General features: G+C 44.2%; 6 protein-coding genes and 1 long non-coding RNA gene across 13 annotated transcripts in view; 6 read left to right on the top strand and 1 right to left on the bottom strand.

Moving 5' to 3' along the window:
• The first annotated feature begins 3875 nt into the window (after positions 1-3875).
• LOC115386482 (sterile alpha motif domain-containing protein 9-like) lies at positions 3876-16044 on the top strand. Its single transcript, XM_030088771.1, is given in 8 exon segments — positions 3876-3945; positions 8946-9289; positions 9338-12130; positions 12133-12211; positions 12253-12295; positions 13060-13135; positions 13138-14238; positions 15854-16044. Coding segments are annotated over 8 exon segments (4593 nt in total). The 5' UTR covers positions 3876-3941; the 3' UTR covers positions 16007-16044.
• Positions 16045-26303: 10259 nt separating this feature from the next.
• Positions 26304-34906, top strand: samd9l (sterile alpha motif domain containing 9 like). 6 transcript variants are annotated; one of them, XM_030088769.1, is made up of 6 exons: positions 26304-26445; positions 26700-26805; positions 27103-27147; positions 28325-28370; positions 29589-31783; positions 34451-34906. In XM_030088769.1, exons 4-6 carry the CDS (start codon positions 28367-28369, stop codon positions 34520-34522), a joined length of 2271 nt encoding a protein of 756 aa, XP_029944629.1. In that variant the 5' UTR covers positions 26304-26445; positions 26700-26805; positions 27103-27147; positions 28325-28366; the 3' UTR covers positions 34523-34906. The 6 variants fall into 6 exon arrangements, with proteins under 6 accessions (XP_029944629.1, XP_029944624.1, XP_029944626.1 ...); XM_030088764.1 differs by having other exon boundaries at positions 29589-34906; XM_030088766.1 differs by having other exon boundaries at positions 26320-26445; positions 26743-26805; positions 29589-34906.
• Positions 34907-39279: 4373 nt separating this feature from the next.
• On the top strand, positions 39280-51923 carry gaa (alpha glucosidase). Its single transcript, XM_030090427.1, has 19 exons — positions 39280-40440; positions 44707-44858; positions 44999-45164; positions 45757-45853; positions 45957-46076; positions 46215-46333; positions 46738-46869; positions 47079-47189; positions 47320-47433; positions 47575-47659; positions 47802-47919; positions 48106-48239; positions 49092-49243; positions 49458-49606; positions 49883-50024; positions 50174-50272; positions 50791-50955; positions 51090-51242; positions 51401-51923. The coding sequence occupies exons 1-19, from the start codon at positions 39958-39960 to the stop codon at positions 51464-51466; spliced, it is 2757 nt and encodes a 918-aa protein (XP_029946287.1). The 5' UTR covers positions 39280-39957; the 3' UTR covers positions 51467-51923.
• Positions 51924-52637: 714 nt separating this feature from the next.
• Positions 52638-73025, top strand: tbc1d16 (TBC1 domain family, member 16). 2 transcript variants are annotated; one of them, XM_030090061.1, is made up of 13 exons: positions 52638-52795; positions 56116-56328; positions 56598-56760; positions 58515-58829; positions 63782-63976; positions 64081-64228; positions 64405-64569; positions 65079-65227; positions 67619-67753; positions 68717-68903; positions 70056-70235; positions 71797-71943; positions 72676-73025. In XM_030090061.1, the coding sequence occupies exons 2-13, from the start codon at positions 56148-56150 to the stop codon at positions 72967-72969; spliced, it is 2259 nt and encodes a 752-aa protein (XP_029945921.1). In that variant the 5' UTR covers positions 52638-52795; positions 56116-56147; the 3' UTR covers positions 72970-73025. The 2 variants fall into 2 exon arrangements, with proteins under 2 accessions (XP_029945921.1, XP_029945922.1); XM_030090062.1 differs by lacking the exon at positions 52638-52795 and adding an exon at positions 56006-56026.
• Positions 73026-75004: 1979 nt separating this feature from the next.
• LOC115387367 (uncharacterized) lies at positions 75005-89040 on the bottom strand. Its single transcript, XR_003931362.1, has 3 exons — positions 89030-89040; positions 86694-86700; positions 75005-75114 (listed from the first exon to the last, which is right to left on the bottom strand). It is a non-coding gene; the product is annotated as an uncharacterized LOC115387367 (long non-coding RNA).
• Positions 89041-105291: 16251 nt separating this feature from the next.
• On the top strand, positions 105292-113031 carry cbx4 (chromobox homolog 4 (Pc class homolog, Drosophila)). The gene is made up of 5 exons (XM_030089479.1): positions 105292-105598; positions 105724-105767; positions 106523-106588; positions 108612-108678; positions 110075-113031. The coding sequence occupies exons 1-5, from the start codon at positions 105530-105532 to the stop codon at positions 111473-111475; spliced, it is 1647 nt and encodes a 548-aa protein (XP_029945339.1). The 5' UTR covers positions 105292-105529; the 3' UTR covers positions 111476-113031.
• Positions 113032-118289: 5258 nt separating this feature from the next.
• Positions 118290-119196, top strand: part of cbx8a (chromobox homolog 8a (Pc class homolog, Drosophila)) — a 2663-nt gene continuing 1756 nt past the window's right edge. Inside the window, exons 1-3 of the mRNA XM_030089480.1 lie at positions 118290-118525; positions 118668-118711; positions 119096-119161. Coding sequence (XP_029945340.1) covers positions 118457-118525; positions 118668-118711; positions 119096-119161 — 179 coding nt within the window. The 5' untranslated portion in view covers positions 118290-118456. The remainder of the gene's footprint in view (positions 118526-118667; positions 118712-119095; positions 119162-119196) is intronic.

Genomic DNA, 119196 nt, shown 5'->3' with positions numbered 1-119196 from the left:
GGGGGGGGGGGGGGGGGGGGGGGGACATGTCCCCCCCGTCCCCCCCCCCCCCTAAACTGATGCCTATGCTTCACATAGAGAGCTGAACTGTAGTTATTTGCTCCTTTGTATTTTTGTTAGTTTTACGACAGATTGGTGATATTGTGAACTAGGGTGACCTCCTGCTAATGAGTCCAATGGGGGACAAGGGGTATGATTCCGAGGGACAATGTGGGACACTGCCCAGCGTGGCGGTGCCCCGACACCGGCGGGCAGACTCACTCACTGATACGCTATACCAAGTTCCAGCTAGGGTGACCACCCGTCCCGCATAGCGCGTGTGCGTACAGCGTTTCAAGCCCATTTTAAGCCTGTGAACGTTCGTGGAGTAGTTTTAGACTTATGGCTTTAATCTTTTCTGCGTATGATGAATAACCTAATTTCCTCGCTGCAGGACCAGAGAGGAGCTTCAGGAGATTTCCTTTTTCCACTGACACCCAGAGCAGGAAACGGATGACAACAGCATGTCCTTACCACAGGAACCATCAAGTGAGCCTTTTGCTTTTTTCCTTTTTTTTTTTTTTTTTTTTTTTTTTTTTGGGGGGGTTGGGGGTTTAGCCTCAGCCCTACTGAAATGCAATTGCTATCTTATACCATTGTCAGAGAGTAGCTTTAGGGCAGGGGTGTCCAACCTTTTTCGACCCAAGATCTACTTTTCGAATTGCAAAGCCCTCGGGATGAGGGGGGGGGGGGGGTTTGTAACACCTGCCAATGTAATAATGCCCAAAAACTTAATAAACCACTACAAACGTAACACGCGATTTCCCACAAATGTAATAACTGTTACATTTGTAGACATTTGTTATGTTTGTGGGGAAGTGAAAATCTTCAACTTTCAATGTTGTAATAACTTCCCACATATGTAATAATGCAATGAATCATGGTTGCTGCTGCTGTTTGATTGTTGTTGTTCTTACCTATAGCCTACTGACCGTGGGTACGGAAAAGCTCTCTCTCTTTGGTTTCAGTGGTAAATAATTGAATTAGTAAAGCTTGAAATTCTTGCCTAGACTGATAAGTGGTATGTTTACTAATGAGCAATAAATAAAATTTTCTTCTTTTTCTTTCATAGTTGATGGGGGTTAACCCTAACCTTGAAATCTGGTTAGTCAAAAACAAAAACAATGCCAAATAAATAAATAAACAAATAAATAAAATGGGCCTACTGAAATGTCAAGGTTGCCACATACAACATAGCACAATAGGCTAGCTAGCACAGACACACATGCCTGTAATGAATTTGAATTGAATTGTGTCAGATCTTGCCTATTAAGGCTATTTAAGTGTTGTGTTTACAAAGAAGCAATTAATCGAGATTTCTCAACATCTTAATTGAAAAAAAATGGATGAGTGAATTATACACTGTCAAACTCTAAAAGGCTGAAGGCTATAGCAAAGAGGTTGATGAAAAAAAAGAATGCACAGGCTACAAGGGGTCAACTGGATATTCCTTGTAAATTCCTTATCCTCACTAAACAGCAGGCATATGTCTGAACTATTAGGATAAATGAAAATATAAATATCCTGTGCATTTCATAAACAAATTAAATATAGCCTATAAACAAAAATGAAAAATTTCTGGGACTAAAGAGGATAAGTGTGATAGCAAAGGCTACTTCCAAAATAAATCCTTCACTCTGTAGTGGCCAAGAGTGAGGCATGCTAGGGTCATCCACGCTTTCATCCATTTTTTGTTCTTGGCGATAAGTTCTTTGAGACATTGTGCCAAACCGCTGTTCTGACCAGCTGCTTTGTATACTTTCATAACACTGATAACTGTGTCATGATTTTGAGATAAATCAAGATGCTCAGACAGAGGAGGCCTAATATAGATCGAGGGAAGATGTTTTCTAGTTAACTCTCTAAACTGTGGAGACACTCGATTAAATGTGCCGATCATGGATGTCCACATTGAGGATCAGTCTAATAATCATGGATATAATTTCATGGATATAATAGAGATTCGGAAGTACGACCACCTTTACAACACGTCCTCGCGGCACTACAAGGATTGCCAGATGCCCAGCAATTCGTGGAGAGAGATCTCGGTAAACACGGGGATGGAGGTGCATGAGTGCATGAGGAGATGGAAGAACCTCCGTGATAAATACGTGCGGCTGCGTAGAAAAATGGCATCCAAAAGTGGAGACCCGGGCGGCCAAAAACTCCCGGCCTATTTCCATTTTCTGTCGTGGTTAGCACCGCACGTAAAACACCGGGAAACGGACTCGAACTACAAGGTATGTGTTGTGCTTACGCCGAAATACACGTTGCATAGATAATTGTTTGCTATTTTGCACATAACTAATAAAGCGTTCCCTTTGCCATTAAAACCAGTCCAGTTCACCCGAGAGCGACACGGCCTCCTCGTCATCGACGTCGTTATCCTCCCGGTCGTCCTCGCCACAGCTGCCGGGACCTTCTGCACCTCCAGCTCCCTGTGCTTCCCCGGCTCCTCCAGCTTTCCCGGCTCCTCCAGCGTCTCCTACTCCGCCAGCGTCTCCTGCAGTGCCTGCTCGTCCTCTTCCTCCCGAGTTCCTCACTCCTCGGCAAAAAAAAAGGGAACAACAACAACAGGACGAACTGATGCTGCGGCAGACGAGAAACCTGGAGGAGCAGAGGATGGAGCTGCGCCACAGGCTTGCACAAGAGGAGGACGAGTGCTCCAGGTTCGGGCAAACGGTGGCCGATCTTTTACGTCGGGTGCCAGTTGACGAGAGGCCAGGCGTCACGCTTCGTCTCCACATGGTGTTTCACGAGCCGAAGCAGTAGTTTTTTAAGGACACTGGACGTTTACTTGTAAATACCTTTGTGCGTGTGGTTTATGTGTGTGGTTTGTGTGCATTTTACTTTACACTTGTTTGCTTTGATAAATGAAAATATAAAATCCGCCAAGACTATGTTGTTCTGCTTATAATGTGCAGTCTGTGTGACCATGAACACATTGCAAGTGTTTTGATAACTACTCCTGTTATTTGTGGGACGTCCTGTCGGAGTTCAGTAACTACAAACATATCAGGCCACACTACGCCCTTATTAAAGAAAAAACAGCTGCTGTATGCAGTCTGTGTGACCATGAACACATTGCAAATGTTTTGATAACTATTCCTAATATTTATGGGACGTTCTGTGGGAGTTCAGTAACTACAAACACGTATCAGGCCGCACTACACCCTTATTTAAAAAGAAATCTGGGCTTTCTGGTGCTGTACGCAGTCTGTGTGACCATGAACACATTACAAATGTTTTGATGACAACTCCTGTTATTTATGGGACGTTCTTTGGGAGTTCAGTAACTACAAACATATCAGACCACACTACGCCATTATTTAAGACTGCTGCATGCAGTCTGGGTGACCATGAAACTTCGTTGAATTGTGCTAACCACATTACATAAGAACCAATAAACAAATTACAAGCCTGGGGTGATTTTTGATGATGTTCATTGTCACAATGACAGTTCAGACTGGATTAATCATGCCTCTGCACACAATGTCTGCTTGCAGTCAGTGGTTACAGGCCTTATGATGTAGCTGCTGGTCTGGAGAAAGCGTTTTAGTAACCCTTCTGTCTTTATTTGTTTTGTTTTTCTGATTGTTTATCTTTAGCATTCTGAGTGAAATGTGACTAGGAAAAGGTTTTTTTTTTTTTTGGAAGTTTTAGTTCTGGGAACAGAACTAAGTTCAGAAAAAGGAAGAAAAAAATAATGTCAGAAGTAATAATTTTTTTAGAACAAATTAGTATTCTTTCTTTCATCGAAGAGTTGTCTAATTTGTTGCTTTCCTAAATGTACTTTCCTATCTCTCGGTACAGTGACTCAGCAGGGAGGCATTCAGTGAACTGAATTATTTCCTTTACAGATGAAAATTCTCTGGTAGTTTGATACGGAGGGAGAAGAAATCATGGGTGAGTAATCAAGATTTCTGTTATCCCTTTAAAAAAAAAAAAAGCCTATGTTTTTGAGGCAAATGCATTTTATATCTGACCTGCCACCTTAAAGCTTGTGTCCGGAGTTTCCATTCGTTTCCAATGTATGTATCATTTTTCAACAGAGCTTAAAGGAATACTCCGAAGATTTTGGACCCATGCCCTTTCCCTATCATTGACAAAGTTAGACAAGCTCATAAATACCTTTTTTGTGTCTGAGCGTCCAGTGGCTGGATCCCAGCTGTTAGCATCGTAGTTAGCTTAGCTTAATTGCTGGAAGTGAATAGGAGACAGAGCCGGACTGACGAAAGTGGACAAAATACTCCTTCCAGTGGTCCAGGGGATGACGTATTAGCACGTGAAGTAAATCTGAATGGTTATAAAACATTTTAAAAGACGTGTTTTCTTTTCAATCCGTTAAAATAACGTTTTGATACACACAGACCTGCGCATGCGCAGTGCTCCGCGGAAGGATATACCGGAGCACGGCAGTAGAAGCCATAGACTCAGCGCCGGTATATCCAAGCGTGGAGCACTATGCTTATGCAGATCTGTGAGTATCAAAATGTTATTTTAACTGATTGAAAAGAAAACACATCTTTTAAAATGTTTTATAACCGTTCGGATTTACTTCTATTTTGTTCTTCCTGCAGATAGGCCTGGGAAAAAAATGTGTTTAAAAATGTGAGGACCAAGCAACATCCCAAGGTTCTCCCCTGAGAACAAGACAAAAAATATTATATGCACCCCTGACCATAATATAATATTAGCATAAAGAAATATAAAAATGTATTTATGAGCTCCGCCTTCCTCTCATAGACCCCCATGTTATCTGAAAAAGCACTGGTCAGCTTCAGCCAATAGATTTCGAGCTTCTGCTTTGTCATGCTGTCAATCAACGTGTGCACACCAGCCAGAGAGCACTCGCCCAGGCAGAGGTGAGTTAGCTATGCAGCAGCCGCCCCGCTTACCTCGGATATATCCATTGCCTGCTGAACATCCACCGTAAACAGGTAAACATGTAGGATGCTTGCAGACTCGAAGGCACTCATTTTCACCCGACGGATAATGTGCGTTCACAATTAAAGGGCCGTGGCTTGGTTGCTCACCAAAGCAGAGGGAGGGCAGACCCTCGAGATGTTGGATTAAAAAAAAAACTCTCATTCTTTCAAAACTCCAGACACAAGCTTTAAAGTGGTGGGGGAGTTTGAGTGCCCGCATGATCCCAGGAGCTATGTTGTTGGGGGCTTTATGCCCCTGGCAGGGTCTCCCATGGCAATCAGGTCCTGGGTGATGGGCCAGAATAAGGGTAGGTCCACAGCCCCTATGATGAATTTACAATCAAGGTCCGTGATGTCACCCGGTATGGCGCAGCCGGGGCCCCACCCTGGAGCCAGGCCAGGTGTTAGGGCTCGCAAGCAAGCGCCTGGTGGCTGGGCCTTTGGCCACGGGGCCCGGCCGGGCTCAGCCCGAAGGGGCGACGTGGGCCAGCCCTACGGCACACCCACCACCCACTGATGGAACCGTAGGGGCTGGGTGCAATGTGGATTGGGTGGCAGCCGACGGCAGGGTGCCTGGAAACCCTATTCTCAGACACAGAGACTAGCTCTAGGGACATGGAATGTCACCTCGTTGGGGGGGAAGGAGCCTGAGCTTGTGAGGGAGGTCGAGAGGTACCGGCTAGATACAGTCGGGCTCACCTCCACACACAGCTGGGGCTCTGGAACCCAATCTCTTGAGAAGGGCTTGACTCTCCACTTCTCTGGCATTGCCCGCGGTGAGAGGCAGCAGGCTGGTGTGGGTTTGCGTAAAGCCCCACAGTTCAGCCGCCATGTGTTGGAGTTCATCCCAGTGAACAAGAGGGTCGCATCTCTGCGCCTTCGGGTCGGGGATAGGTGCCTCACTGTTGTCTCGGCTTACGGGCCGAACAGCAGTGCAGAGTACCCGGCCTTCTGGGAGTCCCTGGGAGGGGTGCTGGACAGTGCTCCACCTGGGGACTCTATTGTTCTACTGGTGGACTTCAACGCCCATGTGGGCAGTGACAGTGAGAACTGGAAGGGGGTGACTGGGACGCACAGCCTCTCTGATCCAAACCCTAGTGGTGTTCTGTTATTGGACTTCTGTGCTAGACACAGTTTGTCCATAATGAACACCATGTGTTATGGACACAGGGGTGTCCATAAGTGCACTTGGCACCAGAACACCCTAGGTTGGAGGTCGACGATCGACTTTTTTGTTGTGTCATCTGACCTCCAGCCGTGTGTTTTGACAACTGGGTGAAGAGAGGAGCAGAGCTGTCGACCAATTATCACCTGGTGGTGAGTTGGATTTGCTGGCAGAGGAGGAAACCGGACAGACATGGCAGACCCAAACGTATTGTGAGGGTCTGCTGGGAATGTCTAGTGGAACCCTCTGTCAGCATGGTTTTCAACTCCCACCTCCGGGAGAGCTTCTCTCATGTCCCGAGGGAGGCTGGAGACATTGAGTCCGAGTGGACCATGTTCTCCACCTCCGTGTCAAAGCAGCTGCTCGGAGCTGTGGTCGTAAGGTCTCCGGTGCCTGTCGTGGCGGCAACCCCCGAACCCGGTGGTGGACCCCGGAAGTACGGGATGCCGTCAAGCTGCTTCTGGAGTCCTATCGAGCCTTGTTGGCTCATGGGACTCCAGAAGCAGCTGACGGGTACCGGCAGGCCAAGCGAAGTGCAGCCCGAGCGGTTGCGGAGGCAAAAACTCAGGTCTGGGAGGAGTTCGGGGAGGCCATGGAGGAGGACTATCGGTCGGCCTCGAAGAAATTCTGGCAAACCGTCCGGCGCCTCAGGAGGGGAAAGCAGGTCTCTACTAACACTGTTTATAGTGGAGGTGGGGAGCTGTTGACCTCAACTGGGGATATCATAGGATGGTGGATGTAATACTTTGAGGACCTCCTCAAATCCCATCGCCACGTCTTCCTTTGAGGAAGCAGAGGCTGAGGTCTCAGAGGTGGACTCGTCCATCACCCAAGCCTAAGTCACCGAGGTCGTTGGTAAGCTCTTCGGTGGCAAGGCACCGGGGGTGGATGAGATTCGCCCCAAGTACCTTAAGTCTCTGGATGCACAGGGACTGTCTTGGTTGACACGTCTCTGCAACATCGCGTGACGGTTGAGGACGGTGCCTCTGGATTGGCAGACCGGGTGGTGGTTCCTCTTTTAAAAAGGGGGATTGGAGGATGTGCTCCAACTATAGGGGTATCACACTCCTCAGCCATCCTGGGAAAGTCTATTCCAGGGTACTGGAGAGGAGGATTCAACCGATAGTCGAACCTCAGATTCAGGAGGAACAATGCGGTCTTCATCCTGGTCATGGAAAACTGGACCAGCTCTATACCCTCCATAGGGTGCTCTAGGGTTCGTGGGAGTTCGCCCGACCAGTTCACATGTGTTTTGTGGACTTGGAGAAGGCGTTCGACCGCGTCCCTTGTGGTGCCTTGTGGGGGGTGCTTCGGGAATACGGAGTCCGGGGCCCCTTGTTAAGGGCCGTCCGGTCTCTGTATGACCAGAGTAGGAGTCTGGTCCACATTGCCGGCAGTAAGTCAGACCTGTTCCCGTTGCATGTTGAACTCTGGCAGGGCTGCCCTTTGTCACCGGTTCTGTTCATAATCTTTATGGACAGAATTTCAAGGTGCAGCCAGGGGCCGGAGGGGGTCTGGTTTGGGGATCGCAGGATTTCATCTCTGCCTTTTGCAAACGATGTTGTCCTGTTGACTTCATCGAACCCGGACCTACAGCATACACTGGGGTGGTTCGCAGCCGAGTGTGAAGCGACAGGGAGGAGGTTCAGCACCTCCAAATCCAAGGCCATTGTCCTCGACTGGAAGAGGGTGGCCTGCCCTCTCCAGGTTGGTGGAGAGACTCTGGCCCAAGTGGAGGAGTTTAAGTATCTTGGGGTCTTGTTCGCGAGTGAGGGATGGATGGAGCGTGAGATTGACAGGCAGATCAGTGTAGCATCTGCAGTGATGCGGTCGTTGTATCAGTCCATTGTGGTGAAGAATGAGCTGAGCCAAAAGGCGAAGCTCTCGCTTTACCAGTCAATCTACGTCCCTACCCTCACCGATGGTCATGACCTTTGGGTCTTGACCGAAAGGACAAGATCCCGGATACAAGTGGCTGAAATGAGCTTCCTCCGTAGGGTGGCTGGGCACTCCCTGAGAGATAGGGTGAGGAGCTCAGTCACCAGGGAGGAGCTCGGAGTAGAGACGCTACTCCTCTGCATCGAGCGGAGCCAGCTGAGGTGGTTCGGGCATTGGGTTAGGATGCCTCCTGGATGCCTCCCTGGGAAAGGTTTTCCAGGCATGTTCCACCTAGAAGAGACCCCGGGGAAGACCCAGGACACGCTGGAGAGACTATGTCTCTTGGCTGGCCTGGGAACGCCTTGGGATGCTCCCGGAAGAGCTAGAGGAAGTGTCTGGGGACAGGGAAGTCAGGGCATCTCTGCTTAAACTGCTGCCCCTGCGACCCAGTCGATGATAAGCAGTGGAAAATGGATGGATGGATATCTATGTTTGTCATCTTTGTTATATATTTGTCTGTACTTTATTGATGTTTGGTTTTATTCTGAAATCTGAATGGTCATTCTTAGTAGCATTAGTATGTAGCTACTGATGTAATGCAATAATTATGTAAAAAAGCTCAAACATGATAAACTTGTTTACCAAGAGTGTAGGGTTAGTCAAAGCATGTCTCAAAATGAATGGATACTGCATTCAGTGTGTAAATAAACAATATTTGATGTGTAAAACTAAGTATTTCAGAAACAATAACTTCACAGTCTTGACCAGTAAAATATTGTTTTGCAATCTTTTGAATGGAATTGTATTACTAAAGAAAGATGCAGATAGCGGTTGATCCAGTGAGTTTTTGCCAATACTTAGCAACTCATCTGCATTGGTATCACTCTGTATTATATATAAAACCCAGTCAATTGAATCTGTTTTCACTGTTTTAGCTGACACACTTGAGGAATCACCCACGGACTGGACTGAATCCCAAGTAAGCTCCTGGCTAAGATCAATCAAAGTGAAAGACCACTACATCGACAAGATCTATAAGGAAGAAGTTGATGGAAAAATTCTTCTCACACTTGATGAAGACTTTCTGAAATCAAAGATTGACATGAAATCAGGGCCTGCTCATTTCATTCTTCTAAAAAGAGATGAGCTTCTCAGGTCCCTGCAAAAATGTGAGGAGAAAAAAAAGATGCCTGGTGGCAAAAAAGCTGTGGTGGAGCAAAAGAACAGTCACAAATCTGTTCAGAATCTTTCCAGAACCAGTGAAAATCCTTCAGAACAGGTTCATGTGAGTCATCAAGGCTTATTGGAGGAAAGACAAGTTGCTCAGCCAAAAAGCTTGCAAACTTCAAAAGAGGACTGCAAGCCAAGGCCATTTGATCAAGATGACACTGATTTCATATATGTGAAGCACAGAGTCCTGCAACCCGAATCAGGTGCTTTTAATCTGATATCTCCATGCCATGAGTTCAAATCTTTTGCTGTGGCTGCAGGACTGGACCGCACAAGACTGCAAGCTAAGTTTGCCAAAGAGGTTTTGAAATTTGCAACTGGCTGCATGAACATCAGAACAAATGGCACAATACACTTTGGTGTGATGGACAGCAAGGCAGATGCAGGATATGTTCACGGTGAGATCATTGGTATCCCTGTACAAGAGAAGGACATTTATGTTGATGCCTTGGATTACATTGAAAGGTGTTTCTCCTCTGACAAGGAGCATCTACGTCAGTGTGTGCGACCGCCAAGGTTCATTGAAGTAATGGATTTGGTCAACACAGAAAAGAGTTACGTAGTGGAGGTTGACATAGTGCCCTCACTGAAGATTGTCAAGAACAAAGTTTACGCAGTACGCCTGCCAAACTTCAAAGAGTCAACTAACAAAATAGAATATGAGAAAGAAACCATTTTGCGAAGGGTAGGCTCAAAAACCGAGCCAGTGAGTGATGTAGGTGACTTTTACCAGAGAATCAGAGATCGAGATGCACAAAGAGATGAGGCCGAGAAAAATCAGTTCCTTCGTGCTCCTGGGACATGCCAAGACCTCGGAAGGAAACTCACAATGCTGATGACAAGTGGAAAGAAGTTCATTGAAAAGGAAAAATGGTTCATACTTGTCACAAACAAATTCTCACCTGAGGATCTCTGCCACATTGAGTGGCTACTTAACATGAAGATTTTCTGCGTGTTTGACTTTGACCCAGACTCAAAGAAATCAGGACTTTGTAGTAAATACCTTCAGCATCACACTGCAAACATGCATTTTCTGCAGAGCTACAGGATGCCCAGTGGCATGGACATCAAAGAATTCTCAGACTTCTTGCATCTCTTTGAGCAAACAAGTTGGATCTTCTGCAATGGTTGCACTGACTTCAAAGGAAATGAAACTCCATGTGATGAGATGACTTGGATCAAGACAAAAATTACTCTGCTGCGGGAATCTGTGTCTTTGATCTGTAAACAAATCCTACCAAAAGGGGCATTTCAAGTCATCTTTCTTCTCACCTCTCCAGTGGACAAGCCGCTCTTGCACACTTTTTATGAGTTCTTCACAGACATGGAAGGTCATGAGGACATCATCTGCATCAGTGAGTCTGAGACCAACTTCCAGAAATGGCAAAGCTTTGCAGAGGGTTCATGTGGAACAGCAGTGGTGAACAATTCAAGTGTTGTTGGGATGAAAATGTGCCATGTCAACGCAACGCTGCAACATGTACAGCCTGTCAAAGCATGTGTCAGCAAATCCTTGCCAGTCTTGGTGAAAGGAACCTGTCTACTTGAAACACAAGTAGAGGAACAGATGTACTGTTTGGAAATTCTCACAGTTGATCATTGCAATGAAACAAGCAAAGACTTCATTGATGAAGAAAAAGCCAACATAGAAAGTCAGTTCTACCGTGGGGGCAGAGTGACTTGGTTGAACTTTTGGCTTGCCGATCACAAGTATGTTGGGGAGGTGATTGAAAGAGATGCATATGAAGAAACATCAAAACTCCTAAAAGATGCTTTGAAATACAATGCAGATCAAACTCCAGTGATCGTTATTAACATCTATCACCATCCAGGCAGTGGTGGAAGCACTGTGGCCAGACAGGTACTGTGGAAGTACAGGAAAGAGCTGAGGTGTGCCGTTGTGAAGCCTTCATACTCAGCAGGTGTTGTTGCTCAGCATGCTGTTCAGTTGAGAGAACATACAGAAAAAGATCCACAGTCATGTCTCCCTGTGCTGCTTCTGATTGAAGACTCAAACAAAGAGTATCTTGATGATCTCAGGAATGAACTGGAGGTTGCCGTTAACACCAAAAAAATCCAGTATGAAACTCTGTGTTTCATTTTACTGAGCTGCAGACGTTCAAATGATCCGGAAAAGAGATGCAAGGAGTCTCCCTTACAGAATGTGTCTGTCACTCACAAACTGTCAGCTGAAGAGAAGAGAAAGTTTGCTGGAAAGCGACAGGTGCTTGAGGACAAGTATGAGCCAGACTTCATCTTGACATTTGTTTTAATGAACAATGAATTCAATGTTGATTATGTTCAACAGTTTGTGAAACATTTGCTCCAAGACATTGACCGAAGCTCTGTTGTCACACGCCTCATTCACTATGTGGCATTGCTCAACACATATGTTCAGAATTCTTTCATCTCTCAGTCCCATTGTGAAGCATTCCTTGCTTTACACATTCACCTGGAAAGGTTTCGCCAGCATCTCTTTGAGAAATCCCTCAGTGAACAGGCTAAATTAGTGTTTTTGCATCTCAGAGATGACAAGACACACATTGAATCAATCAAAATCATTCATCCCCTTGTTGCGAAAGAAATCCTCCAGCAGCTTCTGGGACCCCAACAGACCCATAACAGTTTGGCGTTTGATTTGCTCCATGAAAATGTGCTTTTTGAGCACAGGTTTGGAAGGGATGACTATCTGTCTTTCTTGAGACAACTTTTCTTGAGAAGATTTAAAATAAGCAAAGGAGATAAATATAGTTTTTTCTCTCCTTTCATGATCCATGTGCTTGAAAATGAAAACAGGAAGCCAGACGAAGCAATCGAGTTCCTCAGGAAAGCATTCCAGAAGGTCCACGATGATCCATTCCTTTTGCAAGAGCTTCTTCTTTGCTGTCATGTGCTTTTATGCCTCATATGTATAATAAGTTTGATGAAGCTGAATGTTCATCACAAACTGCAGCGAAACACTGCCCAATAAATGTGTGGCTCACAGAACACTTCAATCACCCACTCGGTTACACTTGTACATTCTTGACATTAAAGTGCAATTGTTCAGAAAATGCTTCCAAATAGTGATGCAATGGATCACTGAACTCACGGATATCGGATCGTTCAGCGGATCAACAGTCACGGATCGGATCTTTTTTCGGATCGACATAGAGCAAAAAATCAAAACAAAAAACAAAACAAAAAAAAAACTGTTTCGTCTGTTTATTAGAAACTTAAATTATTAAATTTAAATATATTAAAGTAATGCACAAGGTATAATAGCTTCTTTTTAACAATTATTATTGAAAAACAACTTAAAGTGCAATTTAAACGAATATCTCCTTCATTTAAAATATAATAATGAACCAAAAGTTCAAAAGTCCATTCGTAAAATAAAACTCAAAGGTAAACATAAGAACACATCTTCCTTGAAACAAGGAGAATAAAAGAACCTGACCGGTCGGACTGACAGGTAGAGGCTGCTTAAATGTTGCGGTGTTGCTTCAAATGTGCGGACATGCTTGATGTGTTTCCACTTTCATATGGCTTTTTTATGCCACAGTGCTTACACATGCTGTCGCGGTTTTGCCCACTGACCTCTTTCCTACAAGGAAACCAAAATGCAGGGGATTTAAGTGTTGCAGGGCGTCCAAGCTCCTCCTATCCTCTGCTCGCCATGTCTGCTCTCCTCATTTCTCCGCTCGCCACAAGCTGTGTGCGGAACGAGCACAAATTTTTTTTTTTTTGTCAGAAATCGATCCGCGGATCACATATGTGCTGAACCGATGTCGTTGATCCGAACGGGTCACGGATCAATGATGATCCATTGCACCACTAGTTCCAAGCAGAGTGCAAAGCCATTGAGAGTAAACCAAAAACCGCGGAAAACACAGCGAACGCTGTGGAGAGAGCACACTGAAAGCCCTAAAGTGTTTTCAAGAATGTGAAACAGCAGCAAACAAAGAAATGGATAACTTGAACAGTTATGGATTTTTTGCTGAAGTTGAAGTTGGCTACAGCCTCCTGAAGCTCATCTCTTCTTTGCAAGTGTTTGCCAACAAAGGTAATGGCCATTCAGAGTGCATGAAGTACCTGGTAACGGATTACATTCCCGAGGAAGTAAAAGATGCTTGGGAACCATTTCATGATCAATTGAAAAACCTCAAGAAGTTAGTGCAAGATGTTTTGGAATGGATTTCCGAGGATCTGAGTTACTTTCAGACAGATGTGTCTTCAGACGAAGTTGAGATTCCAGAAAGTCCTGAAGAGAAGATAAGTTTGACTTGGTTGGGAAAAAAGTCTTCAGAGTATGGGAAGTATTTCAGTGAAGCATATTCTTTTGCATTCCTGCAACATGGACAGCCTAGCCATCAAGCTAATCTAACTCCTTTCCAAAAACGTATGCTCATCTATTATCTTGGAGGGGGTAATATCACATCTATCCTCTCCAAAGTAATTGACCAAAGCAATTTGGTGTCCCTACTTGAGGATATTCTTTCTCCATACCCAAGCAATGCTTTGAAGGCCAAATTTGGTCAAAGGGATATTGTCCATTACATAATGACCCAGATCTTCCTGAACTGCCTGTCACCTCAGAATAAAAAGATAGCACCTCTGAAGGATTTACAGGCACTCTGTCGTCAGTTTCCAACTGACAAGAGAAAATGTTTGCCAGGAGCGCTGTTCTTACTGACCTTGCTCTTCTGGCCTGACGACAGTGATACCAATCATGAGAAAGAAAAGTATGAAATTGTCCAGTCAGCTGTTGAACACTTGGAAAAAGGCTACAAGACCAAGATGAAAGACATCCCTCAGAGGCAAAGAAGGCTTTACATCCACTTTTTCCTTGGAAATGGGAATGGGCTGGATAAATTTGTCCACAAGAGAAAGTTTGAAAGAGTGACCAAGGTGTTTCCAGTCTCAGAGAAGTGCAAGAAGTGGTTTAGTGGTGCAGCATGGAAAATGCCGCCTGAGATTATAAACATGATGAAACAAGTTTCTGGACGGACTGAAGATGGAACCCACTGAGCAAAAAGACGTTGAATCAACGTCTTTTTAAGGTCATTGTTGGACGTCCCAGCAACGTCCCCACAAGGTGCAGAATGTAACGCCAGATGACGTCTTTTTTTTTACGTAATTTCGACGTCGGGTATCGACGTCACCAGGACCTTCAGACAAGGGCCAAAAAAAGAGGGGAAAATATAATTTAAGTTGACCAAATCCTAATCTCCGGGTTTGCGGCCCGAATTCGCGGCATATTCTTTCAGTTATTTCAGCATTTATCACACACGGGAGACACTCGAGATTCGAACTCACGACTTACTGTTCAGCGTTCCTTAGCGTTACCTGTTGAGCTGTTAGTTTATTGTGTAAAACTTCTGTAAACGGGAGGGTGACCACTATTTTGCGGAATACTACTTATCCTAAAATAAAGTGGTGATTTTAAAAATGTTTGTGTTTCTCCAAAGTTCACAATTTGATGGGCCGCTCTTTTGTTAGACATAATTCTATCTTTACGAGACAATGAAAACAAACAGACTCAAAGAAAAATAAATACAAGGCGGGGTTAACATTCACACAAACACTTTTCCAATGGTAAATTATCAACGCTGTCTGGATGTTGAAATAACGTTTTTCAACTGACATATTTCAGGAAAATTTTTATAAGTCATGATTTTAAAAATACTGACGAGTGTATACATCTGAAGAATGTTGATATTTCAATGTTGAATCCACAGTGAGTTTACGACACAACTTCAACCATTTACTATCAACGTTGTTTTGAGTCCAAGGTTATTTTCCTATTGCTTCATTTGAATCAATCACCAGCAGATGCTAACTCGAAATGCGTAAAGACTGCACCAACCTCCTGACAAGCCAAGATACAGCAAAATTCACAGGTACAGGAAACTACGATCACAATCCAATTCTTTTTAAACATATTTTATTGCAAAAACTTCACAGTACTCAAAATACCGGACCAGTGACGAATCTGCAGCTAACTCTTCCTCCCATCCGCTGTGCCAGCATGCTGTGGTGCTGACTGCCCTCAAACGGGACTGTGACCGGCCAGTCCAAGGTGGCTCCAGACTACCGTCGGTCCACAAAACAGGAATCAGGGTTCCCCGACAACCGCAGGACCAGCGATTAAGGGAAAAACACTTAATTAGCCCGACAGCAGCGTCTCCAGCTCCGTGGTTTTCGCGGTAAAGTGTATGCATCTGACACACCTCCACTTCCGGGTTCACTCAGTCAAGCTAATATACATTATGGCAGCCAATAAGTGAACACAGACACAGAACTTCCTGTCTGTCGCCCTTCAAAATAAAACAAAAATAAAATACATCAAAACCCGTTTCATACATAATACGTCATCTCATCTCTTTCAGATGGTAAACACTTTTAATCAAGGAACACCTTCGAATGTTCAATCGCATGTAGATGTCGATATTGGGTCCTAATTTCGACGTCCAGATCTTCAACGTCATCTAGACGTCGAAATTGGGTAATAATAAGACGTCCAAATACCGCACCTATTTTGGACGTCCAAAATAGGTCGATAATTGGTCTTGGACGGACCGACGCAATATGGACATGATCTGGACGTCCATACGACGTCCAATGTTTAAGGGGAAAGTTGTATCTTGAAGGTCCTCAGAAAAAGAAGTTCAGCATCCTGCCTCTTTACATCCCTTCAGTGCCTCAAAGCAATGAAAATATTACCTTCTATTTGGGGTTCACCCTCAGAGGTCCCGTTGCATGCAACATCAGTGTGAAAAAGTAGTGCTGATGCCTGACGGTGAAAGACTTTCTCATGCCAATTTGTGGTCTCCACTTCTGGACCAGAAGTAGGGTTGGGTGGTATGAACAAAATCTTATCAGAAATTTCATATCACAGTAACGGTATATGTCAAGGTATGTATTTTACCACTGTAAATTCAATGAATTGCTTAAAAATAACCAAACTGTCACATTTGCTCATTTTCCTCTTTTATTTTTTAAACTCCGGTTTATATACTTCAATTATTTAAAAAAAAAAATCACAACAAGAAAGAAAAAAAGACCTGAGTTTTTAGCGTCACTCCCGGAGCCGCTTGTCTCTGCGTCTGCCATTATGGCTCCCACCTCTCCTGGATACGCTGGTGTTGTTCGCGAGCGCACCCTGTGCTTAACTGACCAATGAAATGCAGCGACCAAACCCCGCACGATGTCGGGACATGCTGTGAAAATGCACAAACGCACCCAAACAATTGCGCTCCAGCTGTCCTGTTAGGGAGTGCAGGCAACTGTACACTGACTCAGAGAGCTGCAGCAGACATTTGCTCTCTCTCCGGTATAAACAGTATGGCAAAATTTCAACCGGTATACACTTTTACACCGTCACATGGTATTATACCGTCATACCACTCAGCCTTAACCAGAAGCATGAAGGGATTAATGAAAGGTCACATAAGCTTTTATGCTACTATGAAACAAAATGCAAGTCATGTGAATATTAGCTTTGCAAGCTGTAAGATATAGTTTAAATTCTGAATCTACTGGTGTTTTTTATGTGGATGCAAGTGCCGTTAATGGAAGCAGTGTCATGGAAAAACTGTAAATATAATCATTGTGGCCTTATGGTTTGTATGGGTTTTCAATCACACCTTGTATGAAAATGCTGATGCACTGAAAGGGATTGTTAATCAAATTATCAACAAATGATTGTATGCCATTCTTCATTCAGCAGCTTCATTCAATTTTAACACAGGTGTATTAATGGAAGACCGACTGAGTTTATCACATCAGTGTATTACATTAACGTGTGTTTGCATTTTTAAGGACTCATATAAAGTATAAAATATAATTGTCACTGTATCAACAGTAATTTATTATGTGCAATCAGTCACTGTCACAAAAAGTATGTATTTTGTGCAAAAGGGAATGTAACCATGTTGAGGTTTAAAACTCCAGATGAAACTGCAAATACATATATATATTTTTTTTAATGGATTCAATTTTTTTTTTTTTTTTTTTAACAATACTTGGATGTTATGTCATTGAAAATAAATGAAGCATGTTGATAAACACAATGGATCCTTTTTTTATTTTGTTGACTGTAAGTAAGTGAAGTAAAGTTTATTTACAAAGAGCTTTTCACAAAAGTGCTGTAGTGTAGAGTACAAGTTAAAGACATACATGTCATTTACAAAACAAGGATTTCTGTGGTGAAGTATTCAGCTAAACTCTTCTCTATATGAAAATCTTTAAGTTCTTTTTGAACAAGTCCACAGACTTGGACATATGGCGCGACAGGGGTAAGTGGTTCCAGAGTCTGGGGGCAACAGTCTGAAAAGATTCGTACCCTCCGGTTTTAAGCCGTGTCTTTTGGGACCTTCAGGAGTTTCTGACCTGAAGACCAAAGGATTTGCTGTGATGAGTGGATGCATAACACATTTGTAATATACTGGGTGGATCTAACCATGCAATGCTTGGAAAGTGAGAACTAAAATTTTAAGATCAATCCGAGACTTGACAGGAAGCCGCTCAAGGTTGAGCAGGATCTTCCAGAAAGTAAGAAAAGACTGGCTTCTAGCACTGCCATAACTCCAGCACAGACTCCACCAGGTAAAAGAAAACTTAAATGTTACTCGAGCGCTAGTAAAAGAGCGAGGAAGGAGTTCCTCTCTTCCGTGCACACGAGCCACAGGTACGAGTTTTTCACTAAGCTGCATTACGCCCAAGGCCTGCAGGGGGCGCTGTTTCACATAAAACGTGCAAACTCCTTAATGCACCTTTAAGGATCTGAGTGTCTTCCCTGATGGCAGCAGCAGGCTCAACAGTTTCTGAACAGGGTGGGGTGCAGTCTGCTCAGAACATTTTTGCTCTACTGATGCAGCGGGAGGTCACAATGTTGTCCAGGGGCGGCCGAGGGCAGTCACTGATTCTCTCTACAGTCCCAGTGAGCTTCTGCAGAGCTTTGCTGTCTGTGTTGGAGCACGCTGCAGACCAGATATTCAGTCAGTACATCAGCTCAGCCTCAGACTCTGTTGGCCCTTTAAAAGGACACCTGCAGTCCTTCCTCCAGGTGTTTCCTCCACAACACCTGAAGAGAGTGGAGCATCGACTGTGCTTTTTCAACTGGGGCTGTTGTGTTGGCTGTGAAGGTGAGATCCTCAGGTAAGTGACTCCCCAGGAACTTAAAGGAAAACTCAGACGATTTTGGACCCACGCCCTATCACTTTGTCAATGATAGGGAAAGGGCGTGGGTCCAAAATCGTCGGAGTATTCCTTAAAGGAGGCCACTCCAACGCACAGCTGAAACTTACTAATGCTGTGAAGCACAACTATGCAACTTAGCGATGGTGTCATCTAAAACAGTGCATAGTGCATTAGTGGACAAATGTTTCATGAGATTATTTGTGGACATCATAAAATAGTATAGAGCTCATGGATTACAGTGGACCTGCTAGTAGTTGCCTGCATGCCATCGATTATCTTGAGAACTGTCCTTTACAATTTGACCAATTTGTAAATTATGTGATTAAATGAATGCAGCAGGTTTGTAACTGTTCTGTTAACCATCATAAAAACCACATTCATGTAGTTACAAATAATTTTTGGCTCTGTAACAAAGGCATCTGAAGCTTGGTTGTTCTGTATAAATTACTTATGCAATTTGTAGTATGACACTGCCACACCCGGTATTTTTGTTGAAGCAGCCAATCATATATTCAAGATATTTTTTCCTGTTTTTCACAACACAGGCTCACAAAGTTAACATGTTTTCAGTCTCGAAAAACATGTTTTGATTACTCATTAAAAGCATATTACATTGGGAGACAGAGTGAAACAACCATGGTGCATACACAGCCACCATCTTAAGACTACAATCAAATGTAGGCTGAGGCTACAGAAAATAAATGTTATTCACAATATTTTAATCTGTATTGATAAGGAAGAAATGCATCAATAAACAATATGAAGCTCTGCTTTCAATAACTCCTTTAAAACATATTTTACCAACATGAATTATAGAAAAAAGGCAGAAAGCCAAAAAAAGAAACAAAACAAACAAAAAACCTGTACCACACATGAGACATTCATATTAATTTTTTTTTTTTTTTTTTTAAGAATTGTCAGTACTCTGTGGAACAGTGGTTAATGCGTCCTCCTCACAGTGAGAAGGTCTGGGTTTATATAACAGCTGGGCCGTTCTGTGGGGAGTTTGCATTTTCTCCCTGTGTGTGGGTTTCCTTCAGCTATTCTAATTTCTTCTCACAGTTCAAAAATATACATTTAAGGTTGACTGATGATCATGAATTGCGTTGCGCCCAGGTGTGAGTGTGGTTGCCTCCTCTGTATTTACCCAGTGATGGACTTCGAGACCTGTCCAGGAGGATGTATCCTGCCTTAGCTGGGATTGGCTCCAGCACCCTGTGACCCTGCAGAGGATATAAGTGATATAGAAAATAGTTGATGGATTTAAAGATATGCAACACAATCAGACTACAGCCAAATGTAGACTGAGGCAAGAACATATGTTTCTATCATTCACAATGAGGCATATTTGAGAAATTAGTTTTCACCTTTGAGATTTTTACTTTAAAACTGACTAAAATCACATGCTATTCACATTTTCTACCTTAGGAATTATCTCTTGATTATGATGGATCACTGGATTTCTGTAAAAGATTGCCCAGGAACCATTCTCAGTCTTCTATAATATATTACACTTATTGCCATGCTTCATGATGATAGTACATGGCACTTCACAAGAATAATTGTAAAACTTACAATGCAGACTTTATTGTGAAGATAAAGTCAGGATACTTTTTGAGTGATGAAAAGATGCATTCATTCTGTTCAATAAACTTTATGTGGCAAAGCGGGGGATCTAAATATTATATAGGTGTTGCAGACAACGCCACCTGGGGAATTTCACCCCAGGAAATAAACTAAACTGTTAAAAAGGCTACACAGGTTCGCCGGATGACAAAAAGGAGTTCAGAGGTTCCAGGTGAAAATAATTTATTCCATTCCTCGTTAAGTTCAGCTACATTCTTTCAAGTGATTGTTTCAAACAAAAACACTTAATGGACAGGAGCGCGCGCATAATTTCGGTCCAAAGTCCCGTGCGTGCTTGGGCTGGCCCACACCAACACGCCACCGTGCGGAGGACACGACGCAGAATAACATTTAATATGGCAGCAGCTCCAGGACGGACAAACACAAGAACAAAGGAAACAAGGACAAAGACAGCCGTGGTGTGTCTGCGCTGGAAACGGGGCTCGAACAGGGCAGAACCGCTTCCGACTTCCGTTAGCGGGACAAATGCTCAGACCAGCACCGGACCATCGGGACCCAAGCGCACGATCTACAACTGCTGCGGTATGCGCTTGGCGCGCTCCCCCCGGAGCCATCGCGACACTGCAAGGCGTAACTTCCATCAAAACCAATACGATACATTTCATGTGGGATGTTAGCCTTTACCTGCTCTCACGAACCACCGCTACCAGCCAGCACCAACCCGGAAGTGCAAGAACCAGAGGGCGGCACAGACGTGGGAGGGGTTTTTATAGTGCCCCCAGCCAATGGGTCTTTTGCAGTCACGTGACCATGTCACGCCCAGGCGCCATGTTGGGAAGTTCGCGGAAGAGCCTGTCAATCAAAACAGTAAGACGTCAGTTGATGAGTGCAGCAAATTGATCATTTCTTTCAAAAAATGGATATTGAAAATAAGACAGAGAAGAAACCCTACAGAGAGAAGCTCAACAAGGACGCTAGAGACCGATATTTGGTAAAGCTGACCTCTATTAGTAATGTAGATCCATATGAGCTAGCAGCTAACGCATGGACAAGCGATCCCGCCCTGTTTCCTCCAACAACAAATATGGACATCATTTGCTATCTTGTTCATGGTGTCAGTGCTTATACATTTGAAGAATTCCGAAACTATAAATCCCTCGAGGCTCATGGACTTTTTACCAACGGCTGGGTACAAGATTTATATTCATTTCAACCTGATGGATGCACTAACACTGTCATCACAGCAAAGGTAAGGCACCAGTAGCAAAAGCTAATCTAATGTGTACAACATGTGTATTTAATTGTACATCACTGTACTGTAATTTTGTCAGTCAGTTCAAACCTTCATAATTTATACATTTAAAATGGAAAACAGAATATAAAACAACACACCAACAATCATATCTGTCCACACTTCATCACCTACACCTAACACTCTTACTGAACCATTCTAAGTACTTTGTTCAGATCTTTTTTTCCTGTCTTTTTGATTGTAGGTTTTGCACTCCCAACGCCTGCGAGAAGCACCTCTCAAACCCTGGGCTATCCTAGAATCATCAGGGGCCATATCCTCCGCTCACTGTACCTGTATGGCGGGAATAGGAGAATCCTGTACACATGTTGCAGCAATGCTGTTCAAGTTGGAGGCGGTTGTGAGATGCAGAGAGACAGTGACAGTGACCGGCAAACCTGCATACTGGATGATACCAGGAAATCTTTCAAAAGTAGAACCACAACCAGGATACAGAATCGATTTCACAAGTTCAAAAGCAAAGAGAAAGGCTCTGAACAGACTCTTGGAAGGAAAAACTGTAGATCCATCTTCTATCAGGACAACACGAACAAAGGCAACAGGTTCTGTGTCAAAGGAGCAGTTGGACTCATTTTTTAGAGCAATTAACAAGGCATCACCTCAAGCTGCTGTGCTATCCTGTTTGCCTGAATATTGTGACGCATTTATTGATCCAGTTCAATCACTCACTGTACCACGTTCCCTTCAGTCTCTTCGTGATGTGACAATGGAGGGCAAGGAGATATCCGTTTTGCGTGAACACTGTAAATCACTTGCTGGCAGAATCTCACTTACAAACGAGCAAGCTGACTACATAGAAAGTACAACAAGAAAGCAAAACAAATCTTCAACGTGGCATCAGTACCGTGCAGGGAGGGTCACAGCATCAAATATGCATTCTGTTTATGTCTCAAGTTTAGACAAACCTTCACAGTCTGTTGTTAATTCAGTATGCTATCCTAAAAACACAACAAACAGCTCCAGCGCCATTGAGTGGGGTAGACAAAATGAAAACCATGCCAGGGAAATGTATAGACTGCAGTCTAACAGACATCACTCTGGCTCAGAGGTGACACAGTGTGGTTTTTTTATTAATCCAAAGTTTCCAGAGGTTGGGGCCTCACCTGACGGACTTGTGCAGTGCAACTGTTGTGGCAGAGGCTGTATTGAGATTAAATGCTCATACAAATACCGTGATCTTACAGTGAGTGAGGCATGCAGTAGATCTGACAGGGACTTCTGTTTGGAATTACATGAAGGAGAGATTCGTCTCAAGCCAGAACACCCCTACTACAAACAAGTTCAAACTCAGATTTTTGTTACCGAGACTGAGTACTGTGACTTCATTGTATGGACAAAGAAAGACTTTGCTGTGGTGCGTGTTGCTCCGGATGCTGAACTTTGGGCAGCTCTTCTTGAAAAAGCAAAACAATTTTTTGTGTGTGTGAGTCTCCCAGAACTTGTAAGCTGCCATTTCACAAAGTTAGACAACAGGCCTGCACCGAGAGAGATTCCCCTTTCCTCCTGCAAAAAACAGAAGAAACAAGACACAGCATCCCAGAATAAACATAAGCAAAAATCTGTTGAAAAGTTATGGTGCACTTGTCGTTGTCCTGAGAGCAAAGATGACATGGTTGCTTGTGATAATGAGAACTGCAAAACTGTTTGGTTCCATTTAAGTTGTGTGGGTCTGCAACTTGTACCTGCACAAGAAGAGACATGGTTTTGTTCGGCATGCACTAATAAAATGTAAGTCAGTGTTGCTGTAATAAAGATGGCTTTACCTGACACATTACTTTGTATTGTCTAATATGTTTGAATACAGAACCCACTGTTGAGATTTTTTTATAGTGAAAGAAGACAAAAACACCTGAACACTTGACAAGGAAAAATTTAATAACTTAACACTATCATTTATAGCCTAGACCAATTTCTGTTTGTTCAATGATCAGTGACATACTACTTACAAACAGTTGGGCAAAGATTTGTTAAAGCACAACACACTGTAACCACCTTATCCAAAAGTGTGACATCTTCGCCCTCACATGGCAGTATGAGCGAAATTGGGATTGTTCCCGCCAACAGCTTATACTTCTGGTTCACATTTCCAATCACTCGTTCAACATGGATTCGAAGGTGCGCTATTTTCCTGGTTTCCTCCACGTCTTTAGCATCCAACTGAGACATGCCTTTTGTGAAAGCTGGGACTTTAACCTCTGCACACAACATTCCAACATTTTCCTGAATGTCAAACCCTCTGTCAGCCAAAACAATGTCCCCTGGCATCAGTTTGTTTAGAAATCCACTATTCAGGGTAATATGCTTGTCACTTGTACGGCCCCCCCATCCTTTGGACAAAAAACATATGGCTCCTTTAGGTGTAATTCCTATAAGATACTTCATGGTGTGGTTGTGTTTGTAACTTGAAAACATCTGGGCACATGCTTTTACATTGGAAGGTCTCTCAGTGAAAATTTCAAAGCAATCAATAATAACAGCAACTCTGTTGCCAAACGATTGAACAAACTGATGTGGCATAACTTTCCGCAAAGTGTCTCTGTCTGGCCATATAATAGAATGTCGTAAGAATGAATATAAATGTGATACAGTATCACTGAAAACTCTATACACAGTACTTGTTGAAACAAGGAACAGGTCAGAAAGAACATAAACAGATACATCTAGTCGCAGCCGCATGAGTGTTAGAAGAAGCATTTGGAACGGTGTAAGCAGAGTCTTTTTGTAGGAGGTGACAGACATAAAAAAGGACAGCACTTCCATATATGTTTGATAATTAGGCAGTCCTGTGTAGTGCCTTACTTTATCAGTGTCATTTTCAGAAAAAAATCCATCGCTGAACTTGACCCTATTAAGTTGCTGCCTCAGTTTTTGATTTTCTTCTCGAAGTCTATTAATTTCACCACTCTTCGTGATGCAGCCACTGCATTGCGATGTATCACTCTCCTGTTCAGGATGCGATTGTGCTTCACCAGTCTGATCTGTATTGGATTCTTCAGTCCCATCAGCATGCACCTCAGCATTGTCCAGGACATGATGGTCACAAAGTTCATCCTGCTGAGGCATGGTCTCCTGCTGCATGTTGTTTCTTAGCTGCTCACGGTTGCATCGTCTTTCACAGCGTGCACAGTCAGTTGGTTTGATGTCAGTGTGTCCCAGACGCAGCGATGGAGCCCAATCAGCATCACTCTCCATCATCTCATACGCTGGTTGTCCTGAAATCACATGATCAGATGAGAAATAAAAATGTTCTGTGAAGAATACGATGCAATACAGAATAATATTCATGTACATTTATTAATTAAATTGCTGATTCCTCCATGTTTTTGTCACTTTTCCTAAACCACGCTATTATGTGGCCAGACAGACACACTTGGTGTTAAGTTATGTCAAATCTGTGAGTGCAATTATCTGATAATAGGGTTGCTGTTGGTATTTATTGGTTTTAAATTTTCTTCAATCTAAAGTAATACAAATGCATTTGTAACTGATGGTATGAGTGCATGAAATTTAATTTAAAATCCAATAGGTGGCGGTGTTGCACTGTATGTAATTTTATACTGCGTTCATAAGAATTAAATTTCTACTTGAATTTATTTACTTAAATGAAAGGGGAAAATTGTATTTAACCATACGAGTTCCACTTCCGGGTGATGTCATGTCAGCATCTGAACAGCTGATGGCGGAAGATCGCCTCACTGAGAAAAGTTTATCTTGTAAAGCCAAGATGTGAACGAAAAGAAGACGCCTTAGCCATACGCAGGCCAAAGCGATATGCTCGTTTTTCCTTTGTAAATATGTGCATATACTGGTATTTGGATTAATCACTTTGTTATGTTTTGTGATTAGTTCTACAGTGTTTGGTGTGGTGTTGATAAAGCCAATGAACGTCTGTGAAGGAACATCACGTCTTCACTTTGTGAGTGAGACTGGAAAAGCATTTGTCTGCATAAAATACTATGCTAACATTAGCATCACAGACCAGGAATACAAGCACAAAAAGATGTAAACAGTTAATATACACTTACCTTTATGGAAATGAAGGGAACATACTCGCATCCCCTCTGATATGTGATTGAAGGTAATATTCTTTCGCCTGACAGCGGCAACCCATGCTAACCTGCGCCTTCTGGTTATACTCTCCATTTGCTGTCCTCGATCTTTCCTATGGACAGGAAACCGGAAAAACTTTATACCCAAGTGTCTTGTGTTACTGGAACAGCCTTTCACGCAACAGTAACGCGGCATTTTAATTAATTAAGGACTAGCGGAGACAGGAAAAAAAACACGGGAGGTATGCAGCCAGACTCTCTTGGGGGCTAGGCAGCTAAAGGCTAGCTCCCCAACATGGCGCCCGCTGTAACCGTGACGTCATGTGCAAGAGACCCATAAGCTGAGACCAACCACAAACACCCATTCTGCCACATTTAGATGTATTTGACGACAGGCGTGAGTCGTGCTTTACCTGTCATAAGACTAGTGCAACATTTAAGCTTGTTTTTAGAGAAAATTCCAGACAAAATATTCCCAGACATCATCAAAGAAAATCTTTTCAACTGCTTTGTCCATCATTTCTAAGTGCACTAAACTGGGTCAGACTAATCCTTTTTGATTCCCTCAGCCCTCAGCTTGCAAATTTAGCAAGTCCATGCATGCTGTATGTAGGTAAGATCATTTTCATGTATGTAAAAGTACTCTAGAAAGTCAAATTTATTCTGACTTCTTTCTCTGACTTCCAACACCACAAAGAGACCAAGATGTGTTGTTTACTCTCAACTACAATTTAATTAAGTGGCTTTATGTTTAACTTGTTTCTCTCTTTATTCTCTTTTGTCCTTTGTCACCTTTTACCTGAACAAAACAAAGAGGAAGACTCCACCTCTGAGCTGGTCCTGTATTTTTTTTTTCCTGTTGAAAGGGAAACACTAATCTGCCTGTGTGTGGGTGGAGGCCTGTTTTATTTGGTGGTCAGACTTGAAATATGCAGATCTTGCAACCCTGATGTCTCTGTTCATGCAGCCGGTGTTGCGCACAGCTGTCACATTTTGACGCTTCACTGGTGGAGAGAGGCTCTCTTCTTTGGTCACAGTAGCGTTCCTTCTCGGGCTCAAGTAAGAGGATTCAAGGTATCTTTTGTCTTTCAGAAAATGTTTCGTCTTTTAGAGCTGTCGATCGAGAAATGCGAATCACATTTACCTGACTGTTATCTACTAGATTCCACTGTTAAAGTGGATATAGCTCTTAATCTGGACTGTTGTTATTTTATGCTTTACATGTTTTAGTTGTCCGACAGATTGGTGATATTGTGAAGATTTGTTGGGTGCTCTTAGACTTGTGGCTGCAATCTTATTGATGTGTAATCTTGTCATTTCCTCAAAAGCGAAACTTAAGACCTGATCACCTGATCAGACTTTGTGCTGCAGGAGAGACTGCAATCCAGAGCAAGAAACGGACGACAAAAGCTTTTCCTTCATACTTTATCCCAGGTAGGAACCATCATGAGAGGCTTTTTTGGAGATATTTTCACTGATATCCATTTGATGTCTTGCATTACCGTCAGAGATAAAACAACAATGTTATATCGGTTGGATTTATAGTGTTAGGAACACCTTTCTAAGTATTTCATTCAAAAGAAGTCCAATTTGACATGTTTTAAAATACATTAATTTGTACTTTCTTGTCCTTGCCTTTACAATGAGTCAACAGGGAGTGCCTCAATGAAACAGGTCTGACCTGATCTGTCAAATGCCACACAATAATGCAATGATTTATTTCCCCTGCAGATGGGAAGTGGCTGATAGCTTGACAAAGAGAGAAAAAAACCATGGGTGAGTAATTGAGATTTATGTTCATGAAAAAAATTGCCTTTTGGAGTTAAATGCATTTTTCATGTGAAGTGAATAGGTTCACCAATTCTGCACTTTATTTCAATAAATTGCCATTCAGTATGTATGATTTGGAATTATATATATATATATATATATATATATATATATATATATATATATATATATATACATATATACATTTATGTATATTTAAATGTTGTTTCTAAGTTACTAGCCTTATGTAGCCTGGTGGTTAGGAAAAAGCTCTTTAGTATTAACCCTGTTTTACAAGCTTGTGGCATCCCTTTATTCATTTTGTTTTTGTTATATATTTTCTGAGTGAGCAGGATTACTATTGCAACAACAACACATCATCAGTAGGGCGAAACTAACCTGTCTCAAGACGGTCTAAACCCAGCTCACGTTCCCTATTAGTGGGTGAACAATCCAACGCTTCTGTCGATGAATTTTGTTTCACAATGTTAGGAAGAGCCAACAAAGGGCAGCACGGTGGCTGAGTGGTTAGCGCTCTTGCCTCACAGCAAGAAGGTCCCGGGTTCAGGCCTTTCTGTGTGGAGTTTGCATGTTCCTCCCCGTGTCTGGATGGGTTTCCTCCGGGATCTCCAGTCAGGTGATTCTGACCATTAACCTGACCCCACATCTGGAGATGGGTCCCCGGGCGCTCCCCGCAGCTGCCCACTGCTCCATACGGAATGCATCAGTGGCATCGATGGATGGGTTAAATGCAGAGAACAAAATTTCGTTGTACATTCACTGTATAATGACCAATAAAGTACCTTACCTATCAAAGAATCAAAAAGCGACGTCGCTAACGTCGGTAACTCAGAAAAGTAAAATGTGACTCAGAATATATATGTATATATACATACATATATATATATATATGTATATATATATATACATATATAATATGTGTGTGTTAGGGAACAAAGTTGAGAAAAAACTTCATATTAAGTTCAGATTAAAGTAATCATTCTGAGAGCAAATCAGTATTCTTTGTACATGCGTGAGCACATACTTTCCTGTCTTTCAGTACAATGACTCATCAGGGAGGGGTTCAGTTAACCTGACTTAATCTTTAATGGCATGTTCTTCACAATGTTTGATCAGGTCAACACTTGTCACACAATAATGGGCTGAATTATTTCCTTTGCAGATGAAAATTCTCTGATACTTTGACATAGAGAGGGAAAACATCATGGGTGAGTAATCAAGATTTCTGTTAATGCCTCTTTAAAAAAATGCTTATGTTTTTGAGGCAAATATATTTTTTCTGTGTATAACTGATTTATACTGTATATATAGATTTATGAAGTCACATTTAATCACTTTTTCAAATCTTATGAAATCTGAATGGTCTTAGTAGCTTTATTATGTAGCTGCTGGTGTAATGCAAACATTATGCAAAAATGCTTGAGTAACCTTGTTTACCAAGAGCACAGGATGGCCAAGCACATCTCCAAATAAATGGATACTGTGTTCAGTGTGTAAATAAAACAATATTTGATGTGAACAAATGTAATATTTCAGAAGCAATCACTTGGCAGCCATGAGCTTTCGAATATTGTTTTGCCATCTTTTCAATGGAATTTTATGACCTCATGTAAGAATCAGATAGCAGTTGATTCACTGCTTAACAACTCATCTGCATTGGTATTAGGGATGTGATGATATGTGCCACGAGATCTTACGAGATTAAATCAGGACGATATTTCTTGTTGTAAGTGCAAAGCTCTCTCGCTGGCACAGGGCAGAAGCTGATCAGGCTGAGCTATCCAAACATCGATTTGTGGCCTGTGGGGGGCAGTAATGCACCTTTGTTACATCTAGTCTGCTAGAGACTGACAAGATAAAGGAGAAGGAAAGCAGCAGCAGTCACAATTTGCAGTATCAGCATTGAAGATGCTGCCGCCACTTTCAAATGTTTTGTGTGGCAGCATTTTGCATCCACAGTTGAAATAATGAATGGCGACTGAGTGACAGGCAAAACACGGACAAAATGTAACAACTGTAAGAAAATAGTCCTGTACACTGCAGCTAACATGAGCACTGTGCATTCTGTATTGACAGAGCAGTAGTTTGGTTATACTCTTACATATACTGTTTTCACTTGAAAAAAAGAATTTAATTTTATTTGTGGAAAGGAGTTTAAGCTCTCACTTAGGCCATGCATGGATGCAAATGATAAAACATTTCCAAATGCACCTGTATTGTTTTGTGGCTGTTCAATGAAGAGGTATGTTTGTCCAGTCAAATATTTTGTCATTTTAGTTTTCTTAAAAGTAAAGTGGAAATCTCATTTCATGATAGCGAACCAAATATTGTGTCTCGTGAGTTGAGTGTATAGTCACACCCCGAATTGGTATCACTCTGTATGAGATATAAAACCCATTTAATTGAACCTGTTTTCATTGTTTTAGCTGACACACCTGGGGGATCACCCAAGGATTGGACTGAATCCCAAGTAAGCTCCTGGCTAAGATCAATCAAAGTGAAAGACCACTACATAGAAAAGATCTACAAGGAAGAAGTCGATGGAGAAATTCTTCTCACACTTGACGAAGACTTTCTGAAATCAAAGATTGACATGAAATCAGGGCCTGCTCATTTAATTCTTCAAAAAAGAGATGAGCTTCTCAGGTCCCTGCAAAAATGTGAGGAGAAAAAAAAGATGCACAGTGGCAAAAAAGCTGCGGTGGAGCAAAAGAGCAGTCACAAATCTGTTCAGGATCTTTCCAGAACCAGTGAAAATCATTCAGAGCAGGTTCATCTGAGTCATCAAGGCTTATTGGAGGAAAGACAAGTTGCTCAGCCAAAAAGCTTGCGAACTTCAAAAGAAGACTGCAAGCCAAGGCCATTTGATCAAGATGACACTGATTTCATTTATGAGAAGCACAGAGTCCTGCGACCCGAATCAGGTGCTTTTAATCTGATATCTCCATGCCATGAGTTCAAATCTTTTGCTGTGGCTGCAGGACTGGACCGCACAAGACTGCAAGCTAAGTTTGCCAAAGAGGTTTTGAAATTCGCGACTGGCTGCATGAACATCAGAACAAATGGCACAATACACTTTGGTGTGATGGACAGCAAGGAGGATGCAGGATATGTTCACGGTGAGATCATTGGTATCCCTGTACAAGAGAAGGACATTTATGTTGATGCCTTGGATTACATTGAAAGGTGTTTCTCCTCTGACAAGGAGCATCTACGTCAGTGTGTGCGACCGCCAAGGTTCATTGAAGTAATGGATTTGGTCAACACAGAAAAGAGTTACGTAGTGGAGGTTGACATAGTGCCCTCACTGAAGATTGTCAAGAACAAAGTTTACGCAGTACGCCTGCCAAACTTCAAAGAGTCAACTAACAAAATAGAATATGAGAAAGAAGCCATTTTGCGAAGGGTAGGCTCAAAAACCGAGCCAGTGAGTGATGTAGGTGACTTTTACCAGAGAATCAGAGATCGAGATGCACAAAGAGATGAGGCCGAGAAAAATCAGTTCCTTCGTGCTCCTGGGACATGCCAAGACCTCGGAAGGAAACTCACAATGCTGATGACAAGTGGAAAGAAGTTCATTGAAAAGGAAAAATGGTTCATACTTGTCACAAACAAATTCTCACCTGAGGATCTCTGCCACATTGAGTGGCTACTTAACATGAAGATTTTCTGCGTGTTTGACTTTGACCCAGACTCAAAGAAATCAGGACTTTGTAGTAAATACCTTCAGCATCACACTGCAAACATGCATTTTCTGCAGAGCTACAGGATGCCCAGTGGCATGGACATCAAAGAATTCTCAGACTTCTTGCATCTTTTTGAGCAAACAAGTTGGATCTTCTGCAATGGTCGCACTGACTTCAAAGGAAATGAAACTCCATGTGATGAGATGACTTGGATCAAGACAAAAATTACTCTGCTGCGGGAATCTGTGTCTTTGATCTGTAAACAAATCCTACCAAAAGGGGCATTTCAAGTCATCTTTCTTCTCACCTCTCCAGTGGACAAGCCGCTCTTGCACACTTTTTATGAGTTCTTCACAGACATGGAAGGTCATGAGGACATCATCTGCATCAGTGAGTCTGAGACCAACTTCCAGAAATGGCAAAGCTTTGCAGAGGGTTCATGTGGAACAGCGGTGGTGAACAATTCAAGTGTTGTTGGGATGAAAATGTGCCATGTCAACGCAACGCTGCAACATGTACAGCCTGTCAAAGCATGTGTCAGCAAATCCCTGCCAGTCTTTGTGAAAGGAACCTGTCTACTTGAAACACAAGTAGAGGAACAGATGTACTGTTTGGAAATTCTCACAGTTGATCACTGTGATGAAACAAGCAAAGACTTCATCGACGAAGAAAAAGCCAACATAGAAAGTCAGTTCTACCATGGGGGCAGAGTGACTTGGTTGAACTTTTGGCTTGCCGATCACAAGTATGTTGGGGAGGTGATTGAAAGAGATGCATATGAAGAAACATCAAAATTTCTAAAAAATGCTTTGAAATACAATGCAGATCAAACTCCAGTGATCGTTATTAACATCTATCACCATCCAGGCAGTGGTGGAAGCACTGTGGCCAGACAGGTACTGTGGAAGTACAGGAAAGAGCTGAGGTGTGCTGTTGTGAAGCCTTCATACTCAGCAGGTGTTGTTGCTCAGCATGCTGTTCAGTTGAGAGAACATACAGAAAAAGATCCACAGTCGTGTCTGCCCGTGCTGCTTCTGATTGAAGACTCAAACAAAGAGTATCTTGATGATCTCAGGAATGAACTGGAGGTTGCCATTAACACCAAACAAATCCAGTATGAAACTCTGTGTTTCATTTTACTGAGCTGCAGACGTTCAAATGATCCAGAAAAGAGATGCAAGGAGTCTCCCCTGCAGAATGTGTCTGTCACTCACAAACTGTCAGCTGAAGAGAAGAGAAAGTTTGCTGGAAAGCGACAGGTCCTTCAGGAGCAATACGATCCAGACTTCATCTTGACATTTGTTTTAATGAGCAATGAATTCAATGTTGATTATGTTCAACAGTTTGTGGAACATTTGCTCCAAGACATTGACCGAAGCTCTGTTGTCACGCGCCTCATTCACTATGTGGCATTGCTCAACACCTACGTTCAGAATTCTTTCATCTCTCAGTCCCATTGTGAAGCATTGCTTGCTTTACACATTCACCTGGAAAGGTTTCGCCAGCATCTCTTTGAGAAATCCCTCAGTGAACAGGCTAAATTAGTGTTTTTGCATCTCAGAGATGACAAGACACACATTGAATCAATCAGAATCATTCATCCCCTTGTTGCGAAAGAAATCCTCCAGCAACTTCTGGGACCCCAACAGACCCATTGCAGTTTGGCGTTTGATTTGCTCCATGAAAATGTGCTTTTTGAGCACAGGTTTGGAAAGGCTGACTACCTGTCTTTTTTGAGACAACTTTTCTTGACAAGATCTAAAATAAGCAAAGGAGATAAATACGATAGTTCTTTTTCTCCCCTCATTGACCATGTACGGGAAAAGGAAAAAAGCCCAGACAAAGCAATTGAGTTGCTCAAGGAAGCATTCCACCAGTTCGACGATGATCCATTCTTTGCACAACAGCTTGCTCGTCTGCATTACACTTATGAAAAGTTTGAAGAAGCCAGATATTGGGCTGAAACTGCAGCTAAACAACTGCCCAATAACTCGTACATCCTTGACACTAAAGGGCAAGTGTACAGAAAATGGTTCCAAGCAAAGTGCAAAGCCATTGAGAATAAACCAAAAACTGCGGAAAACACAGCGAATGCTGTGGAGACGGCACTGAAAGCTCTTGAGTGTTTTCAAGAATGTGAAAGAGCAGCAAACAAAGAAATGGACAAAATGAACAGTTATGGATTTTTTGCTGAAGTTGAGGTTGGCTGCAGCCTCTTGAAGCTCATCTCTTCTTTGCAAGTGTTTGCCAACAAAGGTAATGGCCATTCAGAGTGCATGAAGTACCTGGTGACGGATTACATTCCCGAGGAAGTAAAAGATGCTTGGGAACCATTTCATGATCAGATGAAAAAACTCAACAAGTCAATGCAAGATGCTTTGGAATGGATTTCCGAGGATCTGAGTTACTTTCAGACAGATGTGTCTTCAGACGAAGTTGAGATTCCAGAAAGTCCTGAAGAGAAGATAAGTTTGACTTGGTTGGCAAAAAAGTCTTCAGAGTATGGGAAGTATTTCAGTGAAGCATATTCTTCTGCGTTCCTGCAACATGGGCAGCCCATCCATCAAGCTAATCTAACTCCTTTCCAAAAACGTATGCTCATCTATTATCTTGGAGGGGGTAATATCACATCTGTCCTCTCCAAGCTTACTGATCAAAGCAATAAAGTGTGCCTACTTGAGGATATTCTTTCTCTTTACCCAAGCAATGCTTTGAAGGCCAACTTTGGTCAAAGGGATATTGTCAATTACATAACAACACAGATCTCCCTGAACTGCTTGTCACCTCAAAACAAAAAGATAGCACCACTGAAGGACTTACAGGCACTCTGTCATCAGTTTCCCACTGACAAGAGAAAATGTTTGCCAGGTGCGCTGTTTTTGCTGACCTTGCTCTTCTGGCCTGAGGACAATGATACCAACCATGAGAAAGAAAGAAAGTATGAAATTGTCCAGTCAGCTGTGGAACACTTGGAAAAAGGCTACAAGACCAAGATGAAAGACATCCCTCAGAGGCAAAGAAGGATTTACACCCACTTTTTCCTTGGAAATGGGAATGGGCTGGATAAATTTGTCCACAAGAGGAAAGTTCAAAGAGTGACCAAGTGGAGCTCAGTCTCAGAGAAGCGCATGAAGTGGCTTAGTGGTGAAGCATGGAAAATGCCTGAGATCACAAACATGATGAAACAAGTTTCTGGATGGACTGAAGATGGAAAGTTGTATCTTGAAGGCCCTCAGAAAAAGAAGTTCAGTATCCTGCCTCTTTACATCCCTTCAGTGCCTCATAGCAATGAAAACATTACCTTCTATTTGGGGTTCACCCTCAGAGGTCCCGTTGCATACAACATCAGTGTGAAAAAGTAGTGCTGAAAATGCCAGAGGGTGAAAGACTCTCATGCCAGTGTCTAGTCTCCACTTCAGCACCGGAAGCTTAAAGGGATTAATGAAATTCACACAAGCTTTGAAGCTCATGATCATTAAAACAAAATGAAAGTCATGTGAAAGTTTGCTTTGCAAGCTGTACGATAAATAGTTTAAGATTTGTCTGTTGGTGTTTTTTTTTTTTTTTTTAATGTATATGGATACAAGAGCACTTAATGCAAGCAGTGTCATGTAAAAAATTGTAAATATAATCATAGTGCCCTTGTGGTTTGTTTTCAATCATCCCTTGTATGAAAATGCAGATGCAATGAAAAAGATTGCCCAATAATTAACAACAAATGTACCGATTGCGTCATTGTTCAGTCAGCTGCCTCATTCAGTTTTAACAGTTTTAACTGATTGTGTCACATCAGTGTATTCCATTAACATGTGTGGTTGTATTTTTAAGGAGTCATGTAAAGTCTAAAATGTAATGGTATCAACTAATTAAGCATGAGCGTAAGAGTCACTGTTGAAAAAAGATTGTATGCATTTTGTGCGAAAGAGAATCTAACCATGTTGAAGTTTCAAACTCAAGATAAAACTGCAAATGCAAAATTTGGTTTTTGAATGGATGTATTTTTTTTCTTCTTATTCACTAACTGTTCTGTCATTGAAAATAAATGCAACATATTGATAAATGCAGTGGATTCTTCATTTTTTGTCGTTGTTGACTGTGTTGTTTCTCGATGACCTCAAACTGTCAACTCCACTCAGATATGCATACGTTTTTGTTTTTTTTGTTTTTAACCCATTAAGCATTAAATATTCAACTTTGAATATTGGAAGCAATTTATTCACAACAGGAGTCTAAGTCTGGGTAATAAATGAGGAATTTTCAGGGTCTCAATGTCTCTACAGTTATGAGTGAATAGCTTCATTGTCATACATGGAGGCATGACGAAAAGATAGCTTCCACATTGATATGACTGATTGACATGGGCCCTAAAATTGTCCTTATAATGGTATGGTAAATGGACTACACTTGTATAGCGCTTTTTACCCTGCATGACAGAGCCCAAAGCGCTTCACACTGCAATATCACATCACCCTTTCACACCATACTCGGTGGTGGTAAGCTAACTATTGTAGCTACAGCTGCCCTGGGGCAGACTGACGGAAGCGAGGCTGCCAATCTGCGCCATCAGCCCCTCCGACCACCACCGACCATTCACTCTCACAACTTTCATACTAGGCAAGGTGGGTGAAGTGTCTTGCCCAAGGACACAACGCCAGTTTTACGCCTGCGGGAGCGAACCGCCAACCTTCCGGTTATAAGACGACCCGCTCTACCAACTGAGCTACTGTCGCCCCTCGGTATTGTAAGGTGAAGCGTATTGCAAATATGGCATATAGACACCTCAATGGATCTGCATCACTCAGTGTAGTCGGTAGTCTGCTCCGATTGATAATCCACTCGTGCCTCATATAAACCGCACCTGACAGTGGAGCGGATTGTACGGGCCGGTTATTCATTCATTCGATGCGTTGCCTCGTATGTAATGTTGTGATGACGTGCACAGTAAAAAGGAAGCCAGAAAGTCAAACACAAGCAGAAGAACTAGACAGTGCTTGAGAAAAACTTTTTATTGAAAACCCTGAGAGATCCAACACTGGAGAGGTGAGATGACCACAAATCGTGAAACAGCGAGTTGTTCAAAGAACTATGTTTTAGACTACCATCAGGCTGCCCCCCCTGGTGTTTTGGATTAACTGGTTCCCATAGTAACGGGTGATGGATTTCTGTAAACACATGCTGGAAACAGCAGATGTTAAAATAAGACTCACAAAAGTCATCTTATAAATTTACTGTAACTGGAGACAACACTTGGGTTTCCAACATCTGTTGGTCACAAGTTAACAGGAAAACCAGTTAATCTGAAACATCAGCATGCAGAGCAGAGTGTCGCAGCCGAGTGGTGTAGTTGGCATAACACTAGGACTCCGGCCAGATAAAAACACACTGTTAGGCAATGACGACTGCTGGCTGCAACGCCAAAGGTCAGAACCTTGAAAATTCCGTGAGAGACCCCTATGCGCATGTCACAGATATGTCGTCCATTTGGGAGGACGTAACTTCCACTTCAGCCAGGCCCTTGTACACGAGGAGTAAACGTAGACTGCAAATTTGTTTTCAATCAGATTGAAAAAACACCCATGTACGCTGGGCCACTGTGTTGCTGACTGAAGTTAAGAAGTCCTATAAATCTTGGAAAAAAGCTGTTTCTCAGCCTATTTATCCTGTATTTTAAGGATCTGAGTGTCTTCCCTGATGGCAGCAGCAGGCTGAACAGCAAAACAGGGTGGGGCAGTCTACCCAGAACATTTTTGGAGCAGGCTGCGGACCAGATAGTCACTCAGTACATCAGCACAGACTCTGTTGGCCCGTTAAAAGGACACCTGTAGTCTTTCCTCCAGGTGGTTCCTCCACAGCATCCAAAGAGAGTGGAGCATCGACTGTGCCTTTTCAACCGGGGCTTCTGTCTTGGCTGTCCAGTCCAGATGAGCTCCTCAGGAACTCTCCAGGAACTTAAAGAGACCACTCCCACTCACAGATGTAACTCACTAATGCTGTGAAGCACAACTATGCAAATTAGCGAAGGTATCATCTAAAACAGTGTATAGCGCATGGACGTGGAATGTTTCATGAGATTATTTGTGGAAATCAGAAAATAGTATGAAGAGATTATGGGTTACAATGAGCCTGGTATTAGTTTCCTGCCATTGCTTATCTTGAGAACTGTGCTGTACAATTGGACCAATTTGTAAAATGTGTGATTCAATGAATGCAGCAGGTTCTGTTCTGTTAACCATTACAAAAATATATAATCATGTAATTACTTTAACAAAGGCATCTGAAGCTTGGTTGTTTTACAAATTACTTCTGCAATTACAATATGACACAATACACTTTTCTACACCTGGGTTTTTTTTTAAAGCATACAATAATATATTCAAGATATTTTTTCCTGTTATTCACAACACAGGTTCACAAAGTTAACATGTTTTCGGTCACAAAACACTTCTTTTGGTTACTCATTATACAAACATATTACACTGGGAGAGAGAGTGCAACAGGAACCACAGTGCATATCTAAACAGCCACCATCTTTCAAACGTACGCTGACGCTACAGAAAACAAATGTTATGTGAAATATTTTAATCTGTATTGATTAGGAAGGAATGCATGAGTAAAAATATAAAGCCCTGCTCTCAATAACTTACTTTTAAACTCATTATGCCAACAGGAATCATATAAAAAAATACAGGCAGAAAAGCATAAAAACAACCTGTATCACATATGAAACATTCATATTAATATTTCTAAAATTGGCAATTTCATTATTATGCCGCTCAACTTTGATCCATGGGGGCATGGGTTCGTCAAGAAGAGGATACCATTTGGTGTAGGATGGAACAAGGTAATTGTAAAGACGTATCTCTTGATACGATTCTCTTCATAAGTCCAGATGCATGGTCACAAAAGAAGAAAAAAATTACAAATGAATGGGTCAAAATTATTTTGTCAACATGGTCAAATATCAAAAAGATACTAAATCTCCCTTACTCGATTTGCAGATTAATTCAAATTCATCACAATCCTGAATTTCTTCCTTCATTTGGATTAAAAACTTGGGCTGAAAAGGGCCTTACGATGTTGGGTCAATTGGTAAATAGTGGGAATTTAATGACCTTCCAGCAACTCCAACAAAAATACAATCTTCCAGCCAATGATTTCTATAAATACTTACAATTAAGGCACTATCTACATAAACATGATTATTTGACGTCTCCACAAGCCCCACCCACTAGCATAGAACAATTTTTTATTTCTGTAATCAAAAGGACAATTAATAGCAGATATGTCTCACATGTCTACAAAATATTGCAAGGTGACAGAACAGAGGATACAAAGGACATTAAAGGAAAATGGGAACTGGAAATGAACATAATAATCTAGGATGAGGATTGGGAGCAAACAATGCAGGAGGGATATAAAATAACAAACAGCCCAACACCAAGAGAGTTTGAATGGAAAACCAAAATTTGATTTTTTTAGAACTCCTTTTGTCACATCCAAATTTGGTAAAACTTCAGATCGATGTTGGAGGGGTTGTGGTGGTGTGGGGGACCATACTCACATATTTTGGGATTGTCCCAGATTAACAAACTATTGGAAAGACATTCAGAGTGAAATTATAAACTGCTTGGGTATTAAAATTCCATTGGAACCAAATTTTATAATTCTGGGAATTTTCCCAATTAATTTTATACCACACTGTAACAGAATTCCATTAAAAATATTACTTATGATTGCAAAAAAAAAAAAGATTACTACCTCCTGGCTTAAACTTCAACCCCCCAGCATTACACAATGGAAGAACAAACTGAAGGAAGTTTATCACATGGAGCAGATAACTGCAAGACTGCAAATGAAAATTGACATATTTAAAGATAAATGGTCTTCAATTCACAATTGTATCTGTAATTCAATTCTTGTTTATTGAGAAAAAAAAATTGTTATGTTTCATTGTAATATGGGAAAAAAGTGTTTGATGGCAACAAGGAGTACTATTGTACCACATTGTATCTGTTAAATTTAGTATTTTACAGCTGTATGGTGGAATTTGTTTTGCAGATTTTGAATAAAGAATAAGTTAAAAAAAAATAAATAAATAAAATTGGCAATTTCTCTGGAGAACAGTAATGCTTGCTCCTCACAGTGAGGTCTGGGTTCAGCTGGGCCGTGTGGAGTTTGCATTTTCTCCGCATGTGTGCTTTTCCCTCCAGCTCCTCTGATTTCTTCTCCAAAAATATGCATTTAACATTAATTGATGATCATAAATTACCCCGAGATGTGAGTATGGTTGTCTCCTCTGTATTTGCCCTGTGATAGACTTGGAAACCTGTCCAGGATGTATCCTGCCTTAGCTGGGATTGGCTCCAGTACCCAGTGACCCTGCACAGGATTAAGTGATATCGAAAATGGATGGATTTTATGAATATGCAACACAATTATTAGACTACAGCCAAATGCAGACTGAGGCAAGAATATATGTTTTTGTCATTCACACTGACGTATATTTGAGAAATGTTTCACTTTTGAGATTTAACTCAGTCGTTCCGTGCATTTACATTCACAGTAATATTTTGGAAACTTTAAAACTGATCACAGTTGCACGCAATTTAAATTTTCTACCTCATCTTTGATTATGATAGATGCATCACTAGATTTCTGTAAAAGATTGCCCTGGCAACTGATATTATGTTTCAAAATGACAGTACATTGCACTTGACAGGAATAATTGCAAAAATAATAATACAGAGTTTAGCGTGAGGGTAAAGTGAGGATAGTTTTTGAGAGACGAAGATGCATTGGTTCTGTTAAAAAAAAACTTTAAAGTTTATGACGGCTCATTTACAATGGCAGGCGTGAATCATGCTTTATGCATAGAGCAAAACTTGCCTTTTTGTCCTAGTGCACCTGCCGTAGTTTTCACTTCAGCCTTCATGCTGCCATTAATATGCTTGTACTATTTTTTATTTCTGCGCCTGGCGTGTTTTTGACACTTTGGCGTATTTGAAAGTGCACATTAAGCTGAATTCCGATACGTGTTTTCAGTTGTGTTGGCTTTAATAACTTGACCGTCTTAAAAACACGCCTCCGTTGCGGCTTGACGAACCGTAACATGAGTACTCTGTCTGCCTTCGCAGCGGCCGTGCTCCTACTCTTCTTTTCGTTTGCATGGTTGTGTGCCGACCACGGACTGGTTGGGTCAATTCATGGCGATAGATTCGTTTATTTTCCACAAGAACCACAGAAAAATGCGCGGAGGTTTCTTACAGAGACCCACCAGGAAATTAAAATTCCGAGGGCCCGTGAATGCACCGCAGCTCCTGAGAGTCGGTTTGCCTGCGGCAGGGATCGAACCCTCAGCCAGGAGGAGTGTGAGGAGAGGGGCTGCTGCTACTCTCCTCTGCCCAGCTATGCAGGACCACCTTGGTGCTTTTACCCCAGTTTGTACCCGGGTTACACGATGGGTCCCCTCACGCCCACCAGGCGGGGCCATGGTGCCACTTTGACCCGGGTCCATCCCTCCTATCTCCCCAAAGACATCCCCGTCCTCAGCCTGGAGGTCATCGAAGAAGACTCAGGCTGTCTGCACCTCACTGTAAGTACTCAAGTTGGTTTCATATGTGTCCATCCCTAATATACATTACCTATATACACACAATAATCCAAATACCAAGTTATACCACTTTATCCAACTCATGGCTGCGGGCACAGTGCTAACAAACACACACACACACACTCACATTCATACCAATTAATCTGATAAATCAAATAATCTGCATTGCATTTTGAACTGGAGTACTCAGAGAATCCTCACACGGGCAGAAGGAGAACATGCAAAGTCAACACAGAATGACTCTCCACTGGACCTGAAATGTTCTTGACAAGAAGTTAAAAAAAGTAACTTATCCGTTACAAAAAATCTTTTTCATATAAAGGAACCGATTTACCTGTTCTCTCTCTGCATGTGTGACTTTTCTCTGCATGCAATTGTCAATGTGTCAATGTGAGAGTTTGTGATGATCTGTCTCTTCATGAATAATGACCCTGCATTCACTCATAGCTGAGAAGGGTTTACCTTCCACTAAGTATGACAGAAGATGGATGATGCTGTAGAGTAGTATACTGACCTTTGGAAACAGCAGATGACATATTCAGTGGTATTTGAGGAATGATTTTGTTTTACAGTGTACATGATTTGTTTTGTGATAGAGAATATGTTTTTACCCTATATTGGGCTCGTGGCCATCTGGGTAAGCTTCTACATTCCTTGCAAATTTATGACAGTCATACAATACCTGATTAAACTGTTATACACAACCACTGTATTTCAGCTTGTTCACATTTGGTGTTTGACTTGAGAACGTAATAAATAAACCATAAAAAACTGAGCTTTTGAAAAACTTTGTATTGTTAAAACCAGAGCGTGTTGTTTACCTAGGTTACAGAAATTATGTTTAGTGTTTATGGGATTAAAATATTTACAACCTCTGAAATGAGGAGAAGGCTCCAATGTGATATCCCTAAAATTTTATAATCCACCCATCTTCCATCTAGATTATACACTGTGTCTAAGCAGCTGTTTCAGGATTTTTCATATAAACATATTTCATTGCATGCAAATAAGACCAATTAGTACACAAATGCTTGGACTTGTGTAATTGTATGGATAATTTTGTTAACTGAAAAAAATTGAATCCAGTTATTTACATTTTCAATATGCTGAAATTCCCACAAGGAGTTTCAGAAAAATGTGAATGAATGGGCAAAAATATCTAGTTTTTTGGGGGCCAAAACCTGTGAGTCAATAAGTTATTCTTCATAAATGGCAGCGATTACATTTCAATTATACAAGCTAAACGTCTCATAATTCCAGGAACTACGCTACACATTAGTTATCATCAACCTCTTAAAGACATAGATTTTCAAGGCCAGAATAAAACTTTCTGGAGATTACTGATTTACCAGAATGTATAGATTTTTTAAAGCAATATTTTTCTGGTAAATCAGTAATCTCCAGAAAGTTTTATTCTGGCCTTGAAAATCTATGGGCTCTAACTTCGTAGACTCTGCCGAATCCGCCTGCTGTCAGCGGAGCGCAAAGTGCGCCGTCGGCGGATAAAGTCAACGGGGTGTGTCCAGAAAATTGTCCTAATTTCGTGAACCAGGCGCAGTCACGCCTCCAACCCGCCCACCGGCGCAGGTGGCGCAAGAGGGAGGAGAGAAAGTGGGTTTAACCCAGCTGAGCATAATTTGACCAATCAAATGAACACCTCTCCTTTTTTTTCAAATGCACTGCAGCGAAGGACACTGCTATATTTACATGATGAAATACATTTTATTTCCTGGCCTCAATACTAAACCATAGTGGAGCAACAATGTATATGACTGTATTTTGAAATAAATAATCTCTTGAAGAGCTTGGGGAGCCAGACAAATGAAATAAAAATGCAGACACCCTGCATTTAGAGGCTACATAAAGACTTTGTAGGGAAAGGGAAAATCTGTTTTTATTTGTGTGCATCATAACTCTTAAAGATACATTTGGGAAAGCACAAAGAATTACAGGTGTCTGCGCGCCAATCACTCAGCGGAGCTGGGTGAGTCTAGGAATGCTGGTTCTGCTGTCATCCAGATCAATGTCCTCTGAAATGATTCCCTATAATTCCTATCACACACATGGCATTCCAGCCATCCCAGACGAAGGATAATCAATTATGAGAGAATGGTGGCGACATCTGCTATCTGCTCCGTCCTCCGCTCTGCTTCACGTGTTGCCAGCATTCTTACCCCCCTCCAAAGGCCGCTATGGTCAACCAGACTGTCATACATATGCAGTGTTTTTGTGCAGGACCACAACAGGCTTTTCTGTAATCTAATGTATTAGAAATTAAGATAAAGAAACAAAATATTAAGTCAAGAGGATCAGCAAAACTTTTAATGCCTCAAATCTGCTCTATTAATGCCTCAAATCAGGTCTTAAAATTTATCTGACTTTTTACAGTGCGCATTTGCGCAGCGTCACCTCTCACTCACTCTCCACGCACTTGTTTCCTTGATAAACACGCACACACACGCCAACACACACAAAATAGTTGTATTATTAACCGTCAGTAATAATCAAGAACATATTAAAATTAGTAAAATAAGTCTCCCCGGCTGCGCACCAGGATGGACACCCCCCCACACCGACCCGTCCTCACCCTGCTCATTTTATTCTGGGACTGCAGGCTCAACAGGACAAAGGTATTTATTCAGAAAATATGTTCGTTCTAAAATTAATTTTTGGAAACGAAAAATACATGGTTTGCTGTATTTGATGGAGGATATAATATTTTACCTGAATCTGTAACTGGCACCTCTGGAAACGCTGCAGTGCTCCTGCTGTCAATACCGTGTTCACTGTTGTGTTGAGATTTATTACATTAGTTTATTTTTTATTTTTTTTTACACCATTTTATGTTATTATTATTTAGTTGTAAACTGACAGTAGCCTACAGTAATTCTCTATACCTGGAGGTGACGCGTGAGCACTTCATGCGCTGCTGCAGGTTCTACGCTGGACTGGACAGCAGCTGGAGGTCGGTCCGGTATTTCTGGGGCAGGATTAAATTTGTTTAGCTGTTTGGCCCGCGGCTGTTCTGACTGTGATTCAGAACGTTCCTCCTCTTCACTCCAGTCAAGATCGCTGATGTCCGACACGTCTCCGCCATCCGATTCCCCCTCACTGACCTCCTGTATCATTGCTAAAGCTTCTTCCACCTTATATCTCTTATTTATGCCTCTTTTTATTGTCTTTCTTTTGGGATTTGGTTGGTATTTTTGGCCGTCTGTCTGATTGTCTGTCTGATTGTCTGCTGTCTCCCTGTTCAGATGCGCGCATCAACCAAAACAAATCAATCAGAAGAAAAAAAAAAAAGCCCTGTGAGGTGCGTCTTTTTTATCAGCGGTCTGTGAGACGCTGTTGGCTTTTGGAGGTATAAATGCTTTGTAATATTATGTGTGTCATTGTTAGGACCTTATTTGCTTAAGAAAAAAATACAAGACACATATTTAGGAAAATTCAAAGAATTAGAGGACAGGGGAATTATTTTAACAGATTTATTTGAATTCTAAAAACCCAAACGTCTTGGATGTTCTAGTGTTAAAGAAGATGATAAAAACAATTATGTGCTTCATGAGTGATTTTGTGTATCTTTCATGACACTGACAAGCTGAAACCCTGCCACGGAGGTTTTCTCAGACAAATTATCATCAGATCCTCCGCTCCCCAGCCTGCTCACACCTTCTGCACTAAACTCTCACTGCGCCCAGCTGATTCTGTCGAGCCCTCCCTCTGGTGCGCCGCCACGCCCATCTCGGCGCAAGTGCAGCAGACCGGTCAGAAACCCTCTTCTGCGCCTGTCGAAAATAGGAATGCGCTGCCTCCGCCGCTGATCATCGCCAAGTTGCGCCGTCAAATTAGAGCCTTATGTCTTTAAGAGGTTGATGATAACTAATGTGTAGCGTAGTTCCTGGAATTATGAGACGTTTAGCTTGTATAATTGAAATGTAATCGCTGCCATTTATGAAGAATAACTTATTGACTCACAGGTTTTGGCCCCTTAAGGAAACCTCAGTATGATAGAGAATTAAATTCTTAAGATGTTGCACACAAATTGCCAGATGCAAGTGTTTTATAAGAACATATGCATGTAAACAATGTTTTGTTATTATGTAATGCAATTAAAACAATTCTGAAGCTTGCACATTTGGTGCAGTGGAGTCTGAGGGATTGTTCAGAAGTATACATGGGGAAATGAGCTCTTCTACATTTCTGTTCTTCAGAAAGTAGCTGTAAAAATGTCACTTATTTCTGTCCTAGCTGAAAGACCCTTCCTCTCAGCGCTATGAGGTTCCCCTGCCAGCCGGCGTCCCCAAGAAGAACGCTGCTGCTGAGGACGTCCTGTATACCATCGAATACCATCCTGACCCATTTGGCTTCGTGGTGCGACGAAAATCCAACAGAAGGGTGATGTGAGTGGATCTCTGAAGTTCTATTCTATTGAGGTTGCATTATATATTTGACCTATGTGCAAAGTTAGCCAAAAAAGTTGCATCCTGAATGTAAGGTTCTGACTGTAATGTAGTGTGTGTCTTGTGTCCCGTCTCTCCAGTATGAACACCACAGTCGCTCCTCTGCTGTTTGCTGACCAGTACCTGCAGCTGTCCACCACACTGGCCTCCTCCTTGGTGTCCGGCCTCGGGGAGCATTACACCTCCCTCCGCTTGGACCTTAACTGGACTTCTCTGAGCTTGTGGAACAGAGACATGGCTCCACATGTAAGTCTTCACTGTTGGTAACCCAGCAAAAGAGCTGGGGAGCTATTTAATATCACCTGAGGGATTTTTCATTCATTTTAGATCAGGACGTGGTCCCCAAAGCAGACTAATTAGAAATTAAACTTCACTCCCCACAGTGGTTATATGTTTGCCACATGATATTGCCGACCCCTGGAATGGTAATAATCTGTTAACCTGTGGTTGAACTACTTCTTAGCTGATTGCCGTTGTCCTCATTTCTTCAAGGTTCAGCAAATGTAACTCTCTTAACACTTGTCTCAGCAGTTCGTCGGCCGATGAATCACATTCAGCTGGTCCAAAGTTCTGCTGCGAGATTACAAACACGACCCATTTAAAGAACACACATCAGTTTTATATCCTGTTGTATATTATATTCACTGGCTTTCCATCCGGGTTCAATTCAATGTGCTTCTTCCAACATATGAAGGTCTAAACAAACCATGAGTTCTATATGAGCTGTACTAATCCCAACGGTTTGCAATGCCTTGACTGTGAAGCACACTGTAACTTTGTAAAAAATGCTGCAGCAAACAACATAGAACCTCACAGTCGACTTTGTCTATCTCTATAGGCAGACGCAAACCTGTATGGCTCCCATCCATTTTACATCGTACAAGAAGAGGATGGCTTGGCACATGGAGTTTTTCTTCTCAACAGCAATGCAATGGGTATTGTGCTATAAGTTTTGTGTGATGCACATATAAAATATATAATATACAAGCTCACAGTGAGACTTTTAATGCCTTACTGTCCTCCTGAATGTCCCTGCAGAGGTGGCTTTCCAGCCCACCCCGGCTCTCACATGGGTGTCCACCGGAGGAATCCTGGATCTGTACATTTTCCTGGGTCCTGACCCTTCCAGCGTTGTGCGACAGTACCTCCAAATCATCGGTATGTCTTTTGGGTCTTTATCGGACATTCAAGAACATATCTAAGTGTAGTAACGGTAATTGTATACATGTTTGAAAGAACACAGAGGCAGTCTGGTGAATACAAGTGAATGTATCAATACACGTCTGCCCATTCCAGGCTATCCCATGATGCCTCCTTATTGGTCACTGGGCTTTCATCTGTGTCGCTGGGGTTACACCACCAGTAATACCACCCGGAGGGTGGCGCAACGCATGCACAATGCCAAATTTCCTTTGGTAAGCTGTATTCCTGAAAGCCTTTCTATTAAATACTGACTTGATTCAGAAAATGTTTTGACCTCTGTACTCTCTGAACTTAACAGTGTGGTAAATTCAGTTTTAAACAAGACTTGGAAACTTGTTTATTCATAGCATTTGGGCACCCTAGGGTTTCCATGAGAAGACTTCAGGAAAAAAATTAATGAAATTCTTTATAAAATGCATTATGGGGCGGAAAAATCAAGTTTTGTCCAGAGTGTTGCAAAAAATGCAAGAAGTTTGTGTGAGACCATTCTACTATATAAAGAATATAATTGAATATTCTTCCTTCTATTCATGTATGAATCTTTCTGCAATAATGCCCCCCAAAAAAACAACACATGTATTTGTAAGAGTTGTTTTTTTTTTTTTTAAATCAACAGGATGTGCAGTGGAATGACTTGGATTATGCACACAAGCAAAGGGTGTTCACCTTTGACCCCTGGCGATTCGGGGACCTTCCAGACATGGTGGAGGACTTTCATAGGAGAGGCATGAAGTACATCCTCATTCTGGTGTGACAAGTTTATGAGGCTTCAGAAACTTTTGCTCCTGTTTAAAAAAATAGTTATTTTTTTCAAATTTGATTGAAATGAACAGAAGAAATGAGCTGGTTTTTTTTTTTTTTTTTATTATGTCTTAGTTTTCTCAGCTTTTTCCAGTAGATGGCAGCAGAAACCTCTTGACTCGTGACTGAGGCCTTCTGTCCTGGTTTACGCTCCAGGATCCTGGCATCAGCAGCACCAGTCCTCCTGGGACTTACCCTCCCTTCGACGATGGCCTGAAACGAGACGTTTTTATCAAAAATGCAACAGGAGACATCTTGATCGGGAAGGTAGGACCTTTCTTTTTTAGTGAAAATATAGGCTATCCCCCAACTGTTTTAGTGGTTTGCACAGCATTCTTCAGTATCCTTTTATTTAAACCTGGACGTGGTTGTCATGCATGTTGTCCACTGTTCACAGGTTTGGCCCGGCCCTACGGCCTTCCCAGACTTCACCAACCCAGAGACTAGACAGTGGTGGGAGGACTGCATTAGAGATTTCCATTCCAAAGTTCCAGTGGATGGACTGTGGATTGTATGTACACTCATAAACACTGTACATCTGATTTAAGCATGTTTTCAATTTGTTGTCTTTATGATTGTGTGTTTGACTTGCATTACAGTCAGATTGAAAAAAAATATATATCTTTGTTTCTCCCTAAAATGATCCATCCAGGACATGAATGAACCCGCAAGCTTTGTGCAGGGCTCGGTAGACGGATGTCCTGACAGTGACTTTGAAAATCCACCATTTACACCCAGTGAGTGGACAGAATAACTTTTGGATTTTGCATGCAATGTATTGGAAAGCAAATACTATTGGTGTTGCGTTCAAGTCAAAGTTCTGTTGTGGAATACACATTACAGATGACTGATGCGTCTTTCTGAATGTTGTATGAACAGGCGTGGTCGGAGGCCGTTTGAACTCAGGAACTCTGTGCATGTCTGCGCAGCAGAAACTGTCCTCTCACTACAACCTGCACAATCTCTATGGGCTGACGGAAGCGTATGCAACACACAGGTGAAGTCACAAAGGGATAAGATGTACAGTACTGTCCATAGGCTTTAGGAGACTGGCTGCAATGGAAGAACGCTTTCCTGCCTTCGCCCATAGTCAGCTGGGATTGAGTCGCATCACATGTGGCAGTAAATTGAATTGGATGGATGGATGTACCTTGTCAATTTTTGACTCTTGGCTCATCCTCAGCGCTCTTGTGAAAGTGCGGATGAAGCGGCCCTTCGTGCTGTCGCGCTCCTCCTATCCAAGCATCGGACATTTCTCTGGCGTGTGGACAGGAGACGTCAGGAGCGACTGGGAGCAGCTTCGATTCTCCATTCCTGGTGAGGAGATGTCGTCCTGCTGCGTTGTTGGTTAGAGATGAAAACTCACCATAGCAGCAAAGTCCTTCTCATTATGCCTAAGATGTGTTGCTTGTTTCTCTGATGAGGTTTTCAGAGGGAATGGTGCTTGCAGATGCTGTTTGCTTGCTGCTCTGCACTTGTGTTTGGGCTCACATTCCAACATAGCAGCTTCATTCATTTATGCTAACAGATGAAGTCTGGTTCTTCTCACCCACAGCTTTCAGTTGAAGTGTTGAAATGAAGGTTTCTCATGGTGTAAAAAAATATTTTCACTCATTCGTGTAGCTGTGATCACTCCATTTCAAGTAAACGATCAATCATCCAAACTTTATTAAAGACTCACTGTTGATGCAGCTTGGTATAATTCAAAGTGCTTCACATAAAGATTGATATTGTGATGAAAGGACATTGAACCTGTAAATATAAGGAATTCAGAAGAACTTGTACATTTATGTTGTGTGTGAAGTTGTTCCAGATGTAAAGGGGAAAAAAAAATCAATGTTCAATTCGAGAAGCTGTTTGCACTTTGTCCTCACATGTCTCCACCCTGTGTTCATATCCTTATTATGCAGTGGAGGTTATAAACAAGAAATAAAAACACCAAACAAGTTTGATCCATTGGCAACAGTTACATTTGAGAGAATGTGAACTGGATTGAACACAAATGAACTAGAAGAGATATTAAAATGACAAAAAACACACTGAAACACAAGTTAAAAATCACATCAATTAAGTTGCTTAAAAAAAACATAAAATATGACATGGGTTGTGTGTTAACCATCTTTATTGGCGTGACTACATGGTGGATTGTTGTGTGCCTGTCATCTCCAGCCGTGCTGCAGTTCAGCCTGTTCGGGGTTCCTCTGGCAGGAGCAGACGTCTGTGGCTTCGAAGGAAACACCACCGAGGAGCTGTGTGTGAGATGGATGCAGCTCGGAGCCTTCTACCCGTTTATGAGGAACCACAACGACAGGGCCAATGCTGTGAGACAAATGCTTTCCATGAGTTTTTCTTGTAAACTTGTGTGTTTTTCTATGTACATTTCTGTTCATTTGCAACTTCAGCTGCGCAGTAGATCTGGCTGCATATTTCTACCTCGGTGTCCGCGGCGGCCCATCTGGTCCATGTATAATAAATAGAGGTAATACTATCTCTTCTCATTGTGTGTGTGTGTTTGTGCTCGTCTTTGTCCCACAGCCCCAGGAGCCCTATGTGTTTGGGCAGAAGGCCCAGGCAGCCATGCGGAGCGCGGTGAACCTTCGCTACTCTCTCCTCCCGTTCCTCTACACACTCTTCCACCATGCACACACTTCTGCTGACACTGTGGCCAGGCCTCTCTTTATGGAGTACGTGTCGTTTTCTTCTCCTCTGCTCCAAAAAGCTATTGTTCTCATACTCATTTGTTTTTTGAAAGTGTCTGTTGAGGAATGACTTCATCTTTGTATTGCATCATGGGATGATAAACAGTTTATGGAAAACATCAGGGAACTGCCAGACTGTGATACTACTGAATGATATTTACTATATTATTAAATTAGATGTAGATAAAGCACATTCATCTTGTTATTATAATTGTCATTTATGATCAGAATCACAGGGATGTCACCATTCTGCCCCTGTAGGTTTCCCACAGATCCCAACTGTCAGACTATAGACCGCCAGTTCCTGTGGGGGAGTTCCGTCCTCATTAGCCCGGTTTTAGAGCAGGGAGCAGTGGAGCTGGCTGCATACCTGCCCCCTGGCACTTGGTACAGTCTGCACGATGTGAGTAGCTCGACTGTTTTCATGTGTTTTCACATTCAGACTGTGCTGTGTTTCCAAACTCACCACGGAGATTAAATCAGTTGCTCATCCTGACACAGGATTCCACTGTTTAGTGGCTTATTTTTTTTAATTTGTTTTGCTCTTTCAAGGGTCAGCCGTACTACACTAACGGTCAGTACTTGCTCCTGCCCGCCCCGTTGGACACTATCAACGTCCATGTGAGGGCGGGACACATCATCCCCCGACAGGTGGGCCTCTGCTCTGGACTGCAGCATTTTTGGTTCAGTAGGATCAAAATGTGATTCATCTGAAGAATTATTCAAAAATCTGGATTGCGAGAATAATTTACTTCTTTTGTTTTCAAATATTTATTTGTAACATAACACAAAGACGTAATTGTGGCTTCACAGTTAGAATGTGTGTTGATTTCTTTTTTTTTATGTGTCCTATTTAATTAACATGTAAGGACAATTCAGAGCTTTTTTTAGGTGTATTATTTTTTTTTTTTCTTTTTTGTTATTCACTGTCAATCAGTCAATCAGGGTATAGATGAAACGGATGTAGCAAAAATAGGACTTTTTTATTTTGAGGTTACAATAAAACAAAGACCCAGCGTTTATGCCAGTTTCTGTGTGACTATTTCAACACTGCAGTTTTTTCAAGTAATTCCTGTACGTCAGTTCACACTGTGAAGATTTTTCCATAGTCCAAAATGTTGAAACACTTTCTCTTCTTCTTCTCCTTTGATCTTCCTTTACTTATGAAGGAACCTGCTTTGACGACCACATCGTCGCGACAGAACCCTTTCTTCCTGACGGTGGCGCTGTCTGCTGGCGGCTGGGCCCGAGGAGACCTGTTCTGGGATGACGGGGACAGCCTCCACACCTTCGAAATGCAAAATTACTGCTATATTATCTTCATTGCCGGACAGGTAGAGAACAGACGGCAGGGCTATTTGCGTTTGGAAACTGCTCAGCAGTGATTTGCATGTTACTGTGCTGCTGCTTGATGACTACTATTATTGATTTCAGTCTCTTCAATTTGTTGCTGTTTCCCCCTCTGCAGTCTCAGGTTGTGAGTGACCCTGTCAGGCTGAATGGGTCTCTGGATGGTCTGGTGCTGGGGGGGCTGCAGGTGTTCGGGGTCCCCTCTCCGCCCCACTATGTATTAGCAAATGGTGAAAAAGTCAGTGATTTTACGTATCACACAGACACCAAGGTGAGTTTAGAGCGACTCAGCTGGGATTTCTTTGATGCCTCCTCAGTTCTTGCTCACTTCTGTTTGAATTTAATTGCTTTTGTGTGTTCTGCCCTGCTACTCATCCTGTCCCTACATGTGTGACAGCCTCCAAAACTGTCTTTTTTTTCTCTCCACAGACTCTGACAGTGACGAACATTGCATTACCCATGTCAGAAGTGTTCACAGTCCAGTGGGCCCTCTGATGTGCTGAACTTCATTTCCCAGGAACCTCAGGGAGCCTTTGCTGTCTGTTCTGCTCCTGAAAAGATTGCCTGCATTTTTGTACAGTGACACCAACAGATTTCTTTGGGGCATTGCATTCACACTGGAGATGAACGTACAATTTAGAAGGCTCTGCTGTGCTTTCTAGCTGGCCAGCCTCTGCAAAAGGACTTTATGAAATCATAACATTTAAAATCAAGAGACTCATCATATTGATGTACTTTGTTGATTTAGTTTGTTGTTGTTGATTGATATGCTGAATTACAACAGTTTTAATACCTTTTACATAAACAGATTTGATAGCTTCAAGTTGTCATATTGTTCAATTTCTATATTTTTGTCATCTGGACTGCACTGAAGAATGTCAAATATAGATTGAAACAAACTTCATATCCTGAATTTGTACTTATTTCAATACCCATTGCAGTCACATCGCATTAATAATTAGAATATTATATTTATGTATGCCATCAGGCTACTTAGTGTCGCAAGTGAAACACTGAGCACAGCACATTTGACCTCTGAACTGCTTCTTGAGTTTATGCCCCACATGTTTGTGACCACAAATAAATTCAAGAATATCAGTTAAAATATGGTTTCTACTGTTTTACAAGTACAGTTTTTGCTGCAGATAGCTACGTTTTTAACATTAGAGCTCAAGTCCCAGCGGTGGTTTTATGTGAAGAGATGCTCTGACTCCAGCTCTGGTCCTGATGATGGACCAACTGCATTCCAGCTCTCCCCGTGACCTTACTAACGTCACGTGAGATGAAACAGCTGGTGTTTTATGATAGGCCGGGTCGGACGGAGTAAAATAAATATTTGCTTTAATTCACGCACCGTTACGCTTTCCGGGGCATTTTAGGAGAGTATTGACACACTGTAAAAAGTAAATAGATAATTAAAAAATAAAACATTTGACATCCCGGAAGCAGGGGGAATTTGGGGGGCTTGCGTGGAGCTGTGAAGTCAAGCGGAGAAAAACAAACAGGAAGTTGGAAAAACTGGACTACAAAATAAAAGCCTCGTGCCTCTTCTTCAAAGGCGTTCACTGGATTCTTGGATTTATTTTGAAATTCCAAACCGGAAGTGTACTTTCCCCGCCGTGACAGCGGTCAGTCAGATGTGTGGTGTCATACAGTCGGAGAAAACAGTCCGGGTTACAAACAGGAGCACGGCGGTGAAGAAGCGTGCTGAAACCGGGGGGGAGAGGAGGCGGGACCGCCCGGAGACCGCCGCTCGGCCCCCGCCTGCCCGCTGAGATGGCTGTCCGGTGCGGGCTGTAGGAGCCTCCTGCGGCGGGACTGAAGGTGAGGAGCTCCGCCGCTCGGCCCCCTTCCTCCCCTTTCCATTCATTCATTCCGCCTGTTCCGCTATAACAGGTGAGTGACAGCAGCCCGGAGGAGGCGTTAAACCCGCTAGTACCGCCGCAGGTCCGCCAGATAAACTTTAAAGTTGCCTTCAGATGCGCCCAGCCAGCCTCGGACAAGGCTGCTCAACTAAAATATTTATGTTGGAGGAGGGAGAGATGGAGCCCAGGCCTGTGTGTAAACAGTCCATCCTCCCCTCTGCTCCCGTCAGGAGGGCCGGGATGGCAGCTGTTGGAGCTCCTCCATCCTCTGCTCCACCGGCTGCTGGTGCTGAGCAGAGTCTCTCACTGCCTCCTGCTTTCACTCAGAAATGCTTTACCCACACTGCAAGACTGACACAGACGTGCTGAGGCATGTATCATCTGCATTCACTGACTCAGCTCCTTATGGACGCAACTGACAAAGTTTTGCTATAGAAGCTACTTGTGCAAAACTCACACACACACACACACACACACACACACACACACACACACACACACACACACACACACACACACACACACACACACACTTATAGTTTATTTAAATCAGCCAAAAGCTGGAGTAAGTCCTGCATGCACTGGGAAATCATGCAAGCTTCTCCTGGATCCACACCAGGACATTCAGATGTGAGATAGGAGTGCTAAGCCACTGCACAGCCCAGTAGAAAAACATATTAAAGCCACTGAAATCCATCATACGGGACATCTAAGAAGATTCAACTTCCTTGTGTATCTTTCTTTGTTTAATCATCAAATGCAACTGTAATGTTATCTCTTATTTGTTTTGACTCCTCCTCTTTTGCAGCTAAATGTGGCATCCTAACTTGCACTCTGAAACATTTTAACCAATATTATCATAAACGCTTGCTTTATTACTCTGCGTTCAGTGCTGCAAAGGTTTAGACTGTCGACACACTTTCTCCGCAAAGCAAGGCATAAAGTTTCCTCATGAACGAGGCCTCATGAGCTTTGTGTTCCAGGCCTCTCTGTGGCTGGGGTCTTTTGACCCGCCCCGGGCGTCAGTATGCAGTTTGTATGAGAAAGGAGAGTTCAGTACCGTCGGCTCCATTCAAATGTCAGACTGATAACTTCATCGAGACGGAGCCCAGAGGCGCGAAGCCGAAACCAGGGGAGTTTGAGTGAGACCAGCCCGGGTTCAAGACGCCGTCTCAGGATATATGTGTGATTTGATAAAACACAGAAAGGCCAGACGGGAGAGCGGCGGTGTGCCGGCACACCGAGGTGTTGACAGCATAAAAGATGACGAGAGAAGAACGGTGTGAGAGGACGCTGTCCTTTTAACAGCCGGGCCTGAATGGGAAGCTGACCCGACTCACCCCGTAATCACATACAGACCAAAATAACCCCCGCATGGCATCACAGCGGTGGAGATCTTATCGCTCTCCAGAAGCCACTATAAACCAGGTTTAAGACACAGGTCTGTAATTATGTGTGTGATGATTTCTGGAGGTGGACTCTGCAGAAATGCAGAGTCAGATTTTCATAGACACTGCATCAGTCTAGTATTTCTTATTTGCCAGTGGGGTGTTGTGCTGCTATTTGAGGCAGAAGCTGACAGCATGTAGTAGAACAAGTCAAGGCCTGGCTGGAGGGGCGGTCTCTCCCCCACACACACTAGAATACTTATGATTTTTTACTAAATTTGCATGTTGTAGGTTCTGTACATCTCTGTACATCAATAACTCAACTTATTAGTTATTACCAATAGCAACAATGCCTGACAGAACATATACTAGCTTAATCCGAGCTGGTTCCAGCATCTTGTTTCTTCATTTAACACATAACTGAGAGCTTGTTCCCCTTAAATCTCAGTTCCTGATGTACAGTAAATAACTCATGAGACTGGCGCTCATATTCAGGAGCAGTCATGAGTCACAGGACAGGGAACTGCAGGCCAAAATACACTACTATGTCCTGTGGGTAATAAGATATTTTTAGATGATTAGTGGCTTGAAAACATACTTCTCTTGCTTATGAATTAATAAAACTAAGGATGTTTTAATGATTGCTTACTTCACCGTATCTAATAGATTTATTCTGTCTTCCTTAACCATGCTCTGATCAGCTCCTCCCTAAACTAATTTTTCTTCTCATCTATGGTTTAAAGTTTGAACTGAGCTGCGGATTAGTTAAGTAAACATTTACGGACATGAAAATGATCAAACAGTGACTTCAACAATCATTCTAATGAGATGCCGAACGTGCTTTTACGTGATTATTAAGTACAATCATTACCTGGTTAATCTTACTTATAATCTTTAGCTGGAATTCACTGGTGTGACCAGAGCAGCTTTATATAAGATGATCAAAAACTATAAGCGAAGCGACAGCCCACCGTTTGTTTGTGCCAGCAGGCTTCCTGTCTGCGGCCTGGCATTAGGAAGTGGGGTGCCTGCCTAATCAAGCAGAGGTAAACATGCCCTGTGAGGAAAAAGGAGGGAACATTCCTCAGATAAAGCTGTGAGTGTGTCCGCGGCAGAGCACAGAAAACGAGGCCACACTCATGAAGTGGATCCATAAAACCCCACCGCAAACACCACATCCAAGAAAAACAGAAAATAAGTTGATGATGTCTATTTTATGTGAGCTGATAAAGACAAAACTTAATTCACTTTCAGTTTGATTTAATCCTGAGAAGCAGGATTCTTTTCAAGCATTTTCAGAGAAGAAAGCCTGGGACAATGTGGTGCAGCATCAAGCGGATTCCTTTGGCTTTTATCTCGACATGAAGGCATGAAGCTGTTGTTGTCACGCGGGGCTTCCCCCTCTGAAGCGCACAAGTTAAACAGCGATGGTGTGACATGCTGCGTCCCGTTCACCACCGCCGTTGATGACATCTGTTGGCTGCTGATAGCAGCTCGGAATTTCACAGGGATGGAGCGGAGTCTGTTTGCACACACTGTATATATGTGTGTGTGTGTGTGTGTTGTTTGCAGAGGGTGGGACACGTTTGGTTACACACTGGTACAGTAGACACAGAAGCTGCGGATGTGTGAGCAGGTGCAGGTGAGTGTCAAGGAAAATGTGGCCCAGAGAGATGCTGAACCAGTAGAGAGGGGAGAGGCGGACGGTGAGCGCTGCGGTAAGGACACTGCAGTGAGCAGGCCACACGTGTGACGGAGGGAGCGAGGATCTCAGCAGCCATGTTGTTGCGCAGCATCTCTCTGTATGTTGTTGTTGGTTTTCTCTCTCGTTTTGTCTTTTAATATCTGTCCAGCGGCGGCTGAAGCTTCCCTCTGTGGTCTGTGTGTTCAGAGGATGGGCCCAGCCTCCCCGTACCTGAGGAGATGTCTCTGGGTCGGCTCCTGCGACGCGCCTCCTCCAAGGCCTCCGACCTCCTGACCTTTAACCCCGGGGCCGGGGGCTCGTCGATACGCTCCGGCCTGGATGGCGAGATCATCTTCTCCAAGAACAATGTTTGCGTGCACCCAGCCGAGCCCCTCCCCGGCCTGCCTGAGCACCACCCAGGTGAGGCTGATGATGTCTGTCAGCCGATGAACCCGTTGCTATAAATCCGCTTTTCCGTTAATAGTGACGAATGTCAACCAGCAAATATTATCTTACTTGATAAGATAAGACAAGTCCCAAATGTAATATTATATAATATCACCTCCCTCAGGTTTCTCTTGTCGATGTCAAATCTTGATGTACTCCTGAGATTATATGATTAAATGTCTTAAAAATCTTAAAAGGTTATGATCATTAGATGAAGGCGTGGTTTTGTTTCCCCCCTGCAGGTTACCTGTGTGTGCACGTGGAGAAGGACGAGAGCCTGGGCACCACTCTGATCCTGACCTGGGTGCCCAATTCCCGGATCCAGAGGCAGGACGAGGAGGCGCTGCGGTACATCACCCCAGAGAGTTCCCCCGTGCGCAGGAACGCCCGCCGCAGAGGCCGCCGGTACGCACACACTGTAAAAATGTTGTTACATTAAGTTTAAAATCTTATTTTGCTGTGGTCTTAAATATTTGTGTATTTTGCCTCAAATTTTATCAAGGAGCAAATTAATTAGTGCTTCAGATTCTTGTTTTAAAATTGAGTAACATTTTTTCATTGTTTATGGTGATGAGATTCAACATTTTAAAGGGATACTTCAACATTTTGGCAAATTGGCCCATTTAGCGCAATTCCTCAGTCATTTCGAACAGCATACTTTTTTTGTGAGGGCGAACTATTGTTTATTCAGAGGTGAGTCGGGGAAGGTTTTCGGGACGGACACAATGGAAGTGGATGGTATTTTTGTTCCCCCTCGTCAAACTCATCAAATACAAAATCCAACAACCCCAAAACACTTTGGTGGACACGTTATAATCCGCACATTCACTACGCTGTGAAATATTAACGTGAAATTGCGAGATTAAGTTGTTTATGCGAAGATTGCTAAGACAGAACTACTTACTAAAGATGGCGTCTGGGCGTAGTGATTTCAAAAGAAAAAGTAGTTCCCAGTATTTGCTTCAGTGTCGTAACGCTACAATATTATTTGTTGGTGTTACACAGCGTAAGTAAGTAAGTAAAGTTTAAGTAAGTAAAGTTTAAAGCATAGTGAATGTGCAGATTATAACGTGTCCACCAAAGTGTTCTGGGGTTGTTGGATTTTGTATTTGATGAGTTTGACGAGGGGGAACAAAAATACCATCCACTTCCATTGTGTCCGTCCCGAAAACCTTCCCCGACTCACCTCTGGATAAACAACAGCTCGCCCTCACAAAAAAGTAAGTATGCTGCTCGAAATAACTAAGGAATTGCGCTAAATGGGCCAATTTGCCAAAATGTTGAAGTATCGCTTTAAGATGCATTCTAATGTGATGTATTTTAATGTGTCTGGTGAAACCACAGATAAATTTCCACCTTGGTGGACAATAAAGTATTCGTATTCGTATTCGTATTCAGTCTTATTTTTAGGGAAAAAATGTAACATACTTTATAAGAATGCTTATGGTGTAGTTATCTTTCTCTGGAGTTTGCATGTTCGTGGTTGGATTAATGGTGTAAGTATAAAGTGTTCAGACGTTTGGACAGCGAACCTGAACTAGATAATGTGTTTTAGAAGATCTATGAATAACATAAATATATTATTTCATGTAAATATGCATTTGCACCATTATTCCTCTTGATTTTCTGAATTTGCCATCTGGTGTTCTCAGAGGTAATGTAGGATACACCCCATCGCAGGGCAAACACAGAGACACACACACACACACACACACACACACACACACACACATTTGTGTGTTTTATTCAGACTATAGAGGAGGATTTATTGTGTACACAACTCCCCATGCTGAAAATAATTGTACAGAAGGTAAGGTATACATGGAGCAGAGGAAGAGGAATCCCTCCTGGCAAATCGCCTTTATACTTATTAGTCACGGAGCCTTGTAGAGCAGCGATGAGCTCTATATTAGACATACTCAAATATAAAGTTATTTTAAATAAGGTATGTTAATGGAAAATGTTTAGTAATAAAGCGGTCACAATTTGTTTCTTGGATTAATACAATATCATAAATATCATAAATAATTCTGTAGATCTGAAGATCATTAATTCCTAAAGATGGACAGATACAGACTATAGACCATCTGAACAGACAGTTTAAAAGACAAACTCACGTTTTCCATGCTGTGTTTGTTGATATCGACCGTTTTGCCCAGACCCCACTCCCGCCCCCCAGCAGCCCAGGAGGAAGACGAGGACGAGGAGCGGCTCATTGCCAGCAGCAGCTCTGCAGAAGGCCACAGCCTGGTGGTGGAGGCTGCTGGGGATCCCTCCACCCACCCTGCACCGCCGCCGCCGCCGCCCTCAGCCGAGGAAGGCGACGAGGGCTCCTGTGAGCTGTCGGACGAAGTGAGCCGGGACAGCACCATGGGCTCCGACTCCGACACCTTCTCCTCCCCGTTCTGCCTGTCCCCCGTCAGCGAGGCGCTTTGTGAGAGCAGCAGCTCCGTCTTCCTGGACAACGAGAGCAGGTGAGGCGGGCTGTGGGTTTCTTTGTTATATGACACACAGCAGCCATCTAGAGGTTTGTTATGTTGGTTTCTTTCCTCTTCATACATGAAGCCACTCGGATACACTGTATTGAGAAACTGACTGATGCCGAAGTGGAACAGTAGGCTGTCAGAACCACTGAGCGTTCTGCTCTTTATTCAGAGATATAGTATATTCCTTCTTTGTAGAACTGAGTTCAGTTGTACCCCCCACACAGCACACAGCACTCCCAGCCTGAGGAAAAACCCATGGTGCACCACTGCGAAAGGCTCCCAAAGTGTAACTTATCAAACTGTATTTTAAGTAAATTCTCCACATTCTGTTAGAAATAAGTTATTTAAGTCCTAATACTTATAAATGAGATTCAGTTCACTTTGCGTTTATTTTTGCAGCCACATATTACATATAAGGGAACAGTCTGCTAACTAGTTATTTCAAAGTTGTTCAATCCTATTTTAACAGTCTTAAAGGAGTAATGCTTGGTGTGCCTGCAGCATAAAGACATCTCACCCACTCTTTGTTTGCACAATTTAATCCTCCCAATAAAAAAAAAATAATCTTGTTGCCACTTTATCAAGAGTGACCATAAAAGCACAGCTGTATTTGTAAAAGAAATAAAAATCAGTCATTATCAAACGGCACATCCTGGAAATTGGTGTTGAATGTACATGTATGTAATGTAATGTATTGAACTTTCAGCTGCAGCTGATCACCGCAGGACGCCAGCCTCAAGCATCCGCTCACAAAGTAAACTTACAGTGTGTCCTGTTTGAACAAGAGGTGGAGGGATTTCATCAAACCTATATCCACACTGGTCCTAATGTTCAAAATGAACACTTTATTAACGTTTATACTTTATTTTCTCTGTCGTGGTGGTGCATACAAGATACAAGACATTCATCCTTTTTAGTATTTCCAACTCTTTTTTCAATTTTGTGCACTGTTCTGAGTCAGCTCGGTTCTTGGTGAAGCTGTCACTCACGCTGCTTTGTTCAGTTACCATCAGTCGCCGCAAGGTGGAGCCAAAAAGAAAAGAATTGGCTTCACGCGAGCTGGCCTACAGTCTGCGGCCACACGGTGGCTTCCTGCTCCACATCTGAAGGTCCCCTGGGAGTGGAAGCAGGTAGATGACTTCAGCAGGGCCATGAAATGCTAGAAGACCTCATAGTTTGTTCATTTATTTAAGGCAGCTCTCGATCTAAATGTTTTATAGTTTCACAGATGGCCTGAAATAAGTCCCCAGATCCTCCCGGCCCAAACCCGCAGACTGTTCTCTAATCAGGGAAGCCATCTGGACAGTGATTGTGTTGCTGCTCGGACCTCGCAGCAGCCGTCTCGCTTCATGCTTCTCCTCGTGGCCGTTTCCTCACGCAGCTATTTGGGCTGACATGTTGCCCAGAATGTGTGAGCCCCGTGTCAATGTATGTCAAAGAGAATGAGACAGTGAATCAGTGTGTGTTTAAGCCTTTTTTTTATAACCACTTTTCAGACCCCAGCTTGCTGTAAGTGCAGTCAGTGTGTGACTTGGCAGCAGTCTCTGCTTCACAGCTTCTAACCTTTACTCTGTCTCGCTCTTCCTCCACTCCTCTGTGCTTTTCTCACTGTTAGTGTCTCTCCTTCGGCTCCCTGGCACCGGGATCCCTCTTTTTCCTTTCCCTGTTTTCCCCCCCCCTTCTTCTTTTCTCTTCCTCCCTCAACCCATATCTGCTCTTCTCTCTCACTTCCTACCTTTCCTCGTGCATATCTTTCCTGATTTTCTCAATTTTTGTATCTCTCAGTGGAGCCCACCTCTCGCATATCTCACCCCCACCCCCCCCCTTCCCCTCTCCCTTCCTAAAGTCTGTGTGAAGCCCTTTGATTCCCAGTGCTCCCAGGGTTGTTGTGCTGGGCTGAATGTCAGCTCTCCGGATTAGAGCACTGAAGAGAGCGGAGCAGCAGCCAAAACCCTGGAACCCACTCAATCTCTCTTTCTCTCTCCCTTGCTTTAATTGACACTGTTAAGGGGCCAGGAACTGGAAACATGTCACTTGGAATCATTCAAAGAGAAAAAAAAAAAAAAAAACGCGTATGGGAGAGTGAGAGCGGATGAAAAGGGGGCAGAGAGAGGAGAGCGGTGGGAGAGAGCAGGAGGAAAGACAAATCCTCAGCAATCTCTGTCAGGCGTTGTAACAAGTTTCTTTAAAGTTTAACTGAAGTTTATGAAACTGTCACTGCGTTCCGCCTTCTTAGAGCCCCACTTGTTGAATTTTAACGTGTGTATTCGTCTTGAGCGCAGTGGTTTCCAGTGTTTTTGGCTCACACTGCCTTGAAATTGAAGCAACATTTGATTGCAACCGCCACCGTCATTGGTTACATATTTGGTCTGCCAGATGCATATTTGGTTACTGTTGCATTGGTTACATGTGTTTAAAGATGGTTCAAAATCCCGAAGAAGTTAATAAGAATAAATCGACGAGCTGAGCTTTTTCTGCAGTAGGAATACTGTCAAGTATTTTTCCATTCCTTCTATCATCTTATACTGATTTATCAGCTGACTAACGGTAAACACAGGGTGCCTTTTGACAGGTCATGAGTCCATTAGTGAACACACACAGAGAAACACACACACGAACTCGCTCGTAGCTTTGAGTCATCAGCTTCCACAGAAAAGCCTCTAAACCGACCCTGGACTCGATCTGGGGACATTCTTGCCATGAGATGGGAAGGAATTACTATTTATTCAAATGTTTTTTGTTTTTTTTTCTGACAACCAACAGCTTTCTTCCTTTTTTTTTTTTTTTTTTAATTAAATAGCTTTTATAACTTAAATAAATTAGATTTATTATAGGTTGTTTGTTTGTCACAAACCCAAAACATTCCATTTGCAGGGATTTTAATAGGTACAGATGCTAGGATCTTTATTTCAGCATTAAAACAGTGAATATACACCATGTGTTTTTTTCCACATGAAGGAAACTCTAATCTGTGTTGACCAGTCTCCAGTCTGTGCCCACAACACTCAGTTGTTTTGAGTCCTTCCTCTTCCCCCCCGGGGACTGTGTGAAGGACCCGGGAGTCCCTGGAGGCCTATACCACTCGGTCCTGGTTCTCAGGGTGACCTGGCAGTACTCTCCCCCGGGGTAAAGCCCCGTGTATGTGGAGGGGAGTGTGCCGAAGGGCCTCGGGGCAGTTTGATCTCACCCCGGCCTGGTGGGACACACCAGCTACAGCCCGACTCCGTCAAAACAGCTTGTTTATATAATGTTCCCTGTGTACGGCCTGTGGTGTGACTGCTGCCTACATTCACTGCCTCCAGTGAGAGAATAGTATCATTCTGTGGACGCTGACGGATGTTATAAATCACTCGCTGGGTTCGTGCGTGAGTGCGGCGTGGCGAACGCTCCATGTTCAGATGACAAAGATCCAGCATGTTTCCACTCTCATTATCGTAGCATTTTTACATGTTTGTGCAGAAAAATATGTAAAGAGATTGTTTATAATTTCACAGAGGGAAAAAAAAGGAAGTTTAGATGACAATGAACCTAGAATACACAAAAGAGTAAATGATTTTGACAGGATGAGGCTGATAAAGCAAGCAGGGTAGTCTGTTAAATGGCCTCGTCCACATTTCAAACGGCTTAACTTCCTCGCCAGAGCGCTGCGCGCCTCGCTGCAGTCCTCCACCGTCTGGTCTGTGGCCTGACACACGAGACGCCGAGCAGTAAATCACCAGATAGCATAAGGAAACCGCGCGGCTTGGATTGATCAGCCTTGTTATTTTCCCATCTGCTAACGGGGGGAATGATTAGCTCGACATGATTGATCCAGGGTGTGAGAGATTAGCCCTTGCCCACCTCCCCGGTCATCAAAGCACCAGCCTGCCGCTCCTGTTTGCCTCTGGAAAGTGTCTGTCTGCGTTACGAACAGCGCTTTTAAAACGCATTCGGATCAGAAGAAAAATTTGTATGATTATTCATACCTGTCAGATTGAATGGCTGCTGGTCCAGGTGTGTGTTTTTCACGGCCAGTTGTGGACAAGTACATTTTCACTTACTAGTCTTTTAGTAAGTACTCTCTGCACCTCTTTCTCAAATGTCAGCGGGTTTAACACGTTTCTCTTTCTCAGCGTTAGCGTGTCCAGAACCGTGTTTGAGGCTGCATTATGCTCATTAGTTATGGTTTGTGTGTGTGTGTGTGTGTGTGTGTGTTGTGGAAGTTGTATACAGCAGGCTCTGACTGATTCACACCAGTGAAGAATTGGCGTGGCAGCAGTTTGTGTTGACCACATCCATTTTTTTGGCTCGGTTTCCGTGTTTTCACATTTGTCTTTGAATTCGTGTAATAATGTGTGTTTCCATGCGTGTGTGTGTGTGTGTGTGTGTGTGTGTCCTCTTGCAGCGGAGAAACCCTCGGCTCAGGTTTCAGTGCCGGGAACAACATGCTTGCCATGGGGGAATGACAGGGGAAATTGGACGGCAGACAGTGTGATTTGTGTGTGTACAGCTTTTTGTGTGTGTGTGTGTGTGTGTGTGTGTGTGTGTGTGTGTGTGTGTGTGTGTGTGTGTGTGTGTGTGTGTGTGTGTGTGTGTGTGTGTGTGTGTGTGTGTGTGTGTGTGTGTGTGTGTGTGTGTGTGTGTGTGTGTGTGTGTGTGTGTGTGTGTGTGTGTCCTCAGAAGCCTCCATGCATTCCTCCTATTCTCAGCCTCTTGATGGAACACACAAACAGCCGGGCGAGACGGAGCTCGGGATCAGTTTGTACATTTATCAGCGGTCTAAATCCCGCCGGCCAGTGTGTACACATTCACCTTTACTGTTTCACATTAGGGAATGTCTCTGTGTCTGAACATGTGGCTCAAAATAAATAAATAAATCAATTCATGTTCAGAGGAGATCCAGAATCCTTCACGTTTCCTTAACGCTTGCACGTTTGTGTTATTAATGAATGCATTGCCAGGGAGCTCTGTGAGGAGTCCATGAACCACTCGGCCAGCTCGGCCTCCAGCCTGGACAGCCATGCCCCCTCTGAGGGCACCGGTCAGTCGCAGGGCATGCGCTGGGAGGAGCAGCAGAAGGTGCTGGCGCTGGAGCAGCTGTGCGGGGTTTTCCGGGTGGACCTGGGTCACATGAGGTCGCTGAGACTCTTCTTCAGGTCAGCGGAGAGCCTCAGAGGTCATGGGGAGGGTGCGACTGTACGCGGCGTCTTGTAAACTGTTTAACGGTCTCACAGTTTTTTTTTTAATCGCGCCGCTGCAGCGATGAAGCGTGTACGAGCGGCCAGCTGGTGATCGCCAGCAGAGAGAGCCAATACAAGATCCTCCACTTCCATCACGCGGGGCTGGACAAGCTGGCCGAGGTCTTCCAGCAGTGGAAGTGCTGCCGAGAAACTCAGCTGAAAGACCAGGTCAGGTTTCAGTCCTAAGTCCAGTTTGGCATCCAGAGGGGAAGGAACTTCTCACATTTTTTTTCCCAGCTTGTTTTTCATTTTTCTGTGCAAACACTGCTTTTTTTTCCTTTTTCTTTTTTTTTAATGGCTTCTCCTCCTTTGGTTTCATCTTTCCTGCCATCTCCCACCATCAGGTGTCGGACGAGAAGTCCTGCATGCAGTTTTCCATCCAGAGGCCCACCCTGCCATCGGCCGAGACCCACCCAGAGGAGAGGCTCTATCGCCGGCTGGACGTCACCATCTGGCTCCGTCACCTCAACCACAACGGGCAGGTGGAGGAGGAATATAAGCTCCGTAAGGTATGCATGAAGTGAAGCAAGCCTGTTTATCAAACTACGATTCCCACCGAATGTTCTGTAGATGTTTTGAAAGATAAGAACCGAAATGACGAGGTCCAAGTTTCAGTTTGAATCGGCAGCCCCTATCTTCGAATAATGAGCGCGCCGATCTCAGGCCAGCGTCGTCCTTATGAGTCATTTCAGTTTTCTGGAATTGACTCAGCTTAAGGTTTGCCAACCTCCTGAAATGACTCAGCGGCAGTTAGAGTGTGACCGAGACGCTTCCTCATTAAGGGTTTGCAAACGCAGAAAGACGATCGCAGATTCTCTGCTGGACACGCTCATTAAAACGGCATTTGTTTGTTTTGTTTTCTTGCATTAATTTTCAGTTTCATAGCATTAAAGTGACAGTCAACTGTGCGCTCTGCGTCTCCACCCTGTTTCGTGAAGCACGGCGCCGTTTCTTGCTCTTGGCCCTCGTAAAAGCTCCCTTTGTGCTGATATCTGTCCACCTCCCGCCCCTTCGCCAGGCCATCTTTTTTGGCGGCATCGACCCATCCATACGAGGCGAGGTGTGGCCTTTCCTGCTGCACTACTACAGCTACGACTCCACTTCCCAGGAGAGGGAAGCCTGGAGGCTGCAGAAGCGCTCCCACTACCACGACGTTCAGCAGAGGAGGTTCGTAATGTTGCAATCTGGAAATTTTCAGACTGAAGTAAATAAAAAGACAAAAGTGCAATTCAGACGCTGCGGCAGCGTACCTAACTGTGCGGAGCCGCTGATAAACTCTCATGTGACCGTGGTGTCAGCTGCCAAATGCTCAGCCAGTCAAACATTAAACCATATTGTGAGTCTATTGTGGCTTCTCATCACAGGCGGCGAGCAATCAATAGGCACAATCAGGGAAGTGTTAAAGGGAGGTGCTCGGTGTGAAATAAAAGGTCTCTGGAAAAAAAAACATGTCAGCACTTATCAGATCATACTGTCCTGTCTAAAGGAAAACAAAAAAAGACAAAAAAAAAAAAACCCACATGGCCTTGGTATGCGGGGACAAGCTCCTGCGCTCCCGTCACGTCATCCGCCTCCACCCCGCCATCAGAAGGTTAAGTGTGCACATATTTTCACACGTTCCGCCGCTCTGTCTATAATGAATGTGATAATTGGACAGGTTTCATCCGTATGGCCTATTAACATTTCCAGTACATCAGAAGGTCTTATCGGAGTCAGGTAATTAGAGTCCTTGTTCTGACTCTGATGTGGATTCCTCCGAAGACCCCTTCGACTGGAGCAGCCTTCGGGGCCACGACTTGATCATTAGCAGTGGGGAGGACATGTCTGTGGTTTCGTTTCTCGTCTCCTCTCCGTGTCTTTCCCTCATTGGCAAATTGACGAGGAAAAATGAATTAAAACTCATGAAGCCGCTGTGTAAGTAAATGAACTGGGAGGAAATGAGCTAAAGGGACGGTGGGAGGCAAACATTTGAATAACTGATTGCAGTTTAATGGATTGGTTTTCTCCCTTATTATAAATATACCAAAAATAAAATGGAACAAATAACTGAAGGAATGATCTATGAATGCATTTTGATTTTGCCAGATAACACAGCTGATGCTTTATGTCTTTTATTTTCTGTTTATGATCTGTGAAACAAATAAGGTTTCCTTTAGACCATCAGTAATAATCCCTTTATTCGTAAACCCTCAGATTTTCATGCACCGTCTGTTTTCAGCAATGCATTTACATCAGTGTACTTATAACCACAGCGGATGTGCAGAGTTTTTTTTTTTTTCGCCCTTCAAAATTCTCACAAACAGTGAAGTGTTGTTACAGCAGTCGTCAAATCAGTTTCTGTGTGACTCATTTCGCAACTGAAACACTTCAGGGCTTTTCTCATTTAATTTATTTGCATTTCCAAACATCAGAATTAGTTTTGACATTAAAACAATGCCAATATTTGTTTGACATTGTGACACTTTTGAGTTTTTGTGGGGTTTTTTTGTCCTGTTTCGGTGCTTTAGTCGATCCCAGCTAACTGTATGTACGGACCTGCCCGTCCATCATCAAAATCACACATTCGCGTTTAGAGCAGCGGATGAGTTTGAGTCACCAACTAACCTCAAACACTTGTTTTCTGACTGCGAGGAAAACGCACTTTCGAAAAGGAAGCAAATGCAAACACAGGACAGAAACCGTGGCTTGACTGGTTCTCAGTATTAGGTTGAAAGCTACAGACTGACCTCTTCACAGATATTTGAGTGAACTGTACGCATGAAGGCTGCCTCTTATTTTGGTGTTGTTCAGCAAAACAAACTCTTATTTGTGTAAAGTTGTGTATAAATAAATAAATATGTCTTCTTTCTTCTTTCTTCCACATCACCTTGCAGGTCGATGCATATTCGTCTCCTTTACAGTTTCCAGCACAAACAATGTATTTTCCTTTTCCTTTTCGAACCACGAAACATAAAGCAACGAAAACATCTTCTGAAATTGTAATTTGCATCCTCCTGAGAAGGAGCGGCGCAGGAAGGTGGCCGGGGAGGGCCCGGCGACGCAAACACGCCGCTCCGAAACTAAACAGTTGCATGGCGTTGCGTCAGGTGTGCGCTCATTATTCCTGGTGGGGCTGCATGGAAAACAAACAGTGTTAATTAAATCCCCTCTGCTTGTTAAGACCCGAGTACATTAGTGCTTCACACAGAGTACACTGCTAACGTCGTCCCTAACATGGAGGGGGCTGGATGGGGGTTTTATGGCCGTGGTATTACCCTCAGTGGAGCCCTTGATGGTAAAACACCCCTTTAGTCCGCTGCTCGCCCACCCACATCTTTTTTTTTTTTTTTTCTAACTTCATTTGCAGCCAAGTGAACAACATCTGGGACGAAGATGAATCAATAACATGTTTGTTTCTTTCAATGTTGATTACCAAGCATTTCCTGAGAGACTGTGCAGTAAAAATGTCTGTAAAAGCTGAGCGCTAATATATTTTTAATCCAAGATGATGGAGACGCACATTTTTTGTTCTGTTGTTGATTTCATATTGTGTGTGTGTGTGTGTGTGTGTGTCCTCAGGTTGTCCATGAGCCCAGAGGAGCACAGTGAGTTCTGGAGAAAGGTCCAGTTCACAGTGGATAAAGACGTGGTGAGGACGGACCGCAGCAACCACTTCTTCAGAGGAGAGAACAACCCAAATGTGGAGATCATGAGGTCAGGACCAACCGACTGCCTCCCGTCGTGTTTTCCCCTCCTTTGTTTTTCCCCCAGTCTCTATCTTTCTGCTCCAGTCGGGCTTCTCTCCTGTCACCTTCTCGCCATCCGTCCTTATCGCTCCCGGTGCTCAGCCCGATGCACAGGCGTACCTATTCATTTCATATTCTGAACCCTGGGGGAGACACAAATGAGTTTCATGCTTTATTGACTCTGACTAAGCCGTCTGAGCACTTTTGATGCATACTCAGAGCTAATGGCTTTCTAAACGAGGAGCAAGAGGATTTAAATGGCATATTAGTTTAGTGACTCTCGTATTTGTCTTGGTATTACGTCCTGCTCCCAGTCTCGGGCAGGTGATGCTTGTACGTACAGAGAGGCCTTATCTCGGTCTTTCACACTTATCTCGTATTTTCTGCGTCAGTCAATCGTAAGTGTGTTGTTTTAACTGAACACACACCCTCAAATCTTTAAGGTCACTTTACTCTACCAGCCCCCCGACTCCTCCACCCTTTTATTTATTTATTTTTAGGACAATAAAATATCCTCTGGGTGTTCCCTTTGTTTATGCAATACTTACTAATGTATGAGCACTGCCAGGGAAGTGTTCTTCAAAGTCGTAGCCATGTTTAAAAAAAAAAAAAAAAAAAAGGAATAATATTAATTAGCTCCCTGGTTACCGGAGGAGTTGGCATAGCAACAACTAAAGCAGGGATTGTCATGTTTTTCTGGGCATTTCCAGCAATGCTGAGACACACTCTGGCACATCCGAAGTGTTTGGGTGGGACTGTACTTTCCTAACGGTCTGGCCGGCCTGCAGCGGAGGCTGTCAAAAGAATTGAGATGTTTATGGTTCTATACCGCCCGCTCATATGAAGCGCCGCTGTGTTTTCCGCTGGGACTTTATTTTTTTTTTTTTTTTTTACGACGGCACTAAGACATCTCTGCTTGCTCTCGCTCCAGGCGAATTCTGCTCAACTATGCAGTGTTTAATCCCGACATGGGTTACTGCCAGGGCATGTCCGACCTGGTGGCCCCGCTGCTCACCGAGGTCCAGGATGAAAGCGACACCTTCTGGTGCTTCGTGGGCCTCATGGAGAACACCATCTTCATCAGCTCCCCGCGGGACGAAGACATGGAGAAGCAGCTGGTGGGTTTCGGAAACGCGGCCCTTCCCCTCACGACCTTTTAGAGCATAACTTCCTCTATCCTAATAAATTCTGTAAATTAAGTTGGATTGCAAAGCTTGTGAGGAATGAACCCAAATAGTTTCTTCTGCATTATTTCAACAGCTCTGCTCAGTGTTTCCTTGAGGAAAACGTCTGAATATGTCTTCCCTCCCACCATATGAAGGCTCACCCTCCCCTTTTTTTCTTCAAGCGTATTTATTGCATACAGTTTCTGACAAGTTTACTTTCACACATTGTGTGGACAATTTATTTCCACAATTTTAATTGCCTTCATGAACCCTTGGTGGAAAGCAGTGTTATGGGTGACTGTGGGTCACAGCGCTGAACAAAAGACTCGACGTGCACAATTATGAAATGTAACAGCCTGTGCAGAGCTGTACATCAAGGAAGTTTGTTGGTTCTGGCATATTTTTTTAGCCAAATGATCTTTTTTTTTTTTTTTTTTTTTTTTCTAAAGCGCTATTTCCTAATCCTTTTAACTCTGATCTGCTGCTGACAGGATTTAACATACTTCTCGTAGCCACAACTCCCAGACGGTTCATGATATCTAGAAAATTCAACATAAGAGGGTTAAACTTGTTTGGCTGTCTAAAACTGTAACATTCAGTGGACGCCGTCCAACAAAATAACATTTATCCGGAGCTGCAAAACATATTGAAGCTTCACTGTGAAGCAAATAAGTTCGTCCACATTAAAATAAACAGGATTTTCCTGCAAGACTTAAATAAAAAATAAAAAAAAATAAAAAAAGAAAAATCAATGGTTAGCTTACTGAGAGCCAGAGTCGGAAACTCAACATTAATCACCTGCAGCGCGAGGCGCCAGTGAGGTGACATAATAGGATGTGATGCATATTTCAGCTGAGCCGCTGCAGAGAGGCTCTGCAGGTTGCAGACGGCTGCCCTCATCCAGCCACCGAAATCCTCCCAGAGTTCATAAAACGCCGAGACATCAGCTTTATATCGTAGGAAAGAAGAGATTCGATTATTTATAGTTAAATCTGAAGGCGGTTTAGTATAATAAACCTTTAAAGGAAGAATAAAAGACAATCAGTAATGTGAAATAAAACCTCAGACCACCAGGAGGTCGTCTCATCAGCTCTCGCTCTGCAGATGTACCTGCGGGAGCTGCTGCGCCTCATGCTGCCCCGCTTCCACCATCACCTGACCCGGCTGGGGGAGGACGGCCTCCAGCTGCTCTTCTGCCACCGCTGGATCCTGCTGTGCTTCAAGCGGGAGTTCCCCGACACCGAGGCCCTGCGCATGTGGGAGGCCTGCTGGGCGCACTACCAGGTCAGACGGCGCTTTCTAGGCCTCCTGTGCTCAAACTCAGGAGAAAAGTTTTTAGCAGCAGGTTGCATGAATGAAGTGGTGGGTTCCACATTTTTTTCTTCTTTTCAGGAGACAGAAATGAGCCACACTGTCTGCAGCAGAAAGGGGGCATGTTTTCTCTGTAAAGCCCCTCATCAGACTGCTGTAATCCTGCTAAATGCCTATAAAACATGCTCTCTGTCTTGAGGGCTTTTACTGCTTTAATGCTGATGTGATTTAAAGTCTCATATTTTTCACATTCCTGCCAATTTTTTTTAGCAGCTTTTCAAAACTTGGTAACACAAAAAAAAAAACAAAAAACACCAGGGATGACCCTGTTTTCAGATTAGGTAACCCAATCAGCACCTCCTCTTGTCTCCAGTAAACTTGTGTCCGGTTGCTGTTTCCTGCAGAGAGACGCAGCTCAGCGCCTCGTCTCTCTGAGGCAGCGGTGGATATCAGCCTCTCTGCTTCCGCTTGACGTTCAGAGCTTCACCCACAGGTGGTGATAGAGAAGATAGGAGGGTGAGGCCGTGGTTTGACAGTTCAGAGCCATGTGACAGATGGGTTTTTAACATTTTTTGCTTCCTGCATTCTTTGATATTTAGTTTCAGTCTTCTCTCCCTGTCCAGGATGTTCTCTGCCTTCGTCGCCCCCGTGACCCCGAATGTCCATTATCAAACTTTGGTTGAGGTGAATTTTGCCAGCTTTCTCTCCTGAGTCAAAGTTCAGAGGTTGACGGTATTTTCAACCTCGGATTTTAGCCCCACAGCTTCTGGTTCACCTGAGTCTGACAGCGAATAAGGTTCAGAGTCTGAAATGTCTTTATTTAGACTCCTCTTGTGAGTCACGCTGGCCTTTAGAAATAAGACTTAAATCAGCTTCTTCTGAAAGCTTAATGTCAACATTCTTTCCATTTCGCCAGTCTATTTTCTGATCCGTCCGCTCGGCGTTTTCCAGCTGAAGGTTACAGTTCACCGTGGGTAACGGGTACGTTCTCCACAGGAAGGTAGAGCTTTACGTCAGACGGTCGAGCACTGAATAGCAGAAGGGTTAAAAACAAGAAGACGAGTAGGAGGAGGAGACGTCAGTTCATTTGTGTCCCGGTATTTGTTCTTGACAGTTTAAATAATTGGACAGAGTGTATCCAACGCTCGGTTATTATTAAGTCATTGGTTATATGAGCAGGAGGTAAAGGAAAGACGACTATAATTCAGAGAGATATGAAGAAGACTGATCATTAAGCTATAAGAAAATATTAACAGCAGAAACAAATTTAGTTTTATTTACCCATGTTTTTATTTATTTTAGCTTTAATTTCAGTGTCACATTCTGGCTTTGCTTGGTTTATCTGTTGTTTTCTTATTCTGCGATAACCTTCACGTCGTTCCCTGCAGGCGGAGCACGGCTGACCACAGCAAGCCGGCGTCACGTTGTCCTTTACAGTAGCATCAGATAATGGAGAACAAGCAGTAAATTTTCCTGCGCGGCGCGCCTCCTCACAGATCTCTCTCTCTCTCTCTCTCTTTTTCTTTCCTTGCAGACGGACTACTTCCACCTGTTCCTTTGTGTGGCCATCATCGTTCTGTATGGTGAGGATGTGACAGAACAGCAGCTCGCCACTGACCAAATGCTGCTCCACTTCAGCAACCTCTCCATGCACATGAATGGAGAGCTGGTGCTCCGGAAGGTAAAACACTGAAAGCCTTTTGCAGAGTTTTCATCAGGGAAAAGAAAAGGGTGTCAATTAATCTTGACTTTAATTTTACTTGCTTATTTATATTGCCTTTTCTTGGGGCCAGGACACGCTTGCAAAATGAGTTTTTAATTTTACTGTGGCTTTTCCGGTCAAATAAGGACCGAATAAAACGCATCTGAACTGATCTGCGGTTTACGATCGCGCACATAAAAATTCCTGCGCAGACCGCCGCATAACTGCACATTTACCCCCCCGACCCAGATGTGCCTACATCAAGGGCCGCGACCCGGCGCCGCAGCAAAAACAACCGGTACGCAGTAATGCGCCCGCAGAGGCCTTGAGGTACCGAGAGCGATGCCGCCGTGCCACGGAGAGGATTTATGAGCTGAATCCCGGCTGTTGTGTCTGCGCCCGCGTCCTCATGTTTATGGATGTTGTGTTGGTGCTGCTGCTGCTGCAACCACAGGCAGTGGGTCGGTGTTAGCATGCAGCTGGCGTAGCTCCTTTTGTTGTTTGCCCGAGATTTTGCATCTGATGTTCTTGGAGCGGGCTCGCTGGCGTTTTAGCTGCAGGTGACGCCGCCCGGCGCTGACCTTGACAGGTTTTGTTATTTTTTGGGTTTTTTTGCCATCCGCAGCCACGGAGTCGACGCGTTTCGTTTATTTTAATGTTTAAGTGCTCCGCATTCATTCTCCTTTCTCTCTGTTCGTTCCAATCCTCCAGGCCCGTAGCCTTCTCTACCAGTTCCGCCTCCTACCCAGGATCCCTTGCAGCCTGCACGACCTCTGTAAACTGTGCGGCCCGGGCATGTGGGACAGTCGCTACATCCCCACCGTGGAGTGTTCGGGCGAACACCCGGACTCCCAAAGCTGCCCCTATGGAGGCACCTCCACGCCCCAGCCCTCGTCCCCCTCCCCGGCGACCACGCCCTCGCCCAACTCCACGCCGACGCCTCCGCCCGAGGGCAAGAGAGGCTCCAAAACCCGGGACATTTTCACCTTTCGGAAACACACCTGACGTGAAGCTTTCAGGGAGCGTTGAATGTTTTTTTTTTTTCGTTTTTCAGGCTGATGTTAGAATAGGAAATGTTTGGATGTATCTGCTGGGCTTGTGGGCGGTGTGTGGCCCCCCCAAACCCCCCCCCCCCCCCCCCTCCACTGTCCCCGCTCCTAGTTTCACTTCCTCAGTGAGGTCGCCCGATGGTTTCAACGTGGAACACTGCCTTACCCGGATGTTGGCGTCAACATTCAGGACGTGAAGAATCTGCGACGAGGACGGCCCGCCGTCTGACACGCCGGAGGTCAGGGAGCCGCTGTCCTCTCGGACAATCACCGGCCGCCGAGTTGGTCCGGAGCTCCTTCAGGTCGGAGTCTGCCGCCGCCGCCACTGCTGGCTTGGCATTCTTCCACGGGCTCTGTGGGCAGGGGTCACGTCAAGGTCGCAGCCAACTCTGCTGAATCCTCGCAGACTTTGACCCAGGGTCAAAAAGGAAGCAGAGATTCGTTCACAGGACTTGTTCTCACAACAGAAAATCTGTGTGAATATCAAATCCTAAGGAGCAAATCTGAACATTTACAACACAAAATCCAAACTCACCAGTGGGAACACAGATAATCATCGTCCACGGATGATTACTTGGAATGAATTACTGGTAACTTTAATTTTTGGTGTTTTTTTTTTTTTGTTTTTGTTTTTTATTTTTTTAACAAGTGAATGTTCAATTTGTATCAAATATTAAGCAATATTATATCCCTGCATGAGCAATTATTTACATTTAGAGGGCACAACGTTGTTACCGGGGCACACTTCAGCTCCAAAACAGGTGAGACACATCGTTATAGGGCTCCTCATACGTCTTCATGTCTGATGCATAATCTCCTCTGCGGGAGGAAGAAAACGGTGCTTTTTCTTCCAGCGCATGCAAACGGAGTCGTTCGCGTTAGCCGCTGAAAACGCCGGCGCGGTAAAACATCCAACGGGAGCAGCGTCACCAAAGAGAGCGCGCGGCTCCAGGTCTCATCCTGACAGCAGAACGGATGGCTTTCTGTTCCACTCGAAACTTCATCCTCTGTGTTAAACCAATGTTTAGACAAGGTTATGAAAAATTCAGAACGGTTTTATTGACTTTTTTTTTTCTCTCCCCCCCAACTCCGACATTCTTTCCACTTTCACCGTAAAAAAAACGAATGACAGCACACTCAGAGCTACCAATCAGTCCACGTGAATGTATTTGTTCTTCTCTTCACTACACAGCATTATAAGACTCTTTGATGTGTGCGTGTGCGTGTGCGTGTGCGTGTGGATGTGTGTGTTTAAACTGCAGTGACCTCTAAACACAGTCGCGGAAGGCCCCCGTGACCCTCCTCTTTAATTATAGCGGTTATGTGAGGAGAAACTGGGAGAGACACGAGACAGGCCAGTCATTTCTTCTTCATGGATAAATAGTGATCTTGGCTCGGATATTAAGAAGTTCTCCTCCTGAAGACGCTTCGGCGTTGGAGGGACGTCCCGGGGGTCGATGACATCTTTAAATTGCTGCTAAAATGTGACATTAGGACCTTCAATCAGCCCCCCCTCCCCCTCCCCCTCGCTCTCTGTTTACCTCCCCGTCTCTTCGCGGCCTCCTTCCCTCGCTCCCTCCCTCCCTCTCTCGCCCAGCGAGCGGCCGCTGCAAATGACACTCATAACTTCTCCCGCATACAAGTGATCATGTGCAGCTGTTCGCTGGAAATGCATGCAGAGTTTATAAGATGTGGAGCAAGCTAAGCCAGAAACACACTATAGGAAAAATAATCAACGTGCGTGCGTGCGTGTGTGTGTGTGGGAGTGTGTGTGCGTGCGTGTGTGTGCTCATGAATTTTATTACCATTGAAATCACATTGTTTACACAGACACTGCGAGTCACGGGCTTGATTAATGGCGGCTCCTATTTAAAGGGGGTGGTTGTGAATTGTGGTCACGAATGTACTATGTTGCTGTTAAGCTCCGTTGATGTATTGCTGTACACATCACCGAAAATAAGAGCCTGTTCTTATTATTGGTATTAATAAAAAATAAATGAAATGCAGCCACACTTTCATGAGGAACCTTCATAAAACACCAAAATAAAGCAGGACGACAGTTTATAAATCTTGGGCTTAAAATGACTCCGTTTATTAATCACTGCTTTCATCCTCTGCATCATTTCATCACTTTAAACATAAAATACACTCAGACTATTTAAGAAAGGGACAAACAGAACATTGTTTACATTTAATGCTCTTCCATACAGTTAATGATTAATTACAAATGTGATTTTAAGATTTTATTTAAAGACATTTCTTTTTTTTTTATTTAAGTTTTTAACTTACATGCAATGCTTCATTACTTTATAGGTTTCGATTTGTTTGCAACTTGTACTCGAGGTTATTTTTAGCATTCCAGTTGTCTGCTTGTGCAGTTTTGCAGCCTTCATGCGGCGTTTGATGCTGATGACACTTTATGAGGTTGTTAGATTTTCACTGCTGCTTCACTGACCTCTCAGCTCGGGTCTCAGCGCACCGCTGTGTCCAGATCTCGCACTAAATTCCCCGCAGTGACAACAAAATACTGTTTTCAGAAAGTTTTCTTGGGGGTCGTTTTGACTCCCGGATCGTTTGTTCGACACTCAGAGCTCAAAGCTTCAAATTCCTCTCAACCAAACAGAAAGTCTCGCTTGTAACTTTTCTTTAATTATGGTTCTGTCCCCATGTGACAGAAGTTTCCAGATGTCCTTTTCCAGAGCTGCTCCAGAATTATGCCAGTCGGGGTTGAAAGCATGACTTTATATGGCGAACGGTGGCCGCGAGTTAAATACCCGGCGTGGCAGGAGCACGAGTGGAGAGAAGTCATCAATGCACAATGGGACCTGTTTCAAGTGAGCTAACATGGAGAGCTGTAAAGAAAGGGGGGGTGGGAGCCTCCCCTCGCACAACTTGAACCACATGACCCCCCTCCACCTCCACCTCCACCTCCGCCTCTCAGGTCAAGTAGAAACGGTTTAGTTGGTACATTCATTTCTTTTTTCTTTTTGTAAATATATGCATAAGAAGTCTTCACTTTCTGCTGCGCGTCTCGTCCCCTCACTGACATTTCTCTCTTCTTCACTTCACAGGACGTTTCTCAACAGGATCCTTAAGCCAGCTTAAGTGTTACAAACAAGAGCAGCTTTGTTCCAGCAGTGTTTTTTTTTTTCTTTCTTTCTTTTTTATCACGTAGTGCAACATTTATGTTTGTTGCTACAGTGAAAAACGTACAGCGCTGGCGCTCAGTGTGGAATCAAGAACTTTTCTGAGCCCAGTCCTTCATGGAGTGGACCATGTAGAATACGCCAGCAGCTGTGTTTACCACCTCGATTGTTAAAAACACACAACACCTGACCTGGTTTAGCTCTTCTTCGAGCTGCTTTGACATGAAGTGTTGTTTTGCAGTTTGCATTCCTTTCTCTCTGCAGAGATAAAGAAAAGAGAGAGAGAAAAAAAAAAGACCAAGTGTGAAATTCTGCCTCACAGGGGATTTCCATCCCAGCTTTTTGACAAACAATATAAGGCCTCCCATGAGAGCAACCCAGCAGAGGCAGGCAGCGTGTTTCCCACAGTTTAACCCTAAACTGGCTTCTCGCCGTCCTATCTGGCTCCGCCTGTTTGTTGTGGTTGTTTTGACGGAGTGCCTGACGGCTGCGGCGTCTTGACAGCGATCAACCGACTGTCACGGACAGCTGCGGGGATGCGAGCAGCCGCCGCCGTCAGGTGGCTGTTTGCTCATGAGAGCGAGGGGAGAGTCGGGCTGGCGGGCGTCTCCGGGGAGCGAGGACGCGTTTGGGTGTTGCAGGTATTTTCTCTGGAAGACTCAAAAACGTACGGCTTTTTCTTGCACTCGCTCCTTCTACTGAAGAATGAAGCGGAGTCTGTTGGGAGCGGGGCCTTAATCAACTGCTCTCTACTGTACTTGTGCTTCTTCTGCCGCCCCGAGACCCCGCCGCCTCGATATGGGGCCCTGCCTGGTAGCAATTACAACCCATTAGCCCCTGATTGATAGCTCCTCTCCGGGCTAATGCATTTCTATAAGAGAAAACAAGATAAAGGGTAAATGACAATAAATGCATAAATGAATAAAATGCCACTCCTCATTAACTCAGATCTTCTGCCTTTTTATTTTAATGCAGCGTGTATCGGAAATGACAACGCGGATGACGCATAGCCCACGGAGATTCTCAAATTCCTCTGAATTCTGGCTGATATTGGAAGTGCGAGCGCGTAACGACGCACCCCACCTCGGGGCAGTCTCACGCCGCTCTCGAGCTTTGCGGGCTCTTTTGTCTTGGAGTAGCACTCCAGCGGCTCCCTGCGCACTCCGCTTACATGCCCGCCTGTGTATGTATATGCGTGTGTCACTGCAACCAAGTAAGCACTTCTCCTCCCCGCCCCGCCCCGCCACCCGTCAAACGCTGCCATTGTTGAATTACAGCCCCTTTTGCTCCCCTCCTCCTCGTCTGACTGACAGTGTGGGGCCTGGCTACTCTCCTGTCGTGAGGCCTGCATTGAACGGCGGGCTATTACCTCCTAATTATCAATTACGGGGCTCGGCTTCCACACCTGGAGCAGACCGGGCTGGGAATGAGCTCAGCCCATTAGGACGGACCTCCGGCTGGGCTGTTTATGGAGGGGGCTGGGCCGCAGCCTCAAGAGGTGTTAATGGGCCTTCCAGGGGTTACAGTCAGCCTGATCCACCAGCGTGTCTGATAACAGTGAGAGCGGGGACAGATCGGACCGCGGCGAGGGTTTTCTGTTACTGCAGCAACGCTTAGATTTTATGAGCTCTCACTTTACATGTCGCTTTTTATCCGCATATGTCCTCCGCGAGTCCAGACGTGAATGTCCTCTTAAATTTCAGGTCTGAATCACTTTCGTAAGAGAAAACGAGTCAACTGGAGTCTGAAAACGATGACGAATATATTCTGCTGTTACAATTAATATATAGTCTCTTGAAATAGAAAAAAAAATCTCAATACCATTTAAAATTCAGAAAAATTACAGCTTTTTTCTTTCAATGACAGAAGATAAAATGTCTCAGAACATCATAAATGCACAATAAAGACTGAAAATAAAGCAAATGCACACTATGCAGAAACCAACACAGATCTCACACTTTTCTGAAACTAATAATAATACAGTTGTAAGAAGGAAAACTCAAGTTTTGTTTATTGTTTTATCCTCTCGCCCATACAATCCTGAGAGTCCTCAGTTTGACTGCATCTTCGTTGCCGTCCAGCGTTCAGCACTCCTCTCACACACTGTGTGGAGAACTCATATTCAGATTAAGCAGGGCAGACTTACAGATGGGAAATGTGGGTCATCACCTTCTGAGTTTTCTCTGCAAGTATATGAGAAGCGTGATCCACAGCCAAGATTCGCAACAGCATTAAGAAAGAATGTGCTTCTTGAATTACTGCTTCATTGCTGAGCTTCAGCTCGGTCTCCGGTTAATATTCAGTGCAGCGCAGGAAGAGTGGAGGCAGAGAAATAAAACCATCATGCAAACCTTAGATCGTGGCTTCTGGAGGAAGAGAATTTATGAATTCTTGTAAATGTGACTTATTGCTGCTGCGTTCGGGACTATAGAGGTGCTCTTTATGTGTCCGTCTGGATGGAAAATTTGAAAGTTCACGTGTCAACAACAAATAGCCGACATTCCCAGGGAAATCTGCACATAACTGACAATTTCAGCATCGGCTATGAAAGTCAAAGCACAGATCAAGGTATGCTTGTTGAGTCAATGTCACTACTTTCAGTTTCACAGTGGGAGATTCCCACTTGGAAAGTTGGGAATTGCAGAGAATTCCTAGAAGCATTGGATGTCACTCGTGGTCTCCCATTCAGTGAAATATACTTTATGTTTCCAAAAGAGTCATGCTGGTAACAATTGTTGGTTTCTATAGTTTATATAGAATATATGAAACAACTTATTGTAATTTCAACACTGAACTGGGAAAAGGTATCTATTCCGCTTCCTAGCTGCATGAATGATCAACGACACTAACTCCGTGAAATTTCTGAATCTGCATATGTATTTTTTGTTCCACCGGAACTTTCAACCTGAAAATGACCTGTGAACACACCATTACACCACCGTTATGAGCAATTAGCACAATGGCGGCGGCAGTAATCGAGCTGGAAGCAGACAGATAACGCCCTGCTGAATGCGGCGGAGCTGCTGTTTGGGCCGACCTTCATGAAGCAGGATCCACATTCTCACTCAGCTGATCTACAGGTTGGGTCATCTAGAAGATTGTAACATGTATTAAATCAAAATTTCTCTTTTTAGCTGACTAATTATATTCAGATCTTGTCGCCTTTCTTCTGATCTACTGTTTCAAAGCGTGAAATTAAAAGCCTTTCCAGTAATTTATACTCAGTCCAGTCATACAGTCTCGTTTCTACACGCAAACCCGGCGCCTCATGTTGCTCGTAGCTACTGAGGTTTTCCTCTGCTAACCACTGATGAAGCATGACAGAAAACATGCAGCGATCAGTGCTCTCACATTGCCGCACGCGTCTGGATCCTCCACTCTGCTCTCTATTCACGCGCCGAAACGCAACAGAAATAGATTTCCTTTCACCCTCGGATGCAAATAGATTGACTTGCCCTCTTATCATTACAATAGACGCTGTTTCAAGCCCGTCTTGTCGGCACTCTATTCAACTGTTAGTGTCGTTTAGGTGAAGGAGTCAGCTTATGGCAGGCGTGCACGGCGTCGCACAGAAGATTGAAATGAAAATGAGGCATTTCTCAAAATAGCTGCAGGCGAACGGGGGAAAGCTGGTAGTCGGAGGATTGAGGGTGACAGGGGTGAAGATATATGTTATGACTTTCTGTGTATTTTAGAGCTCGCTGGTTGTTTTGAGTCTTTGCCGCGCCGAAAGCCTCAGAGATATGTCACAGGTGTTATGACGGATTGTGGAGCGCGGCGAGCGCCACATTCACTTCGGTTTACACTGTGTGACTGCAGCGCACTGATAGGGCGCAGGCGTGCGTGCGTGTGTGTGTGTGTGTGTGTGTGTGTGTGTGTGTGTGTGCGTTCTCGTATTTCTATCCTTGTTGGGGCCAAATGTCCCCACAAGGATAGCAAAACGTGGAACGGCGTGCCTTGTGGGGACCTTTTTCCGGTCCTAAGTAGGAGAAACAGTGTTTTCTTGACCATGTTGTTGTTACTGAAAAAAGTAAAAGTGCAAAAACATTTCTTTAGGGTTAGGCTTTGTTGTGGTGTGGGTTAGGGTTAGGGTAAGGGTCAGGGTTAGGGGCTAGACATGAATGGGAGTCAATGGACGGTCCCCACAAGGATAGAAATACAAGACTGTGCGTGTGTGTGTGTGTGTGTGTGAACGCAAACAGACATCTGTATTACTACATGCATATTTTAGATCCCCTCCCTTATGCTGTCGGTCTTCAACTGTGTGTGTGTGTTTGCATATTTCGGAAGAGGGAGAACTGGGGAGGAAATGAATGACTGAAACACCACTTTGCATTTAGTCTCTCATTGTAAAAGGTGAAGGAATCAAAGACGATTAAACACTGATTACATCGTCAAGATGTCAAGATTTGAAAACTGATTGAAGCAAGAAGAAATAGACAATTTATTACAACGAAATGTGAAGCCTTACAGTATCCACTGAAACATTTCAGAGGAACTTTCAGAGTTTGGTTCCAGAAATCTTCCTGGCATGCATTAGTTGCCACGTTGTTGTCATGAGATGTCCACCACACACACACACACACACACGCACACGCACTCGGTGTGTCAAACCTCCTCTGTGTCTTCCGTCGTGCTTCACTGGCGCCGTGGGAAATGTGTACTGACGCAAGCTCCAGTCTCTCTTGGGCAGCCATGCAGGTAAATAAAGTGGTGATTGTGTGTGTGTGTGTGTGTGTGTGTGTGTGTGTGTGTGTGTGTGTGTGTGTGTGTGTGTGTGCGTAGAGAGGACATCATACACACAAATGGAAAAAAAGCTTGTTGATCGTGGATTGGTGATCCTCCGTGGCGTCGCTTTGTGTCTGGACTCCGGGCCTCGGGACGAACGCCGAATCGATGTTTTATAAGATGATTAAAATACAGATCTCGTATTGACCTGCAGGGGAATCCTCTCGCGAGTCGCATCATTTATTTATACCTAATTGCATCCATACGTCGGCTCAGCAGCTGGTCATCGATTCAAATTAAGAATCTGATGAAAAACGCTCTTCCATATCATTACAGATGATTCTAGAGAAACTGAAGGCGTCCCAGCGTTTGACACGCTTCGCCTCGTGTCTGTGGAACAGCGAGGGTGACGGTCCTCATCCACAGACCGCGGCTCTGACTCTTCTCACCTCAGTCACACTGCCGTGACACGTCTCGCGTCCTGGATCCGTCTCTGAGTAACATGAATAATTTGTCACCGCTTATTATAGTTCTCTTAGCTTCCAGGCAGACAGACGCGGCGAGACTGAAGCGTGAGCGGTGTTCGGCTTCGTTCTCTGTGTCGTCGGTGAAATCTCTAAATCGGTGTTTGATTTGACTCCGTGTTTGAAACATGTGGGAACGGCCTGAGCTGCGATCACGTTTTACCTCCATTCAGCTTTTCATTCTCCTCTGCTGGGAAGATCAATGCGAAGGAAGGTGGAAACACACACATACACACACACACACACACACACACACACACGTCAGGGTTCTTCATGGAGACAAAAGCCACCATTTCCAACAATGTATCAATTACAGTGTATCCTGTGCTAACAAAGTGCTTCGTTGGGGGGCCCCGTTCCACCCAGTTCTGAGTCCAAATCTTTGTCACTTCAAATGAAAAGCACTTGTAACATCACAAGGCCTCTCCGCCATTATCCCTATTTACCATTATTCATCTCCCAATAAGCGCCGCAGCTCCCCTCGGGGTGACAAGGCGAGGTTTGAAGCAATTCAATTCTAATCAGACACTGTTTGCCTGTTTTTTTGGGATCGACTGCTATGTTCGCTCACAGTGTGAAAAGCGCGGCGCCTCAGGCACAGCTGACTGCGACGGGGCCCCCACAAGGGACCCCCGTGCCCCCTCCACAGGGAGGAGTTCCTAATCCAGGATTATTCACCCAGACCCGCAGCCTGCTGGATTAGGGGATAGTCGGTGGAAAAGGGCAGAGTCAGCACTCTTTCCTCGGCAGCTCAGTGGATTAGACGCCGGGCTGCCAGGGAGGCGCGGAGACCGGGAGGAGCGGCGGGTCCCCCTCGCAGCTATTCAGCAGCGCCATACATGGATATGGAAAAAAGAGGACGGTTGAGCGAGCGCTCGCACAGAATGAAGAGTTGATTTTTCCGGGATTGAATCGGGGGGTCATCAAATACGATGTCAGGAGGTGGTGGGCGGATTTGCACAGGAGCTGAAACTCGCTTTTCTCTTTTGCAGTCACTTCCACGATCAGATTCATTTGTCAGGATCCTGTGCGAGGCCCAAACACACGACAGACACATGCAGTTGCAGATTATGTGCACAGGCTGTGTATTTTTTTTTTTTTAACAACATTTTGCAGCGTGTGTTTTGAGTGTGCCGGTGGAGTTTGCAGGCGGTTTCAGTTGTATTTCTTGCACTCATTGTGGTCTAGGTGTGTGAAAGCCGAGCGCAGATACGCAGCCAGTACTTCCTCCAGCCAGTAATCAGCAGCTATTGATTGTGAAGTGGTCAATGAGAGTAAAGTCTCAATGTGCCCTCAAAGCTGCCGCTGATGGATCGATCGCGGCCTGCCGCTGAGCCTTTGTGTGACCGGCATAATGGAATGTGCACAACAGTGTGCGGCGCTCGCTCCATATGAAGAAAGGAGGACGTCTTATTCACCATTTGCGGTCATTGTTGATCATTTTTCGGCAAGATTCACAGATGCGATCCTTTTCGTATCGTCAAGGCATTTCAGTGCAATCTGCTTACCAGCGCACCAACAAATGCGTGAATCCATCCATGTGCTTGAGAAGCACACGCGACCACATCCTATCAACCTAATGCAGATAAAGGGGCCGTATTGAAATTGCCAGGTGCCTAATTTGGTCTTTGTCGCACATAATTGAAACTGCTCATCCCTCCCCCCGCTGAAGGGGAGAATAAGTGAGGGGAGGGCATGCAGAGAGAGAGAGAGAGAGAGTGAGAGAGAGAGATAATTGCCTTATAAGGCAGTAGGCTGTTATGAATGTGACGTCTCATTCCCAGCAGCGCGCTGGCAGATGATACGGTAAAGCCCACATCTCAAATCCATCCGAAGAAGGCTGGCTCTCGCAGGCTTTGGTTTGATAGCTCCAGCTGTCTCATTTAGTGCACGCGTGTGTGTGTATACATACATGTAAGTGTGCGGGCGTGCACACCAGGGGGGCGGGGATGCAAGTGTGTGTGTGTGTGTGTGTGTGTGTGTGCATTTTCAAGGGGGACATTGGGTGTGATGCCATGTTATTGACTCCTGAATTACTTCTCTGCAGGGGGATTTCAGTGGAATTTTGTGTGCGTGTGGTGGCGAGTAGGAGAACGTCTGTGACAAATGAAGGTGTGTGTGTGTGTGTGTGTGTGTGTGTGTGTGTGTAGCTGCGGATAGCATGATATTGCTGAGTCAGGTGTGTGTTTCACTGTGTTAGTACTGGGCAGCAGGTGGAAGTGCACACAGAGTCGCATAAAGCTGTCTGTCTTCCTCTTTTGTTTTTTGTATTGACAGAAAAAAAAAATCTCCTCCTCCTCACTCAGTCTTTTTTTTTTCTCTTAACATCCATCCAACTCCATCTTCCTTCCTCTTCCTCTCCAGCCCTCCCCTTCTGGTTGCATCCTCTCAATCTCTCGCCTCTCCTCAGCGATCCCCTCTTCCCCTCTCCATCACTATCCCTCTCCATCTCCCTGTATCTCTGTGTTCCCTTCCCCCAACAAGACAGCTAGGCTCCATTTGAAAGTGTGTGTGTGTGTGTGTGTGAGTGTGTGTGTTTGCGTGCATGCGCACACTCGCAGCTGGGGGCAGCAGTAGGGAGGGATGTTCTTTGGGGAAATGGAGGACGGTATGCAGTCTGCTCCTCTTGGAAAACCGACAGTGTATCGTCTCTTCTCTTTCCTTTGTTAGCCGAGAATTTCCTTCTTCTTCTTCTTTTACGACTGTTTTTAAACACACACCTGAAGATTTGCCTGTACCTGTCACCCCCTAGCCTTCTGCTCTCTATCCCCCTCCTGCTCGCCACACTGACGCGCCAGACTTGTATTATTTTTTTTTTCCCGGGCTTGCTGGTGTCCTCTCAGCGTGAGCCGCCGTCCCCCACTGTGCAGGATTCCTCTTGTCACAACACACCCCTCATAGGGTCTCCTCCGGCTACCAGCAGTCCCCTAAAAGCCCAGTCCTCCATTTATCTCAGTTCTCCTTTTTTTTTTTCTCCTCCTCACAAGTGCCGCAAGCTCCTTTCAATTATCTTCCCGTTCCTCTCGGCGGTCGCTGGGAGACAGCTTTTCTGTGCAAATATTTGCTTTTCATGAATATACCATCATTAAGCACCCTGCATAGGTGTGGACGCGCCACTGACGAAATGTTAATTGCGGCTCGGTCAGGCCCTCCCGTGCATTCCTCCCCTCGCAGGAATCTGGCAGGAGCTCAGACAGGGAACAGACGTCTGGGTCAGGGCAGGCTCGGGCGCAGAGTCAGGGAGAGCGAGGCAGAAGAAAGGGACGAGGCGGAGAGAAAGGAGGAAGAGAATAAGCCCTGTGGATCACAGCAATAATGAGAGAAACGGAGACAGAAATAAGGAAGGGGTGAAAATAACTTCCATTGCACCATCAGGTTGGACCACCTGAAGACACATTACAAACTACACACTCTCTTAAAGCAGCTAGAAAACTGTTGCGTCACACACTATTTCAATATGTTCTGGGGATTTCTCATTCATAACAAAACAAAGCATGAATAATCTTCATAAAACTCCAAGTTTTTCTTTTTCGCTGTTGTTTTACCTGCTTTTAATTACCGCAGAGCTCTGTCCTCGTTTTTCCCCTTTTGAGATTTGTACGTAATGAAACATGTGTTATTTATAAACGGCATTATCACTATTATTGCTGAGGCCACTGAAAGAGAGAGACAGCCTACGCCTCCGGGGAGTTCAGTTGTCAATTCTCGTACAACTGGATGAGGACCAAGCAGCCCGTATAAAAGAAGGATTAGAGTCCGTTTCAACATGGAGCTGGTATCTGTTGCGAGATCGCCTTAATATGGCGAACAGCTACAGCTTTGTTTTAGGCGAGGAATGTAACCGGTCCGGTTAAATTAGAGGCGGACTTTTCCGTAGCCGTCGGGGTTTGGCGAGGTTGGCGGAGCTGTTTTTTCTTTGTAGAGGTCATGTGATACGACCTGAAATATCTTCAATCGCAGCCGAAATAGAGTGGGTGGTTTAGTTAAAGGAGGAGTGAAACTGCAAGGGGCCCACTGCATGATCTTCATGTGGAGTGAAAATGGAAACATGAAGAGAATATTTCAGGTTAGATGTTTGATTTCATCACTTCAAGTTGTTCATTACAGATTTTCGAACATTCGTTGCATTTACATCCCACTGCATCGTTAGGCGAAAAGCTTTGACTGAACTGGAAGAAATAAATGTATGTTTATCATGTTCAAAAACAAAATTCAGCCATATAACATTTAACTCCAAAACTTTAAATCCAGCGTCGACGTTGCCATCATCACAATGAAACTGTAATGTGTCTGTGAATAAATTGCAGTGAAAGAAAAATCTCCAGACTTTTTAACAGCAGTTAAAAACAAAGATGGCTGCCGGATCTGCACTGGCACATGAGACTGTGGAGAGGAAAGTCATGTGAGCGCAGACAGACAGACAGGCCGCCATGTATAATGACACACCGGCCGACTAGAGAAACAGCTCGGCCTGTATCTGCTCAACAGATGACTCTGTAACATGCACACATTTATGTAGTTTCCTCCATGACCCTGCATGGATGTGAGTGTGAGTGTGTGTGTGGTTGTCTCTCTCTGTGTGAGTAAATGGTGTAGAAGATGGACGGATGTTTTTCCTGCTATATGATTTTGAAGACGTGTAAAACTGCGGCCGCAGGCGTGACGGCGTGACGACGGTGAGTCACATTCGCCTGGGTATGTTGTTGCCCATCACGGCGGCTCCGTTTTGTGCCTGTTCCCATGAAGACGTCACGTCAGTGTCAGTTTCTCTGGAAAACCCTCCAGCATCCTGTTTCCATTCTCTTCCCTCCCCACTCACTCCACTTCATTCAACCGTCTCTGTGGAAACTTCTTTTCTCTCTGTCACTGTCATCCTCAATCACGTCTGAGAGCGTCATGTGGCTGCAGAGCAGGTGCGTGTGGGCGGAAAAGATGCTGCCTCCTTTTGCCAGACGTCTCATTATCCCGTTTCATCCTTTTCGCTTTAACCCGGGAGCATCCTCTCCTCCTTTTTTTCCACAGGTGAATTTTTCCTGCGCCCTCCCTTTGTCTCTGCTCTATCACCTTCCCCCTCCCCCCTCTCCTCTGCCTGCTGCTTTTCCCAGAGAAGTGAACCTGTTATCGGCGCGGTCTATGAATAGAACGGGGCTGGTGCTGCGACCCGCTCACCTCCCCAACATTGCTCGTGTCTCTTGAATTGCTCCTGCCTGCCAGGACTACTTACGCTCCATTGCTAGTATCACCACAGTATTAGTTAGCCCTGTTAGGGCTCATAGCTTCACACAAACGCTGTGCAATGCCAGGATGAATGCCGGCAACCCTTGTGCTTCAAATGCGTCCGCTAATGCAGCGAGAGCGCAGGTTCAAAGATTTAACAATGCTCAAATATGTGAGAACGCGGCTTCTCAGTTAATTAACAGCAGACGGTGGATCTCCGTCTGAACGTGGGCGTTTCAGGTGACGCGCGGCGTCTTTTTGCTGCTCGCGCTCTGCAAAAGAAGGAAAAAAAAAATGTGTTGAACTGCTAATAATCGCACTTATCTGCATCCTGCACACATTTTCACCTATCCTCCCCATGAATACTGCGCATCCATCTGAAGACTGTTGCTGGAGAATGAGCGAGCTGCAGATGTGGCCAGATGCCACAGAGCAATAAGCATCCGCAGCAACTGGAGGCATCATTCTTCACTGAAAATTCGGGTCTGGCGTGATTCTTATTTTTTCCCGAAAACTGAAACCTGTTTACAATGCGGCGAGCAGTGGCATCATCATCATCATCATCATCCTCCCTGTGTTTCTTCTCTGTGCCACAGCTCCAATAATACACCGGGGACAAGGAGCTTAGCAGTGACAGCCCCAAATCCCTCTTTCCACAGCACTGATTTCTGGATTAAGGAGGGGAGATTTCCACACCTCTGAATTGTATTGTGCTACGGGGCTCACACATCTTTTCATGCATCTTTTCTTCTGTAGTGTGCATCGAAATGGGAGCATTTCCTTATTTACACAGATTTGGAGCGATTCTACATGGGAAGTGCAGGACGAACACGGAAGGGGTTTGAGGCAGGCACGAGGTGGGGGGAAAAAATAGAGTGATTGTTGTGGTAAGCCCCCTTTATTGGGGGATTTTTAAAGCCTCATAATAAACAGAAAACCTAAACGGAGATATTTTAAATTCTTGGAAAGCAGCTTCAGCCAGAACACAGCGGATTTTGTTGCGTAGGAGAGAAACAGACGGGCTTCTAAAACGCCAGGCAAATTGAAGTTATCCCACAATTTTCACTCAGTCAAAAAGTTGTATTAATAACATTTTACTCTATTGTGATGAAACTTCGTCCCCCTCCCTCCTCATCGCCTTCGTCATGTCTCCCTGCTTCACTCTGTTACTGTTTTGACTTTCAAGGTTCTGCATTCCTGTGTGCAGCACACTAACCTGCCCGTCGGACCGCCGGAAGAATGCCCAGCCTGTGATTATCCACTCATATTTCATTTACACACACACACACACACACACACACACACACACACACACACACACACTCTTTCAAAGCGAGAAGCAATAAATTAATGGCATGGACTTCGTTCTTCTGCTAACCCAGAAGAAAGGTTTATTGTTTCTCGTTGCAGAGAGTTGCATTGATGTGCAGATGCATTCCAAGCGGCTGAGTGCCGCTGAGGGGTTTCAGAGCGATCAATCTGAGGAGATTTGTATGTTTTTGACCAGATGCTGTATGGCAAGAGACGTGTGTTTGAACATTTGCTTGTTGCTGTAATTTTTCTTCTTTGTGAGCTAAATTAAACACAGCTTCACCGAGTGTTTATTTCACATTTATGGGGAAATTAACATCTGAAGAGCAATTAATTAAGAGCCAGATATGATGAAAATCCAAATCAATCAAGCTGGAAATTTCCCCCGCGATGCATCTGCAGACATTCATAATCGTCGGAAAACATACATTTTGTCAGGGAAATTGTAGTTTTTTTTTTCCTGAATGAATAAACAAATTAAAAACCGCCCATGTATCTGGAGCAGATACGTTAATGCGTGTACTCGGATGCACGCACACACTCAGAACAAACACTCGCACAGCCTACCAGTTGGCGGTGGGTGTTAATTGTGTTGGGCCTCAGGGCAAAAATAACATTGCACCAAAGACAGAAAGATGGAGTGTGTTCTGGCTCTCACAAGCTTTTCTATCAAGACAAAAAAAAACAACACATTTATGTTACAGAGGCAAAATGAAGTCTAGCTTTTTTTTTTATTTGATACAGACACAATTAGTCGTTACATCATTTTTACCCTCCCTCATGAATAAGACACCGATACTTGTCTTTTGTTCTTCTTTCCTTTCTTTACCTATTTGCAGCCCTCATTGAATCCCAATAGACGGTGTTTTCATGACTATATGACTGTTAATTGCTAATTAGGCTGGTGTAGCAACAGACCCCTGTGCGAGGTGATAGCACTGTGTCAGTGTACACAGAATAATTACAATGAAAGGTGTTGTAGGAACGTGTCAACATCTGCTCCCTGTGTGGCTGCGCTGAAAACAAAGCGGGTTTTTCTTTTTTTTTTTTTTTCTGAGAGGAGCTCCTGTGAAAATGTGACAGGTTGTACTTACTGCCACAGTGTGTTTCTGCAAATTCGAAAATCAGGCAAACATTTCACGGGTCATTTGCCTCAGTCTGGCTGATGCAGAGAACCATAACTGAGAGACTATTGTTTTTACCTTTTCATGCATGAAATAAAAATAAATAGGATTTTCCAATGTATACTTGTGTTATTCAAAGCAAACTGCCTTTAATTATATTTAAAGACTCCTTCACAAATGGCTGTACTTTTTTTTTTTTTCTATTCACAGGACTTGAAAGATTAAAACAGGTGAAATTCAAACAACAAAAGCCGGGACGCCACATGTACACACACGTGAACTGCATGTTTCCACAATGACAATAGGTATGAATTGCTGGAGAGTCTTTCATACCGACCTAATTACATAGACAGCTGTGCTTTGATGTGGATGCACGCCTGCCTGCGTTCTCGTATTTCTATCCTTGTTGGGGCCAAATGTCCCCACAAGGATAGCAAAACGTGGAACGACGTGCCTTGTGGGGACCTTTTTCCGGTCCTAAGTAGGAGAAACAGTGTTTTCTTGACCATGTTGTTGTTACTGAAAAAAGTAAAAGTGCAAAAACATTTCTTTAGGGTTAGGCTTTGTTTTAGTGTGGGTTAGGGTTAGGGTAAGGGTCAGGGTTAGGGGCTAGACATGAATGGGAGTCAATGGACGGTCCCCACAAGGATAGAAATACGAGACTGAGCGTGTGTGTGTGTGTGTGTGTGTGTGTGTGTGTGTGTGTGTGTGTGTGTGTGTGTGTGTGTGTGTGTGTGTGTGTGTGTGTGTGTGTGTGTGTGCACCTCATGAGGCCTGGAGTGGGAGTGAGGGCACACCTTGAAAGGACGGCTTGAGACTTCTGCCTCAGTTTGAGAATCCAGGTTAAGGTCTCGGGGAATGCGTTATATCACAGAATGTTCTCACAGAGAAAACAAAAGCAAATGTGCGACATGCAGCTTTGTGACATTTGGGCACTTTTTTTTTTATGAGAAAAAGATAAAATGTTTCAGAAGAAACCAGAAAAACTGGATTTGAATGGTAAAAGGAAAAGCACAGATCTTCCCTTCAAGTTGTTGCATTGTTTCTGCACGTTACCTTCATGTGTCACACACAAGCCCCCACGTTGTTGTTCACCCTCTGTGTGTGTTTGTGTGTGTGTGTACTTGGGGTCTGGGGCTGCAGCGTGCTGTAAAGCTTGTCTGTGGGCAGAGCGATTCTGTAACACATGTTGGTCTAATGGATTTAAGATGGCTGTAAATTAAAGTCAACACACAGAGCTGAGGCGTCGGTGCCACTCGCATGGAAATGAGAGCAAGTTGAGTGCCTTTTAACGCTGTATTCAAAGCTTTAACAGCACGGTCTGTGTGCACGTGTGTGTGCATGAATGTATGTGTATGTGTGTATATGTAACACATCTTCATTTCCATGAATCTTTTAGCAGACAATCTGAGTGTGCTTGAGGTCAGCTCTGCGTTGAGTTATTTAGCATTTTGCTTTCAATCCCGCCGTCTCCTCCCTTTCATGAAACGAATGCCGGTGTTAACAAACTGGATCTGACTGCATTCATTTACTGCTGTATGTGGCAAATTTAACGCGCCATCTCAATGGATTGTCTAATTATTCAGACAACTAATCACAAAAAATAAAAACCCTTCAGATATTCGATGCAACCTGTCTTCTGTTACTTATCTGGATGAGAAACTGTGCTTAGCACTGTATTGTCAGAGACTCACAAGTGGATCTATGTACAGCTCATGTGAAATGTTTGCGTGTGTGTCTGTGGGTGTGTTGGTATCCATTTAAACTGTTGATTGTGTGAGAGTCGCAGGCACGCAGGCCGATTTTAACCTGTGCCTCCGCCTCATTAGGCCTTCCTCGGTTGCCATGGTTGTCTATTAGAGCAGCGGAGATTAAAGACTCATTTACATGTGAAAGGCGAGAGTGGCAAGGGAGAGAGAGAGAAAGAGCGAGCGAGTACAAACTACTGCACTCTGCTCACTTGAGTTTATTTCGGAGAAAAAGGTCAGGCAAATGTTTGCGGAGGCTTTCGCCAACATTTTAGCCATTTCCATATAATGATGTGCGTCTATGACCCCAGTTTGATTCTCTCAGCTTATGCAGATGCTGTGCTTTTTTTGTTTTTTTTTTTTTTTAATGTTTAGCTTGAACCGATTCAGATTAGCATCAGTGAAAGCATTTTCAGCTGAACATTCCTGCGGCCCGTGATTTGACACACATACAGGACACGCTGTAATTTGCGGCATGTGTACTCCTCTTTTCTGTCAATCTCCGGCAATCAAACAAGGTCGGCATGTTCCAAAAATCACTTCTCAGCTTGCATCATGAGATTTCATCGCGTATCATATAGCAGCATGAGAACGCTTTCCTGGAATCAGACATTCGGCTTGTATCTTGAATCGTTTGACCTCCTGATACGAGCTCAGTTTTACACCTGTCCAGTTTATTAAGTCCAATGTAGCTCTCCCGCAATAAAACCCACGTTTATAACTTAATAGGCTGTTATTTTTCCATCCTCATAAAGATGTTCGGGTGAGATACCTCGGAGGTCACGTGGATGAGCTGATGTAGGCCAGAGAGATATCCAGAGCTGGAGAAACAAACACCTCTTACAGAAACACCTCCAGCTGTGAGCTCATTGAATACATATATGTTGTTAAATTTGCACATTTATGACAGTGTGTTCAAAACAAGCAACACAAACATCCGCAGAGACGGTATTCACAGAGGCAGTTGTAGAGAGAGTGGATTGCATGAGCTTCATCCGCAGGTCATTGATTCAGGCCTTCACAGAAGTTATGTTTGTAATGTGGGTCAAATTGAGGGTAAAGCAACCAATTTTAACGTACATGTATGGTGGGGAAAGTAAACGTAGTATGTCAATTGAAAGGTCTCTCAAAGATTGTGTGTGTGTCTTTGTGTGTGTGTGTGTGACAGAGAGAGTAAGAGAGACAGCTGGAAGTTTTGCATATTGCATGTAGGCCAACATCTGGCATCTGCCACACCTGATCCTCCAGCCGAGGGAAATAAATAGGAAGAGAAATACAGGTGGGACGTGATCGAGACGTGACTTGGAAAGGATTTTTTGATTCGAGAGCAAAGTCTGATTGAGGGGAGTAAAGTTCAAAGTAATCCTGGAGAAGAGAGGAAACGCCGCGGTGTTTTGCCCGTGAGGAGCTTGTTGTTCCCAGATCGGCAAGGTGGACCTAATGACTTTAAGCATGTAATTACTGAGGCTGCTCGGAGGAGACATGAGTCACTTTCTTCCTCCTCTCTCTCTTTCCGCTGCCTCTCTTTTCAGTGATTCACTCCACTATTGGTACCTTTAACCAAAACAAAAAGCACAATATCAGCCCATCAGTCTGTAAACTGGGATTTGCTGCGCCGGTCCTTTAATTTGTTGTTTTTCAGCAAAAAAAAAAAAAAAAGCAGCAAATTCACAACAGACCAATTAGCCAGAAGTCTCTGATCTTTCACTGACACGAAAGACGCACAAACATGAAGAGCAACAGCCCCGACAACAGTGCGGTGGCTTTGTAGGATAATTCACCGCCACGCATCGCCTTCACATAATCAGCGCACGCAGGCAGTCTATGAGGATCACAATAGCCTTTCCCCATCGGAGAGTGTCCTCGCCATATTTCAGATTCCTAATAAGGCGAGCCTGTGGGCTGCAGGCTGCAACAGACAGCAAGGAGAGAATCTTCTCTATGAATATTAATGTGCGGTACGGGGGAGGTTGAGGGGCAAGGCGGGTGGGGAACCGAAGCCTCCTCCAAATCCTTCACAGATAAACTGAGGAGGGAGGAGAGATGATTACACGCATGGTTTTTCACAGGGCTCCCCCAAATCTCATTTTCTGTAGTGCATTTTAATGGAATCCTCGCAACACACCTCAGCCTCGGCTAAGACTCCGGACGCCGCCCGCTAAAGACACCGCCGACAAATTCCCAGCGCCTGTGAATTTTTTATGCGTCGCCGCGACGGGGGCGAGCCTTAACGCGGTCCTGTCACGGTTTTTATGCGGGCGAAAACCGGGCCTTGTCGACCTTTTTGTCTTTGTAATGTGACTTATGTATCACTGTCATTTAAATGCGGCCTCAGACAATGGAGAGATGGATGAGAGGAGGCGCCGAAATAGGAATCAAAGTCGGTACGTGCAGCGGATGATGGAAGAGGTCAGCACTTATGAGCCCGGAGGGAAAAAAAGATTTGAATGTGTATATGTGACGCGGCAACACCGAGGAAAATCAGTTCATACGGAGAAGAATTGCCAAAAATCACTGTTTATGTTTTCCGCTCGTTCAGTCGCTTGTGTTCATGCCTTCATATCGCTCGCCACGATTTCCAGTTGTGAAATGTGACACCGGCACATTGATCTCCCTCCCCTCTCCGTCGCTGATAGCCATCAGGGCGACCTGAGCGCACACAGGGGACTATTTAATTACACGCTGTCTCCACGCGCCCATCAATAATTTGCCCGATGCAATCATTCATGTGGCCATTTTTATCAATACTTTCATGAAAACTGCAGTGAAAGCGCCGGCCGCGTGAGCGCCGCGCCGTCGTCTCCCAGTTTGTTTAACGATCCGGGTTTTACTGGCCATTTATTGGCAGCCTATTGTTGAAATGAGACGTTCACAATCTGTTGTGGTAATACGATCTGATGGGGGCAGCTTTAGAAACGAAACAATATCTTTGACTCAAGCTACAAAAAAAACAGAAAATTATATATAAACAGGCCAAAAAATGTGAAGAGGAAGTAGGAGCAGGATTTATTGTATAAGAAATGACTCAGGAATGCCAGTTTCGATGTTCAGGTTTTTGTCCAGCTGCCTTCACAAAGTTTATTGCAGCCTTTTTTTAAAGCCTACAATCTAAGCCTGCGCTCCCAATTTTTCTAATCTTTTTCTCAGAGGCATCCTTTGTAAAATGCTAAAGACAGGTTTTTTCCAGTTAAAAAGGTCCCATTAATTGACTTCAGAGTGTCTGTGCGAGCCGTGTGTTATCCTGAATAAGCTCTTTGAACCTTTATGAAGATAATTACATGTGTGCGTAACCATTGTGGGTCCTTATTATCTGAGCCTTTTGTCTTTTCTTTTCAGAAACAACTTAAAAAAAAAAGAAGAGACTTGTGGACGCTGCGTTAAACGGGATTGTTTCATATTGGCCATCAAACATGTGCTCAGAGTTATGTTTGTGCTGAGCTGAGCTGGTATAAACAACACGATCTGGCAGCTTTTGGGTGGAATATGAGAGAACAGATGACAAGAAGCACGAGGAAGTGGAAGTGTGTGTGTACATGCCTTTGTGTGTGTGTGTGTGTGTGTGTTGGCTCGATAGACTGTGTTCGTATGTTATCTGTGAGCCAACTCAGGGCCGAACAACTACCAAACTGAGTTCAATTTTGCGGGTTGATTAAAACTGCATCCATTCCTTAACAGGAACCCTGAACAATCTGGTCCAAAAAGTCATCCAGCACAACACACACACACACACACACACCCCATAACCCAACCTAAAGATGTCCCTGCATGCACTTTTCCCAGCGCGTATATGTGATGAATCAGATTCAGCAGGAAGATGGAAAAGTGTGAGTTCAGCGGCTGCTCACTTTCAAGCTCCAAAGCGTTAGATTAACATCACACATCCGAGCACTCCTCCCCGCTCGCTGTCATCCATCGCTCTGATAGACTCACCCCGGCATCACCGCATCTGCAGGGGTGTGTGTGTGTGTGTGTGTGTGTGTGTGTGTGTGTGTGTGTGTGTGTGTGTGTGTGTGTGTGTGTGCGCCAGTGTGTCTGCACGTGTCAGTGTGTGTGATAGAAAAGCTCATGAAACACTGATCTCTTCCATAATTCACTTTTAGCCTGCGTGTGTGTATGTGTGAGAGAGAGAGAGAGAATCACCCTTGCTGCTATATGATTACCTCCTGTGCCTGTGCCCACATGCACGCACACACACACACGTGTTCGTGTGTGGCTTTCTGCAGAGGTGTGAAGCACACCCTTCTGTGTTGGCCGAGTGACACAATGTTATCTATAAAATTGCACTTCAGGTCTCCATGAACCGCTGCTGTATCTATCTGTGCGCATGGTGTAGCTGTTTGTTTGCATGTGTGTGTGTGTGTGTGTGTTTGTGTGGGGAGGACAGAGTGGGGCTGGAGGCTTATTTTCAACCTGCAGTTCACATCCAGAAATGTTTTTCCCCCCCTTTTTTTTTCATTCGTTTGTTCGAATGAAATCATAAATGAGACGTCTGTGGGTTTGATCCGAACGTGTCCACGCTGTGAAGAAAGGGAGCCGCACTGACAGCTTGTTAGTCACCCAGCCTTCTCAGGCTACTTCCAAGACAAAAGGAGCTCTTTAAAACAAGCCCCAGCCGTGACCCGGGGAGTTCGGCGAGAGCCTCGCCATGACGAGCGCTCTTCAGCTCGGTACACGGGGAAGACAACCTTCCCTTTGTCAGTGTGGGAGTGCGGGTGAAGCTGAACAGTCACGAACTGTTACTTCAGCTGTCATCATATCTGGATACATGGTGCGACTCCCTTATTTCCCACCCACAGCCTCCATAACCGTCATTCAAAGGCTAGCAGCGGCGGCGGCGGCGGTGGCGGGAATGATTAAGCAGGATTTGCTGTCGATCCTCATCACTCCCCTCATCCTCCTCCTCTTCCTCTGAAGCCAGGTTTGCAGGCACTACAGAGTGTGGTGAGTCATGGAGGGACTGCGAGCGGCGTCAGAGATAAAGACGGCGGAGGAGGCGCTGACTGACAGAATGGAAAGTGTAAACACCGAGGACCCCCGGGCGTCTCGCCTTCCGACAGCTGTCTCTTTTCTCCCCGTGTTTTTGTCACTGCCGACAGTTCCTTCACTTCCTTGTTTTCTTTGATTCCACTCTTCATGTCATCCTCTCGCTCCCGCTGCTCTCGCCCCTCCACCCCCAACAAGGAAAGCGCTGCATTCCTCCGTCTGACCGTTCCCTTCTTCTTTGCCCAGTAGGAAACTGCTGTCCAATCCATAAGTCATGATAACAACCATCTTCCTCCTTCCACTCCCACACACACACACACACACACACACACACACACACACACACACACACACGCTACTCGTCACTGAAACTTAACCCTGAAGCAAACTTAAACACCCGCCGAACCTTTGTCTAATGTTGGCAAATGTAATATTTTTCCTCACATACATTTGATTTAGATTTTTGTCCTCACAAAGGTGGTAAGTCCACATGACTTGACGGTGTAAACAGATCCAGGTCCACACACACACACACACACACACACACACACACACACACACACACACACACACACACACACACTGTAACTCTCTGGAAAACCTACTTGCACAGAGCATGATGTCAGATGTCTTCTGGCCAACACACTTCGCTGAGGGGGAAAAACATGCGTAAGAGCGGACCCACACTACAAGATCCTCTCACACACACACACCAGTACACACTCGGCCACAACACTCACATGTAAACACACACACACTGGACACAGATCGGCACATATGCAGAAAACTTCCTAAACAATGACCAGATTTTTGTTCGCAGTCAAACCCGCAGTGTAGAAAAAAACAAGAACATTTAACATTCAGCCCCACAAATAACAGGAATGATGAAACATTTATTTTTATAATGCAGTTTTAAAATCCATCTATTTTTTTTTTTTTTTTGTTGCCAGCACTCGGGTTTAATTTGGCCTCCCATCCTTTAGGCTGCTCTATGAAATGCCCACTCTCCCCGTATGGCCTGGCGCTATTGATTTGCCATTATGTTGTGTGGGGGGAGAAAATCCATGGACCTCCCTTTAAATAACCATCACATGAAGACAAGAGAGATATATCACAGAGAAACCATATCGAATTGGAACACACGGGACACCCCGAATAAGCAAGGCAATCTTCTCTGCGCTACTTATGCTTGACAAAGAAGAAGCTGCTGAATTATCTTAAGCTTTGCTGAATCAGGCTTTCCCGGAAAGCTCCGCTGTGTGTGCCGTTGAGGAAGGACTTCTCTTCACTTGAACACTCCCCCCAGTTGATACGAACACATTTAAACCACTCGGTTAGCTCGGTGCCAGGAATATAGAAGAGCGGTCCGCACCGCATCGCAGACGGAGTCAAACTAAAAAGTGCTGAATTTCAGTTTTGGACTTGGAGGTTACCTGTTCAAGTAGACTTCATCCTGCTTCAACTGAACAATTTGTATTTAGAGGTTGAAATCCAACAAAGATAATTAATTAAACATGATGACGTAAGTAAAACTGGCTGCTCCCAAACATGAGAAACAGCTATTGGTTTGATCTGATCCATCTATCACCAGTAGCCCAAAACTTCTGCTGCTAATGCGATTTTAACAACAGATGAAGATAAATGTGCAATATCTGAACTTTACTGTAATGCAATTTGAAATTCAGTTAAATCTAATCTAAGCCTGAAGGATCTCTTACAATATTACTGTTGAACCGAAAGTTTAAAAGTTGCTTATTCACTTTGTCCAAACTCTACAGGACGTCTTTATGTAAAACAACCTTTCCATCAGTCGTAACTGCATCAGGATGAGACAAGATCTGACTGAAACAACCGATCTTGAGATGAAGACTCGACCCAATTCATCCCTCAGTGAAATACCGTTAAAAAAAAAAAAAAAAAAAAACTTCCCTTATTCAAATCCCATTCATTAACTGGCATGAGTCCACAAACAAATACTGGACGGGATCATAATGATTCAAACAAATACAGCTCTTGAATATAAATCCAGTGTGAAATGCAAAAGGATAACTTTATCTTTCCTGCTGCTGGAGTGTTTATTAGTGAATATTCTGAGCTTCTGAAAACCTGATGAAGCAAGAAGCTGCTATTTAAAACAAATGAGACGACAGGTGCTTTGAACCGGCTGTATTCTGTAGGCTCTCACCCACAGGTCATAAAGATTACTCTGATATTCAAACAGAGTGGAGTCTCAGCTTTGATTTGCTGTCTAGTTTGTGATATGGAATAAAGTTGCAGAAACTTAACATCCAATATGTAGCATGTGGGGCGATGAACCTATGTTACATGGACATTTTTTAATTCATTTGCTGGAGTTTGTTCAGAGCAAACAATCCTGTTTGGCTTCAGGCAACATCAAAATATGTTTTATATTGTTCATGCATGGCTTTGTGCTGGTAACAAACTGACTTTACTTTCAGATTTCCATTATAATGCTTCATTCGCCACTAAGCCAGTAAATAAAGAGTCTTGAAAGTACGTAGGGCACAGTGACTTGAAGTTCAACATGGTGGCTCCATTGAGCAAAAAGGTTTTTTTTTTTTTTTGAGGCACAGGAACAAAATAAAAGCTACATGTGAACAGTGGATTTTATAAGAGTGTCCTTGAACATTTTATCTTCTCAACAAAACAATAATTATTTGAAGTTTTCAGTGAAGAATACTGCTGATTGATGGAGCGCTTCACTCTAAATCTGTATTTAGTTGTCATCTGAGCATTTTGGAGACATGACATGTTTTAAAGATTTTTTTTGTCCATCTTTTGCCGTTTTACCACATTCGAAGACAAATAAATGGGTTTTAATCTACATTTGTAGCAAAACAAAAAGCCTGATAAAGGAAGTGTTATCTGACCTTCTCAACTCTCACACACATCCTGTCTTCCAGTCCTGCATGCATGCCTTTATATACTTTTTTGTTGTTTTGCTAATTCATTGTAGATTCTGATTTAAATGCAACAACCTCTCCACTTCTGCAGCCTTGTTGGACCTGATGCATTGACACACACGGTGCATGTGGAGTCTGCTTTAAGGCTTTGTCAGAGACACCGGAGTGGAGGTTGGTCGCGACCGAGGCGGACAACGCAGAGTTCACAGCAGACAAAGGCGCTGTCTGTGCTGCTGTGTTCAGGAAGAGGCCTCCGTCGCTCTGATGTGGCGAGCTGCTGTACCTGCGACGACACACCGAGTTCCTGTGCCGAGCGTATGATGTCTGGTACACACGCTCAAGAGCAGCAGGGTGGTGACTGACAGGCGCACATACCGCGAACCCTGCCTTTATGAGTCCTGACAGGCTCGCCTCGGGCCGTCAGTGTGGGAGTGAGAGGTGATTATGCAGCCGTGTGGGTATTACGGCTTATTGTCTGAAAAGTTTTTTTTTTATTCCTATAATGTAAAGTAGTTTTATGCAAATGTGGATACAGGAAAGATGGGTAAACAGAGATTGGCGGCAGAGCGAGGCAGAGAGCGTTTAATTTTTCAATGTCGAGCTGGTGAATGAAGAAAAATGACAAAGAGGGAATAATAACACGAGCTCGGAAACAGTAGATAATATTGAGCCGCCGCGTCTTTGTTTATGACGCGATTCAGAAGTGCTGCGGATGGCAGTTTGTGAGTGACGGTCACCTTTCTGCTGGAAAAGGCAAGACGCTCCACGGCGGTTTTGATTATCTCCCTAAATTTAATACAAATCTTAAATCCCTGTTGTGCTCTTTGCTCAAGTAAAGAAAGCTTGCTTTATCTCTCCGCTCCTCCTCTTTTCTTTGCTCTGCATGCAGCCAATCAAAACCAAAAGTGAATTATGAAAAAAAAAAGAGAAGAAACCGCAGCAGTGTGAACGCCTGCCGCTGAATTTCCATATAGATAGGCCGGCACATTAAACTTGTCTATCTGCGAGCTCTCTGTCCACTCCTCTTCTTATTACATTTTGATGGAGAGATGGCCGCTTCATCTACATCATCAACCCGCACCACCCCCCTTATTACCCCACCTATCTCTCTTTCTGCCTCCGTCATGTTTCCATTTGCCCTGGACACTCGATCGTCCCTGAACTGGTGTTGACCCCATAAAGAGGAGCCTATGTCTGTTTTCTTTTTCTTTTCTTTTTTTTCCTGTTATGTGTTCGTTTGTGATCTGGAGGGTGTTGCCTGCTCCATCCAGTCTGTTCCTCCTCGTGTAAAAGCTGCACTTCATGATTCCTCAGTGATGAGAGAGAGAGAGAGAGAGAGAGAGAAAATGGAAGAGGAACAAGAAAAAAAAAGAGCTCCTCATCACGGTGCTTCCAGGCTTACATGTAAATTAAAACGCAATTAAAAACAGGCAAATAAGCTGTTCCCGGGAGACGGGGCATGGAAGGGGAGGGGAGGGGAGCGAGGAAAGGGCTCTTAGGATAAGGGCCTGTGTCACTCATCATTAGCATGGCATTAGACTGAAGGGAGCTAAATCTGAACGCTGGGTCACAGCCACATTTGGAGGAGCCGCGCCTGCCACTGCGAGGTCTCCACGCCGATGAAAATAACCACACCATCCGCCGTCCACGGGGAAACGTCTCTGAAGCAGATCAGACAAAAAAATACACACACGCAATTATTCAGTGGATTATTCAGCTATTGTTCTGCCAGCCATGCCATTGTGTGCTTACTATTGTGTTTTTTTTGTACAAGCGTACTATTGTGATTTCCTGCACGGAGCCGTGGTGGAAGTTTTCTACCAACGGCGGCGGCGAACGGAATGATTCCGATTCACGGTGGTGCGCGCAGGAGGAAGACGTCACGCAGAGCGACTGGCTGTCAGCAGTGGAGAATCCGTGCTCAACTCCTCGCTGCAACTCAATACTGTATCGGCGAGTTGTGTGTTCAGCCACAATCTGTCAGAATTCCACTGCACCACCCCCCCCCCCCCCTCCTCCAGTGGCCTTGGCCCTCACCCCTACCAGCCCCCTGGAAGCCCTGGTGCTCTGCATGCCCCCCCTCCCTCTTCCCTCTCTCTCTCAGGCTCCTTGCACCCCCACCTCCCACTCAGGCTCCCGGGTAGTGGAGGGGGATCAATGGGGGGGGAAGCGTATGGTGGAGGTGGAGGTTGGGGGGTGAACCCCACACGACGGCAGGCTCGCAGGCAAGCAGGCGGTCGGGCACAGAGGAGGGGAGGAGAAGAGAGAGAGAGAGAGAGAGAGAGAGAGAGAGAGAGAGAGAGGGAGGGGGGGAAGGAGGGAGGGTGGCCGCGAGGTGGGGGCCCACCCTGGCAGAGGAGCACCCCTCTCCACGGACCTGTCGCCTTGGTGCAACAATGGCTGTGACAATGACACTGGAGGAGGAATTTCCGCTACCCCCCACCCCCAACCTCACCCCACCTCCCACCACACACACACACACACACACACACACACACACACACACACACACACACACACACACACACGCCTCCTCGAAAGATCTTCATAGCGCATTAAAATCTGGCGTGCCAAGATGAATGACTTCCTAATAGCTTTCATTTGTTACAATTATCATAATTAAACATATGTCAGGGCGAGACAAAGGAAGGGGAGATTTCTGTGTTAGCACCTGAAGCAGACGGGGATGCAGGCACTGGAGAGAAATAGCTTTCTGTTATGGCATAATTAGTCCAAATACGCTTGTATGCAGAAACCGCAGAGCATATTTACAGTTGTTAATTAAAAACCCCTTTACTTTGGTGATTCAGAGTTTGCCATAAGCTGTTTTCAGCAGCACTCTGGACTTTGATTCCTCCGTCGTTTGGTTCTTGTTTCATCTGCATGTCCTCGCTACTTCAGCCTGTTTGATAGTGGAGCTTAATGACCGCCCGCTGAGCGCTGTGAGAATGGCTGAAGGCCCTCTTAACATTTTTGTAACACCCCCTCCCCTCGTTTTCCTCCTCTCCACCCTGTCCTTGTATTCTGTCCCTTAAACCAATCAACTCCTTCCTTCCTCATCGCCGTGGTGGGATGAATCAGATGCTGGAGTAGGGCCGATGCAGAGGTCATTCATTCTCTCCATACTGTTTATTTCATTTTTTTTTTTTTTAAACCAAAATGTTTTCTAATTCATTCCCTCTGTGCCAGTCAGACTTTTCTGACTTCCTTTTTTCACCCCCTCATCTTTCCGTTCCCACAGTTGGCACAGCTGGCACCGTGGGAAGTGGGTGCCAAACATGGGGGGGCCTCCTGGCTTCTCCACAGCCACCATTTTAGCATTCGGAAGACTCCTTGAGGCAGCCAGCTGTGTACGTGCAGTCTGTGTGTGTGTGTGTGTGTGTGTGTGTGTGTGTGAGAGGGCAACATAGCAAGAATGGTGACAGAAATTTGTGTTACAATGTTGGAAAAAAAAGAGGCTTATTTCTACGTGCTTCCTGCTGAGAGTGGACCAGAGATCATGACTTAACCTGACCCCGGTCCTCCGACAGACACACATGCACACACAGATATTCTCCACAAGCGATCTCACCATGATCCAGTTTCTTCACATCGTCTGCTGTTTGCACAAACAGGTCATCCAGTGCAACTTCCTCAAGCCCAAAGGGAAAGTGACAGGTTTTAATATTAAATTAACTGCATCTGTTGCTTTTTATAAAGGACTGAAAATGCATTTCTGGAGTTCTTATTCAAACCACTGCACACACTGATATACTGCTGAAATAAAGTGACGCCATAGGTTGTTTGAAACAACTCCCTTCAAACAGGAGATAAAAAACAGACTGGCTGACCCTGAGTTTATCCCCATGTTTTAGATAACAGCTGCTTTGACCTTGACGCACGGAGGAAAGGACAAACTAATCGTGGAAAAAGTTCTGCAAACTCGCCGTTGAAAGAGGAAAAAAAAAATGCTTCACATTCAGACATTGTAAGATAAGGGAAGCTTTTCAAGTTATGAACTCCTCAAACTGACTGCATTAAGAAGACTGATGAATATTCCCGTCGCAAAAATGACAAAAAAAGTAAAGCAATATACTACAGAATAATCGATCACGCATTAACCCTTTTTTAATTAATAATTCTCAGAAAGAAGTTCAACGTTCAACCGATTATTTTAATTACTGCTTTGTTCCTGCGTGCTTTGAGAGACTTTTCTGCGGTTGAAGGTTCTCTAGAAATGTGGCTTTTAGCTGTCGGTAATTGAATCCGTGAAGAGAGAGAGAAAAAAAATAAACTGGCAGCGACTTTTATCCAGGATGTGAGAGTCACAGGTGAGTAAAGTGCACGGGAGCTCACATGGACGCATTTCTGAGCGGAGGAAGCGCAAAGTCTGCACCTCCGTGGGAGCTTTTTAATGATTTCATGTGGACAAGATAAATTCTCAGGATAATCAGTAACTATCAGGGCAATCTACTGGCCAGTGAGGACCAGAAAAACACCTTCACACAACTTCAGTTCCTGGGCGGATAAAGAATATATATTCTAAGGGTGAACGAAAGGTTTCCAAATTCTCCAGCGTTCGCTTCGTGACTTAATAAAACGCAATTATCTTGCGCAGTTTCACCCCAAATCGTTGTCACAGTCTTGCAGCCCACCTTGGCACAGTCTTTCGTTTGCAATATCAAATACATCCAGCTTATATGTGATCAAATCGAGCCGACGAGCTGAGTCACGGGATTTTCTAAATGATTATCTCCGTCCTGACGCAGACTCCGGGCGTCATTCCCGTCAGTACAAACACGAAATGATACATAATTTGTGTTTTGGGTATCGACGTGGGTAAACAGCTGTCAGTGGAAACCCACACCTCCAAAAAAAAAAAATGAAGACGCAATGCTGTCACACCTGCAGTTTTGATCATGCCTTTCAGCCGGGATCGGCCATTTGATTGACCGCGCGACGTCGGAGGAAACGACACTTTCACCGCTGCCGTTTCATCAGGAGCTTGTTTGTTTGTGACAAACTTAATTTCTGCCCCCCACCCTGTCTCTCTCTCTCTCTCTCTCTCTGTTTCTATCTGCCTTCTCTCTCCCTTCTTGCTGTTGCTAGGGAAGCAGGGCGTATTCGCTGCCTGGCCGCTGATGAAGGGCACGGGGAAAAAAACCGTCCTCGTGCGTAAAAACGACGAGTTAATCGAACGTGTTTGTGACGCACCGAGTCTTAACCCCATCCTGGACCAACATCAGCAGTCAAACTCGGGAAACTAATTGCATAAAATGCAATATTTCGGTCCTTTTAGTCCATTACCTTATATGGCAGGGCAGAGATATATCGTGCCTGTATTTAATAGGCTGGCTGCTGCCGCTCTGCTTACAGCCTTCGTTTTAACCCTTGTGGTGCTGAATTATTTTAGGAGCAAGAAAAAACCAGCAGTTTAAGCCTCCCCGTTTCTCTTTTCACACAATACCCGCGTCAAAAACTATTGTATCTCGCAGTTCTAACGACCAACACGACGGCGGCTCATAATTTACGCACAGAAGTCGCTCTCTTACGCACGGAGGAGCGTTTTCGTTCCTGTTTCTGATTAACCCCCCGTAAATCACTCGGCTTAATGTGGACGACGTTTACAGCACATGATACATGTTAACTGTTGATGTGGTTTATGTCGCTGGGTTTAAATCGTCGTCTTATTATAAAGATAGACACGCTACAGCCAATATTTCAACCAATAACAGACTGGAGAGATGGATTTAGGGGGAAACGGGCTGTGCACTCTGGCAGTTTACCACAGAAAACTTGCCACAGGTAGGCTGAAGGCTGCAGCAGCAACCTTCTGCTGTGTGTCAAATTAACAGCAGTTGAGCCCAGAGGACATAGCACTTGTTTGACTGTCAGTGTGTGTGACCTATATTTGCGAGGCGCCTTCAGAAGAGAGAGCTGTAAAGTCACATATGCAGCCGTGCTGCTTTAAGGGGATCGGAAATAAAAAGGGAACTGTTTCATGAGTGTCAGTTTAGGTTGAGCGTGATAACAGAAACTTTAATGGCTGCTTTCACGGCTAAATCAACATTATTGTCATCATATTACACAAGTCTCCAGAAGAAAACCCATTTTAGATCGAGAGAGAGGGGAACTCAAGTCTGAACTGCTTCAAATGCAGCTTTAAAATCGACTGAAACCTCTGAAAACACATTGCCTGATTTATGTGTCTGGCTGTGTAAAACATTAGCTACATTGCAGGAAATGTGCGCGTGCATATACCAGGATATACACGTGTGAATGACATGCACTGGACTTAAAATGCCACTGATCCAAGTAGGTTGCATCAACTGTTATACAAGGGCATCCCAGAGCTTCGTTGCAACCGCGTGACTGCAAGAGTGGGTTTATGTGCAGCACGAGTCCCGTGACAGTTAATGCAAACACCGATTTGAATTTCCAAATATCCTCCTTGCAGTTTTTTTTTTCTTTTTTTGCACGGTCGGGATAAAACTCCAACCTTTCTGCAAGGTCTCCACCCCCCCCCCCCCCCCCCCCCCCCCCCCCTCCTGACGTCAGGCACCGAGCGAGGAGAGCTGCTCGCAGCCGCACCACTGTGGATCTCTCAGCTCACTGCCAGCACTGTGGAGTGTGCAAAGAGAGAGAGAGGGAGGGAGAGAGAGCGAGCGAGCGAGCGAGAGAGCGAGCAAAAGGACAGAGGTGGAGGGAATACGCTTGGATTTGGATACAACTGGAAAACTACCAAGCGCGCACAGCACGCACCGAAAGGGTTCAGGCAACATTTCACAACACACACTCTCCCCAGTCCTCCCGCGATCGGATTCGGCCGAGAATGGAGCTGCCTGCCGCCGGAGAGCACGTCTTTGCGGTGGAGGGCATCGAGAAGAAGCGCATTCGGAAGGTAACAGACGGGAAGCGCGTTTTTTTTTTTTTTTGCAAAACGCGCCTTGGGCGTGGAGATGTTGCATTTTTAAAATATGAGCTTCACAAAATAATAATAATGCTTCTCATTCTCCACCATCACAGGGCAAGATAGAGTACCTGGTCAAGTGGCGAGGCTGGTCTCCAAAGTAAGTCATATGCGGTCTTTTTTTTAAATTTATTTCACGGAAAATCAACCGATGCAATGACGCTCGTGAGCGATATGCTGCAAAAGCAAGTGTTGTTACTTTAAATTAGAATCCATCAAGGGCGTGCGCGCACAATCCGTGGCTGTGCGTGTGTGTATGTGTGTGTGTGTGTGTGAGAGAGAGAGAGCTGGGAGAGCGCGGTCGGTATGTGTTTCAGTGTATCCGCGGATGCCTTCACTAATTTATGCGAGGGAAGGGGGTAGGCACAGCCATGTAATCCCGTTTTAATTATTTCTGCTCTGCCAGCGAATTTACGAGACAGTGGTGCTAAAATGGCCGACTGTACGGTGCTGAAGGACCGTTTGAAGGGCACATACACACACTTTTTTGGTCAGATTATTCCCCTCTGCATTGCTCGTCCTCACGGTTGTTGCGCTGCAGCGGGAATGTTGCTCAGTTGCTGTTTTTTTTTTTTTTCACGGTCTTTTGCAGAATCACTCTCCTGCAAGTTGAAGACAATTGCATCGAATTAGACATATATTTATAGGGGGGGAGGGTTAAAATTGGAGATGTGCCTGTTTTGTCCCGCCCGGCTGCAGGCTGAGCAGAGGATCTGGGTGAATGTTGTGTGGCAGTGTTTGTGAGAGGCTGCGGCCTGTGTGGGTCAGTTGGAAAAGGGAAGTTTTTGCACGTGACGGGCTGTCTGACAGTTTGTTTTTTGTTTTTTTTCCCCCCCTACCCCTCCCTCTGTGCAGATACAACACATGGGAACCGGAGGAAAACATCCTTGACCCGCGGCTCCTGGTCGCGTTTCAACACAGGTGAGAGAGAGAGAGAGAGAGACAGAGAGAGAGAGAGAGAGAGAGAGAGAGAGAGATGTGGACTTCGGACGAGGCCGCGCAGCCTCCACTTCAACCATGACCATATAAGGGCATGGGAGGAGGGGCGCTCCAGTAACTCGAGCGCTGACCCCCCCCCCCCCCCCTCCTCCTCCCCTCCCCCCTCCTCCCCTGTCGCCCCTCAGGACCCTCTCCTGGGGAAACACTGGGGATATGGTGGCAACATTACCTGAAGCACAATAGTAGAAGGACTGGAAATATGCATGACAGAAAAATGATTTCAACATTTGCATTTTCCCCATTTTTAAGTGGAGGGATACATATATTTATCTTGGAATCTCTACAGGATGGCATGCGCTAGTATGCCACTATCGTCATCATTTGTTTTTCCGTGGTATTTTGTGAGTTAAGAATCGCTTTCGTGAGGAAGAGCAGATGGTGAAATGTGGAAGGAGCTCCACTCGGGGAGCCCGATGACTGTGCAGGACTGCTGGATTGTTGTGGCTTTCACACGAGGAGGCCGAGCAGCTGTCCAGTGGGATCTTTGTCACTACCAGCGTGAGGTGTACTTTTACATTTGCAGGTGTTTTGCACTGAAGGGAATAAAGCTAGTATTACCACTTCACATGCAATTACCCTAATTTGGCTTCTCAGTGTGTCAGAACAGAACGTCTGTCTACCTGTTTATGATTGTGGGTCAACGGCTCCTGGTAGAACAATCGGAAAAGGGTCCAAACGCCCATCTTGGGGGGGGTTGAAGTGTATAAATCCAATTCCAGTGCTGCTATCGCTTTAGCTTTGCGTGTGCACGGTGGCAGCCAGACCAGGCGTCCCTGCAGGCCGGCCGGCCGTTCATGGGACCTGGTGAAGACATGATGGCTGGGGGAAGGAATTTGCTTTTTCTGAAAAGGCTAATTGACGCGCAGTGCTCTTCGACGTTTCCAGTGTACCGCTCTCATATTCCCCTCCAGCCTGCCTGCCTGCCCGGCTGTGTGTGTGTGTGTGTGTGTGTGTGTCTGGCTATGTGCTGATGGTCATGGAGTGCTGCCTCTGCGCTGTGTGTGTGGATTCCTCTCTGCTCCCAGTGGATGGGGGAGGGGATTCGACTGGGGAGTCTGTAATTGCCAAATCTTCTGTGAATAGGGGTCACCCCGTTAGACGCTGCGCGAAATTGTACACATTACGGCGACGGCGAGTGTTTGTTGTGACAATTTTCCGGCATCTATGATGGTCTGAACATCTGTAGGAAGGCGGCCAACAATGGGCCGTGTTTACGCATGCCTGGCGAGGGCTGTGTACAGCTGGCCTTCACCCACCGCTGTTTATTTATGAGCCAATGATGAGTCAAGGTTTATATCGGGGAGCAATATTTCACAGACGGCCCGGTGCTCCGTCTCGTTGCCACAACTACAATAACATGTTTCCCTCTTCCCCCCTCGGTAAAAAGAAAAAAAACAGCTCCAAGACACGTTTATTATTAGTCTATTTATCACCCTGCGCTTGCAGAAATGCAGGTGATGTGGAAGTTTTAAATACTGCTGTGTGGCACTCCACAATGCAGTATTCATTCAGTTTCAGTTCTGCCTCATGACCCTAATTGGAGCTCGAATGTAAGAAGAGGAAGGGTGTGTTGCAGGAGGGAGGATGTTTGAAAGACAAGTAGGGATTCTTCCTGCTTGTAGCCTTAATTGAATTTGTCTTGGATAATGAGAATATGGAAAGGGTCGATTACCATGGAGAGCTATGCAAATAAGGACCATAATGCTTTGCAGCAGATCACATGTGCGCATTCATTAGTCCTCTGAATCAAAATACTACTTTTGACCTTGAATAGGTAAAGGAAATTGAATGAATAATCCAAATGTCAAAACCTATAATTTTCAATGTGATATAATTAGACTCGCATTGTGGAAAGGTGTCTGGAAAAGGAAGCATTGTGTGCCGAAGGTGGATGTATTGTCAGAGATTTAATGGACTGAACTGTAATTATCTTTTGTTTTCACAGAGAGAGGCAGGAACAGATGATGGGATACCGTAAACGGGGGCCGAAACCAAAACATCTCCTCCTCCAGGTAACCTGTCTATGAATTCTTTGTAGGAATGTCCTGCCTTTCACAGACGACTCTTTGTAGTTTCACTCTGTCAGGTGTGGTCCGCGTTCCCTGATTGTATTCAAGGTTATTTATAGATTTCTTTGAGAGAACGATGGAGGTAAATCAGACAGAGGACTCAATTCTAAAGGTGGATTTCAGTGCACATTCATCAGGAACCCTGGTCATGTGGTGACACATTGAAGGCTCTTTTTCTTGTGAAATTGTATTACCAATGCTCTTCTTTTTGCTGCATCAGGAGAGTCTTTCATTTTAGTTTTCTATTGCTAATTCATTCCCACAAGAGAGAATACGTGGTTGGAAATAGCGCTCTGCCGTGCTTTATCTCGGCTCAGGCATTCGCAGGGCTGTTTCCTGAGCCAAATGTGATTATATATTTCAGGAGACTCTGAGCTGATTGCTATGCAGTGTCACATCTTAAGAAGCATACCACTCTGCCAGAGTCACACGTGGCCAGCAATCAGGGATAAAGCGTGACATGTCTGGTGGCACTTCTCTGACCTTAGGTCATAGCCACAGCGTCTTGAGCGTTCCGCTGCAGCGCTCCTCTGACGGCCGCGAGGGTCGGCACGTACAGGAGGAGGGGGGAAGGGACCTGCGGGTGGGAGAGGGGAGCCACGGCCCCAGGCTTGATTGGATTGGTCTGTTTTGATTTGTATACGGCTTCAGTCTTCTGTACTCTTTGTTTTCAAGTGATGCTGCTAAATGCGCGGAAATTGTTGCATAATTGCATAATTGTTGCATAATTTCTTCTTTTGAGCATTGGTATAGCTTCATTGTTCATCCAGCTTTATCCAACGTCACCAATAACCCCTCAGGATATCATCAGTGATTTTTTTTGACTTGGACTAAAATATAGAAAACATGGACTTGTATTCATGGACTTGAGACTTTACGTTCCTCACCTGACCTGACTGTGTGGGAGTGAAAGGCTGAATCACTGGTTTTGGGCTATTTTGGCCTCGTGTTTATGTCACTGGATTACTCAAAACAAGTGATTTTGTAGAACGATAACAAACATGAAGTATGACTTTCCATATTACGCACTCTGGGAAAATAATGGTCAAGCAGTTAGGAAAGCAGTCTTGTCGCCAGAATTTCTGTAGTTTGAATCCTCACGGCTGACGGGTCACAGAGCAAGGCCCTTAACCCAATTGCTCAGGTTTCATCGGGGCATCCGAGGTAAAACTGGAGCAGAACCAAACGCGCTGATCACATTATCCACTGCAGTGACCCCAGAAAGAAGCAACTGAAATGCATTCAAATCACATTGATTTTTATAAATGTGGCGGACGAGGATCACACAGCTTATTGCATGGCCAAAATGCTAAACTTGTCTCTTGTCTTTTTGTTTAAGGTGCCCTCATTTGCCCGAAGATCCAGTATTCCTGCCAGTTTGGAGGAAGCTTCACAGGATACAGACAGCAGCGTCAAGTCCGACCCCATCCAGGTCCCACGCTCACAACCTCAGCAGTACCAGCTGAACAGCAAGAAGCACCATCAGTACCAGCCCAGCAGCCAGGAGGTCCCTGCCGATCAGCTCACGAACAGCAAAAAGAAGTTCATATACCAGTTGAACAGCAAGAAGCACCACCACTATGAGCCTGACCCAAATATGTACGACGCACAGGCCTCAAGACTGAAAGAGGTGGTCAAGGTCCAGGAACCTGCCAGCAAGCTGTCAAATCCTGGCTGGAACTTACCGCTGGCCCTGCAGCAAAAATGGGTCCGGGACAAAGACACCGGCTGCTTGAGCAAAGTCAAAGAGCTGGCGGTGGAGGTGAGGAAGCCAGCTGTCAAAGAGGCAGAGAGCGAACATGCCCTTAAACCCAACCCGAAAGATGCAACCCTTCCAAGTGCTATTAGCAGCAAAATGAAGATAATCAAGAATAAAAACAAAAATGGACGTATTGTTATTGTCATGAGCAAATATATGGACAGTAACAAGGTCCACGGAGCAAAGGGTAAACATGGGGAATCATCCAGGGAAGAGAAACCCCAGAACGCCAAACCGTCTGAAAACAATCCAGCACAAAGAACCAAAATGGCAGAGCACCCGGAGAACGGTATCCCCAAAGAAATATGTAGCGGCAGTACCCTCACCGCCGCGGAGCACCCTATCAAGTGTTCCCCGAAGGACAGGCATTTCTCCAAGCCTTCGCCGAGCACGGCAGAGGAATACAACACAGAGGTGGCTCGGGGTCAGGCCGATCTTCCAGACGATCTGCCCCTGCAGCTCACGGCGAGCTCCCCCTCTTGGACTACTGACACCAACATCCCAACCCCTACAGCCGTTGACCAGATAAGGATCCCATCCTTCCCTGGTGACCGCAAGAGAAAGCTATCAGAACCTGTGGAGGACAGGAGCGTGGCCAAAGTCTACCTGACTTCGAGGACTTTAAGTGCGCCTGAACCGGTGGTGACGCCACCTCAGGACAAACCCATGGACCTCCACTGCAGCGGCCCGCGCCACAGCAGTATATGTACATATGAGGCCTTGGGCAGTCAAGAGGAGCCGATGGACCTCAGCTGCCCCAGAGCTAAGAAGCAGGTTGAAGCAGAACTACAGCCAGAGCCTGAGCCAGCGCCTGCTGTCACAGAGACACCTCCTGCAACAGAGACAAACACACAAAAACCAGCAGGGGAATCTAAAAAACAGCCCGTTAAAAAAATCTCTCCGTTTATGGGAAATATCATCATTACCGACATCACGACAAACAGTCTGACTGTCACCTTCAAGGAATACGTTACCTTCTGAGAATCGCTTTATAAAACGTGACTATCAGTGACTGGTGAAATGATCCTGTTCATATGTACATATGTAAAATTGTCAGAATTTTGTATATGTGAAAATTTATAATTTATCATCCAAATTCAATATGTTTCTTATAATGTTTTATACTGTAACTCCTCTGTGATGTTGTAGCCAAGAAAGTGCCCTCGAGGATTTGAGCGAATGCATTCAGGTGGAAGCATTCCACTTAAAATAAATCTGTTTATTTGTTGTATGGAGCTAAATGCTGTGTTTCATACCAGTACCAAACTTGTAACCTGAGATGTATGAAGGTTTATACATATTTTGTATTAATAATATCTCTTATTTTGGTCCTAATAGACAGTAGAGAGGAAGTTGTCGAGTATATTGTGATCAAAGATCAAATTGAAAGCACTTAATTCCATCTTCATACGTTTGCTTGTGGACAAACAGCGACAGTCTTATGTCACTTCTTGTTTTTTTTTTTTTTTTTTTTTTTTTTTTGTCAGTGTCAGGTACCTGGAGAAGGAATCGGCCCGTTCATTTCCATGTTTTCTTTGTGGCTTGTTTAGGGAAAAATTTAGCCATGACATGCAAATTTTAAAATGCAGGTGTGTCTGGATACACAGTGATAAATGTGGGACACACTCCACTGCTTCAGCCACCTCGAAGCAACGTCCCGGCCCTGCAGCTTGTCAGGTTTCATGCTTGAGGTGCGGCGAAGCCGCCAGCGGGTCTGCAGTTGCAATCTGATCGATTAATATATTGCACATTTTACACTTAGGATTAATTTTAGAAAAAAAAAAACATGATGCATACAGATCAGTTAATAATAAGAGAATCGTGTCATTTGTCAAACATGTGACCTCTGTTATAACGTATTGATTCATCCAGTCATGAGGTTGTGATGTATTATGATCCTGCTGACCCCGCGTTAGCCTGGTGTTGCTTTAAACCTGCCATTCCTGTTGGTTTGCTTACAGTCACATGGATTTACAGCGTTCATCTCATCTCATCTCGCTATTGAAGCTAATGATATGATCTGAAGAAGAAATGTGAGCACTGTTAGTTTTAGAGCGCTTCAACTACCAGGGTGTTTGACGAGTATGTTATAGAGATTAAATGTGGGTTGCGAGGCTGACTTTGTATACTGTTACATGCAATCCAGAAAGTGCACGCTGTTGTGATTATGCTGCTGGAAATCGAAATATCGGAGGTGTTGGATGTAACCCGCATTTGAGTCTAAATGGCCTTCTACGCACATTTAATGCAGAACCAGTAAGAATGCTAATAATAACGATGAAGAGTGCTTATTTATTGACATTTAATGTTTCTCAAAAACAGTTACAAAATGTTTGTTGCATCAGAAGCTGCAATGAATCAGTTGAATAGTTTCACCTTTTTGAATGATGTTGAGTCTGCTACTTTTTTTTTTTTTTTTTTTGCACTCTGTTGAAAAATGATTGTCATAAAGTATGTTATACCAGAAGCTGTCTGACTTATTGTTGTCGCAGCCTGTTGGATGGTATGTTTCCCAATAAAGAAAGAGATTTGACCTCCGATGTCTTGTTGCTGGGGGGGGGGGGGGGGGGGGGGGCATTGTATGTTTAAACTTTGCTTTGTCTCTCTATTTTATGGAGTAACGTTTCACGTTGTTCTTTAGAGTTTCCAGCAAAAACATTTAAGGATCATTGTTCTCAACCCTGGAGTTCCTCTGAAGCCTCTTTGCACATGGAACATTAAACACTAGAAACACTAACATGGTTGTGAGCCATGAATAGGAAAACAGATCACGTTGCATAATCACAAACGATCCTGCACAAAGGCTCCTCTGTATCGCGTAACTGCACCAGCCACTTGTATTATTAAAAACTCACATAAGCATTATTTTTATACTGCAGCTCAACCCCGAGCAGGAATGTAAACATGCAACATAAGAGGAGCAGGAGAGGATTATTACGTAATTCTCAGATTCAAATCGAGAAGAAAAGCTTCGGGGAGACAAAGTATTTGGCCTCCGTGGGGATTATAAGTGTGTTTGTGCAGTCCAGAACAATGTAGCAAGAATAGTGTGACACTTAAATAAGAGGTTTCTGCTGGGACATGGTGAACACTGTTGTATAAGACTGTTTCAAGGGCCTGTGTCACAGTGACACAGCAAATCTCCCTCTTACTGTCATTCAATCTCAAACACACGTATGTATATATATATAATCACACTGGCTCACGTGAGTTTTTATGGAAGAACCTCAAACAGTGACCTTTCCCGACACTGCCAAATGTCAAAGGCCTCCCCTTGTCTGATTGGACGTCTCAGCGTCTGTTCCAGCATGTGGAAAAAAATACACCCAGTTCCAACAAACTCTAAGAATAACTCATGAATGTTTGGGGAAAAAAATGTGAGAGGAGTCCTTTTTGCAATTCAATCACTGGACTTGGATTTGAGTAGGGTAATAAAAATCAGATAAGCTTTTAAAGGGACAAGGAACAAAGTGTGTGTTCAGAATGAGAGCTTGATTTGGTGTTAATCCACTCTACTCCATAACTGGAGTCTTTCTTGGATCTAGTTCATCTTAATTAAAGAAATCCCACTATTTGATCTGGATGATCTCTGCCAAGGTCGATTTTACTTCAAGCTATATTTGTCTTATTGGTTCTGAGCTCGAAGGAGCATGGAATCCACTTAGAAAGAAACTAGAAGGAAACTTAGGAAATTAATAGGAGTAATTTTTGGATCCTTGAAGACTCCAGAGATTAAACTCAGATTTCAGCTCTAAAGCAGGTATCTCGGCCCAGCTGTTAGTCGGGACTGAACTGTAGTTTCTCAGAAATTATCTCTACAGGATACCGGTTCCATCGAGACCTCTATCGGATTTATTCTTTACATACCAGGCATTTTTCTTTCTCCTTATCTCAGTCTTGTGTTGGACTCGGTCGCCTTTAACCCGCAGGAATAAAGAAACCAGGAGATAATGACCATGTAATTCATTTAAATGTAATTCGTGTGCTTTTCACGTGGCTCTTTAAAATGACGCATTTAGAGGCGCTTTGTTTTTTTAAGCTGAATGAGAAACTGAATCAGGACGGAAAATACGACATGCAATCTGCAAACAAGGCCCTCGGGGGCCGACTGAATCTGCCAACCAAAGACACACAACATCTGTACTGTACATGAATCCGAGCTGGTTTCCAAACCCAGGGGCGCGCGTGAGGTTACCTCTCCGGGCCCTGCGTGGCTTTGAACCCACTCAGCCGTGCATCAGCAGCTATAGGAAACCGAAATAACGTCGTGGTGGGGAGGCGTATTTATAGACCAAGTGTGATGTTTCACATTCTCCTTTTATCATCGTGCCCAGCAGCAGCAGCAGCGGCAGCTGCAGCAGCAACCTGCACGGTGTTGGTTTGATTCCCGCGGCAGGTTCACATCACTGTGACCCGCCGGAGGCCTGACGCGCCCCGCCACAAATTACTGGAGCATTTACTGATGAACATGAAACATCTTTTAATAAATGTGAATTCTCAAGAATTTCTTTGCAAATGCACAAAAAAATTTTAAATGATCTTGATCACCCCGACGTAAACTTTTCTGTGAGATTATAAATCTATTAGCAGATCTGATCTGGAAACTCTGAAGAGTGGTGAAAAAGGTGCCTTGTAACTCAGAACATGAGTTAAAAAAACAGGAAGGCTGCAGATCACAGCCACGCAGGCTTCGCTTTGTTGTTTAATTTTATTTTGGCTTGTAGTTTTCTTCTTCTTCTTCATTTTTCTGTGTGCGCCACCTCCAGCAGAACGTGTCGCCAGGTAAAGTAGGACAGCGAGCGGCGGGCTGTGTGCAGTAGTTGCCCAGAAACCAGAGAGCCAATAATGTTCTCACAGAGCCAGCTCTGTTTATTCATGTACGGCTGTCGCCATTGCGGCTCGTGCACACTCACTTCTCATCGACTCACAGCCAAATATGGAGAGAGAGCCACACACACACACAGCAGCAGCAGCAGCAGCAGCAGCAGCAGCGGCGCGGCGGCGGCTGCCGCGCGCGGCGTGCGGCAGCGTGCGCTCTGTGCGAGCCGCCTCTTCCCCCTCTCTCTCTCTCTCTCTGTCTCTGCACGAACCGTGCAGGCTCGAGCCATTCTAGTACCGACAGGAAATGTCGGTCTGCAGCCTATGAGTATCAAAATGGTGGTTCATATTTCGAGTGCAGCCACAACGCATCTTTTGTCCGCGGCGCTCGCGCCTTTGTCTGCTCCACTGCGGGCAACATTTCGACAGAACAGCGGATGGGCGCAAATGTTGCGAACCTGCACGGTTTATCTTCTTATCAGGGGTAAAAGGATGAGAGATCGGGGCTGCACCTCCTCACTGCGTATTTCCCCTTCATATTTATTCATCTGCGACTTGCTGCCTCTTTTAATAACCTCACCAGCCCAATTACAAATAAATAATAAAATATGCCCCCTTACTTCCAAAGGTGTAACTTCAGGTAAATCCAAGTCTGTTATGTGAACTGCACAGATCACTACAAACCACAGCATTTACAAGTCTACTTAATCAATACTTAATATCTGAAGTTAAATGGCGTCAAATGACTGTAAAAAAATTCAGAAATAAAGTCACTTTTTAACCCGGTTCCTTCTGGAAAACATACAACCTCTTGTGAAAACAGCACAATGCCCATGAAATTGTTTTCGGTCACCTTCTCGCGTCACAGTGCCGATTAAAATGTTTGATGATTCAGGATTACGCTCCAGTCTTCTTTAATTTATTTACAGGATAAAACAACACAAGCATGATCAGACTGCGCTGTCTGCACATTGGTCCCCACCTAAACATAAACTGTTATTATATTATAGAGGAAAGAACGTAGAGGACGTGTGAAATGTACAGCTCTTGCGTATATTGGATGGTAAATCCGGAAACACTTCAGTTCTTGGTTTCTTCATTTTAGTGACTTGTATTTTTTTGTCAATATATTGCGCAATATATGTGATCAAAATTCATTTCCTCTTTCATTGCATTATTTTAATAGAGAAGCAGATAAACGCAGAACCCAGTATAATGGACAACCTCGGGAAAAAAAGACAAATCAATGCAAAACTGTTTATTACATTACATATGAAGTAAATGAATGAGACTCCACAGATAAGCGGTGGCATAACAACAAGAACAAAGACACTAAATGTAATAATAATAATAATAATGATGATGATAATAATAATAATAATAATAATAATAATAATAATAATAATAATAATAATAATAATAATGATCTTGAATGTAAATTGGCAACAAAAATCATGTTCAAATGTTAAGCTGTGAATTGAAATAATACATGAAAAATTACCACATCAACATACTAATAATAATAATAATAATAATAATAATAATAATAATAATAATAATAATAATAATAATATACATTTTTAAATAAAGTTTTAATTTGATAAACACGCCAAAGGAAAAATCAAAATATAAAGCCACGACAAATCCAACATTTTTCTCAATCTCACAGTGCTTTAAATCGCTCGTTGTCTGTTGGTTAGTTTTTCAGTGATTTTTTTCCGGTTAACTTGCCCACGTTCCTCTCAAAAATGGAATATTTGGCGTTTAATGAGAGTTTCTTGGTTTAAAAAGGCGGATGTTTCTTTAAAAAAAAAAGAAAAAAAACAAAAAAGGAAGACTTGGAGTTACGCTGTTCTGTGCGTCTAAATCCACTGTTGTATTAAGATTTTAATGTGTAATTTCATAGCAGATCCAATTAAACAGTGTTTCCAAAACATTCCAAATTAGGCTGATTTAATATATTGTCCCAGTTTGTACTCAAAATCAAGAGCCCATCTGGTTCTCTCTTCACTGTCTCCATTTAAGGCCTTTTTTCATCTTTTTAAAAAACAAATAAGATTCGGGTTGTAAAATCATTTTGTTTGTATGGAATGACTGAGAGAGTAGATGACTATAAGACTGTGCTTTTCACATAATATGCGCGTCTGAACCTAATATTCTACCTAATTTATCGGGGATGCATTGAGTTTCTTCACTGGAGGGGGACAGGGCGCGTGCGTCACGAAATAAGTTGCGGATCAATAAGAAATGGGCACATTTACATATCTTATTATTTCCTCCCTCTCGGTGAAGTGGTCTTCACGGGGAGATGCTGTGAGGGGCAGTCAGTTGTTTGTGGATCACGATAAAAAAAAATCACAGTTCAGCCAGAAACACGCACAAGATATGCATGGCGGGAATTTACATGGAGGCTCGTGGAGATTCAGTTAACTTAAACCTGCTGGAGATATATATTAATTATTATTATATTCTTTATATGTAGTGCTGTAAATAAATATATTTCTTTCTGAAAAATCAATCAAGGCGATATGTTCTAATGAAATGTTATCCAGGCCAGTCTGGAACTGGATTCCCTACAAACTGGGATTTAATTTATCCAATTTGTCGGCAAGGATTTGAATTTATGCCCATTGGATCGATAACAAATGTTCATTGTTTATTGTTACTTACATGAACAGATTGAATTGGGCTTTTTGCATATTGGTGAAGTTTTTTTTTTTTAGTTTCAAACAAATTCCTTCCTTATTTAAACGCATTTATTTTGCGTGTTTCGGTGACGAAAGGTGCGCGTTTCTCATCGCGTGTGGGCCGCGCGGACCCCCTGGGGGGACCTCGGGGGTCAGCGGACCCGCTCCGGGAGCCTCTGACTCGATCCGCTGTGCCAGACATTCCTGTACAGCAGCCAGAGCAGCGGGACTCCTCCCCCTCACTCACAGACCCGGAGCACGTAGCAACAACCGAGCCAATGCGCTCCGCCGCGATCCGTCCTGCAGACCGCGGTGCCTGGCAACAGAAAGAGACGTGATGACGTCCACCCCAGATTGCGTATTATGGGATGTGCGGAATTAAACAACCCGAAGGAAGACAAGGGGAAGCCAAAAATATTAAAAAAGAGACAGAAATAAAGGCGGTGCATGGTGAGCCATGGAGCTGTCGGCTGTCGGTGAAAGCGTCTTTGCAGCCGAGTCCATCATTAAACGGAGGATCAGACGGGTATTCGCTGCTTTTCCTCCCGCAGACTGTTTCTCTATACACCCATTACGCAAACATGTGATTTTTTTTTTCCTCTCGGGGGGGCCGACAGACGCTTCTCCGGTAACCTCAATCTGTCGTGGTTGTGTGTTTTTTTCTGCAGGGTCGCTGGGAATATCTCGTAAAATGGAAGGGCTGGTCTCAGAAGTGAGTATATTAACCGAGGCTGAGGACAGCGCTCCATCCTGGCCGCCCGAACAACTGCAGCACTCCGGGCTGTCGCCACTCCGCTCGCGGACGCTTCTTCTTTCTAAATTTCCCCAGCCGCGTGCCGCTGTGGCGCAGTCCGCAGTGAATCTAGTGCTTTCTGTGCGCGGATCGCGCGCTTCGGTCCGCCTCGGCGTGTATTTACTCGGCGCGAGCCGTGGCTTTCAGTCATGCGTCACTGTCCGCTACGTAGCCTGCAATCGAGGCGCACGCGGCGAGATCGCGGCGATAAAAGTATTAAAATCCACGTGTGCGCGCGCGGTGACAGCCGATGTGCTCGATGTATGGCGCCCAAAGCCCTCTGCTGTGGTTGTTGTGACACAGGTACAGCACCTGGGAGCCGGAGGAAAACATTCTGGACGCACGCCTCTTCGCTGCCTTCGAGGAGAGGTGAGGGTTTGACAGCGCGGCACAGGCCGCTGAGC

Source organism: Salarias fasciatus, chromosome 4 (genome assembly GCF_902148845.1).
Source record: "Salarias fasciatus chromosome 4, fSalaFa1.1, whole genome shotgun sequence".
Taxonomy (NCBI): Eukaryota; Metazoa; Chordata; class Actinopteri; order Blenniiformes; family Blenniidae; genus Salarias; species Salarias fasciatus.
The sequence above is the reverse complement of the archived record's forward strand: the minus strand, read 5'-3'. Positions and strand labels throughout refer to the sequence as shown.

Excerpts from the sequence above, each read along its gene's own strand:
- gaa (XM_030090427.1), top strand. The coding sequence starts at position 39,958 with ATGAGTACTCTGTCTGCCTTCGCAGCGGCCGTGCTCCTACTCTTCTTT. Across the intron at positions 44,859-44,998 it reads AAATCCAACAGAAGGGTGAT|TATGAACACCACAGTCGCTC; the intron begins GTGAGTGGATCT and ends CCGTCTCTCCAG. Across the intron at positions 46,334-46,737 it reads ACAATGCCAAATTTCCTTTG|GATGTGCAGTGGAATGACTT; the intron begins GTAAGCTGTATT and ends TTAAATCAACAG.
- tbc1d16 (XM_030090061.1), top strand. The coding sequence starts at position 56,148 with ATGTCTCTGGGTCGGCTCCTGCGACGCGCCTCCTCCAAGGCCTCCGAC. Across the intron at positions 65,228-67,618 it reads CACGACGTTCAGCAGAGGAG|GTTGTCCATGAGCCCAGAGG; the intron begins GTTCGTAATGTT and ends GTGTGTCCTCAG. Across the intron at positions 70,236-71,796 it reads CCTGCTGGGCGCACTACCAG|ACGGACTACTTCCACCTGTT; the intron begins GTCAGACGGCGC and ends CTTTCCTTGCAG.
- cbx4 (XM_030089479.1), top strand. The coding sequence starts at position 105,530 with ATGGAGCTGCCTGCCGCCGGAGAGCACGTCTTTGCGGTGGAGGGCATC. Across the intron at positions 105,599-105,723 it reads AGAAGAAGCGCATTCGGAAG|GGCAAGATAGAGTACCTGGT; the intron begins GTAACAGACGGG and ends CCACCATCACAG. Across the intron at positions 105,768-106,522 it reads TGGCGAGGCTGGTCTCCAAA|ATACAACACATGGGAACCGG; the intron begins GTAAGTCATATG and ends CCCTCTGTGCAG.